The sequence below is a fragment of the Meles meles genome, chromosome 5 (genome assembly GCF_922984935.1).
Source record: "Meles meles chromosome 5, mMelMel3.1 paternal haplotype, whole genome shotgun sequence".
Lineage (NCBI taxonomy): Eukaryota > Metazoa > Chordata > Mammalia > Carnivora > Mustelidae > Meles > Meles meles.
This window is the reverse complement of record NC_060070.1, coordinates 138,311,356-138,455,534: the sequence shown is the minus strand read 5'-3', so window position 1 is coordinate 138,455,534 and position 144,179 is coordinate 138,311,356. Positions and strand designations below refer to the sequence as shown.

Below are 144,179 nucleotides of genomic sequence, written 5' to 3'. Positions count from 1 at the left end.
CCAAGAGGGGAGACCTATGTGTGTTTTGTAGCCTCAGTGTCTAGCACATAGTAATTGCTCAGTAAAGACTTGATGAATAAATGTTGAAGTGACTAAATGATGGCTGAATGAACAAGAACCACAAAGAATTTACTTGTAGTGATATCAAGTTGGCAAAGGGAAATGAGATTGGAAAGGCAGGTCGTGACTCATGGAAAGCCTGAAAGAATCAGCTGGCAGGCTTTCTCTTGCTGATGGGACTGGTCATTTAAGCCCGGAGCCCTCTCACTCTCTCACACACCCTCCAGGTCAAGAGCTAATAGCCTAAGAGCTCTCTTCAGGCCTTGGTTCTACTTCCTCCCCATTCCTTGCTACAAGGTAAAGTGTCTAAAACAGATACCCCATTCATCATATTATTCTCCTAATGACAAACCTCCAAAGACCCTCCATTTGACTCTGAAGTTTAGCATTGCATCAAATTTCCTGTTAAGAGTCTGTCTTCAGTCCATCTTTCCATCTTGCTTTTCATCTCTTACCATAAGTTCCTTGACCCAACCCCCAGACCAATTCTCCATCCAAGCAAGACTATTTGCAATTCCACAAACACTCCAGTTTCTCCTCCATCTCTCCACCAGGACTCCAACGAACCCTTCAAGATACGGTGGCTCAAAAGTTGTCTTGACCATCACACCTCCATCAGAGGTAGTCCCACCTTCCGCTGAGATCAGTGGCACTTCGCTTGTAACAGAATCATAGCTCTTTCCATGCTGCATTCTGATCATGTATTTCCATGTCTAGCTCTCCGCAGACTGAGAAAGAACTCAGCACTGAGGCTTTATTTATCTTTGCATGGGTGGCTCTAAAGAGATGGTCAGCAAATCGTAGGTGTTCAGAGAGTTGTGACTGGATGAATGAGTCTACAGTGAGTGACTAGAAGGCTTCCACTGGGCCATGAGGCTTTGATCCAGGTTTCTTTGCCTGGGTGCTCATTCTGGTTGCAGACCGTTCCTTGCCCAGAACCTGCCACAGCAAGCAAAGGAGGAACTCTCCACCAACATCAGCATTGAATAGGTCATGTCTTTTCAGTTACAAAATCATCCTCTGCTGGTAGCAGTATCCTGGGGTGTTGTGTCTGTGACCCAAGAAGGTCCTAGAAGATCTTCTGGAAGAGACTGAGAAGTTTAAAGCTGAGATGCTGCTTTTGAATCAGCCAGACCCACTTTCAACCTGGTTTTGTTGCTCCGACTAATTTGCTTTGTGGTACAGGCTAATTTATGAAAAGAGAAACACACAGTTGATGATTTTGTGAAAGCATTGCCTTGTGTGCCTTTTCATCAAGGTCTGTTCTTAAAAGGGGACAGATGTAATGTTGCCTTTTTTTTTTTTTAAAGCCCGGGATGTCGAGGATATGACCAGACCCATTCCTGTTCAGCTGAGAAATGTTCCCCTCGCTTTTGTGGCCAATATGAGGATGACAGCAAACTTTCATCTCCTCTGACAAGATAACTCAGACACTTTCCTCAGGGAAAGGCGATTGATCATTTGGCTCTGCTCAAGGATAACATGGAGTGTATAAAAGCACTCACATGGCTACATTCTTTATAGTCACCTCCTTTGAAAACAGAGGAGGACACACAGGATGTTCTTCATTAGACAAGGAGCCCACTTGTGATTTTTATTTCTAAAGGCTCTTAAGTACTGGGAGGTATGACAAGAGTCCATTTCTGCTCTATAATGCAGACCAAAAGAGCTCTCCTCAGCCCCCCGAACATGCCTCTTGCCTAACTACTCTGACATTCATTTCTCTTCTCTCTGAACTCTTAAAAGCTCTTTCGGCCTGCAGCTTATTGCAAAATGTTTACTATACTGGGTTCTGTGTTCTCCTCTTATGTTTCATATTGTTTCAGGTAGATTTAAAACTTCTGAAGGGCAGGGGACCCACCAAACACTCCTTTGGTAACCCTTAGAGTGCCTTACACAATGCTGAGTACATAGATCATGCTTAACAATTAAAGTGACTGATATATTCCCAAGCAATAGTGTAACAAGGACATGTGAGAGAAAATTAATTATATTATGTCATTTTTTAAAGGCAACTTGACAAGGAGCCATCACCAATTTATAACTGAACATTATGGTCTTTCTGTGACCTAGATAACAATGACCAATGACGCATACTGTTGTCTATCAACGTGAAGTTGATTTTTCAGCAATAGGATTGAAACAGCATCACGGTGTTGAACCTAATCAGGATACACCTACCTGAGGAATTCTGTGTACCGTTCTGTGGTCATACCCTAAAAATGATATCTGAGAACCACAGAGACACATGGGAAGGCATTCCAAGAGTAAAGTGATTGTATGCATTATTTTAGGAAAAACAATTGACATACTGGAATTCTTTATTCAGACTACAGAGAGGATGATAAGAAACACAATTAAAACTTACAAGATCATGGGGGCGCCTGGGTGGCTCAGTGGATTGGGCCGCTGCCTTCGGCTCGGGTCGTGGTCTCGGGGTCCTGGGGTCGAGCCCCGCATCGGGCTCTCTGCTCCGTGGGGAGCCTGCTTCCTCCTCTCTCTCTGCCCGCCTCTCTGCCTACTTGTGATCTCTCTCTGTCAAATAAATAAATAAAATCTTAAAAAAAAAAAAAAAAAAAAACCTTACAAGATCATGAAGATAAAAAGAGACTGGCTGCAGAATTACCTACTAAATCCTGTAATTCTACTACCCAAAGACACCTGGCAAAAACAAGCTTGGAGAATCCCTTATTTAGTGATCATATGACTAAAGATGTAAAGAAACCATAGAAGGATTGAAATTAACTGATGGTGGAGAGAGTTGTAATATATTATTAAAGAAATCAGGAACACTTGGGGTTCTACAGATTAACCATCACTTCCTGCAAATATCTTACTTGATGTTCTTTTCAGATACATATTACTGAGGGGATGAGCATTTTGGACTTCTCTATGGTCATATATCTCAAGTTGTTATTACCAATCTGAAATTATTTTTCATTTCTCGGGATTCCTACAGCATTTTTATCTGTACCAACAATGTAATCTACATACTTTCTGCCTTTTATTACAATTATGTGCATACCATTTATCTTATTAGATTTAGAGATTCTTAACAGAAAAAATGATAAGGAGGATGATGATGATGATGATGACAATGATAAGAACTAAAATTTATTATGCTCTTACTGTGTGCCATTCTTTAGTAGGCAACATTGATTCACATGTAGTCAAATTGCATATTTACCTTTGTATGTCCATTAGGCCTACTATCACTTGGAATAAAATTATCTGTGAAATCAATAAGTGGTAAGCAAGTTCAGTGGTTTATTTTCCCTTTGAGTAAACTGGAAACATAGGCATTTTTGATTGAGATCTAAACACATGACCGGTTTTTCTCTCTTTTTATAATTTTTCAGAAGCCTCTTCTATCAGGCAGGGAGGATCCATGCCTTCTGAGGGCATGCTTCCCTGCCAGTCCTTAGTGCATGGTAACTACCTAACAAGTTCTCAGAAAATACCTTTTGACAGCATCAATGATGATAAAGCAATGATGGTATGCATAAGCAATGATGAGTGCTTGGGGACATCACTGAGGGTTACATGCAGTTAATATTCTACCTTTTCAAATTTGCAATGGAATCAATATGCAGTGTTCCGTAAATATCATGAGGTCTAGGATATATATATATATATAGAGAGAGAGAGAGAGAGAGAGAGAGACAGACAGACAGACAGAGAGACAGAGTAAGAGAGAGAACACTTTTATCATTCACATGTTCAAGATAAGCTCTTTAAAGAGTTTGAGAGGTCCCTGTGTGTTTCTACCTAATTTGTCTACATCTCTGAAAGTGGGTGGGCTCTAAAATGTCTGGGTTTGAAACCTTTGAATACCATGAAAATAGTAAAAGAGAAACTGCAAGTGTTATTCTCAAGCTCTACAAGGCTTAAAAATAAATTACAAACATCCTCAAGAAACTCCCACTCTTGGGGAAATTATTAACTTGTGAGTAATGTGAAGACATTCTCAATAGATTCCCAGTTACATATCCCATGGTCTTCATTGTTTACTCTTTAATTACAGTGAGACAGTCTCATACTTCTTGTGGACTCTCAAATGCATGGAATGACCCAACGAAAATAATTCCTCTTCCTACTCCCCTTTCTGGCATTTTCCAGGGGGTGCAGTCTCCTGAGGGAACTTACTCTGGTTCAGTGGAGGTTGGGAGAAGGCCAGGGGATATGAAAGTAGACAGCCATGGCAACTTTGAATTCTCTCACTATCCTGAAGAGTTCTTCAGTGGTCTGTCTTTGCAAGAGTCTGTGGAATTTGCCCCAAAGAGAAAGTTCGATCCTATAGAGTTTTCTCTTTTTTCTAATTAGGGGAATCTTAGATCCTGGCACTCAGAGTTGCCTGTTTCTTTTTGGTGGTGGGCAGTAAGTCAAAATGGCTGAATTCCCAAGCTTTCTGAATCTATGTGAAAGTTCTCAGCCTCTACCCAAGCCTTTTTCCCTGCCAAGTGGTGTGATAAAGCTTGTGAGAACAGGTTTTCCTTGTGAGGTAGCTGATGCATCTGCATCTACTTCTGGCACAAAGCCAAAGGAAAAAAGGACTTGGAGAAACCTTACAGAACATCATAAGGGGCTGCTTAATATGAATTTGCTTTGGGAGTTTAATGATAGTTTCAGTGGATGTGATTTTTGTCCAACCTTTATTCAAGCAGTTTCTCCCTGTCATAGCACTCACACTTAGCTATAACCCAGCTTAACTAGACAGGACCTAGGTAAGCCCCTTGTATTTGGATGAATTGTAAGACTTTTCCTGCTCAACATGATCAACATGTGGCTCAAGAGGTCTTTTTCAACAGTGAAACTTCATTATAATAGGGTCTTAGGCCTGTAGTAAGTATCAGAGATTTCAAAGGGCTTTGACATGACAACACTTTTGATCCTGAGAGAATTGCTCCATCTGTCTGATAAATTCATTGATTCTAATATCTCAGTAAAAGCAATGTTTTCTATTTTCCATCCTTTCCATTTAATAAGAAATAGAGTCAAAAGCTAAATATGTATCCTTGGTTTTTCTTCAGAAACAAACAGAGCAATACTGTTGTATTCTCCAGGGACAGAGGTCTCAGCTAGTCTCTGATGATGTCACCATGATCACTTTTAACTTTTGTTTAGCCCTCCAGTCAGACACAAGGAAGCAACCATGGGGCCTGGGTTCTCAGTTCTACCATGAAAAACCCACCGCTGTGGAGTACATGTTGGCAGAGAGTCCATGCAAACCTCAAGATCACCAACCAATGTAAACTTATAAAATGCTTTACTGGTTGAACTCTTAAAACAATACTTTGGGGCAGATGCTATTACTTCTTATTTTATAGATGAAAAATCAGAAAATTAGTGAGATTAAATCACTTGCACAAAGTCAGGTAGAAGGTGGATGGAACCCATGTCTTTTGACTCATTGACAATGGAGTAAATTCACCACAACCTTGCTATTCAAAGCATGTTCCTTGGACCCGCAGCATCAGCATCCTCTGGGAGTTTGCTAGAAGTGGAGGATCTCAGGCACTCCTCAGACCTACTGAATCTGCATTTTACTCAGATCTCAAGTAATTTGTATGTGCATATAAACTATGAGAAGTATTGCTCTCCAACATAACTATTCCCAGTCATAGGGAAGTTCAGTTGAGGCCCCAAATGCAGAGTGACCTAGGGAGACGAATGTGTTCCTGGGAAGAATATTATGGCAAGCTCACTCTAACCCTTGTATTGATTATTTGTAGTTAATGCTCAAATTTGAATCCCTCCAGCTTTTCCAAATCTAGTGAAACAGAATCTCAACCTCTACAAGGCAGATGGGTCTTTGTTCAACACTCTCTTGGAGGGGGAAAGGCATTGTCTCCATGTGAATCTTTTAGAAGATCCTTAAATGAAAACATACTTATTGCCCCTGTTAATGTTGGGAGTCCTAGCTAAAAGCCCATGTGGCTTGAATGCTATTGGAGGTATTCATAGATAAGCAATATTGATTTTTGCTTGAATGAAAGATAACTTAGTGGTAGGGGATGGATAGTGATAGGGAATGGGAAGGGTTAGGAAGAAGAGGGTTGTAAAGACCCATGGGGTAGCAGGGAATCCAGCTGCCTCTCACTTCATTCCTCTGCCTGATAAGCATCCTTCACCAAAGAAGGCTGAATAGGCTACTTAAGGCCTGTCTTTAAGATGTCCCTATCTAAATAAAAATATTTCTGGATTCTTTTCACCTTCCCTTTTTCCCAGTTTCTCATAACAGTGGTCAGGAAACCAAAAGGTATGATTTCAGATATTGAGAATGTCCAGCTATCCCATATCCCAAACACCACTGACCTCCTATGCCAGGAATTTCATTAACCAATGTTTTGTTCAAGGCATACTAATTCGTATTCTAGAAATCTCTGGGTGGTTGATTAAGAGCCGTGGATCCTACTGCACATACATGAAATTTGGGGAAAAGATTTCAATCCCCAAGGTTAACGTGTTTGTTTGGGACATTGGGACTCAGAAATACAGACTCTTCATGACAAAATGACTCCTATTTCTACCTCCCATTTTGGGGTGCAAGAGAAACCCACCTTATTGGACAGATGTGATTCCTCTCTTTCTGCACAGGCTGCCCATATCTCTGATGCAAGGCATGATCCAGGCTGCTTAGATAACTTCGTATTGTTAGAGGACAAATGTGTGACAATTTTTAGCATTATTTTTCTCACACTGTGGATGTTCCATTTGATCAATTGTACATGAGTTTGACCCCCCTGTATATTGTTTCATCTTTTTCTGTTCTAGAACAAATATAAGAGCTCTAAGCACAATCTGTCTAGACATTTGTCCAACTTGGCCTCTAAGAATCCAAATCCACTGTGTCCTACCTATTGTTCAAGACTCACATCAACCTTCAAATTCTCCAATATAAATCTCTAGGTATTATAAATCTTCCATGTTAACCTAATATTGAGCTCTCTCTTGTGCCTTTTGATTTCCAGTTCTGTTTCTGACCTTAGTCTCTACACAGTGATGATTATTTTGTTCTAGCAATCTCTGCCCCAGACAGCATCTTTGTATTGAAAAACTGACCTCTAATTCAACATAAAAGCATTTGTTGAAGTAAGTAGTTTATTATGTAATCAATGAAGAACATTTAGTTGTTTTATAACAAGAAACTGATATGGTTCAGTCTGTATTTTAGAGACCTCGCTCTTGAAGCTGTGTGAAGAATAGAGCAGAAATAATTAAAGAAACAGATTTCAACCTCAAAATGAATGACACTTTTCTCCTTACCTAAACTGTGAGATTTACTAGAAATTGCCATGTAAATAGTAAATATAAAGCATTAGATACATGCGATGTATAAGAACACTTGTTTTTCTTTTCTTTTTTTTAAAAGATTTTATTTATTTATTTGACACAGAGAGAGATCACAAGTAGGCAGAGAGTCAGGCAGAGAGAGAGGGGGAAGCAGGCTCTCTGCTCAGCAGGGATCCTGAGGCAGATGCAGGGCTCGATCCCAGGACCCTGAGATCATGACCCGAGTTAAAGGCAGGGGCTTAATACTGAGCCACCCAGGCACCCCTGTTTCTCTTTTTTTAACATCATCTCTCTCTCTCTCTCTCTCTCACACACACACACACACAAAATCTGGACCAAAAAGCGGGATCTTAAAGGATCTATTTTGGTTATCCATTGTTGAGTGGCTAATTACCACAATACTTAATTGGTTACAAAGGTAACTTTTTTTTGTTTTTTGCTTGTTTGTTTTTGTTTTTATTTCCCACAATATGGGCAGTTCTCCTTTCTGTGATGTTGCATGGGTGTTGGGACAGCCGGAAGGTTCAAAATGACTTCCACCACATGTCTGGTAGTTGGTCCTCGTGGCTATCTGGGAGCTCAGCTAGGACCTTCAGTTCTTCTTCATATGAGCCAATCCACATATGTGCTTGGGCTTCCTACTAGTATGGTGGTAGGAATATAAGAAAGAGCCGTCCAAAAAGTAAAGGAAAATTTAAGACTTTGCCTTGGAGGTAACAGTGTGATTCTGCAGTATTATATTAGTCAAAAGAAGTCCAGGGCCATCCTAGATGCCAGGAGGGGATGGGGGTGGAGAAGTAAATAAGTTCTGCTTGTTTAGGACAGAATGGCAAGATCATAGTTCAAAAGAGCTACAGAATGAAAGACATGGTTGTAGGTACCTTTGAAAATGGAGGGCACTTGTGTGATGAGCACCAGGGGAAGTCCAGAAGCGCTGAACCACTGTATTATATATCTGAAACAAATATCACACTGTACATTAACTAAATGGAACTTAAATTTAAAAAAAAATTTAAGGAAAAGAAAAAGAGAAAACATAGTCTATGATGAGGTATTTTAAAAGTCTTATTGTGTGGCACTTGAACTGTTCAAAATGGTGGGAAAAATATTCTATCCCTTTAAGAAAATAAAGAATAAGATGCCTGAGATTTTGATAGCCCTCCTGTTACAGAGGTATATTGCTATCCAATGGGTTCAATATATTCCTAATCAGTGCACAGGGTGGAAAAGGGTCAGAGCTCATTTTCACTACTTGAATGAAAGTACTAGTTGACACAAACGAATGGAGCAACACAAATATATTAACCTATAGCAGTACATTTTGGGTGCTCCCCACTGCTAGCATTAGACTGGGTGTGGTGGCCTTCACAGGGAGAAAGAGTCAGTCTTGCCCTCCAGCACTAGCCCACAAGTCTTGCAAACTTAGATGTATGCTTGAAATGAGAATCCCATTAGCATGGAGCACCCAAAAATCTACCTAGCCATATACTTCTGAGAGCCCTGGAAATTTGGCTAAACCTATCAAGAACTTAATGGAAACAAATTAAGGAATCATTGCTTGAGTTGCTACAATGCTTTAAAAAAGAAATAATCCGGTCTAGGGTAAGATACAGACCACTCTTCTGGGGGCACTAGTCATAGCAGCATGGTCAAATTAAAACTGGAGGCTTACTGGGGAGTGCAGGTGGTTTGGAAGGAGAAGACAACAATCTTGAGCACATTATCCAGGCATGAAGCTCCCAATGGCCTGGGCCCTTGTTATCTCAGCTTAGTGTAGGATCAGAAGCTTTGTTACATGACCTTGACCTCGATGGAGAGAACTTTTTCTAATACCATGTTTCAGTGAACTCCGGCAAGACAAGAACAGGGCACTCGAAAATAATCTGGTGGTTTTATCAGAGTAAGAGACAGTAATGTGATTTGTCTGTTGGCATGAGACAAAATTTTCTTGTTTTATATTATGAATAAAAAGTTGGGTCTCAACCTGCCTGGAAGGAGCAAACACATAGTAGGTATTCAGCCATTCTCGAGTGCATAATTGCATGATTTGGAATAGATAAATTAACCAGATTTCCAAGTCTCCCCATCTGCCCTCAGTTGCCACCTTACACACACATGCCTACTGTTTGAATTGCCTTCAAGGACCCAAGAAATTATAAGCTGCTTCAGATTCAGAGACATTTCAGGCCAAAGTTTAGTACACATTTCCTAAATCGAAACTGCACAGCAGGCATTCACTCATCTACTACTTGGGAACAGTTGCTTTCCATAGCTAGACACTCAGCAGTTTTAAGTAAGAAACAGGGCTCAAGTGGAAAATATTTGTACAGGGAACAAAAGCAAATGGTGTTGTGTTTGCCAACGACATCTTGGAGAACCAGTGGGTAGTAAAAGAGGGAAAACAAAGAAGCCCAATATTATAATATGCCTTTCTTTTAAGCACACACATACACAAAACCAAAATAAGGCAAGCCCCTTTAAGGGGGAACATATCTGGCAGAAATAATTACTCTATACTTATTGCTGTTGGAGTTGTGGCCCAACAGGGGAATAAAAAGTACAAGGCAATGAAGTAGAGCTGCAAGGGGGACCAATGGGCATTGAGCAATTTACAAAGTCTCAGTTTGTTCTACCTGGAGAACAGAGTGTATATTTTAAAATATCACATTTAATTAACACTTGAAGAGAGGAACCTAAAGGCTCACACAGTGATTCTAGGCAGCTTTTGTATGAAACAGATGAAGAGGAAAAAACCTGATTAGGCACTGGCCTTAAGCACAGTTTCCTTGGATTTCCTTTTTCCTCTTTACCATATAATAACATGGCTGAAAATTAGTTCTGACAGCTAATCAGGGTGAGTGGCTCTTTCTTTTCCTGGAGTGGTTAACAAGTACTGTGCATTTTGCCAACACACCATACTATTGAATGGGTGTGGGAAGGAGAGAACTGATTAGTTATTTCATTGCCGCCAACTCTGTGCCTCCCTTCAGTTGAATCAGAGGGATCCTGTTGTTACTGGGGTCTGGTATGTGTCTGAGGCAGTCTGGGAATGTCAGAATTCAGTTCTGCTAATATGGTGGCTCTTCTCCCTCCCTACTGGTCCTCATGTACCCCCCCCCATCTGTCTCCAATGTCTCCCACTCATAATTACTGCTGTTTCTGACTGCATATTGGAAATCTGTACATAAAGATGGAGTGTTGGTCTATATTTAAGCTGTGGAATGATAAAGCAGGAATTAACTAAAGACAGAAGAACAAAATCCAATCCTGGCTGACTCATGATAGGACAAGAATTCGTGTATAAAGGTCAGGTGTGAAGTCAGGTCCTCCCCCAGGTGAGCAGGCAGGTGCTTCCATCACTAAGGGGGTGTGTTTTACTTGGGTGAAGGGAGTTTGCCTTACCAGGAGTTTTGTTTTTTCAGCTTGGAATGCAAAAGGATGATCATTGCTAAAAGGACTATAAAGAAATGGAATGAGGTAAAGAGCTTTAAGACACTCAGATGAAAGCTGTGCAAAGGAGTACAGTGATTGCCCCACAAATTAAAAATAATAGCAACAGCAAAAGTGGTCAAAGGGTGATATCTGGGCCAAACACAGCCCACAGATTCCATGACACCTGCCCTGGAGCTGATCTCCTTTGAAATCGGGAGAAATATCTCCAAAACTACAGTTTCTAACATGTTCTCTTCCTAGGGAAGGAGCCAAGGGAACAGGTTCTGGGTTTAATGGACAACACGACAAGCCAAGACCTGAACTGTGGCATCTCTGACTAAGCCAAGGGTAGCCATGTCCACATCAATGGGCTAGGGTGCTTGGTCATGCTCACAATGCTCTTGGCTGGGCTTCTGGAAGTTCTCCCTTTTAGGTCATCCTTTGAGGGAGGAGTGGGCACTCATATTTTTCAGGCCAGTTTTTGTTGACCTTCTGGAAGTAAGTACCCCTGAAACAAGAGCGAGCCTTTCTCAGCACACATGTCCTGGCATTTCGGGGCTCTGTTTTGCTGTGTCCCTGCAGGAAGGTCAAAGAAAAAACAACTCTTCAAAATTGCTTAAAAATTGCACCAGTTGTATTTTGGTTGGATGGACACATGTCCTGTCTTTTTTTTTTAAAAAAAAAACATGTTAAAACACACATGACAGAAAACTTGTATTTTATTTATTTTAAAAATGTACAATTCAGTGTACGGTCATAATGTTGTACAATCACCAGCACTCTCTAGTTCCAGAACTTTTTCATCATCCTAAAAGGAACTGGTACCCTTTAGCAGTCACTCCCTCAACCCCCCATTCTTACCTCCTCTATTCCAGGCAGCCCCTATTCTGCTTTTTGTCTCTATGGACTTGCCTCTTTGGGATATAGCATGGAAAGGGAATCATACAATACGTGGCCTTTTGTGTCTGACTTCTCTCATTTAGTATAACATTCTCAGGGTTCATCCCTGTCAGGACTTCATTCCTTTTATGGGTGAATGGTATTCCATTGCATGGAGAAATCCCGTTTGGTTTACCAGTTTGTCCGTTGGTAGACATTTAGGTTATGCCCACCTTTCACGTACTGTGAATAGTGTTGCTATAAAGAGTTTTTGTTTGAGCCTGTGTTTTCAGTTCCTTTGGGTACATGTTTAAACAGTGCAATTGCCAGGTCATATGACAGTTGTCTGTTTTCCTTAATAAAGGCCTGCTAACCTGTTTTCCATAGAGGCTGCACCATTTTGCACTCCTACCAGCAATGTATGAAGGTTCCAGTTTCTCCACATTTTCGCCAGCACTTGTTACTTTTCTGTATTTTTATTGCCATCCTGGTGGCTAGAAGTGATATCTTATTGTGGTTTTGATTTGCCTTTTCCTAACCACTCAGGATCTTTCCATGTGCACATTGGCCATTTGTCTATCTGCTTTGGGGAAATCATTATTCAAGTCCTTTGCTTATTTTTAAATTGGCTAGCTTTTGGTTTTATGTTGAGTTGTAAGAGTTCTTGAAATATTCTGAATAATCAATACGCGATTTGCAAGTATTCTGTCTCATTCTGTGGGTTGTTTCTTTGCTCTCTTGACTATCCTGTTTTTAAAGAGAAGATACTACACAAAGCATGTGGATGCTTTGGAGACAAGAGTGCCAAATAGGACAGCAACAGCCTTAATAGTTGTGACCTAAGGGAAGTCTCCTTGCCATTATTTTTTCTTTCTCTCCTGGCCTCTAGTAGGTAGCCTTAGTCCCAAAGTCTCCCTGAAATAATTCAGCCCCAATAAGTCCGTGTAAAGATTCCACGTACCAGATGTGGTGCTGGGCGCCTTCACAGCATCTACCTCCATTTTGGTACCTGTAAGGGCTTACTTAGCTGGAGCAGCCCCACCTCGGTAGAACAGCCATTTTGTTGTTTATGCAGTGAACTTAGATTGACCCTGCCCCTCAGAGGAACTCACTTAGAAACGGGTCTGGGAAACCGGTAAAATATGGCCAAGCTGCCCCTGATAGAAGAGCCCATATTCCAGGACATGTCAGGTCTGGGAGAGGTAACAGAGTCCAGGATGCAAGGATGAGTCAGGCCAGGTGGAGACATCCAATCAGGAAAGCGCACATACTATCTCCCTGACTACCAAAGAATGTGGGCCCCGCCTTTTGGGGGCCTTTTGGACGCCAATTCTGACCAGGTGATAGGCTAGTTCAAATAGCTACTATGGGGTGAATTGTAATTCAGTTGGCCACCCGTGTGTGCCCTAGCATGACTACGCAGCTTTCTCTGTGTGTTACAATCTCATTGGCCACCTGTGTGTGGCCAGGCTCAACCACATGACCTTTGCTCTATAAAACCTAGTCTGTGAGGCAGGGAGGGGTCACCTTCTCTATCAGAGGTGGCCCCGGCGGGTCGGTTTGGTTCTCGATGCTTGGCTTGAAATAAAGGTTTGCTTTACCTTTGCTTTGTATCTGTCTCGTCTTTTTGTCCACGACCCTTCAGTAACCAATCTGCAAGAGGAGAGCTGTTAATCCCATTTTCCAGATGAGAAAATCAAGGTACAGATAGGTTCATGAATGACTGAAGGTCTTCATGCTCACAAGCAGCAGAGACAGGATCCAAACCCAGGTCTGCCAGATCTCTTCCTACTTAGCCACATGTTCCTTAAATTTTGTTCGGGAACACTCTGGGGCCTCCATGTGGGTGCCCATCTGGGGCCCAACTGGCTGGAGGAAGGAGGATCAGTAGCAGATTGGGGTCCCCGAGGCCAGCATCCACTCCTAACCCAACAACTCTCCCCTGATCTTTTTTATAATTTGGGACTCAGGTAGAGGACTTAAAACAACAAAAAAGAGGCTTCCAGTGCTTTAAAAAAGCATTTGAAAACCAGTGTTAAATCATGCTGCTTCACGGAAGAAAATCCCAACGTTTTTATAACTTCTTGTAATATAGGAGTTTGAGGAAAAGTCAGTTCTAAATGGAGAGCTGTCGTGCAGTTGGTATAAGGTTTCAGTTTGCTAAGTGAGTAAATTCCAGAGCTCTGCTCTATCACGCAGTGCCTGCGATCAACAGTACCGCATAGCACACTTAAAATTTGTTAAGAAGGTAGAGCCTGTGATAAGCATTTTTACCACAAAAAAAAAACCACAAACAACCTCCAAAAAAGCCTAAGGCACACAGGAAAAGTTGCGGGGGGCGGGGGGGGGGCACCGGATAAGTCTATTACTTTGATTGCAGTAATGGTGTCACAAAGGCTTGTGTGTGTTCAATCTCATCCCCTTGTACCCATTAAATAGATACAGTCTGTTGTATATTGATTATATGTTAATTAAGCTATTTTATGTATTTATTTGAGAGAGAGAGCAAGCAAGCAGGAGCAGGGGGAAAGGGGGAGGGGAATAGAGGGAGGGGCAACTTCCTGCTGAGCGGAGAGTCCAACATGGGACTCTATCCCAGGACCCTGAGATCATCCCCTGAGCCGAAGACAGATGCTTAACTGACTGAGCCACCCAGGTGTCCCTCAATTAAGCTACTGGTTTAAAGGAAACCAGTTCTTAGCTTCATTTGTGCGCCTCACACAACACACTCACAGGCTCTCCCTCAGTCACGTTATTCCTGCACATTCCACTCCAGGTGGGTGATGCCAGTTTGGGAGGGAGTTGCCTCTGAACTCCTACTCACCAAAAAAAAAAAAAAAAAAAAAAAAAAAAAAGTAAGAAAGAAAGAAAAGAAAAAGAAAAAGAAAAAAAAGAGGAAAAAAAAGAAGAAGAAGTAAAAAGAAAAAAGTAGCTTTTGCCAGGGACCACACCCACACTACTTCCTGGCAACCAAGACTGTCACCATTCATCAGTCAGGTATGCGCGGCTCACCTTTGATAGCATTTTTGCAGCTGAACAGCCTCAGAGACTCTCCAAACAGAGACAACGATCTTGTTCTTTTAGTTTTCAGTCACAAAATGAGTGAAGGGAGTTAAGGGAGCCCTTACCATTTCATCAAGCCTAGTCGCAATGGTGGTATTCAGGAAGAGAGCCATGGTGCCCGAAACACACGGATCTGAGGCCAAATCTGAAGACAAATAGTGTGCAGGAGACTGCCCTCCCAGTCTGACAACTGGCCTGGAGGGAGAGCTGTGTGACCAGGTGAGCGGGTCCTGAGCCGCCCATTCCCGCTTAACACGCCTGATCCTCTAGAGGGCGCTGCTCTGGGCCTGGAAATCTCCCCTGAAGAGAAGGTAGGTTTGGCTTCCAGCTTGGCATGTCCCTTCTCAGGAGACTCCAGCAGCCCTGGGTGTGTTTCCCCACATTAGAGCTGGCATCAGAGGGTCATGGCTCCATGAACACGCAGACCTGCAGAGAGGGTGAGGGAACCTTGTCCCAGCAATGTGGGGACGTGGATTTGTGGAGCTTCTGGGAACTCCATGCACCTTGGGTTTCTGAACATTTACTCTGCATGCCAATAAATTGTTGCCAGGTATCTGCTCAATCATGATTCTGGTGGGAAATCACATGAAGAGGTTTAATGTTATTTACTTCTTTGGTCAGAGGTGAGGAAAGGGTAAGGGGAAAATTTCCTGCACACCAGAGAAATTGAGATCCAAAGGTGGAATGCCATTTTATCCTTCACTTAGGGGTTCTTCCCCAACTTACACATTATTCAGACATCTTGTTTCCTTTGGTTCTCAAAAGTTACTCATGTGAGTATTTATTAGCTAACTCCTATAGGGTGAACAGTGTTGCCTTGGCCCCCTTAGTCATCGGCCATGAGCATTTGGGTCCAAAGTCCTGCCAACAGAAACTGTGGAGCAGGCGGATGTCAGCAGGATACGCCTTCCAAAATGGCAAAGGGCCTTCCTCATCTCCAAACCCTCCCCTGATGACTTGCCCAGGTACCACTCCTCTTCTTTGATCTAGCCAACACTTTTGTAAACTTTAAACCACTGAAATCTCTCACAGGTTACATCCATCAATATGGCGCCTTTGCTGCCAGAAGGCCCCTGGTGAACGACACATAGGGTCACAGATTCAGGAGCAGGGTGACCCCTTTTTGGGCTCCGCAGATCACAAGATCTAAGGAGGTACAGAGTAGAGCAAGCCCAGGTTTGTGCTGCCACCTGCTGCTTCGGTGCGCCCACCCAAGCTGGGCTGCACCTGACTCACCTGTCCAGGTAAGCAGCAGGGTCTCCAGGCTTCAGCCACAGGAGTAAACAGTGAGTCATCCCTGAAACACCGTGAAGTCGAGAAAGTGCCCCTTTTTCTCCATCTTGGCTCCTTTCAAAGCCTCGGAGTTCACCTCTCATTTATTGTCTTCTTTGCAATCAGGAAAAGTTCTTCCTACGTCCCAAGAAAGAATATAATAAAGAACAATCTGTTATAGCCTGGTCTGCCTTCCTACTGTCTAAGAGATTTATACAGTGTGGTGTCTAGTTTTTTTGCGGAAAAAATTTCCAGCTGGGAGTGATAGGATAGAAGGAAGAGGTGTGCCATTTGGTCAAGCATAAGAGTTATCTTTAGCGTCCCTATTTACCAGAGGTGAGATTAGCTGCTATGCCTTTGGGAAACAGAAAGCTCTTCTGAAGGCATACAGGAGAGGGCAGCTGAGATCTGGTGGGAGGCGTGGCATCCCTGGAAGGCAGGCATTGCCATGAGGCACTGACATAAGTCCTCTAGATTACGGTGTGGCCTAGCTGTTTAGATCTTCCTAAACAAACAAATCTCAGGGATCCTGGGTCAGAAAACCCATGGGTTTGATGCAGAATGATCTCTAGAATATCCTCTTGGGACTGACAAGATTTCATTGAGTGAGAAATGTGCTTGAGAATATGTCTCCTATGAAATGAAAACAAAAAAACAAAAAAAAAAACAAAAAAACCTGAGACTCCTGGGAGGCTCAGTTGGTTAAGTGTCTGCCTTTGGCTCAGGTCATGATCTCAGGGTCATGTGATCGAGTCCCGCATCGGAGGTCTCTGCTCGGTGGGGATCCCGCTTCTCCCTGTCCCTCTGCCCCTCCCCCGACTTGTGCTTGCTCACACTCTCTCTCTGTCAAATAAATAAATAAGATCTTAAAAAGAAAAAAGAAATAAAAAAAAAAACAAGAAACCCTCCTTGATCTGAAACAATGTGGATTGTAGGCAGCATTTCAAAGTAATCACAGAACACAATTGAACAAATTAGGTTACATATACAAAATACAGTTAGTACAAACATGCTTTAAAAAAAAACTGTAGCTTGCCAAATTAATTTCTATAAGCAACGAAGAAAGTAATTAGATTTTCTGACTAATTATGTTTATTGATTGTTCAAGGTCATGCTTCAAAACAAAGAAAATGGTGAAGCTTTTAAAATTGCAATAGGACTTTATGAAGAACCTGTATTTGAAATAATGTTTTATTTCTATTTTGACAAAACCTGTCATTCTTCTAATCAATGAATAGATCTAGGCTCCTACTTTCAGCTTTCAGAACAGAGCCCTGTGGTCATGCTGGGATACAGATAGTTCTGGATGTTTTCAAATTTGAGGAACAGGCTCACCAATTTAGAGTCTATTTGTTGGAGCTTAAGAAGTTTCTAGGAAATAGTGACTCAGTTCATTAAGCATCAGACTCTCAGGATTGTGAAATCAACCCTGTTGAGCCCTGCATTGGTTCTGCACTGAGTATGGGGCCTGCTCAAGGTTCTCTATCTCCCTCTCCTCTGTATATCCTCCCTGGTTACACTCACATACTCTCTCTCTCTCTCTTTCAAAAAAAAAAAAAAAAGAATAAAATAAATAAAGAGATTTCTAGGAAGTAAATTATCCATCTTCTTTCGCCCTCCCAATTATATAACTCACTGGTGGCAAATAACAAATTATATAATTGGAGGTCATATGATGCGCGTGTGTGTGTGTGTGTGTGTGTGTGTGTGTGTGTGTGTGTGTGTGTGTGTTTTAATGCCCCAGTAACAGTTTCACCTTGGGACCAAGATTCACACCTGAACTAAGTCTCATTGTTAACCAGGAACCAAGACATCCAATTAGGGAAAATGGCACAGCTGTTAATGAGGCAGGAATTCAAAAATAACTCTTTGGAGCTGTAAGACTGAAAAGGTGTAATTTCCAAAGGATTGCTTAGTTTATTGAAAATAGACATATTCAAGACAAGACAGAGTAAAGGAAAACCCATTTTAAGACTTTTGTCTCATTATATAAAAATCTGGGGTTGTGTTTATACACGTCTACACCCCGCCCGCAACCTCACACCCTCCTCTAACAGAGGTCATTCTTCTGAACCTCGGCGACCCTGTAATAAACCTGAGATGGTTTTACCCAATACTGCAGTTGTCATGGTGGCCCCCTATTCCCAGTCCACTTCATTAGACAACACAGACATATAAATCTCTGTCGCTGCAGAAGGGTCTATGGAATAGTGCTGAGCTAGAGGATATTTCCTGCAATCACCTAGAACTAACATCTTTTAAAACAGCACCCGACCCAGCACCAGTCGGTCGAGCAAACATGGGATGGACGGGCCATCTCAGTGAACAGGCACAAGCATGCTGGTTCAGCAAAGTCACAGTGAACACTTTTGTTTCCAGAGTTCACATTTCCTGATGCATCAGGCTTCTGGAGCTGTGCCCTCACTCTTCCTAGGTCCCACAAATTTATAAACAGTGTTGGCATTCAGTGGAAAATGGGGAGATGGCATAAGAAACATTGAACTAGACAGCTAGAAAAGATGATTTGATCCCTTTTAAATTGTGTCCAAAGGGCATGAGTTCACCTTAATTTTGTTCCCATGTGTAGATTTTTCCTTGATGCACAGCGCAGTAGAGAGGACAGCCAGATTTAACTGAGTTAGGGCTGAGGGAGGACATGCTGCAGGAAAATTACCTTTGGAATGTGTGGCTTTATGTCAGTCACATCCCTACCCTAAGCAACAGATGGATGGAGCAATGGGGCTCGCCTCTTGTAAAGGTGGCCAGGAGTCATGGAGAAGACAGCCCTTTGGCAGCAACCCTCTTCCTCTGGGGCAAAGGCAAGTTAGAAACAGAAACAGAAACAAACTACCTGTCTATTTGGTGATTCACTGCTGAAAGATCTAATTGTGAGCACAGGGATTTATTTGTTTTATGAAATGTTAGTGAACACTTACTGTGGTCTCTACTCTTTTTTTTAAAGATTTTGTTTGACAGAGAGAGATCACAAGTAGGCAGAGAGTCAGGCACAGAGAGGGGGGAAGCAGGCTCCCTGCTGAGCAGAGAGCCCGATGTGGGGCTCAATCCCAGGACCCTGAGATCATGACCTGAGCTGAAGGCAGAAGCTCAACCCACTGAGCCACCCAGGTGCCTCACTCTCTACTCTTGAGTCATTTACAGTCTAGTGGGGGAGTTTGATATGTTCACTGATTTTTTTTTAAGTTTTTTTATATATTTATTTGACAGACAGAGATCACAAGTAGGCAGAGAGGCAGGCAGAGAGAGGAGGAAGCAGGCTCCCCGCTGAGCAGAGAGCCCGATGCGGGGCTCGATCCCAGGACCCTGAGATAATGACCTGAGCCGAAGGCAGAGGCTTTAACCCACTGAGCCACCCAGGTGCCCCTGTTCACTGATTCTTAAAGTATAATGTAACAAATGATTATTTGTGAAGTCAGTGATGATGATGATGATGGTGAAGATTTATTGGTGAAGATGAAGTCAGTGATGATGATGATGGTGAAGATTATTATCAAGTGGCAAGTGCTTTTCTAAGTGCTTTACATGGAGAAGTACAAAATAATATTTTGGGAATATAGCTGTTGGGAGGCTCCCCATGTGAAACTATACCACACTATTTTTCAAAATTTCTGGGAAACTTGGCATATAAACAAAGCAAAACTTCCATAAGTTGTTTGGGAAGCTAGAATTGTAGAGCAATTTAGATACTGGCTTTTATTTTTTTCAAATAACCTTTTTATTTTGGAAGTACTTTACATTTATGGAATAGTTGCAAAGAAAGTATATGGAACCCCCAGATGATAGTGTGTTTCTGATTCAGACGGCAATGACTGCTGCTATTTGTTATTGTGTCCTTAAACAAATTATTTAACCACCCATTTACTTAGATGTGACTTCTTGAATTATAAAATGGTACAATAATACTTGTTTTAGAAGTCTGTAGGAAAGAAAAAAAATGATAGATATGTGAAGTGCTTTGTACATGCTTGGACTGTTGATCTGCTTAATAAACATTGGCACTTACTATTATTTATATGGATGATATATTTGTTTTAAGAAATTAATGAAAATCATACATTGCAATAACTTTAAATGGCCGGTGTCTAACAATTACAGTTTTAGCTCTTCAAGGGATAGATTCCAGTTCCTTCCTTATCTTTCTCCTTTTCTTAGGCAGTTGAAGGAACTCTTAGCTCTGACTTCCACCCAGGCTCAGTCCACATCACATCAAATGGACCCACCATCTTCTTGTCCCCCACTGTCAGCAAGCTCTTTCCACCTAAAGAAATGGAAGGAAGATAGAATGGATATGCCCATTGCCTTAGCAGTTCAGACTGCTTAAAAGGTGGCCAAGGGTCAACAGACATCTATTTTTCACAGTTCTGGAGCTGGAAGTCCAAGCTCAAGTTGTTAGCAGATGCAGTCTGGTCTGCAAAAGACCGTCCTCTCATTGTCTCTTCACATGGAGAGCAGAGAAAGAAAACAAACTCTCTCCATTTTCTTCTTATGAGAGCTCCAGTCCCATCATGAGGGCTCTACTCTCATGACCTAATTACCTTTCAAACGCTCCCATCTGCAGATACCATCACCTTGGGGATTGGGGTTTCAATAGGTGAATTTTGACATTGAGCCCATAACACCCCACCCAGGATGAGAGGCTGCAAGAGGCTGGAACATTCTTTTGTGATCTGTTCAATGGGAGCTCACTGAGGGGTCTCACAGAACACCGTCTCAGGAAATTTGGGCACAGATACAGGACTCCTTTTTCTGCGGGGCTGGCCCATGATCCATTACTCAGTTTTCCAGTGTCACCCTGATGAGCTGGGAATGAGGTGGAAAGTCAAGGAAACTAGAAGGCCAAGCAGTGTCTTCTGTGAACTCTGAGATGCTGAGGGCCATTTCTCTACCTCACAAGTACAGAGAACTCTCAGGACTCCCCCTGGTCTTCTGTGTGGTCCATTAGGGTCATGCATGTTTACCTTCATCATTAACTAACAGTTACTCCTACTATCATTTCTTTAGAAGAAATACTTCTATCTAGGTATTATTTGGGCTATGCATTCAAAATCGGTTTTCTCAAGCTTCAATATTTCGTGAAGGGTCAGGCATACTTGAATTGTCTCCATATTTCTCTCTGCCACCAGAAGACATGTCTTGTGCAGGAGCCATGCTAGTCTTCTCCGTATCATTCCAATTTTAGTATATGTGCTGTCGAAGGGAGCACTAGAAGACATTTCTTTTTTTTTTTTTAAGATTTTATTTATTTATTTGACAGAGAGAGATCACAAGTAGGCAGAGAGGCAGGCACAGAGAGAGAGAGAGAGAGAGGAGGAAGCAGTCTCCCCGATGAGCAGAGAGCCTGATGTGGGACTTGATCCCAGGACCCTGAGATCATGACCTGAGCCGAAGGCAGAGGCTTAACCCACTGAGCCACCCAGGCGCCCTAGAAGACATTTCTGATGATCACTTAGCACCCCCCTTGATTAAAACAAAGACACCAGCTCAACACTGAGGATTTGCTTTTCCTCCTACCATTCCTTGCTTATGTGAACCTGCCCCCTCACACCCCCAGCACAGGCTCTCTCTCTTTATCTCTCTATTTCTTTCTCAAAGACATATGTAGTGATAATTCACCAACATCAGACTTTAGGTCAATTTCAGTTGCTCTTTTCAATTCCTAACAAACTTAGCAAAGGCATTGGGAAATTATGGGTCATTACAGTCTGAATGGAAATCCCCAGGTCACGAGTAATAACTTTTCTTCAGTTTAAAAGCTAATGTTGCCCTTAAGGCAATTCTAAAATATGTCTGAAAGTTGTCCCCATCAATGTTTTTTTGGAAAGAATTTAGGCTTCTTCCAATGGAGAGCCTGTTGATAGATTAGGTAGCTCTACTGTGCCATTCCCCAAAGATACACAGCAAAGATTGCTACTGCAAACATCCTTCCTAGTGGTGAGGTACCTGTGGTCCAGATGGCCATTCTGATCAGGTGGTGGCTGTGAGGACAGACATTTTCCAAGCACTTTCTATGATAAGACCTAATGCTTATGGAGTACTTACTACTCTATAAGCTGTCTCCTTAGCACTTCACAGGTACTATTTCATTCATCCTGTATGGCAACACCACAAATTGTGCACTATTATTATCCCCACCTGACAGTTGAAGAAACTGAGACACAGAAAGTTTCGTTGACTTTCTCACAGGCACACAGGTGGGAAGAAGTGAAACCAGGATTTGACATAGGGCACACTGACCTTGGAACTCACCCTCTTGACTACTGTGTGAAAATATTATGCCTCATTTTGGAGGCAATACTTCTTTAGAAGTCAACTTTGACCTGTAGGCGGATGGCCTCACCAGAATAACAAAGCAATTTGAGAGCCATTGAAATCATCCAGCAGCTCACAGATATTTCTTCTGTCACCCTCTTTCTTTTTTTTTTTTAATTTTTTATTTATTTGACAGATAGAGATCATAAGTAGGGAGAGAGGCAGGCAGAGAGAGAGAGAGGAGGAAGCAGGCTCCCTGCCAAGCAGAGAGCCCGACGCGGGGCTCGATCCCAGGACCCTGGGATCATGACCTGAGCGAAAGGCAGAGGCTTTAACCCACTGAGCCACCCAGGCGCCCCCACCCTCTTTCTTGTATCATCCTCACAATGATGTCATTGATGGCAGACAACAGAACATCAACAGTGCCAGGACTGAGGGCTGGACTTTTCTACTCGGCCCTTGATCCCAGGGCTTCTAGACCCAGTACATTCTCTCCACACTCCCAGCCAGTCTTTACCTTCAGGGTTACAACCGGACTGATAGAACTAGAGTTGCTCATGCTAATGCCACTAAATAGCCAAAAAACTATGTAAAAACTCTTTTTAAGTTACTATTATGGTGAAGGAGGATGTCATCAGGCCTTCAGGGAAGTAATCATTATTCCCAAAAACAGGGGGAAAAGGCAGCTTCCCAGCACTTCAAGTAAATTCATTGGCAAGGAGGCCTCATGGTTTGAAGACAAGTGGTTATGCTTAATTTATTCCCTATTAGGACTTTTCCAAATCCTTTAACAAGATTGCCTCTGACTCTTGGAAGGTTGGACAGAGAAGGGGAGTAGGCAGAATATCATGGACAAAGTTCTTACCTCTTTGAAGACCAGTGTACAAAGGGTTGGTTGGTGCCAGAAGGAGACATTTCCCCCAGTCACCTGAGAATGAGCTGTACTTCTGTCTCCAGGAGCTCATGTCTCTGAAACATTCTTATTCTGAGTAGGCCATCTTTCAAAGAAATCTACCCTTTGGTAAGAAAGAGAGGCTAATTTTATTCTGTATTGACGTGTGATTTATTTTGGATACCAAGACATACTGGATTCACTTTTAGTAGCCCCAAATGCTATGAACATTCTGGAGAATGGTAGAAATTGCTTAGTGATCATAGAGGCACCTACATCAACCAGAAAATGTGAAATAATTCGGGCTGAATAAATAATATGTAGTAATTCAGACTGGCTTGGTACAAGGAGGCCAACAGATTTGACCTTAAACTTCAGTTATTTGGTAAACAAGTATCCTGTGAGGTTTCATTTAATTTTCATACAGTTTGAGGATGGCATTTCTATTCAGAGGGCAGCTGAGTAAATGATTAGCCAAAACAACTCTTTTTGGCCAAAGGAGTCAACTCTGCAATAAACAATCTGGCAGCTTTTTCTTTTCTTTCTTTCTCTCTCTTTCTCTCTCTCTCTCTTTCTTTCTTCTTTTCCTTTTTTAAGTTAAGGGGATTTTTAAAAGCATAGCAACCTTTTCCTCACTTTTATGAAACACTGCCCTATGTTTGCCAGCAGAAAATCAAAAACTTTCAAAAGGTCATGTGATGTCATCTCAGCAATGTAGAAATAAGAAGAAAACCAACTAACAAGCAAAAAGGATGTATCTGATAACGATCTTTGGCAGCATGTCTTAAAGCAGAAAATATAAATATGCATTCATATATACGTAATGCTAAGAGGATTTCACCTTGAAACTTCATAGCTGTAATTTCATAATAAAGACCACTTGTTTGTTTGGGGCTAGATTAGCCTTTGAACTGGGTTATACAAGAAATCAAATCTTGTTTCATTATAGGAAGCATTGTCAGTATTCTCCCTGAGTGCAAGTTTGAGCAGAGGCAGTAAGAAGCAAATTAAGCTTCCTCCTTGTCCCAGGCCAGAGGATTAGGCCACACAAACACAGACTGGGATCATAAAGTTCTCCCATGAGGGTTTGGGGGACAGTATATCCTCCCTTCCCCACAGGATCATGGCCTGTCCCACACTGGGGACATTGAATTATGACTTGGGGTGATATTCTTCCCAAGGGACTTTTGAAAATGTCTGGAGATATTTTTGGTTGTCCTACTAGGATCTCCAGTGGCACCAAATGAACAAAGCACATCAGAGAGGCTTTATAATGTCTCAAGAAATTAAGTAATCATTGGAACCATAGCCTACAAAAGTTAAACCGGGATCTGAGTGCCAAACCTAAACAGGTGACTGATTGCTAACGTAAAAGGCTTAAATAAGACTTAGAGACTCTTAAGATAGTAATCAAAATGTCTAAGATACAAGGAAAATCACCGACCACACCAAGAGCCAGGAAAAGCACAACTTGAATGAAAGAAGGTAATCAAGTGACACCAACACAGAAATGAAACAGATATTGGAATTATCTGAAAAGATCCTAAGGAGTTATTGTAAAATTGCTTTAATGAACAACTACAAATTCTCCTGAAACAAATGAAAAATAGAAAATATTGACAAAGAAATAGAAATTATTATAGAGAGCCAAGATGCAATTGTACAGCTGAAAGATACAATAACAGAAATTTAAAAACAAAACAACACAACTCACTGGTTCAGTTCGATAATAGACTGGAGATAACAAAGGATAGAACCAATGAACTTCAGGACCAATTAATAGAATTTATTCAATATGAAGAACAGAGAATAGACAGGAAAAAATATAAACAGAGCCTCAGGGAACTGTGGGACAATAACAAAATCCCAAAATTCATATCATTGGAGTCCCAGAAGGAGAATGAAAAAAGAGTTGAAATAAAAGAGTATTCAAAAAAAAATAGCAACTGAAAATTTCTCAAATTTGTAAAGACATTTACAAAACTGAACAATCTCCAAAGATGATAAGCCCAAAGACATCCATACCACAACACATCATAATTACACTTCTAAAGATTAGAGATAAGGTCATCAAAGCAACTAGAGAGAAACAACACATCAACCATAAGAGAACACAAATCCAAATAAAAACAGATTTCTCATTTGAAACCATGAAGGCCAGAGGGAAGTTGCACAATTTTCAAGTGCTGAAAGACAAAACTGCCAATGGTAAATTCTGTATCTTACAAAAGTCTTCAAGAACAAAAGGGGAATTTGCAGATGAAGGAAAACTTAAGGAGTCTTGTTGCTCACATGCTTGTCTTTAGAAAAATGTCTAAAGGAAATACAGTTGACCATTGAAAAACACCAGTTTGAACTTCCTAGATCAACTTAGATGTGGATTTTTTTTCTTTTTAAGAGTTGACAGCAAAAGCCACGAAGTGTTTATTTACAACTGTGTACCTGAGTCTCCACAAGATCCGATCAAAAGATGACTGGGCAAAGGCCCCACCTGCTGCCCCCTGAGTACTCAGGGAGGCCTACCAAGGCTGTCAGCAGCCCCTGGGGATCCTGGGACCAGGAAGATCTATAGGTTTCCCTGTGTGCCAACAGGGTGATCCCGTGCTTGGAACTGGAAGAAGGCTATGCCGACAAAGGAACAGCCCAGAAGGCAAGGACCACATTATGTAGGGAGTCTGAGCCCTGGATCCTTCATGCACTAGTCTCTGAAACCTGCTCAGGGGCTGCTGGGAGCTTCAGGTCCCTGCTGGGCTGCCATGAATCCCTCCCCAGTTGGTGCCCTGGCTCTGAGGCCTCCTGGAAGTTCAGGCACTCACTAGTAGCCATGGCTGCTAATGGCTATAGGCTAGTGGTATACCTCTAGTTAGATGGGGCAACTGTACTGTACCTCCAGACTTTCATTGCCATCAGTGGGCCCAAAAACAGCTGATGCTGCCGAGCTGAAGCCAGCAAGCAGAGGAACATAGCCATTGTGGGCCAGGCCCACCACCGCTGCTGCCCCTTGGCTAGCCCAGCATACCTATACACAGAATTTTTTCAATAAATATATGGCTAGTACTATAAATGCATTTTCCCTTCCTTATGACTTTTTTTTAAGATTTTATTTATTTGACAGACAGAGATCACAGATTTTATTTATTTGACAGGCAGAGAGGCAAGCAGAGAGGGGGAAGCAGGTTCCCTGCTGAGCAGAGAGCCCAAGGTGGGGCTCGATCCCAGGACCCTGAGATCATGACCTGAGCCGAAGGCAGAGGCTTTAACCCACTGAGCCACCCAGGTGCCCCCCTTATGACTTTCTTCAAAACATTTTTCCTCTAGTTGGCTTTGTAATAAGAGCACCATATATAATACATATACATAATACTTGCTGGTTGACAGTTACATTGTTGGTAAATCTTCCAGTCAATAGTAGGTTATTAGTAGTTAAGGTTTTAGAGCATCAAATGCTACATGCAGACTGTGTGGGGATTGGTACTCCTAACCACATTGTTCAAGGGTCAGCTGTAATTCAAACTGAGAGAAGATGATAAGAGAAGGAAATTTGAAATATTGGAAAGGGCGAAAGACCTGTGTAAAGGGCAAAAATATGGTACATGCAGTAGACTAGCTCTTCTCACAAACTTTGTAAATAATATTTAATGAGTAGAACAAAAATTACACCACTGTCTGATGCTCAAGACTATAATATTCAGAAGTGGTAAAAGTAAAGGAACTAAAGTAGAAGCAAGGAGTCCACACTTTGTTTGATACGATAAAATGCTAATGCCAATAGGCTCTAGTAAGTCACATATGTATATTGCCATGCCCAGAGCAATGAATAAGAAAATTTTACAAACAGATACACTCAAACTACTATAATTCAATCAAGATAGAATACTTAAAAATATTCAGTTAATACATTGGAAGGCAAGAAAGGAAGAGCAGAGGTATAGGAAATAGAGGAGACAAAGAATAACAAATAATTACATGGTAGACAACTACCTTAAATGTAAATGATCTAAATATACCAATTAAAGGGCAGAGATTGAAAAAAAAACAAACAGAGATTGGCACAGTGAATTTAAAAAGAACAAAACAACCACTACAACCCATCTATATGCTATTTACAAGAAATTCACTTTAATTTCAACAAAATATGTAGATCAGCAGTAAAAAGATTTTAAAAATGTGTGCTATGTAAGCGTCAATTTAAAAAAGAGGGAATAGTAATATTAATATCAGGTGAAGGTAAATTTTATCTGAGCAAAGAAACTTACTAGAAGCAAAGAAAGACATTATATAATGGTAAAAGGATTAATCACTAGGAAGATGTAGCAAACCTAAAAATGTATGTACCAAACAAGAGTCTCAAATGCATACAACAAAACCTGGTTGAGCTGAAAAAAGAAATACACAAATCCATAATTATTGTTGAGGATGTCAATATCCCCTTTCAGCAAATGATATATTAGGTAGAAAATCAGCAAATCAAAGTGCAGTTTATGTATCTGACTATACATGACTCGTACATATTTCTATCCAGACTGCCAAAACAAAGTAACCAGAGCTTAACTGCTGATCTTATGGTGAATTTCCCAGAGGAGCAGAAATTCACATGAGAATTTCAAAAGATTGAAACTAGAATGTGCCAACTGGTCAGCACTGAATATGTTTCTCAATTGGGCCAATTAATTTAGGACGTAAAAATCTGTTGGAAATATCTGCGTTCTCTTATGAAAAACTTAAGTTTGTCTGATTAATGTGATATTTGCAAAAAAAAAAAAAAAAAAAAGCAAGGGATGAAATTTGACATGGAGGCTGAAAAAGGCATTTCTAGGAAGAAGTTTGTCTTTAATAACTTCACCATACCTCACATAATCAAGTGACACGCAAACTAATTCAAGCAAGAAAAATTCACCTGAAAATTCTAGAACTTGGAGACAAAACGAAACAATTCAAGAAACAGTAAGAGCTCACTGTCCTAATCAAGAGTCTTGTATTCTCGTCACTTGTGTTCTTGTATTCTTGTCACTGCTCCCCCATCACTGCTCTGTGATTTGGAGTAAGTCCCTTAACCTCTCTGAGCTCTATTTCACCTCTGAAAAATGAAGAGGTTGAATTAACTGACCTCAAACGGTTCTTTCCTGCTCTGAAATTTTACAACGTGTCGATTTCGTGCTGGTAAACAGGAAGAGTTCTTTGGCTTGTTGACTGAAAATGGATCTTCAAAAAACTACCAATGGAGAACTTTGCTCCTCTGAGTGAATCTGAGAAGAGCAGCACAGAACACTGCATGCCACTGTGAAAACCAACACTGAGAGCAAAAAGTAAGGCAAGTTTGAATGAGGTTTCCCAGTGCAATAGATAAAGCTGGTTGGCCAGGAAAATTCTCGTAGACAAAGAAGATAGATTCCTCTGCCTTTCAGAGTTGGCTTGATTTGGTGGCTGGAAACCCACACATGCTCTCACTAAAGAGACTTCAGAAGGGGCCTTCAATGAATGTTCTAGTTTTTAAAAAAACAGGGTAGTCACAGTGACCTCTGAGAAAAGCAAATGCTCTGAGGTGTGGCATAAATAACCCAATGGGTACAATGCTTCATTCACTCATAGCTTCACATACAGCAAATGGACAAAGACTCCTAGGGATGCAAAATCTACTGAAAATAAGAGCCTGCACCTTGGCTCCAACTAGACATCACACATACATTTAATTATTTCCAGAATCACTTACATTTTACTGGGGAGAGGTCCTTTAGAAGTTGGTGAGGTGAGACTGAGTCAGAGGCAGCAGGGATTTTAAGGAAATATAAACAGCTCTGGGTGACTAGGATGGTAATAATCTGGAAACCCAAGGGTTAGAGACCATCCTCCATAGGTCGATATGAAGAATACCACAATACCAGAACTGAGCCTTGCAAACAGATCTTTACCAGCATCTGGAATTTACCTACATGCACGAATAGTTATGAGGTCCCAGAGGTATTATTAGACTCCCCTGGAGGAGCTCTAAGTCTGGTTGGCTACACCAGTTAGTGTTCCAGCAGGAAAAGATTGTTCACTCAGAGGGGAATTTAATGATGAGACTATTTACTGATGCATGGGCAAAGTTAAGGGAGCCTATAAGGTGCGTGGAGGTATTCTAGCTCTAAAGACTTTATTTATTTATTTTTGAGAGAGAGAGAGAGAGAGAGAGAGAGGGAGAACAAGCAGGGGTGGGGCAGAGGGAGAAGCGGACTCCCTGCTGAGCAGAGAGCACAATACAGGACTCCATCCCATATAACTTCAAGAAGACTTTAGAAGGCTTTATCTACCTCAACCCTAACCTCAAGAATTCTGAGCGCTGACATCCTGATTTCCTTTGCACCACTGTGCTACCTATACTGAATACCACAGAGCATCTTCCAACACCTTGTGCTCTAGTTGGCTCCATTGTATGTATGGGAGTTGGTGTATATCTGTGGGTTTGGGGCTTCCCTCCAGTGCCTTCAGAGGCTAGCCTTGGTCAATTATTCCCTCAGATCAGTAGATGTCCTGGCTTCAGGAAGCAAGACAATCACTCGTTCTAGGTACCCCAAGTTCCATTTCATACTTGAGGTAACTAATGGCCCAATGAAGCATTGGCTGACCAGCCCAAGGTCACCAGTAAACTTGAGCCCAGGTTGAGCCCCTGCTTTTTGTACCTCTTCATTTTGCGACTGGCCTGGGGATGGGTTACAGTCTCTACTAGACAAAACCATTGTCCAGGCTGGTGGCCATGGCTACTTTGCTTAGAGAGATCACATTAATCCTTATCTTCTCCTACGTAGCATCTGGAGTTTCCAGTGATTCACTCAACGCATTTATCTTTTTTTTTTTCCATTTTATTTATTTTTTCAGCGTAACAGTATTCATTCTTTTTGCACAACACCCAGTGCTCCATGCAAAACATGCCCTCCCCATTACCCACCACCTGTTCCCCCAACCTCCCACCCCTGACCCTTCAAAACCCTCAGGTTGTTTTTCAGAGTCCATAGTCTCTTATGGTTCGCCTCCCCTTCCAAATTTTTTTTTTTTAATAAACATATAATGTATTTTTATCCCCAGGGGTACAGGTCTGTGAATCACCAGGTTTACACACTTCACAGCACTCACCATAGCACTTACCCTCCCCAATGTCCATAGCCCCCTCCCCCTCTCCCAATCCCACCTCCCCCCAGCAACCCCCAGTTTGTTTTGTGAGATTAAGAGTCATTTATGGTTTGTCTCCCTCCCAATCCCATCTTGTTTCATTTATTCTTCTCCTATCCCCCTACCCCCCCATGTTGCTTCTCCATGTCCTCATATCAGGGAAATCATATGATAGTTGTCTTTCTCCGATTGACTTATTTCACTAAGCATGATACGCTCTAGTTCCATCCACGTCGTCGCAAATGGCATGATTTCATTTCTTTTGATGGCTGCATAGTATTCCATTGTGTATATATACCACATCTTCTTTATCCATTCATCTGTTGATGGACATCTAGGTTCTTTCCATAGTTTGGCTATTGTAGACATTGCTGCTATAAACATTTCAACGCATTTATCTTGAAGTCAATCTTCTGTATATTTAGAATGACAGAAAATGTGCAAGATAATTGAAGTTCCATTAGTAGGTTATATATACCTCTATTATAGTATTTATCATATCATGCTATAATTTTTTGTTTAGATTTCTGTCTCTGCCACTTGACTGTGAGTTCCTCCAGGGCCTGGGCTACATCTTACTCACCTTGGTGTTCCAGCTCCTCCCAAGAAATCAGCAGCTGAACACTTTAAACATAGTTAAAAAGTTTTTGCTGGCTTTATCATAAGGCTCAGTAGGCAAGTATGCGTGATATACACATATTTGTTTATTCGACAGACATTAAGTTTTTACTATGTGTCCAGCACTATGCTAAGCTCTAAGAGCCCAAAAACACCATCTCTGAACCCAGAGAGATAACAGTTCATAAAAGAGATTCGTTTCTAATTGCTATGGACTAAATGTTTTATTTCTCCAAAATGTGTATGGTGAAATACTAACCCTTAAAGTGATGGGATTAGGGGGTGGGATCCTAAGTCAGTGATTGGACCAGAAGGGTGAGTCCTCATGAATGGAATTATTGGCCTTACATGGGGAGTCCCCAGAGGGATCCCTCATCCCTTTCCACAGGTGAAGACATAGCAAGAAGATGATGTCAATGAACCAGGAAGCTCTCATTAGACAGAGTCTGCTGGCACCTTGATCTTGGACTTCCCAGACTCCAGAACTGTGAGAAATAAGTTTTTGTCATTTATAAGCTACCTTGTCTACGGTATTTTTGTCATAGCACCCGGAATGGACTAAAACAGTAATAATCATCATGCAATTTTCAGAGATGTATGGGGTATTAAGGAACTAAAGGGGGATATTTAATATGGTTTAGTTGAGAAGATGTTCAGGGAAGAGTTCCTAGAGAACGGCTGAGCTGCATTTTGGAGGATGGTTATGAAACATCCAGCCAAAGACATGTTGAGAGGAGGTGGTAGGAGCAAAGCACTTGCATGTGACCTAGCCAAGTGTGGTTGGAGGAAATCGAATATGAAACCAGATGAGGCGGGGCGCCTGGGTGGCTCAGTGGGTTAAGCCGCTGCCTTCGGCTCAGGTCATGATCTCAGGGTCCTGGGATCGAGTCCCACATCGGGCTCTCTGCTCAGCAGGGAGCCTGCTTCCCCCTCTCTCTCTCTGCCTGCCTCTCTGTCTACTTGTGATCTCTCTCTGTCAAATAAATAAATAAAATCTTAAAAAAAAAAAAAAAAAGAAACCAGATGAGGCTGGAGAAAGTACCAAAGCCAGATGGGACAGTTTATAAAAAGTTATGAAACTTGGATGCTGTCCTGTAGGTGATATGTTAAAATTGGATTTTTGGAGAGACTCACCTCCTGACCTAGGGGAGAATGGAGTTGGGGATAAGACTAGAATCTGGAAAACTGGTTAGAAGACAGTAGCAACTGGGAAGAGATTGGGAAGATCTTGAACTAGGGCAGTAGACCAAATGGAAAGAAGAGGAGTGACTTGAGTTTGATTTGGGAGATGAAGTTGGCAGGACTTGGGCAGTGAGGGAGGCAGAGGAGGAAAAGAAGACTCCCAGGTTGGACAATGGGGCCATCTCCCCCAAGAGAGAGGATAGAAACAAAAGTTCAGGTTTGGGGCAAAGTAGTGCATGCATTTTAGACATCTTGAGTTTGAGGTGCATCTGAGTTGTTCAGGAAATATGCAACAAGTACTCGAGACATATTTGAAGCTTTGTGGGGATGGGGGGAGGGCTGGGAATACAGATATAAAATTTGTGGCTATAGACTGGAAAGTCGTGGCAGAAACCATGATAGTAGGCAGCATCACGTGGGTGATTATTTAGGGAGATGGACGGAGGGCTGGAGCTCCCTGGGAAATTTGAACGCGAAAGGAATGGGAAGAGAAAGAGGCGCTCACAAAAAAGATTGGCAGTTTCTTGGGAGTGTTGAGAGGACAGCTCTGCTCACAGGTGGCTTCCTAAGGCCAGCTTCCCTGACCTCAGACCACTGCAAGTCTCACACTGTTATTCTCCACAGAAGCTACCATAAATATAAATTAACACCTGATTTTATTATTATTTAATGTCCATATTCCTTACTAGAATAGAAACTCTATCAGGGCAGGCATTGGAGCTCTCTTATTCCCCAGGGAATCCACAGAGCCTAGTAAGTACCTGGCAATTAGCAGCTGTTCGATAAGTATTTGTGAAATTAAAGATTGATGTTCTAAATTCCCAGAAGATAGTTTCAAAGAGCGTTACTTTTAATAGCCAAATTATCTGTTCCATTCGAAATATGAAATGTGCTTACTTTATATTTTTAGTATTTCCGATGGGGAAAAAAAAAAGGGTGTATTTCTGTCAGTTTTTTATTAAGTTAGGGAACAATTCTCTTCTCCTGGAAATGACATGAGGCCTCCAAATACTTGCAGAGTGGAGAAAGGCAGGCAACCAGCAGATTCAGTATGTATCAGTTAGTAATATCATGTAGCTGAGTGGTGACACTGTCTTTATTCCCCAAAGCTCCACCTGGTCTCAGGGCAGGAAACAGATGGTTGAAGTGCTTCATGGGAATTTATCTGGTTATTCAACCACAGATACAAATATGATGTGAACATGGTCACAAGGTAGAATTTCCTTTAGACATTTTTGTGAAAATTTTTATAAGAAAATATATTGAATTTAAAAATTACATATTTTCTCTATATAAATCCTGATAGATAGATGATAAAGTTATCATTCATTAAAAGCTAACAGTTGGATTCCAATATCAAACATTGAACAACATATACATAAATTTAAGTAACTGTATATATCTATCTATATATTTATATTTATATTTGAAGGGTGGGGCAGAGGAAGATGGTGAGAAAGAATCTTAAGCAGGCTTCACACCTAGCACAGAGCCTGATGTGGAGCTCAATCTCATGTCCCTGAGATCATGACCTGACTCAAAATCAAGAATCAGACACTTCCTATACCACCTAGGTGCCCCAACTATACTGATATTTATGAAAGTCTTCATCTATGGCCATTGAAGTTAGTGCAGGCAAAAAAAATCCAGGTGTTAAGGGACCAGCTTCCAGGTTGGATATACATGTTCCAGAGACTTGGGTCTTTGTTTCCCTCTCTTTTCTCACTTTTGCCTCAAATCCTTACCCTATCTGCAGACTTAAGCTTGAGATTTTTTCTATAAAAGGATAAAACCTCTAAATCTATAATGATGTGTACCACGAAAACACCCCAGGAGGCATAGCACAATAACTTATATGTGCACCAAGTTTCAAAACAGATCTGATCGTTTCCTGAGGGACTTTTCCCTTGGGAGAAGGAGAGGCATAAAAGAGGTTCAGCCACAGGTGGAGCCACTTTGCAGAGGCCGCCTGAGGGTATGCAGTGCAAACATTCCTTCTTTGTGGTCAGGCACACTGGGCAGAGGACAGACTGCCGCTCTGCCTCTTGCTGCTTTTTGCGAATCCTCTTAGCGGCCCCATCTGAAAATGACGTTCATCGTAGTAAGGTTCAGAACAGGGCTTCCCGAGAACTGGTGTTGAGAGTGTTAAATGAGTTAGTATGGGTAAAGCACTTGGAGCAAGGCCTGTTACACAATATACATGGTCAAAGCATGAGCTGCTCTATTTGCAGTTTTAACCGAGGCCATGGAATTGTGCACAGAGTTTTATGTCACTCTTTGCCAGGTCATCCTTTCCCTTGGGAACACTTTTAATGAAGACCCTCTAGTGCTGGTTCAGGTTTGCTCTCCCCACCCCACCTCCCTGCCACCATATACCATTGTTCTTGATGACTGTTAGGAAACGGGTTTGGTTTGGTTTTGGCCTCCATGTGTAGCCTGCAGTTCTTTCTCCCAGGACGTGTTAGCCCTGATTAAGCCATTGAACAGCACCAGCTCCAGACTTACGTAACAGCATTGGGAGCCTTTCCCGTGGGGATTTGCTCAGAACTCTCAGAGTCAGTTGCCCAGGGAAACAAGTTGGTGATGTCACAAGGTAATCACACTTCTAGTGCTCTCTCAGGTGCCTTCTGCTGAGCCTGAGCAGGGCCCAGGTCTGCAAACTCTGCCCAGCCTAAGCACATTCTCTAAGCACAATGTGCCTAAGCACATTGCCTCTCTAAGGCAATGCAGAGACCCCCCACTCTTTCCCAGCAATGTCTAAACTCAGGTATTTTGGGGTCATGGCTACACAACTCTTCCTTTGCTTCTTTGGCCACAGACCTCTTGCGTGCTTCTTTCTTCTCGGGGCACAGAAACACCCTTGTCAATGATCTGGGGCAGCCCTGGGTAACCTTTGGTTCTCTAGGGCATTGATACAAAACTTAAAAAAAAAAATGCCTTGGGGCCTCTCCTTGGAGGAACAGTTTGTTGCAGATTTTATAGGGCCCTAGAGACCTCAAGAGCAAGATTATAATATCATTTCCTTTTCTACTGACCTCCCTCTGGGCCATAAACATGCCCATAATCTCTCCCATCTCATCTATAAACCTGATCCTCATCTCTCAAGAAGTATTATTCCAGCTTCCTTGTTCTGCCCAGATAAAATGAAAAGAACAGAGGATATGGCCCTGACAGTATTGATTAGGGTTTTTTGGTGTTTCACAATAAGGTCCCTTAACCCTCACCCCAGCCAAACAGTGCAAAGTGCAAGTCTTGCCTTTCCCCCTGCTCCTCTTCCAAGCCTAAGCATTGAAACTTCTGTAAATCTGGGGATTACTTATCATTATCTAAAAGAAAGCTTCTGAAAACCAGCAATAATCCCATCTCCCAAGTTTATCAGGGAAGGAGCCTCTGAGAGAAGCCAAATTCAGCCTTGCTGGAACTCCCAGTCCCAGAGGGGTGTGGTTTATAGCTCTCGGGCATGCCTTATGACTTCGCCTGTGACCCACAGACAGACTCCAGAGGAAAGCTACCTGAGTCATCACGGCTCCCTGGTCAGAGTTAGCCATGACGAGGATCTGTACCTGCGTATACCACTTCCTTGTTTTGAGCTGGTATATTTTTCTCAATTATTACATCTCACAACAAGGAGGAGACCAGCGGAAATCCAAAGTCTTTCTCAATGGCGGACAGTGGAAGTACTTGACATTCCTAAATCTGGTAAGTCCATATGACCATACCAGGGAGCAAGCTGCTTGTCCTATAGAGTACCAGTGTTTTTACATGTATCACCTTTGAGGTTTATTAAATACAAAATTCTATTCTTTGTCTTCCTTCTTCATTGTCTGTGAATTTCGACTTTCTTTTTGACTTGACAATTTGCTCTGAGAAACCCAGCTCAGAAGTTATCGGTAGCTGTATTTTGTGCTAATTGTTAAACACTCTTTTGAAAAGAATCATATCTTGGAGTTCTTCTTGGATGAGCTCAAATGCAAAGACTACATTAATAGTTTCACCGTGGGACTGACTACCAACACAAGCAGGATTTTGAACTTTGCTTGGGGAAATCTGTGAGGGGAGGCAGAGTGGCGTATGTTGCGTGGGAAGCACAATTTCCAATGGGGGAATGATGCCATTTTCCAGCACATACTAACAGATTTATCTAAGAAAAGCAAACACATTTTGCCATGTTCAGATCCCACTTCAATTTTTTATAGGCTCCGGCTCCATTGTAAAGGATGGATCACTCAGCCAAATGGCAAATACACATTTTTAACAATTCACCAACCAATCCTGTGACTCGATTCCTTCTCGTTTCTCTGGCCCAGCTGACCACATTCTGATGAATGAAGTAGGAATGAATGGGAGAAAGATGGGTTTTTAAGAAATATTTTGGGAGTATGTAAAAATATTAGTTAAAAGCTAAAAATAGTACATCCTTTGGGGATGCTAATTACTGTTTGAGATTTTTTAAATTAAAATGTAGGGTGCTGTAAAAACCTGTGATTTCAGAAACCAGGCAAAATATTCCAGTCCTTGGGAATCACAATCCTAAGCAGAGGTTATGCATGGTCAGAAAAAGTGATACTCTAAAGGGCTAAAGAGAGGAAATGCAGAAGGTTCAAATCCAAGGGGCTTGGACATTCTCCTCCTCTCTGGCCACTTTCTGGCTTTTGATTTTGACTTGAAAGTTTCCAGCTCTGGCATCTCTTGTGTACTTGAAATTATCAAGGTGACGCTTTTCAATCCTAGAATTTTGTGAAACAAACACACGATTAGAAAACCACAAAGAAATGCTTTTGTGAAGCAGGATGATATAGTGAAAACCTCCGCTTTGAGTTATCTATTGGCTTTATATTAAAAGACAGGGGTGTCTGCAGCCAGGACTGATGGTGAAATCTAATCCAAACTCCGGTATGGATGTCCCACCTCACAGTAAGCATGGCTGAGAACATACTTCTCACCTACTCCCACGAGCCATCTCCTCGACTTCTTCATTCTCAGTTCCATGCCCCAGAGCCCTCATATTTCCAAGAATGGAAAAAGCCATTATCTTGTGGAAGACACTATTCTTTTCTAGTATTAATCCCCTTTTCACTTCCCTGATGAAATCAGCCACCAGATCCTATGTTTTTCCTTCATCCCCAATCTTACTATCCCTGTAATTATAGGCTCTTATTAATTTGTACCTAGGTGACAAGATTATCTCTTCATTGCCCTCTTATTAGCAAGCAGTCCATGCATCTACCTCTCAGATTTCAGATTCATCTTCCCAAAGCACTGGTTTTGCTTTGGTTTTGTTATAACCATCATGAGCCTGCTTGCACAAGGTAGTTTTGCTCCTCAAGAAATCACAGTGGCTCCCTCCTACTTTATGGAACCAATTGTGAACTCCTGACTTAAGAGCTCACCAGCCTACTCAGCCTTCAGGTCCCCTTCTCCCCGGAAGAGCTGGTCTCTTCTCCAGGAAGGCCTGTGTCTTTTCCAGCGTTGGTCCCTAGGCTTCTTGCCATCACCGTTCTCACACCATCTTTGGATGAAAGGCCTCTCCACCTCTCTCCACCACTCTGCTGCTTTCAGCAAAATCCCACTCAAAATCCCATGTTTTATTTAGAATCTCTGCTGACCAACTCCAACCCACATTTGTTTTTCCTTTCCCTGAGTTTTTATGGCATTGTTCAGTCTCTGCTTATCTATGTAATAGTATTATCTTCTTATTTCCACCCACATGTGAGTCTTAACATTCCAATCAAAGTGTAAATGGCTCAAAACAGGAGTTCTGTCTCCTAACATTCTATGAGTCTATGCTGTATTTCCTACAGTGGCTGGTGCAGAGTGCCCCCAGAAAAAAAATTAAGCGACTTGATATGTTGAGCGCACTTGAACTTCAGCGTTTTCTGCCTTCCTGAGCAGTATTATCTCTTCTGACATCTTTTGGCTCTTGAAATGAGCACAGAGGGGCTTGCTTACCTGTGGCTGTTTCCTTTCCAGGCTCTGTTAGGTGTCATCTTGAAAGTATGACTTAATGTGAAGTTTTCTTAATAAAACACTAAGTTTTATGACTTAAGATGGGTTCACTGTGTTTCAGAGGATCAGTTTAAAGATAGATTCCAAACATGTTGCTCAAGGTGAGATCCTGAGCCTTAACATTTCTCGTTCTTGAGGCCTCAGGGGCTGATTTCATAATTGTGTTTCCTACTGATTAACTGGTGTGTCAACTAATGATTAATTAATGACTAGCTAGTGGTTGTGTTTATAAAGGCACAGAAGTCTCATAACTTGCTATAATAGTCCTTAAGTTTATTTTATGTAAACTTGTTGGCTTCCTTGCCTTCCTTCCTTTCCTTGCCTTCCAGGAAATTTACCACCTCCCTTTAAACAGCTTTAATTTTTACTTGGTGAAATATCTGTTTTTTCCCATTTCAAAAGCATGATCCACCTTAGCGCAGGTCAACTTTCTGACCATCCTCATTTTCTTCTTGAAGCATCCAACAGCATTCAAAGGGAAGATGCACAGGATTGGTGGCAGGGGGTGCTGTGGGAGGGGTGCCACTGAGAGTTGGTCCCAGTGACCAATTCCTGCCTAGTTCCCAAGGAGAGTCACGAGCGAAAAGAGCAAGGAGATGTGAACTTGTGCCTAATGAGGGAGTACACCCACCCTAGGGAAGGGGCGGCCAGTTCTCTGTGGGGAAAGAGAGGCTCTGTAGTCCCATGATTATAAGCATAAGCCCCACTGCCATGAGTGTCTGCGATGGCAGCTCAGTTCACCACCTCCAGGGGCTGTGATCCTGGGCTAGGTATTTCTTTGTGTTTTGAGTTTCCAAATCTGCCAAGTAGAAATAAAAGTTGTGCCTCGGTGGGTAATGGGGAGGGCACGTTTTGCATGGAGCACTGGGTGTTGTGCAAAAAGAATGAATAATGTTACACTGAAAAAATAAATAAAATGAGAAAAAAAAAAAAAAAAGTTGTGCCTCCTCACAGAATGACCATGAGGGATATGTGACTCAAAACACAGAAAGCTCCCAGAATGCTGTACACACTGGGTGATCAAGAGCGGAGATAGGAGGGTGGTGATGAGCTTCTAGTCATCTCATCTCTGGGTAGAGGTCATGCAGAGGCCAAGGTGATTTACCGGGATGTGGGTCACCTGACCAAAGTTGGTGGGTCATGGGTCCAGGCAAGGGTCATCCACCTGCCTCACTGCTCTGGCATCTCCCTCTGCAGGGTGCACATTCCAGCTTCCCAGCTGTAGAGTGCCTCTTTAGCTGTGCAGGGACAGCCTTCAGGCACCAGGGCTGTCCTGGGGGTAGAGTTGGGTGGCTCCAGCAGAGAGCAGTGAGCTGTGCTGAATGGGGACGCGCCTGAAGCTGGGTGTGGAGACATGGCTGTGCTGTGGATATCTTCAGGGTGCTCATGTCAGCTCAGGCTTCCAGTGCCTGGGACTTCCGCAAATGTTGTGTCCCCTCCTCCCTATCTACTCCATTTCTATCCAGGGACAGCCCCTGACCTCAAGGAACCTAAGCTGGGAGACAGGGGATTGGAGGGGATTTTAGCTATAATTTAACTTGTTGGCTTTACACAGTGTGCTGGGTTTTCCTCTTTTTAAAATAAAATTCCTCATGAAACTTTGTGCCACATAACTGGGATCTCCAAGGGAGATTCTGGATGGTCCCCTCCCCCCTTAACCAACAGAGACACGACCTTTCCCTCCATTTATCATGAAGTTGCCCAAGCCTCCCACAGCTCTGACCTCATTCTCCTCAATCTGTCACGCTGACAACAGTAACTTCATCACATAGGTCCTCAGAGATGGCAAAGCAGGGCCGGGGGAAGAGAAATCCTTGAGGACCTTCCATGGGTCCAAACTCCAGAGCAGTTCACAAACAACGAGAAGACGGGATCCATTTATGTTACAGGACCCAGTGGGGGCCAACCTTTAATTTCCATTATCAGGCTAATACATTCATCTGTGGAACTTTTAAGCTTAACAGAGTCAGAAATTGATTATATGTTCACAAAAATGCTTAAGGCCACTGTTTTCACCTCTCAGATAGCTGAAAGGGTAAGAACTGATGGCAGGAAATAACCACCAGTACCTAAAATAAAATAGCTGTAACTTCCCTGGGCAACCATGACATTCTGGTAGGTTCTCTATGCACTGTACTGAGGTCAGTGATTGAAGACCTGGCTTCTGGAGCCAGGTTGGCTGGGGGTGAATGCTGGCTCTGCTGTTCACTTGTTGTGTGATCTCGAGTGAGTTATCTAACATCCCTGAGCCTCACTAACCTCATATGGAGTGTATCCCCTGGTGTAGCCCCCAGATTCTCCCATGTCCCCAGCATCAAGGTACTTGTTCCCTAGTTCCTGGCAGGAGTGTTGGCTGCTGATGACTCACAGCTGAGGTCTTATCCCAGAAATGCCCTTAGCAGAAGGGAGCTGCCTAGACAAGTCTCAGGGTCCTCCCTGAGGTTGCTGCATCCAATGACTGGTTGATTTGGGGTAGGGAGGCCGGTCTCTAGGACAACTCTGAAGAGCCAGCTCAGCTCCAGAGCTCCTTCGGGGACCAGCTGATTCCATGCAAGTGCATTGCCTTTCATCTTTCCTGCAGCTCTGTCCTCCTCCCCCGCCCCCTCCCCTCCCTCTCACAGTTGTTCTGAGAGCACTCCTCAATGAACGCTCTGCAGGCAGATCTAAGAATCTGGTTCTGTTTCCCAAGGAACCTGACTACGATGTAAGATAGTAAACATACAGAAAGGGTTCCTCCTCCTCTTTCTCCTCTCTTTTTCCTAATAAAGACACAGGAGCACAAAGCCCGCCCTTGCCTGTACTATGTCTAACACAGTCTCTGAGTTTCTGGCCCCTAACAGGCACTCTGTGAATGTTGGTTGCACGAATAAATAAGCAGGTCATGGGTCTACCTGGTCAGAGCCACTTTCTAGGGAACCCCACCCCACCTGTAATGGAACCTACCCCCAGCCTGTCCATTCTGCTGTTACTCTGATGCCAGTGGTCCACAGCTATGCAACCCTGGCTGAGCATCCTTAGAACTCATCTTCCAACCTGTCCTTCAGTGCTCTCTGGGTTTCTTCTCTTCTTATTTTTTCCCCTCCTTTTCATGCCAGCTTATATTCTTCATATCACTTCTTCTGTGTGTGTGTGCGTGTGTGTGTGTGTGTGTGTTTTAATCTCAGGTTTTTTACTTAAGCTAAGTGCACATGAATGGTGCTTGAAATAGTCTATTATATAAAGTACGATCTATTTTAGCAAAGGCTTTCTCTACCTGCACCCAAACTACCCTCATGGCCTCAGTTATAGAAAATAGTCACCACCATTAGTCCCTATTGGCTCTTTTATTCTGGAATAGTCTCCTACTGTAAGTCTTGCATCATTTTGAAGGCGAGACCTAAGAAAGTCCCAGCGTGTTCAAGTCAGGCACAGAGCTGGGCTGGGTGTTGGATGACTTGACTCATCCAATAAGATTTGTAATGTCTTGTTCAGGAAACTTGTGGAATTTCCCTCTCTGGAATTATTTTTTTAAATAGAAGAAATTCTCATTTCCTGAGATAGTTGAAGGAGGTTCTGGCTTAAAGGCAAAGAAATTAACTTGATGACTTAGAAAGGCGAAGTTTCCATCATTTCAAGATTTTTGTGAATCTTGTGAAGGCATGTGAATGTAAAAACAAAATTTCCTTTAGCTATGGTTTCTTAAATTGCACTACTTAAATTGCACTACTTAAATTGCGCCTTCCCAGGTGGTAAATTTGTTAGTGAGCAGCAAAAACGGAAGCCAGCTAACAAACTTAGACCAGCAACATTTCAGAAAAAAGGCGCAAGGAACAAACAGACTTAGAAAAGAATTGGTAGAAGAGATAAATCACAGAGCTGTAGCTCTGAAATAACCCCTGATCAAGATTCCATCAGCTCTGTTTTCCTGGGCAGCCCAGATAGGTGAGAAATGTAAATGACAGTCTTCTTGTGAGATTCTTCAAAGGAGGCCGGTTGTTGCCATCTTGTTTTATCTCTACTGTGTTGGTCTGCTTGGACTGCCATAGCAAAATACCACAGCCTGGGTGGCTTAAACAACAGAAATTTATTTTCTCACAGTTCCAGAGGCTACCAATCCAGGTGCCAGTAGGGTGGGTTTCTCCTGAGGTCTCCTCCTCGGCCTGTAGATGCCACCTTCTTCTCCCTGTGTCTTCACATGGCCCTGCCTCATCGTGCATGGGGTCTGCATCCTAGTTTCCTCTTTTTAGAAAGACACCAGCCATATTGGATTAGAACTTGCCCTGACTGACCTCGTTTTCATGTTTTTACCTCTCTAAAGAACCTATCTCCAAATAAAGCCACAGAGGGTCATAATTTCAACATAAGAAATTGGAGGGGAGTGCATAATTCAGTCCCTGATAGCTACCATTTTCTCCCTCAACTTTTTTTCTTCCTCTGCTCGTTTTATAAATATTTCATTGTATTGTCCTTGGGGAATGAGCAGACCCTTGTCGCATTGGGTGAGCTGATACCAACCTGACCTTGAGGCCCTTCAAGAAGCCTCTCCACTGAACGAGCTCATGGTGCCTCCCTTTCCTTGCCCTCCAGCTCTGCTGTATGGCTCCTCTCTGGCCTAGTTCTGGCTTATTTATTTCTCTTGGCAACACCCTAGCGCCTCCCTCCTGAGTTCCTTTGTGAGGGCTCCACAAATATTCCCTGTTGGTACAGATGATGGCATGTCAATGCAGATTGAGAACAGTAGGGACAAGGCTGCCTCATGCACTCAGTTGGCATATACGTGTGAGCAGGGGTGGGGGGTAAGGGGTGGGGTGGGGGAGGTGGAGAGGGGATTGGCAAGTTTGTGGTGTGGAGAAAAGTTTTACTGATGAAGGAGAAGCCAGGGAGGCTCTGAGTTATGTGTTCTTTTCTCCCAATCCCATTTCCACATTTTTGACTGGGAAGAGCCAGAGAAAGTTAGGACGAGCTTGACTCATGGTGACCCTAGGAAGGTCTTGCTAAGGAAAGCGGTCACATGGACTTCACATGCTGGGTGGAGGCGTCCTCTCCCCAAAGACAGAAAACCTGGCAGACACTCAGTACTCAGTACGTGATTAATTGCTCTGTTGATAGAAGAGCGCAGGCCTCCTTGCGGGGGCCCAGGCCCCAGCGGCCCTTCCCAACTAAAGCAGCTGCCTGCTGTGGTCTGAACAGCTGGAAGTGAAACCAGGGGTGAGGTGAGAGCTGCTCTCAGGGGTGGAAAGAGTGGCGGAGGACGCAACTTCCTCTAACATCCATGTGCAAAAGACAGCTCCTAATGCTACAGCCCAGGGGCGGAATGTCAAAAGTAGATGGCGGGTTTTGGGGTGAACTCCTCTTCAGGACATTCAAAACTGTGGCCCACCCCTCTTTGGAACCACCCTTCTGGCTCAAAAACTTCCTCCTCTTTTCAGGGATCATGGGACTCTTGTATCTTCTCAGTTTTCTATTATCTGATCATTCTTTGCTACTTTGCTGCCCCCTTGTCCCTCATGCCCTGTGGATAGGGCATTGCCCCTGCATTCACTTTCCACTTCTCTCTCTCTCTCTCTCCAAGCTCATCCCACCAGCAGGGCTCACTCCTGGATCTTCACTCTCCCACCTCTCTTGGATCTAAATGTCCAAATGAAAGTTCCTCTAGGCAAGTGGTTTTCAACCTTAGCTGCCTGATTCGAATAACTTGAGAGAATTTTTTTAAAATCCTGAAGTCCAGGCCACACCTCTTAGGAAATTAGACTCTCCAGAGAGATAGGTTGAAAACAAGGCATCAGTATTTTTCAGAGTCATTTTTAATTCTCCCACCTGGAGATAGCTGTCTTTCTTCTGACCTACAGTGCTTTACTTTTAAAGAAACCCGACTTCTTTTTTTTTTTTTTTAAGTGTGACTCAAGAACCAGACTCTGGGTTTTAAATCCACATTTACCAACCTTAAGACTTTAAGTAAGTTTGTTCATGTCTCTATGCCTCAGTTTCCTATTCTGTAAAATGAGTTGGGAGAGAGCATAATAATAGCACTTACCTCATAAGGTGGTTATGAGACATTAAAAATCTATATCAGTGCCTGACACATAACAAGAAATCCATGAAAGTCTATTGTTAGAGCTTTGAGTAGTCAGTAGGAATTTTCAGTGATAAATTTGTGTCTAATCCAGTGAGTGTCTCCAAAACTTGAGCATCTGTAAGGATCACCTGGAGAGTTTGTTAACAAGTTCCTGGACCCCACTCCCAGAGATTCTAATTCCTAGTCCAGGGTGGGGCTGAGATCCTGCATTTCTCACAAGCTTTGGGGTGACATGGTGCTGCCAGTCTGAGGACCCAGTGGGTATATGGCTGGCCTAATTCACCTCTGGATCCTCCCTCACCCACCCATTCAGGCGTGGAAGGAGGCCAGCTCTGCTAGAACTTCTTTTTTCTAGAGTTCAGACCTCAGAGGTCATTCCCCAACAGCCAATCTGATCCATTCCGAGAGCAGTGTCCCAGGCTCCAGACCTTTCCTGACTCATACTCTTGATACTTTTTCTGATAGCCCCTTTTGTACCAACCCAGAGCTTTCAAAGAATAAGATGGGATCTAATGCAACACAATCAAAACCAACCATAAGTCTGTATTGTGACCCATAAGGCCTTCAGTCAGAAGCCACAGGTTTGTGCAAAACAGTCAGAATGGACAAAGTTTGCCCTTACCCTGTCTTACTTCCCTGAAAAGAGCCCTACTTCTCTTTGACCTCACCTCCGGGACCTCATGGTACTTAGTGATGCACCAGAGCCCCAGGCCTGCTCTATCTCCGTGGATTTAATTCACTCCTTTAGCCAGATTTTCTTTGTAAGGACTTCAGGCACCCCGTTCAATCAGGGAAGGATGTCAAGTTCCCCCTCAGATAAGCAAGACGCCATTTTGTGCCTCTCCCTCGGGAAAGCACAGAGCCCCTTTGTGGCGCTCTTAACCCTGACTCCAGCTTCTTTAATGGGATTACAGCACTGGGCATTTAACATATACATTTTTTTTCTTCATGGGAAGAGGCCAGAATACGTCCACCGTTGTGTCTGGCTCTTTGCCCTTGTGCTATTTATTTGTTTTTTCCCACCTCTGTGCGGCTGAGGTAACTCTCACTACATTCTCCTTTTAAGCTGACTCTTTATTTTGTTTCCATTTTAGCTCAAGTCCATTACACTAAATACTGTACACATTATTATCCCCTAAACGACTTTACTCAATCAGTTTTAGCGAGCAAGGTCAGGGCCCACTGAGTTGGAAGACCAGCCCTTGAACTGGCTCTCAACCAACACAGCCAACTGCCCCCTCCTTCTCAAACCAACATTGCTCCCAGAGGGATGGAGCTTTACATCAGTGAAGAATGTATTAATTAAAGCAAATGAAAATGCCCTCATTTGTTGTAATGAATTCAGCTCTTGCAGGCAATTTTCTACGGGGTCGTCTGTGTGGAAGACGTACTAAAAAGAATTAAGGGGGAAAAAGACATTAAGTTCATGACCGCCTTCAGAGACCTGCTTTTTACCACGCTGGCTTTCCCAATCTCCACAGTAAGTCACAAAGATGTATTAGCATACACATGTCCGTTTGGATGAACATCACTCCTCCTGGGCAGCAAGGCTGTTCAGGTGCCCATTATTGTGCACCTATTGAGCAAGGACTTTTTGCATGAATGTCTTGTCGGAGGACTGCACTGTGTTGCCCGGTGTCATCAGGAAATAAGGCTCATTACTGACCAGAATTATCACTGCCTTCTTATCTTTGGAAACATTTGATTCAAGATCCTTGTGAATGTCCAATGAGGAAGTTTGAAGGATCTTTCTTAATCAAACTACAACTAAGATAGCCTTGGCTCCACCAGAGTCCTGGGAATACAGGGTGCTAGGGAGACAGATGACTCATTTTCCCTTTTATACATCTTGTTTCACTTGCTACAATGAGCATATGTTACTTCGGCAAGTGGAAACCATTAAAAAAAGGGGGGGTGGTGTGCAGGGGTATGAGAACTTCAGCGTTGGCTCATGGAAAAGACAATTGGGGAGAGAGTGAGACAGTCTGTCCAAAATATCTAGTGTGGGGTGCACAGTGAAAATGCAAAATTCATTTTGTTGAATGAATGGACACTGGAAAGAAGCCTGACATATGCCAGCTACAGCGAGCGTATTTGCTGACACTGCCCACGTTTCGATGACATTGCTTCTGTTTTCATTCATTGGTTAGAATGGAAGCAAACTGAGATCAAGCCTGCAGGTTGCCCAGCAGGGCTTATGCCTAGGAATGACTGCCTCCCTCAGCCTGTCCTGGTCTTGCCTCATACATGATTGAGATTTCAGACTTAAATGCAAAATGAAACTGCCCAAACACTGACGAGTTCTCAGATAACAGAGCAAGTCCTGGCATTCCAGTTTCACTTCGCAGGAAACCTCCTCCTCCACCCCCATAAATCTAAAGGCCAGGTTTTTAGTAGCAATGGAATTTATTCTTTAAAAAAAAAAAAACAACAACTGAGAAATGGAGCCTTTGGAATTTAAGAAGATAGGAAGATGGGAAAATTAATGGTTATTTCCACCCCCATCTCTACATTGGCTTTGTAACCCAGAGAACAGACACTTGGCCAAGATAGCCAAGAGGCACGAGAGGATAGGGATCATTTCAAAGCTCTGAGAAAGAGGGAGATACAACTTTCACTAACCACCTTGTGAATTATCCTGGGCGCTGGTCACTTCTGTCCTCTCCCATTCTCCCAGCATCCCCTTGCCGTGCCCACTCAAAGGGGGTGGGGCAAGGAAAGGGTAAGACTCAAACCACCCAGGGGGCTGATCTTAGTACTCCCAGTGAAAGCTTAGACAAGAGATGTTATTGGTTAAAATAAAATGACTTAATGGTCTGTGAATCCTGTTTGTCCATATCCTCCCTGACTGCCGTGGAGACAATTAATTGATCCCCAGTTCTCTGGAATCCCCAGAGAGTGGACATAGGACTTCAACAGTCAGGAAGTTTGTCTTCATTTTACATTTCTATAATGTGTCTATAGGCTATCTCTAAAACTGGTGTCTATTTTTATTTTACCATGTTTCCTTGGTTAACTTAGAAAGCTCTGATGGAAAACAAACTTGATGCTATTTTTGTATTGTGTTTTCTAGTTTGTTTTTTTGTCGTTCTGGATCCTCTTTCTCTACGATCGAGAGCTTGTTTACCCTAAGGCCCTAGATGGTATCTTTCCAGTATGGTTGAATCATGCAATGGTGAGTAAAGGGCAAATTCAGTGACTACACAAAGGCATCAGCCTCCATACCAAGAACTCCAAAGGGCCTTATTTATGTTTCCAGACTTCTCAGTCCCCATCATCCTGTACACTCCCTTTCCATCCCATCACTGTTTATTTAAAGAGCACTGTGAGGGGGCACCTGGGTTGCTCAGTCTGTGAGCATCTGACTCTTGATTTCTGCTCAGGTCATGATCTAAGGGTTGTGAGAGGAAGCCCTATGCTGGGCTCCATGCTCAGCAAGGAGTCTGCTTGAGATTCCCCCTCTTTCTTTCCCTCTGTCCCATCCCCTACTCTCGCATGGTGGCTCATGCTTTTTCTAGATAAATAAAATCTTAAAAAAAATAATAAGTCAAGAGCACAGTGAGGATACAAAATAAACAAAACAGTTACGGTAATTGGAGTCACTGTGAGGAGAGGGGATGCCCAGGCAACATTCTTTGCAAGTTTCCTCTGAAGTCATTAAGAAGACATCCAACTGGGGCGCCTGGGTGGCTCAGTGGGTTAGATCCTCTGCCTTTGGCTCAGGTCATGATCCCAGGGTCCTGGGATCAAGCCCCGCATCGGGCTCTCTGCTCAGCGGAGAGCCTGCTTCCTCCTCTCTCTCTGCCTACCTCTCTGCCTACTTGAGATCTCTGTCTGTCAAATAAATAAATAAAATCTTAAAAAAAAAAAAAGAAGAAGACACCCAACCATAAGGACAGGCAACATCTTGGCAGCTGCAGTCCTGAAAGAGAGGTGACTTCAGTGAATAGCATGTAATGAAATTCTGATCTAGGAAAGAAGTCAAGCCACCCTCAAGAAATGCCCACTCCAACACCCAAAGGACATATCCCAGCTAATCGGCAGTTCTCCAGCTAACACTTGATTAGGACCATTGGTCACAAATGCACTTACTCTTTGCCTGTTTTTATGGAGTTACTCCATTTGGTTTTCTATTCTTGAGGGGCTAAATAGTAAATAGAACCTGTTCTGAGAGATTCAGGTCACTGGTATCTGAATGCCAGGAACAGTGAGCGGGACAAGAAGTGCTGGTACATGGTCGGCCCCATCTTGGATGAAAGAGGAGGTCTGAGGCATTAGCACTGCATGTATGCAGGAAACATTCAAAGTCCTAGCTCAGCTTCTCAATATTCACAAACGCATTTCCACATTAATCAGGAGTTCAGAAGGAGGTCTCAGATTCTGCAAAGCAAATGACATTAAAAAAAAGCCAAAAAAACAGGAGACACCACAAGGGAGAATATGAAAGCTCTTCATGTTCACAGATTTTCTTCCGCTCCCAACCTTTCCATTGTCTTAAAACCTGCGTAATTGCCAGTTTGGAACAGCAACTCCATTGTGTGCCCTGTCCCCAGAAAAGTGTACTTTCTCTTTGAATATGTAATCAGTGAGGTAGTGATTATTAATTGACAAAGATACACAAGTTCCGCTCTAACTCAGAGTTCAGGACCAAAACTTTCATTAAATAAGTCCCACATCTCAGGACCCCTCCCACCACCACCTCATCTTCCCAAATCCCCATTGACATTAATCTGAGACACACATGTGGGGAATATTTCTGCTTTTTTTTTTTTTAAGATTTTATTTATTTATTTGCAGAGAGAGAGAGATCACAAGTAGGCAGAGAAGCAGGCAGAGGGAAAAAGGGGAAGCAGGCTCCCTGCTGAGCAGAGAGCCTGATGTGGGGCTCGATCCCAGGACCCTGGGATCATGACCTGAGCAGAAGGCAGAGGCTTAACCCACTGAGCCACCCAGGTGCCCCATATTCCTGCTTTTTAATGACACTCTATTCTGTGCTATGCTAAGCCTGTTCTTCAAACATGAGCTCATTTAATTCACACAACTTTCCTTTCATTTAATTCACACAACTTTGTCAGGATATGACAACCCTATCCTGATTTTTTATAAATTAGAAAAAAATAAAAGGCTCAGAGAGGTTAAACAATTTTCCTGGGACTACCAAGCTCATAAATGGGACAGCTGGAATTAAATCCAAGGCTAACTCACTCTTCGTTGTTTTTTGTTAAAATAAGTGCAAAATTTGTGGTTCGATCTCATTTCATAATTTACCAGGCAATCAAAAAAGGATGTCACTCTACTTGATTAACATAGCAAAGTGGGAATTTTCCCTTAAAAAAAAAAAGAAATCCAGAATCCCCATCTGTATGGTAATAAGCCAAAACTTGACTTAAGAAAATGAAGTGATTTGGGACAAATAATTGATGTTACTAGATGTTACTAAATGAAAAGGCAGAGTGTAGGAAGTCTCTTTTTTTTTTTTTTGGAGCCAAACATATATATTGAACACACTTTATGGCTTTTTCATGGCTTTGTAAGCTCATGTAGGAGTTTTCCTACAACCATTACAAGCTTCCTACCTCTTTGGGGTTCCATGTTCCACATAGACATGAAGTTGGATTTCTTTCAAACACTTGTAATGGCAATGCCCAGCATTTGCGACCTTGCTAAACAGCTATACGGAATGTTGGTAATTTTGTAAGCAGATAATTGGATAATGTAAATCATATCTGTGAACTAATTAGCAAGGCAGATATTATACAACAGGGGTCTTAAGATTATTTGTGCCTTCACAGTCTGGGGGTTTCTGTTGACCCTGCTCCTTGTCCTATGGTCAATCAAGTAAATCCCTTAGGGAGAAAGGGCCAGAGTCTACGGAGGAGTGATACTGGTAACAAAGAGAAGAGAGGAGGAAGCAATCTGCCCTTGGTCAGACACAGACTCTTTTGTTTCTGTTCATTTAATTGGAGAAACTCCCAACAGAATCATTATGGGAAAATGTTGGCATCAGCAAAACCAGCATTGGGTATCCCTAATGTGGTCACCTCCAAACTTCTATGCTTCCTTTTATTCTGCTCCAAACCCAAGATCTTCAGGACTGCATTTCATACCTCTTTCCCAGATCATGTCCCTTTCTCTGGACATTTTCTGTCCTTACTGTTGAATGCCCTTGGTCCCCCTGGTCTGTTGCCTCAAGGAAAGCTTTCTGCTAATTTCTCATACCAGTATGAGTGAATATGGAAATAGCTATTACTGGGTCCATTTGTCAACTCTATCTACATGCTTACAGTGTCCTTCCATGACAATCCAAAGGAGTGAGTACCTGGAAACCACCACTGTGGCAGCCAGAGTGATGGTGGGCGGTCAGGCTGGACACTGCACTAGTTGCCTCCATATGCGGCTGGCCCTGCTCTAACTGGAATCACCGTTTTTTTCTCTTCCACGATATCAGGATTATTGCTGTACATAGCCGTGTCATGCTTTCCTGAAAGATTCTTTCATTCCATAACAGTACTTAGTTTGCTATTCTAGTCTTAGCTTTGGAATATTTTTCCCATTACCATTTGTGATACTGCCCTGGGTTTAATGAGCAGCATTTGTCAAATTAAGAAATAACACTTTTCCCTTTGGCACGGTGTGGTTCTGAGATCTCCGTGATTCATCAAGTCTTTGGAATCCTCCCAGCCTGATCCTTCTAGCTCATTGGAGACTCGTTATTGAAGTAGGGCCATTCAAAGTTGACTGTCATCTCTAATGGACATTTTTCTACCCTTGCTTTTTATTCAAACCAAATAGTAAACATCAGTGAGATATTTGCATTCACCATTGACAGGCTGCCATTGACTGGTGCCCTAAGAATGCCCATTAGAAGCAGGCTGCCTTGTTTAAAGTAGATCCACCTGCCTCTTTCATTGCTAAGTCTTCTCCAGGCTTCACGAAAGAAGGAAAAGAACAGCAAAGTGTTCCTCCAGGTCTTGCCAGGAAAACATTAACTACCCAGTTCTTATCTAAATGACTACTAAAGATAGAATGAGAGCCAGAAGACTTAAATAGCAGGAAGAGGACTCCGTAACTGAGGAAACCATCAGATCTTAACCTGAAGGGAACCAGAAACTTATTTTTCTGGAAACCAACCTAAATTGTCCAGGTTGCCCCCAGGGAGAGTTGAAATAGATCAGAGAACCCCCTCAGAGCCCCTCAACATTTGAAAATAGTACACAGTTATTGAGAACGTGCGTGCAAACACTTTATAAAGTATCATGGGTGGCATAGGTATCTTATCATATAAAACTCTCAGTGCATGGTCACAGAATTTTAGAGCTGATAAAACTCTCAGTGATATTAGGGGAGGTTTCAAAATAACCTCAGTGATATTAGGGGAGGTTTTCACTATTACGGGAGGCTCTTAAGAGACAGGCCTTACTCTGGCTCCTTACATTGGAGCAAGTGCCAATGTTTTAGTTTTAGTTATTTCATGTGTTGTTATTTATTCATTTGAAGAAAAAATTAAGTACGGACTGTGTGTGTATCACTATGGTCAATATTTGACAAAGCTTTTGATTTCTAACATGCTTAAATCTGGTTGAGCCTAGTATATACACACAAAAGTGAAATAATAAAATAACAGTTAATATTAATAGAAGATATTATTGCCATGTGAGGTGTTACTCTGCACTTTGTGATTATTGACCAATGAATGACATGAACGGGAGGAGGGCTTCTGTGTCCCCTGTGTCCTGGCCTTGCTGTGACCATAATGAATGAACAACTCAGAAGGCCTTTGGGCCATCTCTGAGGGTGTGCTGGGGAGTTGAAATGTTGAGACAGGGCAACTCTACACCTTCATGGCATGCAAAATGTTGTCTCTCTCTAAATTCAGACCTAATCTCAGATTTTTCTCTCCTACCCCTAAGCCTGATGTACCACAGTTGGTCTGCTAAGTAGAGGAAATGAACTCTGATGAATAAAGAAGGTCATCTGTCGGCACGTCAGTACCAAAGGGCCACATTTTGTCATCACACATTACCACCCCGTCCCCCAAGCCCTCCTGATGCTTCACCCCGCCATCCTTCTAAGCAGAGGAGATCCACAATCTAGATACTATGGGTAGCTCAGTGTTTTTCAACCTTTGGGAATAGATTGTTTTGTGATTCAGGAAATCTATGACTCTGTAGATTGCTTTTATGGGACTCAGGTTAAGATCTCCTGACGTAACTGAGCATGTACTTGAAAAGAGGACTCCCAGATGATTTTGATGCTCAGTTCAATTCTAAAAGACAAAATCAAGAATTATTCATTTTTAAAAATCCATTATGATATATAGAGAGCTGTTTTCATCTCTATGGGGAGATAAGAGAAATTTCTATGGAGTTATTAGAGAAATGATCCACTCCTTGGGGGCAACCTTAGCAATTTGGGTTGGTTTCCGAACTTCAGGAAGCTTAAACTATAGATATTTTATATCTAATCTTTTACATATAAATTACTTACTAAAAGTAGAAACTGTGTTATACAGCATCTTTGAGAGAACATTTGTGGTAGTAAAAACAAAAGTACAAAAACAAGCCCCGCCATTATTATTCCCAGAAAGTCCACGTCTGAAAAAAAAAAGGGGGGCTTGATCAAGGTTCCCACGGGAGACTCCACCTCCCATCCACCGCTGCCTCCCCAGGACATAAGACACCAGCCAAAGTACGTTCTGCTAATAGAACACCCAGCCCATGTCACTCAAAGGGTGGTCAGTGAGATCCATCAGAGGATACTTGAAACAGAGCTCAAAGTTAATAGAAACCATGCAGCTCTTGTATAGTGAAAATTGGAAATACACTCTCTTCAAAAAATAACTTTGTAACTATACCTTGATTGGCGCCATTTTTATCAAATGTAGTCTCACTATAGGGAGCCTGCATTATATATTTTTATATAATATATAACCAGCTAATACATATAATAATAAGAAAGACATTTAACTTTAACATGAGGCAGTGATAACAAGCATTTATAGAGTGCCTTCTGTATACCAGGCCCTCTTCTAAGCACTAAGGATGCAAAAACAAACCAGCCACAGAAATCTGTCCTTGTGGAGAGCATATACATCCTAGTGGGGAAGAGAAGCAAATGAATAAAGAATAAATGATGTCAAGTACTTTAGTGAAAGTACTAAAACTAAAAATAAAGCAGAGTGAGGGGAAAGAGCACGGTGTATGTGTGTATGTGTGTGTGTGTGTGTGTGGAACTAGTGGGTCTATAGGATATAGGGTAATCAGAGTGGTCAGGGGATGTCTCTATGGTAAGCTGATGTTTTCAGAGAAACTTGGATAAAGTGAGGAAGGAAGCTACTGAAATTTTGTTCTGCTTGGACATGTTTGAGATGCCTATTAGACAACAAAACTGAGGTACAGAATAAGCAAGTTGTGTATAGAGCATAAGGGAGATTTCCAGACTGGTGCCATAAACCTGGTTGTTTTCATCATAATGATTCTTTTCCAAGTTAAATAAGATCACCTAAAGAGTAAGTATGGTTGGAGAAGATACCCCAGGATGAAGCCTTAGAACCTTCCATTTTCCATGCCTGGAAGGGAAAGCAAGAATATTTGACAGAGGAGATTGAGAAGGAGGTACCCATGAGTTAGGAGGAAACCCAGTGGCCTTTGGCCTCCCAGAAGTCAAGTATGCAAAATTTTCAAGAAAGGAAGTATTGCATGTCAAAAGCTTCAGAGAGGTCAAGTATGATGACATCGTAAGATGACTTGAGTTAGAATTTTCCACTGGTTTCAGCAATATCTAACTCTGGTGACTTGCACAAGGGCAATTTGATGGGGTGGTGGTAAGGGGAGGTCGAGCATTTGTCATGCTGTATGCATTAGTTTTCTGTTGCTGCTTAACAAAGTAACACACACCTAATGTCTTAAAGCAACACAGATTTATTACTGTGTAGTTCTGGAGGTCAGAACGTCAGAATGGTTCTTCTGGGATAAGGTCAAGACATCAGTAGAACTGCATTCCTTCTGGAAATTCCAGTGTCCTTACGTTTTCCACTATAGTCTGTCCACATTCCTTGATTCACTCCTCTACCTTGTTCTTCAAATCTATTTTATCATTACATTCTGAAATCTTCTCTGGCAATTTTCTACTCTAGACAAGGTCCACGTCAGGAAGAAAATATGACCACCAACAATGAACAGAAAAGAGTATTGAGAAAGAACTTGTCCTGTGACTCTAGGGAGGGTAGAGACACACCAGAGAAGTCTTTGAATGGCTGGTTTCGTGGTGTAATACAGAAAAGATCTCTTCCAGAGCCTTGTTCCCAAGGTCCTGAGCAAGAATGAAAAGGCAGTGATTGGCTACACAACGATATTTCCTTAGATATTTTCTTCAGGTTTAATCACTATGATTGTCCTCTTGTTTGAAATTATTTGTAGCTACGCCTTTATTCATTCTAGTCACTTCCTAATCTTGGAGGGGTTGGCTGTTCCAAGGCCTTCACCTGGGAAACACTAAGAAGTTGAATGAATGCTTCAGGCTCAGCGGTGAAATCCAAAGCTAAACCAGGATTAGGGAGGAGAGTTAACTGAGGAAGGACAATGCAGCCTTCTTGCCCCTCAGGAAGTCTTAAGGTAAACAGAGGAGATTGTGATAATGAACTGCCAAAGGATTACCAGTCCGCTCACAGGTTTATGTAACTAGAGCCAAGTGATCACCGGACCTGCTGGCTTCATCTCTTGAGAGCTGGAAGCAGAATGGCCGAAATTTATCTTTATTTATTTTTTAAAATCCTGTTTCAGAGAACCTCTAATGTGTGCTGAAAAGTGGCTTGCGTTCACAATTCCATTATCCAGTGGTTTTCTAACAACAGGCTGCTTTCTAAATAAAAAAATACCCCTTAGAAAATACATCCCAGTTTGAAAATTAAGGACAAAGATTTTTTATTTTTTTAATTTATTTGACGGGGAGAGAGAGGGAACACAAGCAGGGGGAGTGGGAGAGGGAGAAGCAGGCTTCCCGCTGAGCAGAGAGCCAAATGTGGGGCTGGATCCCAGGACCCTGGGATCATGACCTGAACCAAAGCAGACGCCCAACAACTGAGCCACCCAGGCACCACCCCCACAAAGGTTTCTGGTTTGGGGTTTTTTTTAAATGATCAAAACGGTATACATATTTTCTAAGAAGTTATTAGGCATTTGAATAATTAAAATCCTACCGTGTCCTTGAGGGTGTGCTGGTGGGTCTCCCCTCCTCTGTGACGTAATTCTTCTTTAGTTCTCTGGCAACCAAGGAGAAGAATGACGTTATGTTGGAGAATAAGCAGATGGAGAAACTCATAACAGAAGATCCTAAACCCTTCCGAATAACCAAGAGAAAGAGAGGGAAAAAAAAAAAAGCTAAGTGGGTGGGTCAGAGCTAACGTCCCATGATCTCAGAACAGAAGTGAAAATGCCCAAGAGCAGCCCAGGAGGGAGAGCCTTCTCTGTCAGATTCCAAGGAACATCCCCTGCCTGATGAGAAAGTCAGCACAGAAAAGCCACGCCATGCTTCTGGCTGTTTCAGAAGCCTACTGGCAGCTGCCCCAAGACAGCTGTGGAGCCCGGTCCTTGCCTGGGGCAGGGAGCTGCCCAAGGGCTTTTATGCTCAGTGTTTCTACACGAGGGTGGAGTGTATCCTTAAAGCCTTTTTTCTTTGTTTTTTAGATTAAATCCTTGTTGCCCTACTCCAGGTGCTTTTGAGGGAGAGATGAATGAGGGAGTCTCGGGTGTCATCTTCATGTGTGTTGTGTGCCGTGTGTATGGGGGCTGGCCATGTAGGATCCACACAGAACCCCCGCCTTCACGGAGAGTATAGTCTAGTGAAGGGATGGATATTAATCTCCCAAGTTAATGTATGAGGACAAACTTCTAAGTAGTCTAGGAGAAAGACCAGCAGGAGTGCCAAAAACGGATTTGTGGGTCAGGAAGATAAGATTAGGTCTCTGAAGATCAGTAGCTGCGCACAGGTAGGAAACAGGGCAAAAAGAAGTTCAGGCAGAAGTCAGCACCCATGTGAAGCCCCCCGGGGTGGGAAGGAACCCCGTGTGCTGGAGGAAGGGAGAGCAGGGGAGATGTGCCAACGAGGAGGGAGAGTAGCTGGCGGGGTTGTGGGAGCGGCCCCGGGAAGGCCAGGCTGAGGATTGTGCATCCTGGTTTTCTCACCATGGGAAGACTTTGCAGAGTTGCTCCTGGGGTGTGACATGACCTGCTCTGTATCAGGAGAGGCCCCCTATGGCTGCCATCTACAAAACATTGTGCAAGTGGCGAGGCCAACGAGGATGCCATTGGAGGCATCCCGGTAGGAGTCCTGGTGCTTGGGCCAGGGATGTAGGTGTGGAGATGGACAGAAATGGAGAGACTACCGGAGTATTTTGAAGGCAGAATTTATAAACTTGCTGTTGGATTAAAGGGAGGCAAAGGAAAAAAATCCAAGATCATGCCCCTAATATTTAGCATGAGAAACTAGGCAAATTTGCATAGATGAGAAAGACTTGTAGAGAAGGGGAGAAGAGAAGGATCCCAACGGCAGGGAGAGAGAATCTCAAGCAGACTCCCCATTGGGCACAGAGCCTGACCAGGTGCTTGATCCCACAACCCTGAGATCATGACCTGAGCTGAAATTTAGACTCAGATGCTTCACCAACTGAGTCATCCACGTGCCCTTAGCTAGAGTTTATTTTTAGGGAGACAACTTGGTGTGGTTGTGATACGTGTCATGTGCCCACCGCTGTGTGAGATACATAGTTAAGATTTTAGCAAATGTGGGCTTTCTTTCCCTTTCCTGTGGCTGTGGCCCTTTTGTATTCTGTCTAGCACCCAGAAGACCTAATGGCCCTTCTAAACTTGAATGGCGGGTCTACCTGTAATTGGACGCGCATACCCACATACGTGCAGTCTTAGGGTCTGCCATCAAGCAACATTGGTGGTTGCATTTTCAGTCCTGACCAGGAAAGTCTAAAATTACCAGATGTGCCACATGGATCATTTATTACTCAGTTTCCCTACACCGTGGTGTCCCAACACTGATCCTCCCAATGGGAGACTCTCCAAGTCCCCAAAAGGTCTCTGGTCCTGCAACTGTGAGCCATCGCCTATCTTCATGGGTCCTTCTTCTGTGAGTACATCAGGATTAAAAAGAAAGCATTCGGGGCACCTGGGTGGCTCAGTGAGTTAAAGCCTCTGCCTTCGGCTCAGGTCATGATCCCAGGATTGAGCCCCACATGGGGCTCTCTGCTCAGCAGGGAGCCTGCTTCCCTTCCTCTCTCTCTGCCTGCTTCTCTGCCTGCTTGTGATCTCCATCTGTCAAATAAATAAATAAAATCTTAAAAAAAAAAAACATTCTTGAGGGACAGCATTTTTTTAAAAAATCGCCTTTGGTCATTATTGTGATTGCTGTAATTTCTTTCTAAATAAAAACCAAGGGGCAGATGAAAAACGTGATGCCAGGCCTGTGTGGTTGGATAGGTTGGCATTGATGGCAGTCTGAGGTTGAATTCACAGTTACATGGATATTTTCTGCTCTTTCCTTTGGTTTTCTGGATCTGTCCCTGCATGGTACACTGATGTGGTACCATTGGGCCAATAAAGTTAAGACCCAGGTCAAGGTCACAAATGTGGGTGTCTGAAGGAGCTGAGCAGGTAAGGAAACTGAGGGAAGCCAGCAGACGGAAGAAACCTCATCGAGATTCTAGACTTCACTACATTTCTCTGTAATTTTCTCGTCTTTGAAAACAGAGCAGTTCTTTAAGCACAGGAACAGTGAGAAGGGAGAAAAGTCCCCCTCAGTGCTGTGGAAACAGCAGGGAGTCATCTCATATAGTCTAAAGGGGTACTGTCATTAGGGGGGAAAATAAACAACAAACGCAAGTTGGAAATCTGCATTTTACAAAATGTGAAACCTCCATATTTAAAAATACCAGCTCACAGTTTTTAGGACACTGCTAAGGGGAACAGTATATGTGCCTACTGGGTACAGTTTTGTGGGCTGGCTGCATTTTACAGCCTCTGACTTGTGGGGTCAGCTCTGTGATTAGTTGAATGTACTTTCCTTTTAATCAGAGTGTGTTTCTTATCATGAATGCCTTTCTCACTGATCGTGATGGAGAAGATCAAAAACACAGCAGCTTCTTATTCCACTGATTTCGACCCACGTAAGACGGCCTTGATTAAGTCTGGAAGTGAGGGCTGGGCTGTGAGACGCATACTTGTGTGGGAAGCTGGAGTTGGCATAATCTGGGTGGAACTTGGACTTCTTAAAGCTTTCATTCATGCTTCTGTGAAATTTTTTTGCATATTCCCATCATCAAAGTATATTTTTTTGCCAGTTATCTAAGAGTTTGTGAAGCCTATGGACACTCTACTTTTTGTACAATTGGGGAGAGACAGTGTTTTCTCTCAACAGACACTTTTTGCACATTTGGGCCTGCTTTTCTTGTGAACTTACTTGCTGTCCTTGAACAGCTAAAATAATTGAAAATGCCCTAGATGTCATTAAAGAGACCCCCCCCACATACACTTAACACAAAAATCTTAACACACACAAAAAAAGTCATGTTGGCTCATACCCTGTCTTAGCACTCAGAGAATCAGCTGCCTAATTATGAATGTTTAAAAACAGAAAGAAAACCTGATGTTAGTAAGTGGCAAGAGGGCATGGCCATTGCTTGAAAATGCTGATTTTTGCTATTGCCTGAGACCTCTGACTCGAACAGACAATAATATGGCGATCGTTCCCTTTTTCACCATTTCATGCCTGACAATAAATATTCTCTTATTCATTTTTATTCAATATGCATTTATAGCAATGATTGGCAGAGACACTAAAATACTTAACCTACCTATCAAATAGTATTTAATAAAAGTCTTTTGTCTCCCATCAGCCCAGGGAGGTTAGTATAAAGCTTATATGTGGGAACATTTTAATTAATATGCATACTTTTACTGACATATTTTAAAATACTTTGCTAACCTAATAATGTCAGAGGTAGTAGCATTAAAATATCATGATGATCACAGAAATCGTAAGCCTGACACAAAAAGTGCTTAAGAAATATTTGTCTAACACTATTTGACAACTGGAATATGAGTTGCATATCCAGGGAGAATATTTGTGGGGTTCTTTTTCTTTTCGAGGTGGTGACTTCTGGAGCATGGCACAGATAATCTGAGACATCTCCAAGTGTAGGTCGTTAGGAAATGACCATCTGGTGAAGCATTTGCTGTCTTCACACGTATTAAGTTGCTTCTTAGGCTGAAAAGTTGAAAGGGATAAATTATTAGGGAAAAGGGTACTGGAGGTTGATCCTCAAAGGTCAGATTAGGGTGAATGGAAGCAAGATTTCCTCGCTCTGTATCTAAGTTGCAAAAAGGATTGATCTCTGATGTTTCCTACAAGTTAATTTTTGATTTCATGAAAAGAATTGCCTTCAAGTCCCAGAAAATCCCAGTTTGGGCTCCATTTCTGCCATTGTCTTACTGCGTGATTTGGGGAAAGTTGATAAACCTCTCTGGGTAATGGGTTCCTTAAAATAAGTGTGTTTAGGGAGTGAGCTTCTGACTCTTGGTTTTAGCTCAGGTCATGATCTGAGAGTCGTGAGATTGAGCCCCGTGTCCAGCTCTGCGCTCAGAGGGGAGTCTGCTTGACATTCTTTCGCCCTCCCCCTCTGCCCCTCCCCCTGGGTTCTCTTTCTCTCCCTCTCTCAAATAAATAAATAAATCTTTCTTTAAAAAATGTATTCTATTCTTTTTTTTAAAAGATTTTATTTATTTGACAGAGACAGCACAAGCAGGGGGAACAGCAGAGAGAGAGGGAGAAACAGGCTCTCCATTGAGCCGGGAGACTGATGCGGGGCTCTATCCCAAGACCCTGGGATCATGACCTGAGCAGAAGGCAGATGCTTAACTGACTGAGCCACACAGGTGCCCCATGAATGTTCTGCTCTAACTCTGTCTCATCCCTTTCTGTGATTCTCCTTAAAAAAAAAAAAAAGTGTTTCCTGTTCTTCTCAATGGTATTACTAGGAACGAAGAAATATGTACAACATGGAGATTTCAGTGATCCATATGGACCTGTGCCCAGTCGTTGTCTACTTGGAATCCCCATAACTCCTTCTCCATCCTCCACTGAGTAGCAAGGGATAAAGCCCAGAACCACACACAGCTCGTACGTAGAATCCCTTTCTCCGTATGGTTCCCAATGAGAGTCATCAATAAAGGGCACTTTTGTGAGTGGTGCAAGAGAAGAAACAATTATTCTCTAGCAGTGGCTGAAAAGAGCTACGTGGGAAAAGAGACACAAGGTTAGCCGTGGCTACCTGGACAAGCACCTAGGAATCACACACTTTACACTACAAGCAGAGGCCATCAATGATGGCAACCCTCAGAGATTTACGATCTCACAGAAGTGATCTCACAGAAGATCTCAGAGAATTTTCCCTGACTCTTACTACCTTACCCTTTCCAACAGTTGCCAATGCCTCTAAGACCTTCCTTCTTGCAGTTGCTCAGGGGGCTTCTGTGTTCCTGCTGAGAGCCTGACTGACATGTTCATAAAATCCCTGCTTCCTTCCGAATCACGTCCACACCCTTCATGGGAGCGAGTTATTCGTCCGGAGGAAACAAGGTCTTGAGTGACTTCTGTTTCTGGCTGTAATATGCAACAGGAGCCCCCCCCCAAAAAAAAGAAACATTACAAGACACCTATAATGTTGGGGCACCTGGGTGGCTCAGTGGGTTAAAGCCTCTGCCTTTGGCTCAGGTCATGATCCCAGGGTCCTGGGATTGAGCCCCGCATCGGGCTCTCTGCTCAGCAGGGAGCCTGCTTCTTCCTCTCTGCCTGCCTCTCTGCCTAGTGTGATCTCTGTCAAATAAATAAAATATTTTTTAAAAAAAGACACCTATAATGTTGACTAAAACATTTTTGAAAAGACATTTAAATGTCTGACTTACTGACAAGAAAGTTGAAGGCGGGAGGCCATGTTTGAAGACAGAGTCACTGATTATTTCCTAGAATATTTGAAAAATTAATCTTCAGATTAAGAAGTAACAAAAATTGCCATGCAGGACAAAGGGCAGACATCTAGCCACTTGTGCGACCCTGCGGACACTTTACACGTGAAGAAGATGCTAGAAGCAGCCAGATTAACGAGCTGGATTTCCCAAATAGCAACTACTGTTAGACTGATAGCTGGTTTCTCATTAGGAACAAAGAAGCTGGGAGACAGTGAAGTAACAGCTTCAAGCCTTGACAAAAAAAAACCCCTGCCAGCCGCCTATTTACTCCCTGAAAGTATCTTCTGAAACAGAGGCAAGATAAAGACATTTTCAGATGCATGGAAACAGACTTTATCACCCACAGACCCTCAGTAATGGGAAAGGCTAAAGGGGAAGCTTCAGGAGGAAGGAAAATGATCTCAGAAGGAAGGACGGAGATACCAAAAGCAAATGGCAAGCAATTTGCTCAACTTATGGTGATTTAAAAAAAGAATGAGTTCAAATGCTGGATGAAAATAGAATGTAAATTGGGAGAAGGACGATTGGAATGAAGGCATTCTAAGGCTGTCTTGGACTGTGGCTGGGGGGAGGTAGGGGGGAGGGGCTAGAGATAACGACTTCTATCATACCGTACCAAGTTAAATGAGCACGTTATAATGTCTAAAATAGCCACATGGAAATGGAGTGTATGACTTCTGAATCTGTAGGAGCAGAAAAGATGAAGGGGAAAAATAAAACTATACCGATGAGAATTTGAATTCATGGTCAGGGGCTTTTCTGAAGCACAAAGAAAAGCATGAGAACAGGACTCCACATGGGATGGGTTCAAACCCATGAATGTAGGCGTGCTTTATGGCAGACAGGCCTTTGTGTATGAATAAGATACCTCTTCCCCTACAAGCATTTCTACTGCTCCCCAAGTCACAGATCTCTAAATTATGCAACTAACCCCTAATCAAACTATTCTGGTTGATAATGTAGTCAGACATGGGGAAAGAAGTGGCAACATGGGAGGGTCAGGGTACATTTGAGGGGACAATGCAAAGTGTTGAAAGTGGTCCTTTAAAAGGACATAAGCAAAGAAAATAAATGATTCAGCAATCTGTTTTTGTTCATCCCTTTATCAGGGACAAGAGCCCTGTTCTCCAAGGCGTATTCCACAGGCTGCTCTTTAGTAATACTAAATTGTGATTATAGATGAATTTGGTGGAGTGTTCCTTCTAATCCTGGCAGGTGTCCCTGGAGGGGCAGCCCTTAGGCATTTCTGGCAATTAAGGAAAGGCTCTTGATCATAAAGTGATCTCTTGAGGTGACCAAATTGCCTGCCTTCTATGCTGGGCAATGTGACAATTAAGCTCAAGTGTGTGTTTCTTTATATTCTGGCACACGCTGCTTCGTTTGTATATAACTAATGCTCGAGGTCAGGTTTTTATGTTCTCAGGATTGCTTGATTTGCTTTCCAATTAACATCAACATGAGAGTTCTGGACAGACCTACAGAACCACCGGAGCTACCTCACCAGGGGAAGGGTGAAATGCAAGTCCTGTTTGCAAACAAGGATATGCCCCACTGAGAGATTTAACCAGAAACCAAACTCCCGGCGCTCCTCTGAGCCTCCAGTAGCTGCGAATGCCCCAAGACAAAGACTTTGCCAGCGTAGATGCTGCTTCTTCCCCACCACACCCTGCCATTTCCTGATGCTTTCTATTCTTGTCACAGTGGTCCATTTTGTCCCCTTAGCTTAGGGCCTTGCTGAAGCAAGATGGTACCCTGCTGCTTGGCTCCTTCTCTGAGATTTACTCTCTGGCTTCATGTCTTCCAAACCAAACACTCTAGGAGAAGATGAAAGGAAGGACATCCCTTCTCTCTACCACCCAAGGCAAAGACAAATCTCAAGTTATAACTTCAGTTTCCAGAGGCCTGCCCTGATTCTTACCAGGATTTGGGGGGGGGGGGGGGTGATGGTGGGGTTGGCTAATTAGGAGTTTCCTTCTGGGCAGATCAGCCACACGAGAAAGCAGGGATGCCTCTCTGAATGGAACGGACCCATACTAAGGATCATCTATGCTTACTCCACTCTTTCCTTTTATTCTGGTCACCAGCTATCTCTACGTGGCCAGCCAAACCCAGGACTCCTGCTTTTGCCCCTCTGCCTACCTTATGCGGCTGTTACAGATGAATCTACAGACGGGTCCCAGACACTTCTGAGTCAACAGGTCCTGAACTGGACATGTTATTCTCACCACCAGATCTGGCCAGGGCTCCTCTCTCTTCGAAAATGGAGCTTCTCTCTTCCCCATTGCTCAAGACAGAAACCAGCCTTGACCTTGCTACCTCCCTCCACCGGACCACCCTCATATCCAATCCATTAGCTAATCATGTCCATTCTACCTCCAGAATGTCTAGCAAATCTGCTCACTCTCTAGTTCCATTGTCAACATCCTGGTATCCACAGGCTCTTCTCCTCTAAAACACTCACCACCTCCAAACTGGTCTTCCTGCTTCCATGCTCAGCCTTCTCCGTATAGCAGCAAAATAGACTGAAACTGAGTGTTCCCTCCTAATGTTCTTCAGTGATTTTCCGTTACACTTGGAATATACCCAAACTCTTTCCTGTGGCCTACCAAGTCTGATGAATGCGGCCTCTTCTCTGAGCCTGCCACCCTTCTGGAGCTCTTTCCGACACTATGACCTTTGCCCATGCTCTGTCCCCTTTACCAGAAATGTTCCCCTTCCATTCTTTAACAGCTTACTCTTATCATTTAGATAAGACCTCTTCAGGATGGCTTTCTCTGTCTACTCTACTTAAAGTATGCCCCCCACTTTTCTTCTGGTGCAGATTCCTGTTTGCTTTCTTCATAACATATAACATGTTTGGTACCTATGTGTGTTTTTTTACTTGTTTATGAAAAATCTTGCTGACTAGACTATAAGATCTCCAAGGGGAGGGACCACAAATGTGTATTTATTTATTTATTTATTTATTTTTGGTAAACAAGGGGAAGGGCATAGGGAGAGGGAGAGAATCTCACCACCCTGAGATCATGACCTGAGCTGAAATCCAAAGTCAGACGCCTAACCAACTGAGCCACCCAGGCGCCCATGTTTACCACTTCATCCTAGCACCTCTCACAGCACCTAGCATGAGGTAGGCCCTTCATAAAGATTGTTGCATGGAAGAATGAATGAACTCTCCACCTCTTACTCTGGTAGCTTTTCTGTGCCCTTCACTGGCCCCAGAGTTCCTACTCAGGGCAGAGCGGGGTATGCTGGCATGAAGCGGGGTGTGTTGGAGGCAGAGAGGAAGCTTTGGGAGGTCTTCCTTTAGAGTCTGTGGCTGACACTAAGTGCTTTGAGACTGTAAGATGTTCTTTTGTTTGGAAAGTTCTAAATGAGAAAAATTCTAGAGGGGTTATTGATGCCTTGAAATATCTGTGCGGATTTTGGCTGTTCCAACTGGCACATGATACACGATTGACTGACTTATGTTCAAAGAGATGCACAGAGTCATGGCAATTATATATCTTTCATTAAAGGAAAGATACTGTTTTTTTCTGATCGGGACTATGGCTCAGAGGTGGATGTTTTTAGGCAGAAACGTCTTCAGGCTCTTCAGGCTGACACCTTCCTCTGTAACCACCATCGACAGACGTTGATTAGGTAACTGAGTATTCATGTAGCCAAAGGGAGCTCAAGACGCCATTGCGTCAGGGAAGAAGATTGGGAGAGGCTGAAACTAAGAAGAATGAAGACATGACCACGTTGGAGGTAACCAGATGAAAGAAAGGTGGTCGACGGAAAAACAGGGAGAATACACTGAAAAAACAGCCTCTTTCCATCTCTGTGAAAATGCGTGAAAGGCCAATTTCCCAGCCTCTTTAGTGCTGAGCTTGCCTGGTTGATGATAGATCCAACCATGGGTTTGTACTGAAGAGCAAAGAGGTTACTAATGAGGTACATTACTATATGTCTGTGAAAAGTGAACCCACAGATGCAGAATTCAATAGAAATAGGACAAGTTCTTTGGTGACTGGCATGGAACCTAACGTTTGAACACCTCAAGAGTAATCAAGAGTCTTCTTATGTTGAGGGCAGAATTAAAAAAAAAAAAAAAGAAACAAGAAAAGCTTCATAAAGCAAGGGAGAGTTTCGCATTTCACTTCCCTCCATAGGAACAGATTTTACCAGTGAAAATTCAGATTGAAAGGCTAAACAAAACAAAACAAAAACCTTTGTGGTTTTTCTTTTTTCTGAGTGTGGACACCAAAAAGTGCTGGATTTATTGCACAGGGTTATTCCGGAGACTTTTTCTGCTATGAACTAGTTAGGAATAAAAGCTTGTGTGTTTTGGGCGTCTCTCTCAAAACACATCTAGGAACTCATAAAAGCCGCATTTTACTATTCAGTGGTGAGAAGGAATTTTCTGACCTTTTGAGAAATTTTGTTTTGTTTTTCCTAAGAAAACCGCGATAAGGAAGTGGAACAAATTTCTTGTCAGTGGGAGGATTGTCTCAATGCCCCAGGCTTGCATTCCCAGGGGTGTAGGGGCTCTGAGCAGGCCTTCTGTCATTAAATTGTCCTGCATGAGGTTCCCAAACTTTGCACTTAGAAACTCGTTATACTTTCTACCCACCCTTGGGGTTTCTGGAACAGATGGAAGTGACAGCCGCAGAGACATCCCCATGCTAGCCCTTCCCCGTGCCCAGGGGCTCCAAGGTCCAAGTCCAAGGTTACATGAATAAAAGGTTTAAACCCAAAGGTACAAGGAACTGGACAAGGAATATGGGAGTCAACCTGGAAGGAAGAACAAGTGAGTGGGAACACAAGAAACCAGCTCCTGGGTGCTTGTTGCAGCCTTCTTGTCTCTGAAGCTGCAGTGGTTGGTAGAGAGATGGGGGAGGCGGGCTCATGCCTTAGTACCTTCTCAACACGTGACACATTCAACCATATTTATCAAAAGTTTCTCTTCCCTTTTTTTACCTTAACTCCAGACTTTCTTTTCTTTTTTTTTTTTAAGATTTTATTTATTTATTTGACAGAGAGAGAGATCACAAGTAGGCAGAGAGGCAGGCAGAGAGAGAGGAGGAAGCAGGCTCCCCGAGGAGCAGAGAGCCCGATGTGGGGCTTGATCCCAGGACCCTGAGATCATGACCTGAGCCGAAGGCAGTGGCTTAATCCACTGAGCCACCCAGGCGCCCCTTTCTTTTCTTTTTTAAGATTGTATTTGAGAGAGGGGGGGGGGGCATAAGCGGTGGGAGGAGCAGCAAAGGGAGAGGGAGAAGCAGACTCCCCACTGAGTAGGGAGCCCAATGTGGGACTCGATCCCAGGACCCTGAGATCATGACCTGAGCTGAAGGCAGACGCTTAACCGACCGAGCCACCCAGGTGCCCCTCCTCCAGACTTAACTAACTGCTCTTTGTCAACTACCTCTGCACGATGCTCTTCCTTTGCTAATTACTCAAATCAGGCATTCTCGGCTAGGATTAATTTTGCTCACCAGGGGACACTTGGCAATATCTGGAGACAGTTTTGATTGTCACAATGGCAGGGAGTTGGTGGGGGGAGGGGGGAGGTTCTCCTGGCATTCAGGGAGGAGAAGCCAGGAATGCTGCTAAGCCCCTACCATGCCCCTCCCAGCCACCGCTGCCTCCATGGGTGAGACCTCCCGCTGCAGTGACCTCATGCATCCCTCCTCATGCACCTACAGACTACCCCTAAACCAAATGACTACTTGTGTTTGGGAAAGTCACCAGGCAGCACCTGCTGCGCTTGCAGAACAGCTGGTGAGTCCCTTTAGGAATACCCTGATGGGTCAGCAAGGGAAAGCCAGAGTCTGGAAGGAGAAACTGTGGAAACCCGTCCATCATGGGATCAGTCATGTGGGGAGTTTGGAACTCTGCCCTGGCCCTTGGGGTCACAGGGTGCTTTCCTGCATTACTGTTATCTCCCAGGGAAACCAGCTGCCTGCACATTGAGTCCTTTATTGCCATTATGATGTGGTATCTGAGGGGAGGCGATGGTGCCCAGAGACACCGTGGCTCTTAAAGCAAGAACAGATTCTCGTGCTTCTGAAATTTTCTCTTTCTTGAAAAGAACAGTCTCCTCCCTCCAACTTGGAGCAGCTTTCTAGAGAGCTGCCCATCTGTCTCTGTCTTAAAAACAAGTCTCCATGTGTGCTATCTGGAGCCAGGCACAGAAGCAGGGAGGAAGGGCGGATTACACACTGACACAGAGGAGGAGACACAAAGATGATAGTGAACAAAAACCTGGGGGTTTCCACCCGGCCCAGTCTCTGAACAGAGGGTCACGGCCGGCAGATCCCAAGATAAACAAAGCACAGCCTCTTTGGGCTATGTATGTGTAGACTTCCTGTGGGGCTGCCGGCTCCTGGAGGGTGGCACCCCTTAATTGAGTCTATAATCAAGTTGCCATGACATGGACACCCTGAGCTTATTCCCAGTGGTCACACTTGCTCACAGGTTTCCTTGTGACCCACAACACCCACATTTCAGCACTTGGGGCACCATTGATGGCCGGCGCAAAGGATAAACGTGATCAGCCTGAAGAGGGATTGGTGTAACCTTTTGACCGTGGACACAGTCTGGCACGAGACTGCCCGTATCAGTTGGATGTGGCCTCAGCAGCTGTCTTCTCATATCAGAATGCCAGACTGTCCCCCCCAGCTAGACAGAAGACTGTTCCTCCTCCTTCTGTCCCACTCTGTTGTTTCACTGATTCGTGCAGAATTAGAAATTGTAGGTAACCAGAGTAGATCGAGTACTGTGTTGGACAACTGGAGATGAAATGGGGAGAGTCCTAAGCCTCCAGGTGGTTCCATCCCATGTGGCCAGTATCAGGTGAATGCAATCATATGATGCTTCGATGTACGTGAGCACGGGGAGGGCCAGCTGTGCCAGGGATGGGCACCTACTGGATGGTTCGGGAAGGCTGTGAGTGCTCCCTGGAGGTAGGAATATCTGCACTGAGCCCTGTAAGGTGCAGAGAAGCTGGAGGAGGCTGATGGAGGGGAAGGATGGTGAGGGAGGGGCCTGTGGGAGGAGAAATTAGGGGGTGGAGGTGGGTGTGGGCTATAGGTCATTGAAATAAAATGGGCAAGGTGATCCGATCATCAGGGGCTCTGAGGCTGCATTCAGGATGTAATTCTACGGTGTGATACATAAGTTCAAATACAGAAAATTGGGCAAAAACGCATTTACTGAGAAGAGGAGTTTTGAAAATGTCGGAGACGAGAGCTTTGCCCTCAGAGTTTATAATCGGATGAAACTAGGAGAGAAAAAATGGCTGCGTAAAGATTAAATTAACGGTGTAACAAATAAAACTGAATGTAACTAAGCACCGGAGAGTCAAGTGCAACCCCAGAGAGCTGTGGGAGGGACAAGAGCATGAGCATCTTGTGCAAAGGCAGCATGTGACGTGGGTGTGGTGTGGACGCGACGTGGGCCCCAGAGGTTGCAGGAAGGGCTGGGCACTCAGCTCCCAGAGCGGGATGGTTTCTTTGGTGAGGCTTCTTATTTGCTGGAAGGGGCTGTCAATGACTGAATTCCTCCCAGCCCTTAGATCTCTGTGTCATCAACGGTGTATAAGACCTTCACTCCAGGCTAAACGGAGAATAAAATACTGGCTGTTGTCTGACTCATAATGGGAACAAAAACAAGCAAAAACACCCATCGGGGAAAAATGGTATTTCTGGAGTCCATCTACTATTCTGATCACCGGAAGCCTACATAATTATGCAATATTATCTCCTTACTGGCAGAACCCCCTTCTAGAGATTGCTTTTCATTATTTTGCCTTCAGATTTTATCAGTTTATGGAACCTAGATCTCTGAACTGTTCTGCTTCAGAGACACCGCCTACTAGTGGAAAATACTAGTGGAAAAACTTGATTTCCCCTGAACACAGACAAACAAACAAAAAAAGGCACTGTTCATTCCATCTCTGTCTTTATACTTTGGCTGTCTGGAAACCTAGTGCTAAGTTTGAATCTCAGTAACAGCAGCCCGGAGAACCTCTGGTTGGCATATTTGCATCTCAGTGTTTTCCTGGGTCCTAATTTTCTTTTATACCTTCTCACGTTAATGTGTGCGCTTTTGGTTGTGAGGCATCTCAACGGTGTGTGTGGAGAGTTGGGAGAAAAGAATTAAAGAGCTCAGTAAATGGGGAAAAGAGGAATTCTAGGGAAGGAACGAGAATGAAAGACCAGGATGAGGAGGAGACTGGTTTGAGTCAAAGGAGGGAAAGCCTGTTGAGACTCTGTGGAAAATGAGAGGGAGAGATGAGATTGGGAGAAGAGGGTATCAGTGGACCAAGGCAGCAGGGAGCCATCAGAAGATTTTGAGCAGAGGAGCAACGTGAAACTTGTTCTCGGAAGTTTGGTCTAATTGCAGTGTTGAGTATGTACGAAGATAGGAAAAAGCTAGGGAGGGGAGGCCGGGGGGAATAAAAGCCTGGGCAGCTGTGGGGAGAATTAGAAGGAAAAAGTGAATCAAGTTTGGACATAAGATAGGGAGGAATGGGTCCTTGATTATAGCAGGTGTCTAGGGTTACTACAGCCAGAGAGAATTAATTAAACGAGGGGAAGGGATGTAGGTGCCTTGGAGAGGTATGGAGCGAGAGAGGAGAACAAGAAGGGGCAAATAAATTCCTGGATTGCAGGTCCCAAGATCACAGGTCTTTTTTCTGTCTTACCCTTAACTGGATCGAATGAACTTAAACGGCCACTTCTTCACCAGGCTGGATGCTGTCGAAGCCAGCTAGCTTCCTATTAGGAGAATGCTGCTTTTGAGATGTTGGCCGAACTACGTATTAACCCAAGGACAACAGTGTAGTAAGTAAGAAATCACTTACAAATGTTCTTTGGAAGATCCAGAAAGTTATCATTTAACCACCTGTTCAATTCATGTACGAGTTCATAAGCAACACCCTGCTTTTCTTCCTCATCCCAGTGGAGCATTTACTTCTCTTTCCAGGTCAATAAAGACGCTCCACGTTTCTCCCAATCTTTTATTATGAAAATTTTCCAATAAGCGCAGTCAAAAGAATTTTATGGTGATCCCCTGTGTTACCTGCCACTTAGATCCTACTCCTCGTAGTAGGATTAACTGAATTCGCTTTATCTCGGATCTGTGCATCGACCCATCCATCAACTCATCTTATGTTTGGCATATTTCAGAGTAAATTGCAAAAAGTCCTACTCTTCCATGGTAAATAAGACTTTCAGTTTTAAACTTACGTTTTCTGAATTTTTACCAAGCTGGGCTCTTGTCAGCCCACCTAGGTAGACTGTAAAGATCAAAGGGAAGACTGTGGCTCTTTCTGTGGGTGGGTTATCTTCCCAATCCCCCTCCCCAGGCATTTATAAACATTGGCTCTTTAATTATAGTGGTGCCTAGCTTATGCTCTCGAGTTTCAAGAAAGTGGAAAAGGGAATTTTTACCAATCTGATCACAGTATCTTCTAAACTCTGGTACTTGAGGCCGAAAAGAATAGTGTAGGTAGTATAGGTGGAAAAAAATTATAGAAAAATAAAAAAGTTGTCCCCAGATGTATAAACAATATAGCCTAAGTCTACATTTCTGGATTCCCATGTATTGGATGGATTTAAAGGAAAATTGTAACTAACAACACAGGGGTCATAGAGAGTACAGATGGTTTCTGCTTTTGGATATAAAATATTCCCAGGAAGACCTTCACTATTGTCCCAACCTGTGGGTTTTAGAGGCAGAAACTACAGTGGTGAAGAATGAAGTACAAGTTTTTAGCTGGCAAATGAATGGTGGTTACTGAAATCAGAGACGGTCTTGTTGGGATTTACAAAACAATTATTACTGTGTGCTTTTACCACACGTAGTTTTCAAGCTTAAGGAACATGATCGAGCAGTGTATTAACAAGCCCAAGTATAATAGCATTCTATTAAAGTTTGTTTTGCCTCCCTTTGCATGTCTGTTTTATTTACATTTATGTTTTAATTGATGTCTTGGCCATGTGTTTGCCGCTGAAGAGACTTTGTAAAGACTTTCGTTTTTGTCATACATAAAAAGTGTTATATTCCATGTATGGTGAGTAAAAAAATATCCTTCATGTCCTCAGAAATGAGATCTTGCCAGTGTAATAAAACTTTATTTTAAAATATCTATCCATTAGCACCATAAGTGAACCAAAAATATTGTCTTAGAGACTTGGGGAAAAGGACCTCAGGTTGGAAATTGTCAGTGTGAGGAACTGATTCTCAGATGTAAGCATTGCCTGAACGAGGGAGGGAGGCGAAATTTGAGACCTAACACAATGGGCAATATTATGTAAGCTCATTATGAGAAACAGCATCTCAGGGAGAAAGTTACTCCATGACAGTCCGAGAAGGTCGAGGCCGGCTCGTTTCTCTTGGTCAACTCAAATCAACACAAGGGCTAGTCTGACCAGGAAATGAAATCGAGGAAAGAGGCAGAGATCATATTTTTAAATGTTATTATCTGATTTTTTTTTTTTTTAATGTAGAGGCTCCCTGAATTTCTTTCACTGGAGGAAATTAAGTGCTCTTGGCTCCCCAAGGATCTTAGAGATAAGAGTGTGACCATCCTAGTCTTATGGATTTAGTCCTTGGAACCTGCATGACAGTGATGAGACACTATTGGCTCCATGGGTTATCTCAGGGATTAAGGCTTGCCTCTCTCCCAAGAATCAAGCAAAGGCATCCTGTGGCACATTTAGCCTCAAACCAGGAAGCTATTTGTAACAGCTATGGGCTCACTGGCATGAAGTGAGGAAGAATAGGTGTTCACTGTGCTCCGCGTCACACTCACGTGACCTTGTAAGAATGCCCTGTGGGCTGGTAGGTTTCAGTACTTACGTACAATGCTATTTTGCAACCAGGGAATCTAGAGCGCATTTCTACACTAACTTAAATCACTTCTTCATGCTCAGCGTTCCATCTCCAAGATAGTCACATGGAAGTAGGCATTGCACCAAGGACAGGAGGAGAAGGCAGGATTTAGCAGAAAAGGATGGGAAAAGAGCAACACTGTCCTTTTAACCAATGCATCTGGAATGAGATATTTAAAGGATAATTTCCCCAAACGATGGCTAATTGACAAGGAAAGATAATTTGATTCCATCGTCTCTGTTCACACATACTATTGTTTCAGCCCGTGATGTTTTGTTTACTCTGGAAGGAAATATTTTACCCCCTCTGAGATAATTAATTTTTGTCAGCTTCACTGTTTATAAGGGAAACTGAGAAACTGTTAATTGAAATACAGAATGAGTCACTGTTTTCAGTAATTTTTGGCAGCATTCTAATTTGTGTCAATCCCAGCCTAATTATTAGATTTTTTGGAAGCGGAAAGCATATTTGATTTTTCTCTTACTGACTTTTTTCTTCCTTTTTTTTAAAAAAAAATATGTGCTGCCTGACAAAGGTTATACAATTGATATGAACACGAGGTAAAATACCAGTACTTTGGAAATACCAGGAGGGTTAAGGAGTTACGCTTGGCTCCTCACACTAGCCCAATGTTCAGAAAGTTCACAGACTGTGGTCGTCATCCTCCTCCCAGCCCCGACGAAAAAATGTGATTCTTTTAAAGACCTTTTAGCTGGTATTAAGCCACAGTATATGGCCCGTCGCTAATGACATCACGGGAGTAAACTTCCCAGAAGTCATCAGAGAGAATTCATTTGGAAATCCAATTGAATGTCACTTGCAAAGGGCAGGCTTCTAGAAGAGGTGACCAGTCATGCATTCCTGAGTTATTTGTTGTAAAAGCATTAATCAGTCTGAACTCATTTGCTCCTAATGTGAACGCACTACATTATTCCACAGGAATTCTGTTCCCCGTGATCATTAATGTAGAGAGCTAAAGCTGCTGACTATGGGCAGGGTTAATAAAATCTGTCAGATCAATGGCCAGGATAATGGGACTGTTAATGCCTTCTAATAGAAGTTGGATCTTCTTGGTTGTGGCAGAGTGAAGGCAGGAGGAGAGGCAGGGGGCTGTGCTGGGGAGACGGCCCCATCACTCGCCTCCTGAGGTAGCCTCTGGGTGAAAAGAGCATTGATGTCAGTCGCCCAGCGTTGCCAGGGCTCCGAGGCAGCGTGGCTGGGAGCGGCGGGGAGCGTGGGCAGCAGCTGTGGGCTGGGATGGGAGCCATGGGGCGGCCACGGGGAGGCTCTGCGGTCATACTCCAGCTGCTTGCCTGCCTGCATCCGAGTGCCTGGCACTGTGGGCATCCTAGAACCTCCCTTCACCCCGCTCCCCGTGGGTCACAGATGAGCTGAAGGATGACAATCATAGTGATAATCGTGGCAATCACAGTTAATGCTCTCGGGCACCTCTCAAGGCCCAAGGACGAAGCCCTTTCTATGCTCCCATCTCAATCCTCAGAGCTGTCCTCTCCATGACATGTGGACTGTTCCCTATTTGATAACAGGAAGTTGAAGTTCAAACAGATTCAGTAACTAGTCCAACGTCCGATCTGAAAGTGCGTTCCCTTAACCACTATGCTCCTTTATTAGAGGGAGAGACGCAGAAGCTGTAGCCTAAAATCAGACCAAAGAGAGGTGCAGGAGGGGCGCCTGGGTGGCTCAGTGGGTTAAAGCCTCTGCCTTTCGCTCAGGTCATGATCCCAGGGTCCTGGGATCGAGCCCCGCATCGGGCTCTCTGCTTGGCGGGGAGCCTGCTTCCTCCTCTCTCTCTGCCTGCCTCTCTCCCTACTTGTGATCTCTATCTGTCAAATAAATAAATAAAATCTTAAAAAAAAAAAAAAAAAGAGAGGTGCAGGATGTGAGAGTTGGCCCAAATGTCTTGCCACTTGTATATGTAACCCGTCAGTATGTTCGGGACCAATCCTGGACAAAGCCTGTAGAAACCACGGTGTGTCTGCAATGCTGTTCTTCTAAGCTTTTCTACTAAAATGTGGGTACCGGGGCCCATAGGAGGCCTCATTGCTTTGTGTCACATGCCTACCGCCCTGTTGGGGCCCCAGAAGGCCCTCTCTGCCATGCAATGCCCTTTTATTAAGACCGATTCCTTCTCATTCCATTGCTACCCTATAAAAACTTGCCACATTTCTTGTCATCCAAGGGTCTTGATCTCTTGACTATCCCGTCACTAGTTCAGGTTCGAATGAGAAACTGTGGCCCCCTGGGGATGCCTCTGAGCACAACACTGACATGACCGATAGCAAAGGCCACCCCAGGGCCCCAGCCACAGAACTGAGCACGGGAGCATGGCGACACGGGCTCTGTGACATTTCTAAGCCCCAACGATTACCCTAACAGAGGTGCTGACCCCGCTGTCTTGGGGCTCAGGAGTGGGAATGGGATGTAGTTCACTGGTAAAGGCTAGACATGCAAGAGGGCTGCCAAATGCTGAGGAAATGAGGGCCCCGGATGAAAGAGGAATCATAGCTGCAAAAGCAAAATCTGAAAAATACTAACACTCTTCGATGTTCCCAGTAAGCAGCGTTCTCTGCTCACCCCACCCCCACATCTTCTAGCTACACCTCCTAAGTGCTAGACGACATGGCACAGGATAGAAAGGGAGTCGGAGTGAGTGAGAGAAATCAGCAGGAGGAAAATGCAGGGACAGCGCCGTGGAAGATTGCGTTGGCCGCGGAGAACACACGAATGACTCTAATGTAGGGAGAGAAGACATTCCACAGAGTGTGGAGGGAGTCAACAAAAGTGGGAGGGCGGGAGCAAACACCCTGAGTACAAAGCGGGGTGAAGGAAACAGCCGTGTTCTAGGGGAGGAGTGGGTGTGGAAGTGTGGGTTAGGGTGCGCGCCTGGGGCGGGGGGAGGAGGACCATAAGCAGGAGCGAGAGGAGGGTAGCACGTTACTGAGAGCCTTGGTGGCCAGACAGAGGAGTTTGGGCCATCACAGAGGGCAGTAGGGAGCCACAGCAGGCCCCTAAGCATCTAAGGAGCACGATCTAAGCCAAGTTAGGGGACATCTCATCTGGCAGTTGCCTAAGAAGGTAGACTGGGGGGCGCCTGGATGGCTCAGTGGGTTAAAGCCTCTGCCTTCAACTCAGGTCATGATCCCAGGGTTCTGGGATTGAGCCCCACATCGGACTCTCTGCTCGGCAGGGAGCCTGCTTCCTCTTCTCTCTCTGCCTGCCTCTCTGCCTACTTCTGATCTCTGTCTGTCAAATAAATAAATCAAATATTTAAAAAAAAAAAAAGAAAAAGAAGGTAGACTGGAGAGGAAAGAGAATTAGGGGCATGGCAGGCAGTGGAGGCAACCTGACATTATGGTTTTTCATTTTCTGTCCTTCAGCACACATCCATCCTGCCCTTTGCCCTGGTGGAAGTGATCCTCGGGCCGCACTGCTATCCACAGAAGAAGAAAGGTCTCACCTTGTTGGCTCTTGCTAGTCTTGCGTACATCAGCGGGTAAGAATCACAGAGAGAAAATCTACTTAGGCTTTTTCCTTCAGGACTGTGAGGTACTCCAGAAGGAGCATACTGTTTTGTAGGAATGCCTTTATCTTGGGTTAACAGGGATTTAACCATCACTGAATTTTTAGGTAGGAGAGATTCTTATTGTTTGATATTTTTTTTGTTGTTATTGTTGAAGAATTTATCTGACAGGGAGAGAGACAGAAAGGGAACACAAGCAGGGGGAGTGGGAGAGGGAGAAGCAGACTTCTTGCTGAGCAGAGAGCCCAACAAGGGGCTCGATCCCAGGACCCTAGGATCATGACCTGAGCCGAAGGCAGATGCTTAATGACTGAGTATTGTTTGATGTTAATGCCATGGAAGCATCATGTGCCCAAGAGGACACAGGTGTGCATGCACAGGCAAGTCATGCATTCTTCGCTCTCTCTTAGGAAGAAATCATCATTACAAAGCTACACTTATTAGTTTCCCCAAGAAAGTATTGACCATTGGTTCCATTTACAATTAAAATGTTTGGATGTTTATAGCAGCAAGGTCCAAATAGCCAAGCTATGGAAAGAGCCCAGAGGTCCTTCTACAGATGAATGGATAAAGATGTGGTACAAGATATATAGTGGAATATGACACAGCCATCAAAAAGGATGAAATCTTGCCAATTGCAACAATGTGATTTGAACTAGAGGGTGTTATGCTAATCAAAATAAGTCAATCAGAGAAACACAATTATCGTATGATCTCACTCATATGTGGACTATAAGAAACAGAACAAAGAGCAGATCATAGGGGAAGGGAGGGAAAAATAAAAGAAGATGAAACCAAAAAGGGAGACAAACCATAAGAGACTCTTCACTCCAGAAGACAAACGGAGGGTTGCTGGAGGGGAGGTTGGTGGAAGGATGGGGTAATTGGGTGAAGGACATGAAGGAGGACACATGATGTGATGAACACTGGGTGTTGTATGCAACTTAGAAATCACTGAACTGTGCCCTGATACTAATAATACACTTTATGTTAATTCATTGAACTTGGTTAAAAAAATAAAATGGGAAAAAAATAAAAAAAGAAAAAAACAGTAAAATGTTTGGATAGTTGAATGATCTGAAACATCCAAATATATTCCAAAATATATTATCCAAATATATTCCATCTAAAAAAGGAACAGGCTCCATTTGGCCCATTCCTGTTGCCTGTATTTTTATGGGCTCATTTGCATCAACATCTGGCCCTGGAGGTCCAATAGGGCATTTGGGCAACTGCCTAGAGGCTTGCAGAACAGCCTTGTTGGAGGCATGAGAGGTAATTCAAGGAGCTGGCCTAATTTTCATTATTCAACCACCTGGTGACACCAAGACTCAGAAGCGCTGCTCAGTGGTCTGTAATCAAGGGAAAACCCTTGGCATTCCACACGGTGATTGGAAATCCCCTTTTCCATCCTGTCACCTTCCCATCCACTACCATGCTCTTGCTCTATGGATAGGGGCATGCCAAGCATAATACATCTTGACAGAAGCTAATCAGGGTGTTGTTCTCCAGCCTAGACTGCATCAGCTGTTCCCATCTGACAATCTGGGTCATCCCCCAATCCCTCCCTATTCAGGGAAAGTTGAACTCAGTAGAGGGCTCTGCTAGAGAAGGAAGCCAGAAAGAGAATACAATTCAAGGGACTTGGGCTCTCCCAGTGCCTGTTTAATTGGCTTTTGCCGTCCTTTATTTCAGAACTCGTAAGCTTTGTGCCCGGAACTCCGTTGATGGTTCTTCCCTTGCCTTTTCTCCTTCTGCTATGTAGTCACCTCCCACCCTTCCGCACCTCCCCTTCCCTGAGTGCCCCAGATCTTTCTAGCTTCTCCTCTCTAGAAGTACGAAAGTACTTGCTCCATAAATCTACCCCAAGCCTCCAGTGATCTAACATGTTCTCCAGTCTGGGCCTCTGCATTTTCACCAAGGATACTTTCCGAGAGGAGGTGATAGTTGGGAACCTGCTGGTGGTTGATATCTGGAGCACAGTGTTGAGACAGATTCTGAGACCAGAAGAGACTTTTGTCATCCTTCAGCAATATCTGGCGATAGTGTCAGAATGGAAAGTGGCAGGATATGCGCCCTGTATTTGCCATCTCTGGCTTAACCCAAAAGAACGAATCCCTAAAGATAGACTATCTGGAAACTGAGGTTGGGTAAGAGTATGTCTACATCAAGATATTTTTTCCTGTGTCATGTGTGGAGCAGAAGCGGAGTGGTGTCTGGCTGATTATGTATGTGAATTTCCATATTTGGGGTTTTTTGTGTGGACTTCCATCTGATTTGGTCTTCCTTGCTGAGTGTAAATTTTGGGGTTAGTATATAAGGCAGCATTTTGTAGTCTGTTAACTTTTTTTTTTTTTTTGGTTTGTTTGTTTTTGCAAGAGAGAGGGAGAAAGATCACGAGTGAGGAGAGGGGCAGAGGGAGAAGCAGGCTCCCCACTGAATAGGGACCCCGGTGTGGGGGCTTGATCCCAGGACCCTGAGATCATGACCTGAGCCGAAGGCAGATGCTTAACTGCCTGAGCCACCCAGGTGCCCAGTCTATTAACTTTTTCTACCTAAGGACTTGGAAGTTGGTCATTGTCACATCTGATTCTTCCTCTTTTATCTTCAGAGACCAATGGCGTAAAAGGACACCAAAAGCCACTGGTATTTGGGGGAGAAATTGTGGTGGCCATAAAGATGAGAAGCAGTGATCAATAGGGCTTGGTCATGCGATCTGACAGTGCTGGGAATTGAGGGGTTGGAGAAAGGAGGTACAATGAGATGGGGTCTCGTATGAATGTATCCTGTGTCCTTTCAATCATCCATCAGCTCCAGGCAGTGCCAAGTGACTGAGTATATAGTGATGTCCAAGGCACCACGCCACTTTTAGGGACCGTCTGAGAGAGAAGAAAGTGCCCAAACAAAGGGACGATAGGCAGAGGGGGAAGTGCACGGTGGGGGGAAGGACACGGTGCTGTGGGTGCCCAGGAGGGATGTTGAAAGCTAGCTTCTAAAGGAACTGATGTCTAAGCTGAGACTCAAAGAATGAGTAGGCGTAAGTCAAAAGAGATGTGGAAAAGACCTTCAGGCAAGGGGAACAGCATCTGCTAAAGAGTTGCTGAGGTTAGGGTTGGCCTGGAGGAAAGGAAAAGCTGGATCATCAGTTTACATCAGTGAGTCCGGACTCTGAACCTGGTTGTCTGTGGGGAGGTTTTAAGTGGAGGAGAGAAATGATGTGGCTTAGGTAAGAAAGATGATTGGACTCTGGATGAAGTGTGACGGTTGAAAACCAAGACCAGGACATGGGCTAGTGACATTGTGCTAACTCGGGAGGATTGACGTTAGCCAACTGATGACAGTGTCAGTCAATCTGCAAATGAAAGAGAGAGGCTGAGTGGTGGAGGTGAAAATCAGCCCTGGGACTTACACTCAGGGCTCCTGTTTCCAAATGCAGTTCACGTCCCACGTCCCACGGTATCCACAGGGCTGGGTGTTGGTTCAGGTCCCCATTTGTGCAAAACACACTGTACAAAATGCAGGGGAAGGGGAGGAATGCGAACAAGCTTAACCTCATTTGTATGGTCAGTAACTTTTCATGATGTCATGGTTTCCAGCTCTGTGTTGGACTGGACGTTCAAGTGTTAAAGCTACAAGGGAGCAAGGGGAGAAGGGTGCAGAGACCTGTCACCAGCAGGAACATCCTGGGTGGGCCCCGGTGGGGAGCTGAAGTGGTTTGGGATTTGGACCTCCTTATCCTCGATGAGGCCCTAAATCAGCGTCTGGCTCATCGGGCTCCATTTTTGCTAGAACGAAGCGACTACACCCATCTGCTGCCCCACGGGCTGAAGCTTCCTTCTCTCTGCCCATCCCTCCGAACTGTGGGCGCTCCCACTCTGTGGCATGCTGTGTCTACCCTTACGCAAGGCTCTGGGGCCCACGGGCCCTCCCAGCCACAGATGGCCAGCAACGAGGTTCCACAAACTGTGTCTCTCCGGGGAGATGTTTCAGGGAAGTGGCCGTGGGCCAGCTGTTAGGCATGCCAGTTTGGATGGTCAAATAGGGAAACAGCCTAGCAGGAATGAGGTAAAGAATATGGGCCGAGGCCAGACCGAGTGTGAGAAGCAAACATGAGTCAGAAAAACAGCAGTAACTCAGAGCTGGAGAAGCACTGCCCAGACGAAACCACGTTACAACGACCTAAAAATAGCCACCCAGACCGTGGGGGCTGCCTCGCATGTGGCACTTGATTTTTGTGATTTTTTTTTCAGATTGCAGAATTGGAGGGCTGACCTGTAAGTGGGAAAATAAAGCTTTGCAGAGTAGTAATAACTGCAAATCTTTCATTTCCTTTGGAAAGCATGACTCACCTATAAATACAGTAGCTTGCTCCCTGCTCCCATATCTCTCACCCCTAAACACCTCACCTCGCTCGTTCTGAGGTCTTGGTGAGGAGCAGGAAAACAGAAACCTTCCTACAGCTCGCTCTGATTCACTCTTTTATGGAACAAATATCTCCCCTAACACGCGGCTGGTCTTGCTGGGAAAAGCCAAGTGATATCAAGCCTAGTGCCTCTAAGGGATTTGTGCTTATGAAAGGGGGAATGGGCTGTGCATTTTAAGAACACAGGATGGGGAGGGATGACATCTAGCAAATACAAGGAACCCCAGGAGTGCAGGGGAGGAAGCGGTTATGTCCGGCTGGGCGGTGTGGGAAGGGCTTCAGGACAGGTGGGTGTTGGATCCAGGCCGGAAAGGACTGGTGTGTTGCAGTGACAAAAGTGAGAGAAAGTGAGTAACAGCATGGTCCCAAGGCCAGGAGAGGACAGATCACTGTAAAGTGATGGTCAGCACCTTGCTGTCATCCAACCTACTAGTAACAGAGGCTAATCGGAAGTGGTCCTCAAACTGCCCACCCCCAGAGGCTGGCGGCCCGCAGGCTAAAGGTTAGACACAGTGTAGACAATGTGCGGTTTCATTGTTGCTACTTGTTTCTACAGCAGGGAGGGGAAGTGAGAGCTGCTAGTAACATGGCCAGAGAATTACGCTGGCGAAAGGCTGCCTTGACAATGGTGCTTAAAATGAATTGGAGCAGCAAGACATGGGAAGCAAAATAGAGGAAAATAACACACAAATAATAGTTGGAATATTCTTACCATGAGGTTGAATCCTCATGACCCATTCTTTGTCCGTGGTTATGTCATAGCTCCGGGGTTCCAGGTCTGGGAACTCAGAGCACCCTTTTCCTGGCGGCAGGTGGCCCAGGCTTCAGGACCCTCTTCTCTAAGAGTCCTAATAAGCGCATGAGTGCTCACACCTGCTCATCTTGTCCACCTGCGCAGACTGAAAGGTGATGATCCCTAGCTTCCAGTGCCCAGGCCTGGCTCTGCTTTCAGTACAGCTTACAGCCCCATTGGTGACCCACCCTGCTGTTGTGCACTGTGGCAGTATCATGATGCTACTGGCTACTGCAACAGCCCCAGCTGGCCTGCAAGGCCCCACCACTTTGCACTTGGTAGACCAGAAGTCTGCAGGTGCCACAGGTGTGTCTGCTAGTGGTTAAGGCATTGCATGCCGAGGACAGGTGTCAAGCAAATCTGCAGCTATCACCCAGCAGTGGGGGGAGTATTTGTAGAGTCACCCCTCAGTGGTCCTTCCTATGAAGCACGGGAGATCATTCCTTTGTCCTCTATTGTGCTCACTCAGCTAAGCTCCCACATAGAAGCCGCCCAGGGCCCTCTGGTATAGCAGTCCTCTAAATTTGTGCATCCATTTACATACACACTTACACATGTACTATATACATAGAGATATGTTACCTCCAGAATACATTAAAAACTGCCAGAGGGATGCACAGAGCTGAGTTCCCAGATCAGCTCCTATTTCCGCTCTTGTCTTGCGATGAATTCCTGCCCAGAGCCCCTGTTACTCTTTCCTGGGTATAAACACATGCACCGCATGTATTCCTGGGGCCATCTCCCTGCACCACAGCTGCACAACCTTGCATGTTGAGATCAGAACCCCAGCCCCCATTTTCCACACAAGTACTCCTTAGACGCTGGGTAAATTAATATATGAAATAAATATAAAGATACCACATAGCCCCCCTTCTTATCAGCATTTGGAGCTTGGGTCCCCCTATGCAGAAAGGAGACAGGCGAAAGCCAAGGAGCCAGGACAGGCCATGGCCCTCCTCACGCCCCCTGTGCAAACCTCAGCTTGTTCAACCAGAATGCCTGCTGCAGAAATTAGAAACAGTGCCAACCCGAAGAATGATACCTAGGCACCAGCAGGATGGAGGGCAGCCCGCATTGTGGAAGGGACGGAATAGGTTTTGTGGATTAATCAGCATTACGTGGGCAAATGAGAAAGAAAAATCAAGGACAAGTCTATGAATTTTGAGCCGTTGGACTGGTAAGATAAGATGGTGGTTGCCCTAAGAGAAGCAGAAAAATAATTTGGGGGTGTAAGTAAGAGAATCCACTTAAAATCCTAAATCTGAATCCCATTCTGGTTTAATTGGTTTAGGATATGTCCTGAGCATTCAGGTTTTAAAGCCCCCGTGACGATTCTAATCTTCAGCCATGGTTGAGAATCATTGAGTGAGATGAACTTCTGTTTGGACATTTAGACCTGGCCTTCCCAAGAGAGGGGGTTACAGTGGAGATCCAGGGAGCAAACCCGCTTAGTGGGATGAGGTTACTGAAGAGAGAGAGAGAGAGGGAAGTGGGGGAAGAGTGGAAAGGGAGAGAGGCATTGGAGGGGAGCGCTAGGGGGAGACAGAGAGAGTACAGTAGAAAGTGAATATGGGGGCATCCAAGGGGCATGAGGGGCAAGGGGTCAGCAAAATAGCAAAAATGATCAGATGGTAGAAAACCAAGAGGGTCCAGGAGTCATCTTTGTAGCTTAAAGCTGGTGGGTGTCTTCAAGGTGCCATTGCTCATGTGTGAGTGGGAGCTGTTTGTAGGAAAGCCTGGGAGGGGCGGTGAGCAGAGGGGTAGCAGGGGGATGCACTGCAAAGGCAGCAATGAGCTTAGTCCCTACCTTAAGGACTCACCAGGTCCCCCGCCGTTGTCAGGGACATGTCCATTGTAGGAAGTCTGCTAACTTGTTGAGTTTATTGACAAAACATGGATCCAGGTTTTCCTTGCCTTCTGGCCTCTGGTGCAACTGTAATCATCTCACATGCTTCTGTTGGAAGTTGGCATGAAAATACAGGGCCGGGGGCTCCTTTAATTCTATTATTCTGCTGGGCTAGGGACAAGCAGCATGAGTATTAGCACTTTAAGAATTGTATGCAGAAAGCCCACCAAACCCCTTGTTATCTACTAGTCCCAAACCCACAGACTTCCACTCTTGCTCTACTGATAAGACACAGAAATTATTACTTTTATGACAATCATTGGATGCTACATGATTTAGGAGGATAAAACGATAAAACATTAGTTTTTGGCTGCCAATCTGTGCCTGCCCAGCCTGACTCACATAGACCCACGTGGCAGACAGCTCTAGAAGGACATATAAAATCGTTCTCTGAAAGGAGGGACAGAATGATTGGCCTCTTCAAAGTGCTAATGAAGGGAGCAATAGATTGACTGGAATTTGGAAGGCTGTGGGTCCGTCTCCCGGGTTTCAGAGGCTGCGGTGTCCTTGGTGGATCAGGCAGCCGAGAGCCGTCCACAGCAGCACCCTCGAACAGCAGTTAAAGGGAACCAGACATGCTAACAGAACCTCCCCGAAAAGCCAATCCTGTAAAGATCTACAAACTTGCCATCTTCTTGGCCCTTGGGAAGCAGACGTGCACGACAGATAAGCTCCCTGTCCCATTCCAGGCTACGGAGAGAGAGTCCAATAAGCAACAAGGGTAAGCTCATGGTAAAGGAAGTGTGTAGCATACAAACCTCACTGAATGAGTGATACAGGAACTTCGGGAAATCTCTTCTAGAGAAATTGACTTTTAAGCTGAGACTTGAAGCATGAGTATGGTTCTGCCAGGCACAGGCCAAGGAGAAGTGTGTCTTGGGAAGTAAAAATGTATGAGGTGTTCCAAGCAGAGACAACAGCATGAGGGAAGGCCCAGAGCAGCAGAGCTCAACTCATTTAAGAAACAGAAAAGGATCCAATATGGATGGGCTGTAGATCTGGAGGCGGACAGGGGCACAGGGCAAGGCCAGGTAGGCTGGGTAAAGGAGCTTGAGTATTTTCCAAAGGCGTTGGTGGGGATCCCTTGGAGGCAGGAGAGTGCCATTTGCAGATTTCTCTATTGGAAAGATTACTGGATTACTTAGTAGCCTGTGGTATGAAAAGTGAATTGAAGGGTGCAAGAAAGCCCAGCAAGTAGACAAAACATCTTTCATCCCTTCGCCATGAAGGAAGCTGGAGTGGAGTGCAGCAGACAAACATTTAGATATGGTTTCATGGGACCCTGCTGGGGGCTGGGGAAGAGCTGACATTGACTAAGAAGATAGTGGCGAATTTCATTTTGGCCTCTGTCTTTCCTTCCTTCCTTCTTTCCTTCCTTCCTCTCTTCCTTCTGCCCTCCCCACCTCCTTCCTTCCTGCTCCTCCTCCTCCTCCTCCTCCTCTCTCTCTCTCCCACTACCTTTCAACATATGTTCCAACAAGCCATCAAAAAGTAATTCCAGGGGCGCTCTGCCTTCTGCTCAGGTCATGATCCCAGACTCCTGGGATCAAGTCCCATGTTGGGTTCCCTGCTCAGCAGAGAGTCTGCTTCTCTCTCTCCCTCTGCCCCTTGCCCCGCCCCCCATTCATGTGCATATGCTCGCTTGCTCTCTCCCTCTCTCTCTCAAATAAATAAATACATCTTTAAAAGAAAAAATAAAAAAAAGAAGTAATGCCTCTTCAGTATGAGCATCTCCCCAGGCCTCTCACTGGCTGCCCTTCATTAAATATTTGCCCTCTTGCCTGATAGCGTGTTTGTTTTCATTACTTTTCCGCTGACAGTTCACACACCTGTAACTTTCTTTGCACTTTCTCTGTGAAACTACAGACTTCACGAACTTACCTCAGGAACTTTCCTTTGTGGAACCTTATGCTGAAGGAAACAAAAATGAAGTAAATAAAGAGAAACTTTCCAGGCCTCTAGGGGAATGTCCTTATTTGCTGACTATCTTGTATAAATGGACATAGAAATTACGAGCCCTAATTTCTAGTATACAAAGTAAACAAAGTAAACTAATTAAAACGATCCATTTGGAGTGCATTCAGATCTCCTTGTTGACCCCAGATTCCTAGCCCCAGCTCTTTGGAGATTTGCTTTCTGTCCCTTAAACTTTCCTGGCCTATCATAAGAAGCAGACATGCAGAGGCAATGGAATGCACATCTCATAGAACTCCAGTGTTGGTCATAATGATAAGGTAGGGGAACAGAATTTCCACCCAAAATGTGCCTTTTTGACATGAAGAGTATTTTAGGCTCATTATTATTTTTTTATTGTGTTATGTTAGTCACCATACAGTACATCAGTAATTTTTGATAATGTGTTCCACGATTCACTGTTTGCATATAACACCCAGTGCTCCATGCAATACCTGCCCTCCTTAAAACCCAAAACCAGCTCACCCATCCCCCACCACCTCCCTTCTAAAACCCTCCATTTATTTCCCAAAGTCCATAGTCTCTCATGGTTCGTTAACTCCAATTTCTTCCCTTTATTTTTGCCTTCCCCGTGCTATTCCTTATGTTCCACAAATAAGTGAAACCATACGATAAGTGACTTTCTCTGTTTGACTGACTTCAATTAGCATAATCTCCTCCAGTCTCATTCATGTTGATGCACAAGTTGGGTATTCATCCTGGTGGCTGAGTAATAGTCCATTATTTTTAAGAAACAGAAGGCTCAGGAAGAGCCTTGGACCTTCCCTAATTGCCAAAAAGAATTTGGATAGGAGGTCTGCTCCAGGAACAGAGCTATTATCACCATAGATAAACACAGTGTAATATGAGCCAGGTGAGGTAGACCTAGCAAAGTCTATTGAAAGATTTTATTTCATTAATAATTAATTAACTTGGGGGGACAGAAGGAAAGGGAGAGAGAGGAAGAATCTCAGGCAAGCTCCATGCTTAGCATGGAGCCCAATGCAGGACTCACGACCCTGTGATCATGACCTGAGCCGAAATCAAGAGTCAGATGCTTAACAGAGCCGCCCAGGTGCTCTGAATATCTGTACATATGAAACAGTAAATCCCTATTCCCTCCTTCCCTCAAGCCCTGATAAACACCATTCTACTTTCTGTATCTATGAATTTGATGACTCTAGGTAGAATCAGACAATATGTTTGTGTGTGTGTGTGACTGGCTAATTTCATTTAACATAATATCCTCAAGGTTCATTCATGTTGTAGCATGTGTCAGAATTTCTTTCCTTTTTAAGGCTTAATAATTTTCCATTGCTTATGTATACCACATTTTATGTTTCTGTTCATGCATGAATGGACACTTGGGTGCTTCTGTGTTTTCACTATTGAGAATAGTGCTGCTATGAACACAGGTATACAAATAATCCCTTTGAGTTCTTGCTGTCAGTTCTTTTGGGTATAGATAGGGAAGTTGAATTGCTAGATCATATGGTAATTCTATATTTAATTTTTTGAGTAACTGCCACATTGTCTTCCATGGCAGTTAAACTGTTTGTTGTACCTCACAACAGTGCATAAGGGTTCCAATTTCTCCACAACCTCTCCAACACTTGATATTTTATTGATGGTGGCCATCCTAATGGGTATGAAGTGGTATCTAGTTATAGTTTTGATTTGAATTTCCCTAATAATAAGTGATGTTGAGTATCTTTTTATGTGTTTGTTGACCATTTGTATATCTTCTTTGGAAAGATGTCAGTTGGGTCTCGTCCATTTTTCATTGGGTTGTTTGGGTTTATTTCTTGCTGTTGTTGAGTTGGAGGAGTTCTTTGTATATTATGTACACTAATCCTCTATCAAGTATATGATTTGAGAATATTTTTCCCTTTCCATAGGTTTCCTTTTCAATTTATTAATTGTATCCTTGGAGAGATAGAGATGGCCCCTTAAATTTCATGCTTCTCTTGCCTCACCCCAGGCCTGACCCTCATATTAGTCCTTGCCTCTTCCACAAGCCTTTGACAAATCTGAAGTATCTGAAACAACCAAGAGTCACTTGGATTTTTGAAGTTAAGCTCAGAATTTTATTCTTCCCTCTGAACTCTTTTGATAACCTGAGGTATCCAAATTTGAATGCTGTTTCTGAAGCATGACCTAGCCTATCCTAATTATTACAAGAGATAAGGAGCCTCAAAGAAAGGTTGCTAGGACCCCTCTGTGCCATCCCTAAGAAGAGAGAAACTTTAGAACTCTGATTAAAGACTCACGATGGGCCAAGCTCTATTTTATTTTACATGTGTTAACTCTCTTAATCCTGACAACACCTTTACAATATGGATCCTGTTTGCTCTCCCCACTTTTCACATGAAGGCAGGGGACAGCAGGGCTGAATAAATCGCTGAAGGTAAGACAGCTAATAGGTTGCAGAACTCGGATCTGGATCACAGAAGGCTGGTTCCAGATTCTGTCCTCTTAACCAATTATAAACTATAGTTGATACATCATGTTTCTCATATTTAATTTTAAAAGTTATTTCAGATTTTGGCATCTTTCAGTGCAGTTGGTTTCCAACATACTGCATTTTTTGGGCTTTGCTTAGACATTGTGGCTCCTCTCCTAGCATTTCTTTTCCTTCTCTTGGCTACCAGAAATGACTTCTATTCTCTACTCACATGAGCAAAATCTGAGCCTCCTGTAAACCCTCCCTTCCTACTGAACACTCTGTCCATGGCTATATTCAGTAGCTGAAATCAGGGCCGACAGTTAAACCCCTCCTACCTCTAAAAGGCATATTGTAATAGAACAATAGTGGTCGATCTTGGTCCCTCCGACCCCAACAGATTTGGAGGGCTGATGAAAAGCTACACCTGACTCTAAGGTACAGAAAAGCAAACCCGCTTGTCTGGCTGAGAGTCAGCGAAGGATGCCGTCTGAGCAAGTTCAATGTCTCAGCAGGTCATACCTCTCAGGGAAAGGAAGAATTCGTGTCCTCACATACTCTCTTTGGCTGATGATGTGTTTGATGTCCTCCCATATTCTTTCACCAACACTGGATTCTAATGGATTAGGTAAAATAGCCAAGTCCAGCTTATGCAATAGGATGTGTCTTTGAATCAAGTCTATTTATCCAGAAAAGAATCACTTCTGTAGGTTTGTGGAGCACCTCAGCTGTTGACAAATGATCCCCATGGCTTCTTTTCATCTCCCTTGGCTCCAGAACCCCATTGATCTTGAGGATAAAATGGCTCCACCACCAACCCGCCCTGCCATCCTAATTATTGTGACTTGTCATTTTCTGCAGGGTCCTGTGGATCTACTCTGAGACGGGTACGTGGGTGTATCCTGTGTTAGCCAAACTCAGCCCGCTGGGTCTAACAGCCTTCTTCTCTCTCAGCTACATCTTTAGTGCTGGCATCTACCTACTTGGAGAGAAGCTCAACTACTGGAAATGGGGTCAGTTTATTTCTCTTTTACCTACAGAGGCATGCCTTCCTTACACTCTCTCCACCCCTCCTGGAAACAGAAGGAGAAACTAGTCCAAAACCAGAAGGCAGTAATGCTTAATGCCTTTGTCCAAAGGATTCAGACAGGTCCTACCAAAGTAGGCAGAGGGAAAGCCTGGGGGAACTTCGGATTTTCTCAAAGGACCCCATCAAATTATCTCCCCTCCTCCCCCAAACAATACCTCATTTAACTTCAAGGCTAAAAATAATCTTGCTTAGAGAGCTCAGGACCCAGAGAGCAAGGTGTCACCACCCCGAGCATGGGAAAAAAAAAAATGAACTTAGGTTCTTCCTCCCATAAGTGAGGGACGGGGGGATACAAATTGTTACATGTCGAGGTTTCCTTTTTTGAAGGATAAGGGTCCAGAGACCCTCTTTGTTCTCCCAACCTCAGCAGTGCCTTCCCAGCTGATGTCCCATCCTTCTGCTTTCAGGTTGCCTCTCAACCCTTAGTGAGACATTTACCAGATAAAATCACATCCTGTACTTGAGATGGGAATTCTCATTTAAACAGGCTCTTGGGCAAAGCGAATATGTCAGTAAGCTAAGCTTTCTAATTATAGGCAGCTGGAACCTTGTTGCTTCTTAAAAACAACAACAAACAAACAAACTAAACCAAAAAAACCTTAACTCAGCTGATTTTAAAATGGAAGATTTTATCTGTCTCCTTGCTTCTTCCACCAGCCCACCCCCAGAATCTTATTTTGTTGGAAAAGTAACCGTCCAAGAGTCAAGTTGCAAAACAATCATGATTTTCCCATCCCCAAAGGGAAAATACCTTTTCCCCAAAGGGAAAAGTACAGGAAGCATACCCTGATTTTGTCTGTAAGGAAGCAAGAGTCACATACCATCCCCCACACCACACGCCCACATGCCATTCTGTTCTATCAGAATAGAAATGGCACAAGTGGTATCTTCCACCCAATCTATAAACTGGTGAGAAAACATCAGCTCCTGTAAGCAAAAACAACACCACCACCAACAAACCCAACAACAGAAAAACCCACGACAATTTCATAAGAGTGTATATTTCTTTCTTTCTTTTTAAAAAAGATTTTATTTATTTAATTGACAGAAAGAGAAGAGATCACAAGTAGAGATCACAGGTAGGCAGAGAGGCAGGTGGGGGGGGGGGCGGGGGGAGCAGACTCCCCGCTGAGCAGAGAGCCTGATGCGATGCGGGGCTCGATCCCAGGACCCTGAGATCATGACCTGAGCCAAAGGCAGAGCTTTAACCCACTGAGCCACTCAGGCACCCCAAGAGTGTATATTTCTGAGAGGAAAATGAGACCTCGGAGAAATAAGCATGCCATTTGGCTTTTTCACATGTTTTCTACTCTTGGAGAATGTAACTGGTTGGGGAAATCTCAAAGACACTATCCTTGAAAGCAAACACTTAAAACATGGAATACTAAAATTTACTCCCAAAATCAGGATTCCAACTCACAGGAATCCAGAGAGGAGAAAAAAAAATGTGTTGACATTTCAGATGTGTTGACATCTAATTCTAACTAGTTTGGCTCCTTGAAGTTCTTGGTAAGGATTTTTGATGCCTTCCCCAAATCTATATGAAAATTTAAAAAACGAAGAAGAAAGGAAGAAACTAATCCATTTGAAATTTGCAGAGAAAAACCTGATTACTCAGAGCTTATGGAACAATAACTTTTTTAAACAATTGTCTGAATTATGATTAATTTCTAAGTTGTTACTCCACAGTGACTTTAAGATATCTGCTAAATTAAAAAATTTTTCACCAAATTTAATATTATTTTAAGCACAAAGTTCTTTTAAAGAAGCTTCATTGGTTAAGAGCTACATCCAATTTTTTGCTACAGTTAGGTCCCAATGAGCAAATAGGCTAGCATCTTCATGTGGACCCACACACATGCACATGTGGACATTGGGGTGAGTGGCAGTCACACACACAGGTGGCCATATGTCCCTGTCCTCTGTCTAGATTTTTAACTCCTTAAAGAATAGACTGGCCAAGGGGTGCCTGGGTGGCTCAGTGGGTTAAAGCCTCTGCATTCAGCTCAGGTCATGATCCCTGGGTCCTGGGATCAAGCCCCGCATTGGGCTCTCTGCTCGATAGGGAGCCTGCCTCCCCACCGCCTCCTCCCCACCTGCCTCTCTGCCTACTTGTGATCTCTATCTGTCAAATAAATAAATAAATTCTTTAAAAAAAACAAAAAAGAATAGACTGGGCCAAAAGTCCTATATAGCATCAGAATAGGATCATAAATGGGTTAAGTTCTAAATGGATCGTAATTACAAATGGTCTAGTAAGAATTAAAAGAGAAATTAGATCACTTAACATCCCAGTTGCTGTAAGCACTTTAAATTGCCTAAAACTAAACAGAGCTAAAAATGAGCACATTTTTCTGTGTCTTATTCTGCTTAGACTCTTTAAGCCTTCCCCAGTTTACAGATGAAAGTCCAGACTCTTGGAATGACACACGGGCGGCTCTGTGAACCAGTCCCGTGGCTTTTGCTCTTCATTGTCTAAATGCATGCATCAGCAGAACCACCAAATTACTTGTTTTCTTTCACACTGATGTTTGCCCTCCCCTCTGTGGGTTTTAGTGTCTCACAACGCCCCGTCTTTGCCTGTCTCACACCCACTTAATCATATCAACTCACCTCTTCCAGGAAGCCTTCTATGGTCTGCACGGAGATGGGTTTTTACACAACCCCTGAGTTCTTAAGGGTTATGAGTGTGTCTTATCCATCTTTGACTCTCCAAAGACTCTCCGTTGGTGTATCCAATGGATCAATCAATGCAGACAGAGGATGTCTAAGGACTCTTCCCTCTAGGCATTAAATGGGACTTGGTGCACAGGGCTTCTGGGGACAGCGGTCAAGGAGAGACTATAATGGTTGGAGATGCGAGTATTGGGCAGAGAGTTTAAGGAGCACAGATGACAGAGCTGTGGTATACTGGTTGGAGAGCTGTTGAAAACAGATGCACGTTAGGGCAGACAGTGCACAGGAGGGGTAAGGACCCTGGGATTGAAGTTTTAAAAACCAGGGTATGTCTCTCACCTGGCCACAAACCAACCATGTAAGCTGTGTCAAAACACTCCAACTTCTCAGGGATGGGAAAACCTCTAAGTCAGGTGACCACCCCTGCTAGTTTGCCTAGGACAGCCCCGGTGAATGCCTGCCACGAGAGTGTGCATGTGATTTAGCATTGTTGAGGTGTGGACGATCAATCGTGTGCTTCTTCTATCTCTGAGTTCCTCTCCAAATCTGTTCTGGGTCTGTGGAGACATGTAAGCAGCTGCGTCTTCTGTCCAAATCCAGGGCTAACCCTACTTTGTCACCTTCTTTACACACAAGATGACAGCACAATTCTAAGGAGAACTTTGGTGATGCCATGGGAGGCAGTGGTTGGGAGAAAAGTTCTGTGCCAGACTGCCTGGGCTCCTACCTTGGTCCTGCTATTGGTAGACCCATGACCCTGAGGAAGGCACTTAATATCCTTGTCTTCCAGCTTTCCTTGTGCGTCATGGAGACAGCACTTACACCCTCCTCCTGACATCGTGGAGGACCATAAAGGACTTGAGAAGTGTCAAGTGACCAAAACAGGGCCTGGCACATGGGATTCATCGCTGTTAAGCTCATTCTCCCTCCTCAAAAATCAGTCACCTTTCCTATGTGGGTATCCCATCCTGTCCTTCAATTGTATGCATCTGAATTGTATGCATCTATATGCGGCTGAAGGCGATGAAAAGCAACAGTTACATAGATGAAATATCAGTTAAGACCCATCTAATATGGAAGCATCTCTCTAGCAATAGTCCTTAACCTTTATTCCACATTATGAAGGCCCTGGGGAGTCTTAAAAATACTAATTCTCAGGTCCACCCCAGACCAATTAAATCCCTATCTATGGAGACGGGAACTTGGCACTGATATTTTTTTAAAGCTGTCCAGTTATTTTAATTTGTAGTTAGGGCCAAGAGCCACGATCTCAGAGCAGGGCTTCCCAAAACTTGTATGTGCTTCCAAATCTTGTTCAAATGAGGCTCTTGTTAAAATAGAAATTCTCATTCAGGAGATCTAAAGTACAGTGTGGGATTCCCTCCTTCTCATGTGTACAGCCGAAGATTCCAATGCTGCTGGTCTGCGGCAGTGATGGCCACACTCGCTGAATGTCTACAGACTTTCTACCTCCTCATGCGTCATGTCAGAGAAGAGAGAGAAGGGCAGTAGTAAGAGGTGATGCCAAGTCAAATGCGAACTTGGATAGCGGGTATTGTCCTTCAGGAGTACGCGGTTGTATGATCCGGCTCTGTACCAGGGAGACAAAGCTGTCAGGCCCTCAGGAAGGTCCTGCTGGTCCTCAAGAAGAAGCTGGGGCTCAAAAAGCTCTGGAGAGTTTCCAGAGAGCCATCATTCCTGACTTGTCACCGTGCCCCCCCTTCCCCGTGCCAGCTTTTATGTATCAGAGGACAGAGGGCTGGACAAGCACAGGGTCACATACAGGGGCCAGAGACCCACCAGAAAAGATTCAATTTCTATTTTGGGGGCATAGTTAGATGGAATGTAGATTTCAAACAATAGTAGAATCAGGCAAGGGGAAGCAGGCTCCGCAGATCATTATAAGCTTGGTCCACCATATCTGAGCACCTAGGGATGCCCCAGACATATTCCTTCCACCCTGATTGGGAAAAAAAAGGGCTGCCAAAGGATTCCAGGATAGGCCTCCTTGTCTGTTTGCCACTGGAGTACCGAATTTCCTTTCTTCCTTTCTTTCTTCCTTCCCTCCCTCACTCTCTTTCTTTCTTTCTTTCTTTCTTTCTTTCTTTCTTTCTTTACTTTCTTTCTTTCTCTTTCTCTCTTTCTCTCTTTTCCTTGATAAGACACAAGACTGCTGACAACAAAACATGAGTTCCTCAGGAAGAAAAACACAACCTAAAGGATCTATCAGGCACAAAAAGGAACTAAGTGCTCCCAGCTGGACGTGGCAGGGCCTCTTCTAGGTAGGTGTGGCTGGAGAGGCAATCAGCTTATCTCTGGCCCTTGACCCCTCTGCTAACATTCCCGTAACATTCCCGAGAGCCAGGTGCCAGGAGTCAGACTATCCTTTGTCAGGACCTGAGACCATAAATCCTTTCCCCCCTAAGGAGAGTTCAAAAGCTGAAAATTCAAGTCTAACCAAGTGACTTTGTGTCTATGGCTTCGAGAGAAAGACATTAAAACCTTCCTTTAATACTATTTTCTGTAGACCAGATTTTTTTAAGAGATATTTTATTGCTGAAAGCTAGAGGCCATCTTTGGTTTTAGCCATGAAGAAATATAAGTTTTTTCTGCCTTGCATATTGCCTCTGATCATTTCATAACAAGAGACTCTTATCAGGAGATAACTCCACGTGTATTTTGAAAGCATGGTACCACAGGAGCAGCATTGGTTAATAACAGAAATATATCTCCTTTTTGCCTTTCTTGTCCTAATTTCATCTCCCTCAGCTCGGAATCCATGTTGGATTATTGCTTCTCCTTCTTTCACTGCCTCTTTTTCCCACAAGGAATTCTCCAGCCAGAACCTCAGCTCCATCTCCTTCATGCTACGTCTGCACTGAAACTTTTACTCATTCATGTTCAAACCTCATTCTTATAACACCTCCTATCTCCCCAACCATCTGCCTTCTCACCCTTTTCCAAGCCAACCCACGGAAACTAGGCAAATGCTCTTCAAATTTTCAGTTCAAAGTCTAGCAGCACTAGTTTTGTGATTGTAGACACATAGGTGTAAATCTTAGTGAATATAATGTTTTTACTTACTCTGTTTTCTGACTATTGGAATAATAAGGAATATAATTGTATATGGTATCCATAGTGATGTTAATTTTTTTTTTTTTTTTTTTTGCTATGACAGCAGAAAACTTTTGGATCTTGCATAAGACAAACATTAAATGTTTGGCCTGGGATATCTCTATTCCTTGGTACTATCTAACAGAGGATAAAGAAAGGACTAAAATGAATCAGGGTTGGGCTTAGCTTCCTAACTGCCAACTAGGAGGCATTCCACTGGAAAAATTATCCTTCCATGAAGGAAAGAAGGATAACAAACAACATTATTTCCCAATCAGAATATGAAATCCATGTTATGGACTTTGTTTGAGTAAGATAATACAACCTATTACTAAGTCAACAGCTCCCTAATCTCCAGCCATGTATTGTGGAATCAGAGTCAGAGATAAATTCTGAAGACTCAGAGAAGCCTAGAGACTGCTCAGCTGCAGGAGAATTCAGGAATAAGGACCCACCTTCCACCTGCTATGAACAAAAAGAAAAACATGATTTCTGTGATGTTCACACACATAAATCGCTACAGAAGAGATAACTGTTGGAAGCCGTCCCGAGACATATTTTGGGACGATGCCTTCTTTAGTGTATTTGCAGGTCTATGTCAATGTCTTAGTGCTCTGAATAGCTTCTTAGTGTTGGATGTGGGACACTCTGATCCCTGGAAGGAGCCACCTGCTTTCCTCCCACAAAAGAACTTCTGGCCATCACTTCTCCTGGGCTTGTTCTCGCTAAGCCTTCAGTATCTGTTTTATTTCATCCATGGAGAAGGAATCTCCAATCCTGGCCACCTGGGGTTGGAGCAGTGTGCTTATTATTACAGTTAAACTCGAATGGCTGGGGTTGGTAAGAGGGTTTTAGAAGCCTTCAGAGGGACCGCAGGGGCAACAAAGTTGAGAAGTTTATGTTGCCCAAGCTCTTGAACATGAAGGAATTAATGTGTCACTCAGCTGACAAAGGATTTATTACAGGCAAAGAGTATATGCTTCAGAAAAGAGAAGGTTCTGAGTTTGTACTTGGAGACCTAACATACAGAAGACCTGCTGGGGCAGGAGAGAGTCTACATCAAAAAATGAGTGAGAGCATAAATGAAAACGACATAAAGCTGCGTAGCTTAGGAAGGCTTCCCTAGAGTGACTGAGGATATCTGGATTGATGAGCAGAAGAAGAAGAAGAGAGAGCACTGTACTTAGAAATGTTGAGAGGCATTAATATAGGATGGCCCCAAGGGCTGTGTGATTAGGAGTTGGCTGTCCTAGAAAATCAGTGTGATGAGGGAGACTTCAAGTCATCAGTCACTATCACCTCGGAGAGGGCAATTCTAGCAAAATAAAATTAGGAGAAGGCATTTAAGGACACAACTGATGGACTGGGGCCGGACTTGAAGGGTAAAGCATGGAAGTAGAAGCATGAGGTTTCTATGGCACCGAGTCAGGACTAAAGGGCTGTGGAATGGGCAAGGAGAGGCTGAGTTGAGAAAAGTTTTCAAAGTAGGATTGACAACACTTACGACAGGTGGGAAGGATAATGCGTTAACAGAGTGTTAGGAACTTCAGAGTGTATGCAAAGATTTATGATCAATAAATAGAGCGGTACCAACTTGTTGTTGAATGGAAGTCATTCTAGCAATGTAGGGCTATAATTTTAGCAGAAGAAAGCCTTTCCAGTTAGCTCACTAATATCCAATCCATATGCCAGTACTCCTCCATGCAGGCCGTTCAGTTGATTTTGAGAGAGGTCATGGAATGAACCCTAATAAGGTGAATCTCCACTTTTCTATTTCCTCTCTAATTTGAGGTCTCTTCATCTGCATTTGCACAATCTTAGAGTTTGTCGATGGATTGTGTGCAGCCTGTAAACACTTGGCCAAGAGCAACCTCGATCAGTGGCTCACATTTGACCTACAGAACCCTGTGAAGGCAAATGACACCATTGGTCAACAGGTTAGCTATGAGCCAAGCACCAGTGGGGACAAGAGAGCTGCTTCTTGTCCTTTCCATAGAGGTGGAAGGTTTTCAGAACTCCACAAAGTACATCTTCTTGCCTAAGTGGCTAAGTGTCCTTGCCTTTCCACTGTCCCAGGTCAGGGGGAATGTCTACCCACACAAGAATACTCATTAGGGAAACCCTGAAGTCTGATATCTCTATTCTTCATCATACAGGTGACATGATGAAGCCAAGGAAGAAGAGGAAGTGATCCCAGGCAGTTTTCAAAGAACAAAGGAGGAAGAAAACATGAGAATTTCGTTTCTTTTCTTTCCTTTGCTTTTTTTTTTCTTTTCCTTTCTTTCCTTTTCTTTCCTTTTCTTTTTGGATTGAGGGAGGTGGTGGAGCAACATAGGAAGGTAGAAAGGACAGTGAATGATATTTAAATTGAATAAGAATGTTTATGAAGGTAGCTTAATGTGGGGACTCTGTTTTTTTGCAAGTTTACTGGACATGCCAAAAACAACAACTGCTGTCTCAGAATCTGTTACCTTTATCTGGCCTCTGTGGTCAAAAATCTGCCAAAGTCCAACGAAATTCACATAAACTCAACATTAGAGAATGTTGAGAGAGAGAAAGGGATTTGGCATCACCAAAACTCTTCACCATATGGAAGAGGATGTTGAGGACCTAGCTGAGAAGTAATCTGCACGAGGGCCAAAGAGCTAGTATCACAACTAAGGTGATGGCATTTGTCCCCCAGATCTTCTAACTCCCAGTCCTGTGCCATTTTTAATGACTCCAACTTTTCTAAAAGTAAGTGGTTTCATCAACTAGCAATTTTCATAGACTGCTCATCTATTTTGTTTTCCTCAGTCTAGATAGAGATGTAGGGAGATGGATGCTACCGAAGTCATCTGTCCACCTGATCGGAGAGCAAATTCACTGGGGCAATGAGAAAGTAAGTTATAAAAATTATGGAGAAATCTGCCCCTCTTGTGAGCAAATATGGGGTTTTGCGACATCATCATCGAAATCTCTTCCATTCAAATGTTGCTTCTTTCGTCAAATGCACATCATTCTTGGGGAGTAAGGGATGGGAAGTGACATGGCCATGAGGATCCCTGAGAATGCTTTGGTACAAAGCACTTTGCTGAGTTAGCTTATGCTTTAACAAAGCTGATGGCTAAGGGATTAACAAACACATTTACGAACTCTGCTCTCATCTTCCCAGGAAATATTTCTGGGTGTTTATTCACGGGCATATTTTGTAAAGAACATGGATGAAAAGGGTCTACTGGTGGGTAAGCATCAAGTCCAGGTCCGTGGGGGCTGGGTGTGGGCAGCAGAGTAAATTGTATTTGGGTTTGCCAACCTAACACCATACAGGAGAAATTTGGCAAAAATGGTAAAATTTAATGGTAAAATCTATTCGTAGAACTACATCAAAACTTGATGACTATGACTGGCCACTGTGCCATATCTATTCCAAGACCAGAAAACCTCAGAAATACCAAAAACGGTCTTGAGTTAGGGAAGAGGGCAGACTGCCACAACTGGGCAGGCAGCCCCAGGATGCCTAGGACAGGCACCAACAAACCTGCTATCTTCCTAATCCTTTATCTACTAATATATAAATATGACCCGCAAGTCTTTTTGGATTGAACTGGGAACACTATTCCTGTGGCTGCTTGAGTGCTCAGAGCACCTGGTCTCAGCAGGAGCCCAGAAGCGGTTGTCTCGGTGGAAATTCCCCAAACACGAAGCCCGCAGGGGATCACCCAAATTTTCCACACCCCAAAGGTGACTGGGGCTGCATACTTCTCAGAGTGATAGTTAGCTCTTGGTGGGGATGAACCTGCAGAGTTCTATTTGTGGCTTCACTGTCCCTGGAAACAAATTAAGCCTTGATTTCTGTATGATTGACCATCCCTCAGGATCCATTCCAATGCCAGAAATACCTGAGAACCACCTCCCACTGAGCAGATACACCAGTAGGTAGGTGGTTCTCCTGTCCTGCTGGAGCTTAAGAAAGGAGAAGCAACAAAACACAAAAAACATGAAACAAAATAAACAGTCATTAAGAGGTCTAGGATTTGCTGCCTACAGAAGGTCAGGTCCATAGGGGTTAGAAGACAACGCCAACCACACAGGGAGAGAATCAGCAATAATATTTATGTAGGGCCATGTAATTGACAAATTGCCCTCACCCCCATGGTTCATTTCATCCTCACCAGAATCATTTAAGCAGAAGATGTATCATGTCTTTATTTTCCAAATGAAGAAACCAAGTTTCTGATATTGGTGGGCTGGTACATGTTTAAAAACCAACTCTCTGGGAAAAAGAAAATCGGAGCCTTTGCCCATTCTGCGGTGTGAACACTCCACCACAATGTTTTTCAAGCTAGCCGTGGGCCCCTGAATGCAGAGCTGGGAAGAGAGATGCATAAGCACTTGGTCCTCTCAAGGAGCACAGGAGCTGACTCTGGTATGCCCCTGGCTTCCGAGGAGGGCAACGGCCGGTCCAAGGTCACACACGTGGTCGATTCCTGAGCCCACCTTCCTATCACTTGATTATAGAGCAGAGCCATAACCGGCCGTCTGAAAGCTTTCACTCAACAAGGCAAAAATGCGTGTCCCTCTGCAAGGCTGGACAAAAGGTGGTGGTCGGGGGACCCCAACTTGGTGGAGACTCTCAACCACAGAGGCAGAGAGAGGAACACCTCCAGTGCCTCGGGGACTGGTCTCCGTGGGTTCTAGAGCTGCTCTCACACAGAACACCAATTTGCGGCGTGGGGGGAAGACTTACTCTGTTTGCCTAAACAATCCATTAGCCCCATCCTCTCCTCAAATGGGTCATGCATTTCTCAAGCTATTTTCAGCTCTTTTGCACCTACTCGCTCGCAATACTTGTCATAACAGGAAGTTAGTTGCATATACTGTAATCCCCAAACACATGGCCTGAGCACGTGGGCAGCGGGAGGGGACCCAGGGGGGTCCCCTGAACCCATCCCAAGCCTGGGTCTCTCCCTTCCGGGCCCAAGTGTCAGAACCCAGAATCTATCCCTAGACGTTGTTTCCCTCCCTCATGCAGTTGGTGGCTCTTTTTCTTTCTTTTTCTTTTCTTTCTTTCTTTCTTTTTTTTTAATAAAGCACTTGAGTAGGCAGCAAAGCCAGTCAGAACTGTTTATTTATAGCTGTGGATTTTCAATGCTGTATAAATTAGAAATCATTGCTGAATGAGGCCCGCGCCCACTCACACACGCAGGGCTGCTATCCGCGGTCCTTTCACACAGTTTGACTGTACACAGTCTAAAATGGGAGAAAATGACATGCTCCGAGTCAAATGACGAAGTCACAGCTAAACTGCAAAGCAGAAAACCAGCAATTATTTTTCCTCCACACAATATGGGGAGTACGACAGGTGCAATTATCCAATATTATTTAACAGCACCGGTTTGTGGTATAGGGAGAAAATAAAGGTTTCCGTGTCTCAGAGAGGGAAAAAAAGAGAGAGAGAGAAAGAACCTGCCTCCCAGCTCCTGTTTCTGTGGATTAAGCTGTGTTATATAAATTGAAACTGGCCGGAATTCCAAAAAGGGAGGGAGAAGCACCTGGCTTCCTCACCCTTCTTCCCGAAATTTGCCCGCAGGCTGTGTCGTCAGGGGCTTCTCAGAAAAAGCCCCTCGTCTTGGGGACCCTGACCATCTTCCTCTGGGGCAGTGGCTCCAGATAGGACTGGGGGCCGGGCCAGGTTTGCAGAGTTCCGATCACTTAGATGAGGGAAACCTTCTCCCATGCTGGCCCTCCCTGCCTCCCTCTGCTAAACAAGGATGTGGTCTAAGAGTGGGTGAGCCACAAGGAATAATTTTCATCCCCTTAAGTACTCCCTGTTTTGGCCTTTGGAATGATTTTATTCCTCTTTCCAGGCCTTGAACTGGTCTCCCTCCCTGAAAAGACCTCTGTTCGTCCAGCGACTGTCATATAAACAAGTTGTTCTTCATGGCTTCAGACTTGACTGGTCACCACTTCCCGGTGTCCTACAAGGCTCGCTCTAGCTCTCTGAGCCACAAGGCTCCTTCCCTTCCCTGTACCCTGGAGCGGGCCACCCATCCCACCCAGCACTGTGTCTCTGTCCCTCCTCCAGCGTCTTCGCTTCTGTTCCCATAGCAGGTGGGACACTGAAAAGAACGTGAGTTTGAGAACCACAGCTGATCTGAATTCAAATCCTGACTCCACTGCTCACTACATATATAGACGCTGGGGAAAGAGTTTACTATTCTGAAGCTTGATTCTTTAAAGTCGCATGATAATACCTACCATGAGTAAGTAAAGATTATTTCAAGGGATGGTGGCATCCAAGATTCGCTGTCCCACCCTACTGGACCGCAAGCTCGTTGAAGCCAGGGACCACATCGAGTTGTCTGTAACCCCAACAAGACCTAGCTCTGCTCCGTGAGAGTACTAGAACTATGGACAGAATTGACTCGGGTAACTTATAGCTTCTTCATTCAATAGGCTTCATCACCAATAATCCTCCCCGTCCCAGAAGCTGAGGTTGTCAACATGAGAGCTACCATTTCACTGAAGATACTCTCTCCATGTTAAATCCCAGAATCCTGTTACTGGTGATGATCAGCTTATAGTTTCACGGGACTCAGCAGTGGAAAACCCACTGATAGAATGGAACACAGAACAAGTAAATTTTGAAAAAAGGAATGGCCTGGAGAATAAACACTGCATGCGAGTGGAGCTCCAGACGGGATGACTGGACAGCCCAGACTACCCCAAAAAGTGCCTACAGGGTACTGATCCAAATCAGGGAGACTGATCCCCAAAAGAGAAGAGGGGGCAGGAGGGCATTGAAGGCAAATTCTGTTGACATCAGAATTTATTTTCTTTCAAGTACCTGCTTGGCCCTTTCTTACAGATGATAGCTCGTATCATTAAGATTTGGTCTAGTCTGACTCTTCTTTGTCATAATTGAGACTTCTTTAACCATTTCCATGGTATGGCAGGGACCATGGAAAGGGTCTCTGCTCTTACTGCCACTCCAGATATCTTACTAATGTACAAAAATTTCCTCACCATGGATAAAGTATCCCACTGGACATGGAGAGACCCATCTAACTCAAAAATGAGAGAGGTAACTGTTGACTTACACTCATTCGTATTCAATGATCAATGAAGGATATTTGATGACTTGAAAGCAAGTGTTAGCAGAGTGAAAATGAGGATAGTGGAAAGAAAAATGTTCAGAAAGGGTCAGCTGCAGACTCCAAGAACAAACCTTGCCTAGTTCACAAGTTTTTACCATATGAGTGGCCAAGAGATGACTGAGTACAGGTCCTGGCTCTCCATCCCACTCTGAGGGAGCTAATCTACGGTCAGTGTACACCCAAAAAGAGCTAGACAGTGATCTTGGCCACTGGTGGGTCAACAAAATTCTGCATGCCTTTGGAGGAGTAGAAAGAGGAGGCACACTGGAGACATGCCAGTCTCCATATTTCCAGTCTAGGTTATCTGGCTGGCACTACAGGAATTTCAATTTACTCTGGAGCTGGAGAGAAGACTTTGTGTTGGATTGTCACCATTCTTAAAAAGAGAGGAGGCAGAGCAAGAAAAAAATTTGGATTACATTGGCTCTTGAAGGGCTCCACCTGGATGGACTTTCCCCAAGATCCCTTCCTTGTTTTTGGTGTTTTGTTTTTGTTTTTTGTTTTTTTAATATTTTATTTATTTGACACCGAGAGAGAGAGTGCAACCCGGGGGAACAGCAGAAGGAGAGGGAGAAGCAGATCCTCTCTTGAGCAGGGAGACTGAGATCAGGACCTGAGCCAAAATCAGTCACTCAATGGACTGAGACATCCCATTACCCCACCAAGATTCCTTCTTACCCACATATCTCGTCAACCAGTCCCAGAGCTCCTGAAGGGTTGAGGAGGGATGGACACTTACTCAAGGTACACTGGGCTACTTTGAGAGCAAGCAACAGGACCTGTTACTATTGTATACCCCCCACAGGGCACAATGTGTCATATACAGTAGACTTTAAATGTATACTTGACACTCAGATTTGGGTAACATGTTCAGTGCCTCCTGGTGGCATGGGAATTTAAACCTAGATCAATCCAACACAAAGGCCCCACTGGTTTCCACTCCACCAAAGTTTTACTGACTGATACCTCAGAAATACATTTTACATCATGACTATAGAAACAGACACACACTTTTTTTTTTAAGATTTTATTTGACAGAGATCACAAATAGGCAGAGAGGCAGGCAGAGAGAGAGGAGGAAGCAGGCTCCCCGCTGAGCAGAGAGCCAGATGCAGGGATCGATCCCAGGACCCTGAGATCATGACCTGAGCTTTAGGCAGAGGCTTAACCCACTGAGCCACCCAGGTGCCCTCAGACACACACTTTTAATATGTGTGATAGACCCCTTTATTTTCTATCCTATTATTTTCCATTCTATTACCTGAACCATGTTGTGAAACTTTGATTTCTTAATCCAGCCATAAGTTTGCAACCTAATGGGTGAACAACAAACAGAGCATTCCACTTTACTGTAGGAGTCATTCATTCATTCATGAAGCTCTGGCCATTTGCTTTAAGGTTAGGCGTTTGCAGCCTTTCCTCCTGCAGCATCTGTGGGAGTGTAGAGACAAGCCCTGCTTCTGCTCACCGTGTGAGCGCTGCCCTTCTAGACTCAGCCCTCTGAGAGGCAGGCAGGAAGATGAGAAGAAACATTTCCACTACAAGAGCTTACAAACCCTTCCGCTGAAGGCTTAAGTCTTTCTTGAGCTGTCCCATTTGGTGACACTGTAGGGATTTGTTTTCACTCAACACTTAATTTTATTAAGATTCAAATAATGAAGTTAGATGAAGTTGAGTTACGGAAACAAATACCGTATGACTTTTACCTTGGCAGGAACCTGATATTCAATTCTGAAAACTCTCAGTCTGCAGTGTTGTGTTTCATTCCCCAGGAAAATTTTCCTGAGTATATTCTAAAATGCACTCACGTTGTCATTTTATATACATGCGTTATCTCAAGTTCACCAATTTTGAAAGTCACGTGGTAAAGTAAAATTCTTTTTATTATAAAATGAATTGCATTGGTACTGTCCATATTTTCCTCTGATATGCGGCCATTTCGACCTTCCGGTGCCCTTGCATATCACCAAGCAAAGGGGAAGATGCCAAGAGATAGGTCTGCAGCCAATTCAGTCATTTCTCCCTGCTCCATAGCCGGGATTTCCGGGTAAATCTCACATCATGGGAAAGAAAAGACTTGTTGCAAAATGTCCTTCCAACTCACAGATGATCTCTCGGGGGCCCACCTGGGAGCCGTATCAGACCCTGGGATTACTGAAAACGGGGATTACGTCCATGACTGCCTTTACAACCATAAAGGGAGATTGCTGTGCCTTCTAAGGGGTTGAGTGAAAATGCCACATGCCCATACATCTTGGGCTGTGGTTGCTTACTGGACAAAAGATGGAAAGTGCAACTCCAGGATGGGGGTGCAGAGTGTTGGAGGATGAGAACCAGCTATTTGCAAGTGAATGTGTTTATGTATGCATTACAAGGGATTGTGTTATGTGCCTGAGATGTAAGGGAAGCCAGCTCTCTTCCCTGTTGGTAGGTGGAGATGCCCAGGGCTGGCAGCTCTTGCATTTGACTTATTACATGACTGCCTCTCACCTGGCCCCCTTCTCCACTCAACATGTGTCCCTTCACTTCATCTCTCATACAGTCACCCTTGAAAGACCCTCCCGGGGCGCGTATTGCATGGAGCACTGGGTGTGGTGCAAAAACAATGAATACTGTTATGCTGAAAAGAAATTTTAAAAAAGTGAAAAAAAAAAAAGAAAAGAAAGAAAGACCCTCCAGGTGCCAGTCAGCATCAGGCCGAACTGTTTATCCAGCATCTGGAAAATCCCAGTTAACATTTAGCCTAGATTTACCATCACTTAATTTAATTATATCTACAATATAAATTCATTTGTAGTGGTAACAGTCTAGAAGTGGTAGAGCTATTATTACCTGTATTTGTTTCCCAGAGCGACTGCAACAAACGACCACAGACTAGGTGGCTTAAAAGCAATAGTTTATCCTCTTATGGTTCTGGAGACCCGCAGCCTGAAACTAAGGTGTCAGCTACACTGTGGTCCCTCGGAAGGCTCTAGAGAAGAAGGCTTCCTTCCATGGCCCCTGAAACTCTTTGGTATATGGCTGCAGCACTCCAATCTCGGCTCCCATCTCCATATGACATTCTACCCTGGGCATGTCTCTGTGCCTCTTACCATAGTGGGAATCTGAAATCTGTGTCCAAACCTGTCTCTCCTTTCTCTTTTAAAGACACTGTAAGAGACTCAATCTCGCAAAACAAACTGAGGGTTGCTGGTGGGAAGGGGGGTAGGGAGAGGGTGGTGGGGTTATGGACACTGGGGATGGTACATGATATGCTGAGTGATGTGAAGTGTGTAAGCCTGATGATTTACAAACCTGTATCCCTGGGGCAAATAATACATTATATGTTAATAAAAATAAGTAATTTTTTAAAAAGACAGCAGCCATTGCTTTTAGCGCTTCCCTGTGTCCAGAATGATTTCATTCAAACTACTCACCACAGAGATGTCCCCCACCCGCTAGTGCACCTTCCTTGGCTGCAGGGGTGGCGCCTAGAGGAGAAAGACATGGGGCCCCAGAGTTAAATCCACTTGAGCCATGGAGATGCCAGGCTCTTCTCCCCAAGAGAAGGGATGGTTTTCTAGATCAGGCTCTTCAGCTGGGGAAATTAAAAAAGGAAGTTTTGTTCCTAGAACACTTTGTTGGCCAGGAAACCTGTCCCCTCTCCTAGGGAAGGAACTCAGGGCCACACAAGCCCATCTGTCTCCAGGTTTCTGGGATTTCTTTGTGCTCCCTTTGCTTTGTACTCCCCCCCCCCACTTTGATTTATGAGTCTAGGGGAGATGGTCACTTCTCATCTAACTTATTTGGAAGATGATCAATTAACTAATCACCTCTGCAAAGATCCTATTTCTACATAAGGTCACATTCTGAGGTTCCAGGTGGACATAAATATTGGGGGGGAGGCTATTCAACCTGGAACATTACCCCTATTTTATAGATGAGGGGATTGAGGGTCAGAGGTTTTCGGATATCAAACTCCAGCTTTTAATTTTTCTTACTCGTCTGTCTTAATTTAAGAAATCACCATAATTTATACCACTGGTGACTGTATCACCTACTACACCTGGCTGTTTGCTATTCCTTATCTCTAGTCCTCAAAAGGTAGACATTATTATCTTAATGTTAAAGATAAAGAAACTAAGGTTCAGTGAGGTTGATGGGTTTTCCCGAGGAAGAATTACACAAGAAGAATGGAGCCCAAGCCCAGTCTGGTCAGCTCAGATACCTGCCCCCTTTCCTTTATGACCTATGATCTCCACCAAATCCTGCTTCTCCTTCCCTCATGATGTCTAGAAGGTCAACCCCTCTTTCTGTTTCAAGGTCAAAGTGTTAGACATTTTCACTTTAAACCTTCTGAGGCAATATGGGAATGGTACAGGCTCTAAGAAAATCTCCTTTCCCATGTCTAGCAGTTTGAATGACCCCCAAAATGGGTTAAGTGGACATTGAGCAGACCCTCAAGGGGTGGGATGAGGGAGGGTAATACAAAAGGCTGCTGGAGGGGTCTAGCAGAACTCTTCAGCCTTGCCTGCTTTTTGGAGCCCTCGGGAGCTATGGGAGCTGATGCCCAGCTCCCTTCTCCAGAACTTCAGAATCCATCTGGGCTATTGATTAGGCATTGGTAGGTTTAAAAGCACCTCTAGGTCATTCCAGGGCACAGTCAAAGTTGGAAGCACTGATGTATGGGAATTCTCCTTGAATTTTCCTTGGATATGGCAGCAACTGAGATCTGACTGAATATAATTAAGTTTGGGGTCATTTTGAACATCACCTGGAAGAGCCTTCTTTCCAAGCTGCCTCCTGGAGTCCACCCATTCCAGTGCTCGGCAAAGCCGGTAGCACGACTGACTGCCTGGTCCCTTTGGAAGCAACGATGAGACAGGATGTGGGGCCAGGCCTTGGGAATGGTTCAGAGGCCTCTGCCCAGCTTTGTGGTTGGGTGTTCTCAACGTTTATCTCAGACCTCAGTGCACTTCATTCACAGTCAAAGAGCCCTGGTCACTGGGACATGGTGGAGACTCCCTGTGGCAATTCTGCCAGTGGTCAACCTTCGGACTAGAACTGTAGTGTGAGCCCTTCCCTGGGTCTCTAGCCTGCTGGCCCACCCTACAGATTTTGGACTTGCTGGCCTCCATGATAGCATGAGGCCATTACTTAAAATCCTCCCCCTCTAACGTACACACACATATGCACGCAGACACTTATAGCCTATAGTTCCCGCTTCTCTGGAGGCCCCTGATTCATGCGTTCTACCTTTTCTCTTCCCTGGCCTGGCTTCCTTTCTCTGGGTCTGCCTTCCAGCCTTGCCTCATGCCTACTCCCACTCACTCACCCTCTCTAAATCATTTGCCTGCAGTCCCTCTGACTCATAGGCCTATAATAAGCCCTCAGCTTCCGTTTGCCAAACTCCCTCTCTTCCCTTCATTCAAGAATCTCCTGAAATCCCACAACACCCAATCAAGGAAACAACAGTCCGTCCTCCCTCGGATGAGCCCACTCAGTGGAAAAAAATTTCAGAAAGAAAACCCTAGTGTTGGAAAGTTGCTTTGAAAATGACCTTGCTCTAAGACCGTTCCACACATAACTCTAAGGGAACTTGGGGTTTCCTGACGCTCTACCTTAGATGGGGTCAGGGCTGGACTCCCTGTGCAGATCTATAGTCTGGCTACGTCTTCCCATGTGCTAATGATCCTCACGAGGCCATGGTCTCGGGTGTGGCTTCCTGACTGAGCTGCTGAAGACCACTGTCTTCCAGGTTGTAGATCTCACAGCCAGTCTCACACTACCGTCCTGCTCATATAACATTGCTTTCCAGGTGAACTGGGTGACAAGGTGTGAGGGAGTCAGTGCAAATGCAGAAGCGTATGTCCTCTTGACCTTGGGGCACTGTGCCTTCCTCCTGAGAGTGAGGCTCATTATTACGCAAGCTCAACGTGTATGGTTAATATGTAAAGCCCACAGCAAGGGGCACAAGCGCTGATCTGGTGGCCCATTAACCCCACCTGTGTTGACTGTCAGGCTGTCCCAGAGTGAGAGGTCATTAGTAGCTGAAAAGGGAAGAGCAGCCATGGCCATACCAGGGCAGTTACTGCAAAAGAACTACGGGGTCTCATCGCTGTCCGCTGTATCCGCTGTGGTTGACGGACTGTTGGGGCAACGCTGGAGAGGGGCTTTGAACTGCGGCTGTCACCATCATTAAACCCCATCCCCAGTAGATACTGCAGAGGCTATAGAACACACTGCCTTAAAGCCCTACCTGAGATCCCGAATGGCTTGGGGAGCTGGTGGTAGCCAGAGACACAGCAAGCCCAAAGCCCGAGCTCCTATTGTGGGGCATAATGCAATGTCAGAAAGAGCATGACTCTATAGGGAGGCAAAATCCAGTTAGTCCCACAGAATTTACCATTCTGGGTGATTCAGTCAGCCTTCAGAGCTGCGTTTCCTCATCTATGAATTTGAGAGTACAATATGTACCTTGTATTAGAGTCACTGTAATGGATGGGTGGAATGCCGTAATGGTCCAGAATACAGCCCAGTGTCTGGAAATCTATGAACATACATGTCCTTCTCTGTTCTCTTAACTCAAAGGCTCTATTAATCCAATGAAGGATATTTATAGGTTATATGTGTGATCCTGGCAGATGAAGTGTTAAATCACAGCAGACAAAGCAGCTGATGAGGGCACCCGGGGTCAGAAGATTTTAATGGGAGAGACACTAAGTTACTGTCTGAGTGACTTCACAAAATCAACAAGAAGGTCCCAATAATTCCCTGACTTCAAATATAAATAAGAGCCTATTACATATGACCCAGCAGAATAAAATGGGAAAATCGATGAAAAATTGCAAATGCGTAGGCTCTAGTAATCCTAGTTTTTAAGAACCTTCTAAGTCTTCATAAAGCACTAAAATTTCAACAAACATCACTGCTTTAGACAGGTTTACATCGGGGGACACAGCCCGTTACGACTTCCTTCTTCTTGCCATCCAATAAGTGGGGAAACCTTCCAAGCAGTCCTCTTGTTACAGGGTAGTAGAGATAAGTTCAGTTTTCAATGAATACAAGACAAAGAGGCCATCCTCGACATTTTGAAATGTAGTCTTTAAAGCACATTTGCTGAGTTTCAATTCCCTCATCTTGTAATAAGATGACTTGTCAGAATGTCCTTACAATGGTACTATAAATTTAACTGTGTGGGTGAGGATATCTATTCTCTGCCGGTCTTCAACCAGCATTTGTCTTTATCTCATGAGTGACTCTAGGCTTACAATTAAATGGAATAATGAGAGCCCTCTGCTGGTTAGACTGGCTCTTCCCCTTTTTTTAGAGATCTTACAACAAATTATCTTGGGTTTGGAAAGTTCTATGGCTTGTTCCAATTAGCAGCTTGTTGCATGAAGTTCTCTCCGCCTGTACCCCTTCACCCTCAGATAAAGAGATGATTAAGGTATTTTATTTTCAATCTCTTTGATGCTCACACTCTGCACATATCTGGGCAATTATTTAATCTGCCTTCTGAAAAGATGAAACACATTTTTACAAATTTCATTTTCAGACATTTATCTAACAAATATCTACTGGGTATCTTAAAAAGTCAAATACTATACTAGGTAGTATAAGAGATACAAGAACATTTAAAGTCTCATTCCTAATTGCAAGAAGCTCATGGGAAAATACAGAAAAGAATAGCCTTGAAAAACTACCAAAATATGGTAATTTTGTTAAAAAAAATTTGACAGTTTTACTAACTACAGAAATTTCTTTTTTTAAATGCAATTAACAAACATATAGTCCATCATTAGTTTCAGAGGCTTAACCCACTGAGTCACCCAGGCACCCCCACAAGTAGGTTTCACAAGTAGGCAGACAGGCAGGCAGAGAGAGAGAGAGGAAGAAGCAGGCTCCTTGCAGAGCAGAGAGCCTGATGTGGGACTTGATCTCAACACCCTGAGATCACAACCTGAGCCAAAGGCAGAGGCTCAACCTATCATTAGTTCCAGATGTAGAGTTCAATAATTCATCAGTTACATCAAAACCCGGTGCTCATCACATCATGTGCCCTCCCTAATGCCCATCGCCCATTTACCCCATCCCTCAACCCACCTCCCCTCAAGCAACCCGCAGTTTGTTTCCTATAGTTAAGTTTCTCATGGTTGTCTCCCTCTCTGATTACTTCCCATTCAGTTTTCCCTCCTTTCCCCTATGGTCCTCTATGCTGTTTCTTATATTCCACATATGAGTGAAACCATATGATTGGCTTATTTCACTCAGCATAATACCCTCTGGTTCCATCCATGTCTATGTAAATGGTAAGGATTCATCATTTCTGATGGTTGAGTAATATATATATATATATACACACACACACATATGTATATATACGTATACATATGTGTGTGTGTATGTATGTGTGTGTGTGTGTGTGTGTATATATATGTATACATACATATATATATATATATCTCACATCTTCTTTATCCATTCATCTGTCAGTAGACATCTGGGCTCTCTCCATAGTTTGGCTATTGTGGACATTGCTGCTGCAAACATCAGGGTACATCTGCCCCTTCATATCACTATATCTGTATCTTTGGGGTAAATATGTAGTAGTACAATTGTTGGATCGTAGCTCCATTTTAAACTTCTTGAAGAACAGAAATTTCCTCTAAAAGATATGCTCTTAAGTTGTCTCTCTTCTATCCACTTGGATGCCTGCATCAGGAATCTAAGCACCATTCTGAACTCTTCCTTCTCCCATTCACCAATACAGTTATCCACCATGCCCTACCAATACCCTTCTCTCTGTTTCTATTGACACCAGCTTAGTTTAAGGCACCATCATTTCGGTTTATTACAATATGCTTTTTAAAAGTGTATTTTTTATTAATAATTTTTAAAAATTTTTATAAACATATAATGTATTCACAGGTCTGTGAATCGCCAGGTTTACACACTTCACAACACTCACCATAGCACATACCCTCTCCAATGTCCATAACCCCAACCACCTTCTCCCGATCCCCCTACTCCTAGCAACCCTCAGTTTGTTTTGTGAGATTAAGAGTCTCTTACAGTTTGTCTCCCTTCCAATCCCATCGTGTTTAAAAGTGTATTTTAAAAATTATTTCAAGTACTAAATGCATGCACTATAAAATTCAAAACACAATAATGAATGCATAAGAAATAAGTCTCTCTCATACCCTTATTCCCTAGCTACCCAGTTCCCCTCTACAAAAGCAACTACGATTCCGATCTCTTGCATATGCTTCCAGAGATATAATATTCATGTGCAAGCATATACATACATTTTTTTTCACAAGTGGCAACGTGCTATTCTGCACCTTGCCTTCACATCTTTCAGTATATGATGGAGAAAATTCAAAATCAGCCTAGAGGTCTGCCTCATTCCCTTTTAAGAAATGCATAGAATTCCATTATATGTATATTACCATAAATTATGTAATCAGTTCCCTTTAGATGGAAATTCAGATGGTTTCCAATCTTTTGCTATTATAAGTCAATGCTGCAATAAAGATCTTCATACAGACATCATTTTACACATTGCCAGAATATACTTAGGATAAATTCCTAGAAGTGGAATTGTCAGATCAAAGGAAATATGTACTTCTACTCTTGATGGTTATTGCCGATTTACTCTTCATAGAGATTTCACCAATGTTTACTTTGCCAAAAAAATATGAGAGCCTATTTCCCCAAATCTTCAACAACGCAGTGGGTTATATAATCTTATGTGTAGACATGACATCTTGGTATAGTTTTAATTGCCATTATTCCTATTTTGAATGAGATTGAACACCTTTTTTATGTTTCATATGTATCTTAATATGTGTTATTTATGTGTATTTTATATGCACAGACTTTTACATCTTTTGTTCATTTTTCTGTGTGGGTTTATAAATTTTGTATTGAACTCTAGCAGTTTGTAGTGGGCAGATGACCTTTACCTCTTGGTATCCACCTTCATTCATAGTCACTTCCTACGCTGTACCAGGTTGGTCTCGGTGACCAACAATAGATGGCGGAAGAAATGGTATGTCATTTTCAAGATTAGCTTGTAAAACACATTTGACTTCTCTTTTGGTGACTCTCTTGAGTCACCTCTTCTGAGGAAAAACTAGCTTCAGTGTCAGCCAGATGCTGATGGAGAAATCCAGGTGGTGAGGAACAGATGCCTTCAGCAACTGGCCAGTGAGGAACTGAGGTTTCCTGCCAAGAGTCACATGAACAACCTTTGAAGGTCATTCTCTAGCCCCAGCTCAACCTTCAGATGAGACCATAGTCCCAGATGACCATAGTCTTAACTGCAATCTTATAATGGACTCTGAGCCACAATCACCCAGCTAAGCTCCTTCCATATTCCTGAACCTCAGAAACTGAGAGGTAAGAAATGTCTCTTGTTCTAAGCTGATAAACTTGAGGGTAATTTGTTATGCATAAATCAACCATAATATAGAACTGTACATATATTAACATTATAAGTCCTTTCTCTTGAGTTTGAGCTTCTTTATATGAATTTGAAATACTTTTCCCTATTTGCTGAATGTCTAATTCCTTCTTTCTTATGATTTCTTTCTTTTCTATGTCTTTTATTTCTTGCCATGCAGAATTTAAAAAAATTTTTACACAGTGAAACTTACCAATTTAGAGGATTATTTTTATACATAGAAATTATGGAGGGGGCACCTGGGTGGCTCAGTGGGTTAAAGCCTCTGCCTTTGGCTCAGGTCATGATCCCAGAGTCCTGGGATCGAGCCCCGCATCGGGCTCTCTACTCTGCAGGGAGCCTGCTTCCTCCTCTCTCTCTGCCTGCCTCTCTGCCTAGTTGTGATTTCTCTCTGTCAAATAAATAAAATATATAAAAAAAGAAATTATGGAGAAGAGCCTATTAAACAGTACTTCAAATTTCATTTCCCTCCATTTGCAATAATAAAGGGACAGGCCAATTGAGCCAACCCTTCTGCCAAAATCAACTAAAAATAATGGAAAAAAATAATTTTCTAATCTCTCTAAAAACACCAAAGAAATAACAAGATGATAAAAAATTATCAGAACAAGGTCTAAGAGACGCCAAGAACCCATAAAGGCAATAAAAGCAACAAAATCCTTTTACCTTAAAGACATATGCTGGGGACTTCTGTAACTGTTTTGAAGACCTTACAAAGAAGGACAGAAGTCAAAACTTAGTATCCACCAGGTTGAAAGACTAATATTAGATGCCTCTCTTGTGTTAACCTAGAATCCCAAAGGAAGAACCTCAGAATAAAAATAAATACAAAGTAAAACTACCTGCTCCTCCCCCCTCCTAAAAACCTCCTAAAATAGAAGTGTCTTAATGTTGAACAGAGAAAAGGAAGGGGGAGAAAACGCACACACACTCACACACTCACACACACACACACACACACACACACACACACACACATACCCCTAAGAAATTATAACTTAACTTAAAAACCCAGGAGTAATTCAGAAAACTTTAAGCCATGACTTAATTTGAATTGGTTACAGAGAGGTAGTGTCTGCAGTTGTCTTGCAAAAGCAAATGCAAAACTGGAGAAGAACTCCTTCACCCAAGCCACAGTAACCACCAAAAATCATGTCTCATAGAGGAGCAGTGCAAAGTCATGGTAACCAAGCCACAAGAAAATAGGTTATAAACATCGGGGGGTGGGGTGGAAAACAGCAGAAAAAAAAAAACCAAAACAACATTATCTAAGTAGATCCTTAGATACTGAAATACTTCAGTATCTTGAATAATCAGAGGCAACTTATAAATTAGCTATGCTTTTAAAAAATGAGAATTAAAAATATCTGCAGTAAACAGGAACTTGAGGGGGAAAAAGTGACCTAACAAGATTTGAAAAACAACCAAATGGAACATCTAGAAATGAAAAACACAAAAATGCAAATTTAAAAACTCAATGGATGAGTTTGACAGCGGAATCAACAAAGCTACAGAGAACAGGAAGACAGATTTAAAGAAATGATCCCAACTGTAGACACAAATGGGAAACATAAGTGGGTAGTTAAGAGAAATGGAAGGTTGAAGGAGGTTTACCATGTTCAAGACCCAGAGAAAATTACATAAAGAACCAACTACCAGAATGAATGAGTGAATTTATCAATTTAGACCATACAAGGCCAATATGCAAAAAGTCATTGTCTTGCTATATGTTAATAGCAAATATTTTAAAAGTAATATTTTTAAAAATACCATTTATAATAGTGTAAAAACATAAAAGACTGAAGAGGTTTTTGTATATTAAGGTAGAATGTATATACAGTGAAAGACACACATCTTACATGTCCAGTTTGTTGAGTTCTGACAAATTCATCCACCTGTGTATCCTATTCCATACCTCCCTCCATCAGGATAGAAAACATTTCCATCATTCCAAAAATCCCCCTCATTCCTCTTCCCAGTCAATACCTGTCCTACCTCCAACTCCAAGCAATTACTTTCCTAATTCCTTTCACCCATGGATGGGTGAACTCTTTTGTGTCTGGTTTCTTAACCTCAGCATGGGCATCCATGTCCTTGCTTCCAGGAGTCATCCTTTTTGTGGCTTTTTGTGTGTAAGGATATAACCCAATCTGGTTTTCCATGTTCCTACTGTTAGACATTGGGGTCAGTTACATTTTGAACCTTTGTAAATAAAGTTGTGATGAACAATTCTATACAAGTACATTTATGGATACGTGTTGAGCCATATTCTCTTCTCTCCTAGGAAAATACTTAAAAGTGAAACTGCTGAGTCCAAATGCACTCACCCCACTGTATGGGATTATTCACATAAATGGCTGCCCCACTGGATTGTAAGCACTTGAAAGCAGGACCAGGTTTGGGGCATTGGCTCATCTCTGATACATTGTGCAATAAAAGGTCCACAGGAGGCATTAACCATGTATATCTTGAGTTAATATATTGAGGAGAAAGCATAAAAATCAGAAAATATATAAGCAGACAATATAGCTTCAGTCCAGTTTGTCTTGGTTATGCCATGGTACATTTCAAGGATATGAAGATCTTTTTGGCAGTTTTGTAAAATAAATCCCATGAGAAAGGTCCAAGGACTTTTGAATCTCTAATGATAACCGTATTTAACCAGTTTTAAATAGTTATTATTTATTGAGCCCTGAAAATACAAAAACAATTTCCAATCATCGTCACATTCATTCCTTGTACTCTGGAAAGTCAGTGCCAGGAACAAAGGTTTAGAGAAGCTAGGTAATTTGCCTAATGACACACAGCTAAAAATCTGTGACTCAGCCACAGATACGAAGGAGGGATTTTAGTTGATTATTTTAATGAGTATTACTTTCAATGCTTACTTTGAAAAAAGCAGTTTTCATCCAAGTTTTCCTGCAAAAGAAATAAAAATGATCGTAATAAAACCTGCATCCCCGGTGTGCGATAGGGATCTAATGAGATCACTGATTTAATAATATATTCTTGAACAGAAGAGCATGATAGATAGGATCTCACCCTCATTGTCATCATCATCACCATCATTTGACCACCTGCTAACTTAGGTATGTGACTGTTTACTTGTATAAAAAGGATACTAATACTTACCATCATGTTGTGTCGACTCGAAGATAGGATGTATATTGTATTGCTCTTGGCTTGTCCACACCACGGTTCTTTTTTTTTTTTTTTAAGTTTTTTTTTTTTTTTAAGATTTTACTTATTTGATGGAGAGAGAGAACCATCACAAGTAGGCAGAGAGGCAGGCAGAGAGAGAGGAGGAAGCAGACTCCCCGCTGAGCAGAGAGCCCGATTCAGGGCTCCATCCCAGGAACCTGAGATCATGACCTGAGCTGAAGGCAGCGGCTTAACCCACTGAGTCACCCAGGTGCCCACACACCACCATTCTTTTCATTCCTGGCCAACTGGTCCCTCCATGGTCAGTTGGAGAGCTCCCATTCTCAGCCATACTGAAGCTTTGCCCGTCGTCACTGAACAGAATGTCTAGCACCAACACATCAGGTCCCAGCAACTCACCCAAGTATTTGCAAATACCAGCATGCCCTGTTCTATCAGGAAAGCTTTCCGGTTTTTAGCTTAAATGCTGCAACTCTGGCTCTTCCGTACTGTGAACAAAGTGAGCTGTGTGTATAAATTGGTCATCAATCGTTTTAGACATAAAGTGCCTCACTTCCAACCATATTCATTTTTATATAAACTGGGAAATATAATTTAAACTTTGTTAAGCTATTTTTAGTTCTATTTGGAGTCTTGAAACACTGAAATTATATGATCCTCAGTGGAAAGCACCCTTTTCATAGGAAATATGAAAGTTACAAGGTCTCGCTCAATTGCAGGCCATGTTGATAGCTCTTCTGATCTCACAGCAACCAAAAGGGGTTGATGGCCAAGTTGGCTCAGCTGCAGAAGTCAGCACACAACACTATTCCCAGCCAAGCATACACCTGCTGAAGAAAGCGACCCCACAGACACCACGGCACTCAAACACTACCACAGCCCTGGCCATGCTCTGCCTTCTCCTGTGCTGATGGACGGACCATTGATGCCCACTCAAAGTGAAGAACCTCTGGTTAACAGGATCTTCCAGGAGAGCTGTGATCATGCCCAGAGCCATGTCTGGGGCAGACCCCAGGCTGGTCCCCTCTACATTCCCCCCCATCCTGGTCTGGCCTGATGCATGTGAGGTGGGCCAGCCACTTGCCCTCCTTGCTCTACTCCTCCTGCCGCAGTTGTTTCTACCACCCTTGTGCTCTGCCCTTCCCATTGTCACTGGGTCCCTGACTGTCTGGCACTCTCCCCATTTCTGTTCCGAGTGTTATAGGTAAACCTTTACCCAAGGTTGTTAAATTGATTCACTTTTATAGCTTTCTCTATTGAGGTCATGTTGACTGCTTGTTCTCTATTTAGGAACTTAAATGATGTCCTCAAGTCGGTACACTGGGAAGCTATTCAGTGTAGCACCATACCACATACAACTGCTCTTCTCCCCACCACCTACTCTGTGCTCGCAGACAACACTCTCGCCCTGACCACTTCCAGCCCCAAGCAGGTCTTCCACCTCACCATTGCTCTCTTGCCAGGAATCACAGGCAAACACCTCATTGCCCCTTGCTGCAAATATGGTGAGTGGAGAAGGTCACGGTTGTAGTCTTTTTCCTTAAAATGCAGAGGTCCCTCTCCACAAAGGGTCCCCAAAGACCCACGGACCATATGTAAATTGATCCAAGGCCCTGGACTTAGCTACTCAAAACAAATAGACTTGCTCTCAGGTGCTCTCAAACTGGTGATAGCCTCACACCCCAACATTTTTTTTTTTTTTTTTTTAGATTTTTTATTTATTTATTTGACAGAGAGAGATCACAAGTAGGCAGAGAGGCAAGCAGAGAGAGTGAGAGGGAAGCAGGCTCCCTGCCGAGCAGAGAGCCCGATGCGGGACTCGATCCCAGGACCCTGAGATCATGACCTGAGCCGAAGGCAGTGGCCTAAACCACTGAGCCACCCAGGCGCCCCACACCCCAACATTTCATCAAAGAGCATGGCGGCAAGGACTGAACGTGGTGCGTGGCCCAACCCCAGCCCTTTGCATCTGAAGGAAGGCCCTTGAGAGAACTCTGATGAATGCAGTGGTTTTGTGTTTATGTGCATGTGTTCAAGACTTATTTATTTTAGAGAGAGAGCGGGAGATGCAGAGGGACAGGGAGAGAGAATCTCAAGCAGACTCCCTGTTGAGCACAGAGCCTGACCTGGGGCTTGATCTCACAATGCTGAGAGCATGACCCGAGCCAAAATCAAGAGTAGGATGCTTAATGGACTGAGCCACCCAGGCGCCCCTATGTGTTCATTTTTTAAACCGCTTTCTCATCATCTCTTTTCAAAGATGATATTTCTCACTTCATTGGTTTCCCATTCCGTCAGTGGTAGGAATGCAGGGAGTATGAGAAGATACACACAAACTTACGGTTCATTACACATGAGGATGTGAACCTTAAATGGGAATGTAAACCAATTGGAATATGTGTTTTCAAGACTCAAATCATTCTGAAGAATGGTCAATGTCTTCCCTGGGGGCCCCCCACTGTAGGAGACACCTGTGGCTCCATTTGACCAAGTTTGGCTGGAGACAAGTCCTTCAAACCTAGTCCTTTAAACCTAAACCACTCAAGCTCCCAGGAAATGGTCCTTCTCTGAAAGCCTGAATGTTCTCCCTCAGTTGTTGTTGTTGTTGTTTATAATGGTTCCTTCGTTTTCACAAAGACTTATATATGAGTCCCATTTATTTACTAGAATAAAGGTACACTTACTTATTGAAATAGCAACATGTAGAATGACACCAAGAATTACAGCAACTCAGAGAGGACCTAAGTTCATTCTTATGGACTTGAAAAAAAGTGAAGGCTGAAAGACAGTTAAAATAATGTGTTACATAGGGACACCTGGGTGGCTCAGTGAGTTAAAGCCTCTGCCTCAGCTCAGGTCATGATCCCAGGGTCCTGGAATCGAGCCCCGCATCAGGCTCTCTGCTCAGTGGGGAGCCTGCTTCCCCTCCTCTCTCTCTGCCTGCTTCTCTACCTACTTGTGATCTCTCTGTCAAATAAATAAATAAAATCTAAATAATAATAGTAATAATATGTTACATATATGGTATTTGTCATGCTTTACAAGGTATTTTTACATGTATGATCTATAATAATCCAAATTCTTGGTGGCAAATGACAGAAGCTAGTTTCTGGCTAGTTGCTGCAGAAATAAATGCATTAGAAGGGCAGCGTACAGTTCAAAGAATTTACATGAGCCCCGAAGCATGGAGAATAGTCAGGAACTAAGGGGACCTGGTTCCATGTGTCATAACCAGTCAGATCACAGTCACATCTTGTCTGGAAGCTGTCCTAGGCTCTGCTGCCACTGCCGTGACCACTGGTCTCAAGGTCGACCTCTAATAGTCTCTGCGTCTTTGTGTCCCTCTCTCTAGATTCAGAGTTCCAGGTGGACACATCTGATTGACCACCCCTGGGCCCTAGCTTGTGGTGGGGGGTAGGGGAGAGGAGAAAGTATCTCCATTTCCTTCACCCCTCATCTCTGATGTTCAGTACCAAGTACCTGTGTTAGTTTGTATTGCTGCATAATAAGTACTATATTTAAAATGACATTAATTAATTTATTTTTTTTAACAATAGAAATTAATTTTATTTATTTATTTTATTTTATTTTTTTTCCCTTTTTATTTATTTTTTCAGCGTAACAGTATTCATTCTTTTTGCACAACACCCAGTGCTCCATGCAAAACGTGCCCTCCCCATCACCCACCACCTGTTCCCCCAACCTCCCACCCCTGACCCTTCAAAACCCTCAGGTTGTTTTTCAGAGTCCATAGTCTCTTATGGTTCGCCTCCCCTCCCCAATGTCCATAGCCCGCTCCCCCTCTCCCAATCCCACCTCCCCCCAGCAACCCCCAGTTTGTTTTGTGAGATTAAGAGTCATTTATGGTTTGTCTCCCTCCCAATCCCATCTTGTTTCATTTATTCTTCTCCTATCCCCCTACCCCCCCATGTTGCTTCTCCATGTCCTCATATCAGGGAGATCATATGATAGTTGTCTTTCTCCGATTGACTTATTTCACTAAGCATGATACGCTCTAGTTCCATCCACGTCGTCGCAAATGGCAAGATTTCATTTCTTTTGATGGCTGCATAGTATTCCATTGTGTATATATACCACATCTTCTTGATCCATTCATCTGTTGATGGACATCTAGGTTCTTTCCATAGTCTGGCTATTGTAGACATTGCTGCTATAAACATTCGGGTACACGTGCCCCTTCGGATCACTATGTTTGTATCTTTAGGGTAAATACCCAGTAGTGCAATTGCTGGGTCATAGGGTAGTTCTATTTTCAACATTTTGAGGAACCTCCATGCTGTTTTCCAGAGTGGTTGGACCAGCTTGCATTCCCACCAACAGTGGAGGAGGGTTCCCCTTTCTCCACATCCTCTCCAGCATCTGTCATTTCCTGACTTGTTAATTTTAGCCATTCTGACTGGTGTGAGGTGATATCTCATTGTGGTTTTGATTTGTATTTCCCTGATGCCGAGTGACGTGGAGCACTTTTTCATGTGTCTGTTGGCCATCTGGATGTCTTCTTTTATTATCTCACAGCTTCCATGGGCCATAATTCCAGTCAAGCCTCTACCTGGGCTTTCTGCTCATGGCCTCACCATGCTGAAATCAAGGTGTTGACGGGGCTGCATTCTTACTGGAAAGCTCACCTGAAGAAGAATCCATTTTCAAGCTCCCTCAGAACATGGCAGAATGTTGTATTTGCCGCCATATGTCTGAAATCCCTGTTTTGTTGGTAGCTGTCAGCTGGGACCATTCTCAGCTCCCTGAGACACTCAAGTCTTTGTTGTGTCCACAGGCCCACCCACCCCCCATAGACAGCTCACAATAGGACTGTTGACTTCTTCATATCCGGTAGGAGTATCTCTCTTGCTTTACATTCTCCCTTTAGGAAGGCTCACATTCTCTCTCTAAGGTTCACCTGATTAGTTCAGACCCACCCTTTTGATCAGCTCCTTGTCAACTGAGTTGTAATCTGCTCACAGCAGTGAAATCCTATCACAGTCACACATCTTGCCTATACTCAAAGACTGGAGATTACACAGGGTATATAAAGCAGGAGGTGGGGCCTTAAGATTCCCACCTCCTGGTTTGAATTCTGGTTATCACACTTATCAGAAAATGACAGGCACTTTCCCAGTTTATTTCATTGGAGCAACAGATCAAGTAGACATTTTCCAGCTTTACAGAGAAAAAAAAAAAAAAAAAGGACTCTGAGAAGCCAGAGTGATCTGGTTCTAGCCACAGAGTTAAGAAGTGGTTAATGTCAGAATTTTAGACTGTGCTCTTTGCAAAGGTAAAAGGAAATAAATAGTAACAAATAAAAACATTCATGAAAATCAATTATTTGATACTTAGTGCTACAGGTTCTGATGGAAAGAAGAAAGGGAGAGTGCAGATGGGAAATCATGACTAACGAGCCCATGGCCTCCTATGGGAGGCTCTTCTCAAGCTAAAGGAAACAATTCCAGGAAAGAATATGAGCTGTCTGTTTGATGTCAGAAAAAATGACATGCATCTAGAACATGATCACTATATTTAAAAGAAGGAATTAACAGCAAGTCTCGAAGATGAATATGCAAGGTGGCAAAGGTCTCCAAAAGAGACCAAGCAGGAGGACCTAGAGACATCACCGCTGAGATCCTAACATTTTCATTAGCTTAACCCCTCTGAGTGTTCCTATTCTCCCCTTCCCAGCTCAGAGACCACCCTGTCTCCTAAGGAAACTTTCTTTGACATGGTTATCAAAGGGAACTCGAGCTTACGTCAAGCTAACCATATTATTTTCTTCATCATCATCCTGAAAGTTTCCCCGAAAAGCATTTTATAGTTTTTAAAATTTTCTTTACCTAAGCCATCTCTACACCCAAGGTAGGGCTTGAACTCACCACCCCAAGATCAAGAGTCACGTGCTTTTCTGATTGAACCAGCCAGGCTCCCCTCCCCAAAAAGCTTTTAAAAGTTAGGATCTAGAAAGATAAAAGGATTAACGTTCTCAAAAATGCAGTTTGATAGTTTACAAATAACAAAATTGTGTTGTCCAAGAATATCCAAATAAAAGCTAAATAGGTCTTTGAACCCATGGCTGTGCATGAAAAACAGAAGTATATAGTAGTGAGAGCACAGTTTTTAAAAAATATATTCAAATGTGTCTGATACACAATAATGTCTTCAGCCTCTTGTAGTCAAATGTACGCCACATGAAAATGAGAAACAGGAAAGTTACTCAAAAACCTTTGTGCCGATCCTGGCCCAGGCACCATCCAGCTGTGTGACCTTGGAGATATAAGTTAGCCTCTCTAGGCCTCAATCATCTCATCTATGGAGACAAAAAGTTAGAAAGTTTGATTTCTAAAAACCCTTCCAATTTAAAATTTAGTAATTCTTCCATAGGCTGGATAACATGCAATCGTCAATATTAAGGGAAGAGCGTCCTCCTCTTTCATCTTAGATGAGAGGGCTAGCTCCTATTAATCACCGGAGACCATGAACTTGATTGCATTTTGGATTACATCCAACCAAGAATATTCTCCAGCCCTTTTGGTTATTTTGGAATCCTTGGTGTCTGTAAAACTGCTTGCCGTAGCTATGTATCTAGCTATTTAGAATCTCTCTCTCTCTCTCTCTCTCTCACACACACACACACACACACCCCACAGAAATACAAAGACAGAAGCAGGGCCACCAGGTTAACAGGAAAGAGTAGGTGAGTTAGCAGAAGCCTGTTAAGGAGGCCAGAGGAGGAAGAGAGAGAAGAACAGAAGAAATTAGAGACCAGCACAGCTTTCACAATTTGACATTATCCATATGTATCACCATTAACGATAATAATCACCTCCTTCTGCAAGTACTCTGCTTGACCCTATGCCCGTGTTTTATTTATTTATTTATTCAGCATTTCTTTCTCCTTTATCTTCTTCTTGAGCTGGTTAATTAACGGCACTGAAAGACAAGAGAGGCCTCCACACCTGGTCTCTTTGGCCTGTTCTTGCTTCCTACTATCTTACAGGGCTCCTAACGCTTTAAAAAATAATAATAATACATTTAGCATGACCAACAAGATAGCTAGCTCTGGTCTCTTAACCCCTCGCTTGCTTGATTGCTTGCTTGCTTGCTTGCTTGCTTTCTTTTTTTTTTTTTTTCTGCACAAGAGCAAGGCACAGGGATGCCTGTGAAGATCAGAATCCAAATGCTGTCTAAAACACAACTAGAATATCTGGGACACATGCCCACTTTATTTTTCCAATCCATGCACCAGGAATGCATATTCTTGCTATGACCTTCTTAAAAGCCAACAGTATTCTCTTCCGGAGAGATACGGAATCACATATTTTTTAGGAAAAGAAACAGGCTGTCTATTTTGTTGCCATTTCTGCTTTGCATATCCCTCCAACCGACACAGATGAGACATCCTGTAAAGTTATCCTCCAGGTGACTTCCTTAACACATGGTATCTCAAGTTTGTCAACCACAATTCCAATTTCAGTGACTCCCTATCTGTCTGCTACGTTAACTTACTCTCTTTACGCGCAGAAATTGCTTACAAATTGTCTCACTCAGTGGGCATGGTGCTTTCATTGCTCAGTCTATCTGAGGTCCAGTTTTTATGAAGCACTCTGTTCTACGTGAAAATCTCCAGACCTCCTTTGGCTTCTGTGCCTTCTCTCTTTGTTTCCCTCCAACCACTCTGATCATCTGCTTTTGGTCTTCTGTGGGGCTTCCCTCTCTCTCTGCCCCTAAAAGGTAGGTGTTTATAGCTTTGATGCAGGCTAGCTGTGTCCAAGGACCAGAGGGGAGTCAGGGAGTAGCCAGGAGGGTCGTTGGCTTCATGCAGGATAGAAATCAAGAGCCAGCCGAGATGAAGTGAAAGCAGAGTTCATTGCAGACATAGAGGGAGAGTAGATACAGACATAGCATCTGGGAAACTCAGAAAGGAAAAGACAATGAATCTTGTCTTTGCTTGGGGTCTGGGGTTTTTAACTGAGGGTTGTGGTCCAGGGTACATGTGTTCTCAGGCACCCAAAAACAAAGACAGCTGTTTGGAATCCTCCATAAGTCACTTATGCCTTGGAGCCAGGGGTCACTCAGTCACTCTTAAGATGTTCTCTACTATGCTTGAAGACTCCAAAGAAATCATTACTCTTTGACCTTCACAAGGAGGACAAAAACATCTGGTCTATAAGACTTGTGTAAGGCAGAGTTGTAGGTCCTGGCAAGAGTAAAAGCAGGAAAAGGAGAAAAAAACAAACAACAAAAAGTTTCTCATGGGATGCCTCCAAGTTCCCTGCCTCAGCTTCATTCTATAACCCTTTTCTCTTCTTATCCTTCCCACTTTTCCAGATGAATTCATCCAGATTCATGGTTTCACTTACCACCCACTCAATGACTCCTAAATCCATTTCTCCAGCAGAGACCTCCCTTCTGGAGTCCAGATTTATGTATTCAAATATCTACTAAGAATCACCATTCAGATGTTTCCCAGATATCATACACTCAACTGTGCTGAGTGCACTTGGGCCTGCCATAACAAAACACCATGGAATGAGTGGCTTAAACAGCATAAAATTATTTCTCACAGTTCTGGAGGCCAAGATCAAGGGGCCAGATAACTTAGTTGCTGGTGAAGCCCTTCTTACTGGCTGGCAGATGGAAACCTCTCTCTGTGCACTCACATGGCCTTTACTTCATGCATGCTCATGGAGAGAGGGAGAATTCTTTGTCTTCCTCTTCTTTGAAGAGCACTGACCTCATCCTAAGGGTGCCACACTCACTACCTCATTGAATAGTAGCCACCCTCCCAAAGACCACATCTCTGAGTATCACTGGGGCACCTGGGTTGCTCAGTCAGACATCTGACTTGGTTTCAGTTCAAGTCATGATCTCATGGGTCATGAGATCGAGCCCTTTGTCAGGCTCCACACTCAGTGGGGAGTCTGCTCGAAGATTTTTCTCCCTCTGCCTCCCCCCACTCATGGGCACATGTGCGTGCATCTACCTCTAAAATAAATAAATCAAATTTTAAATACATACATACATATCATCACTTCAGGGATTAGTACTCTGACATACGAATTTCTGGTGGGAGGAGGGAAATCGCAAATATTTAGTTCGTAATATGGGCCAAAACCAAAAGCCTTGTCTTCCCTCCCAGACCTGCCCCACCTCTGCTCGACCTCATCTCAGGGGGGAACAGCACCACCTGCCCAGCCGCCTACCAGGCAACAAGGAGGGGTCACCTTCTAGGTTTTCTGCTTCCTCATCTATAAAATAACAATATTAATAGTATCTACTTCGCAGAGAATAAGATCAAATGAGCCAATGCATGCAAAATGCTAATGAAATGCAGAACACACAGTAAGTTGTTAACAATGTTGCCGTTAGATTTTTTCTAGAATTTTCTTTTTTTTTTTTTTTTTGGAGGGGCTTGCCTAGATGGTTCAGTCAAGTTAGGCATCCGACTCATGGTATCAGCTCAGGTCATGATGTCGGGGTCCTGAGATTGAGCCCCGAGGTGGGCTCCATGCTCCGTGCAGGGTCTGCTCAAAATTTTTCTCTCCCTCATCCTCTCTCCTCCCCTCTGCACCACCCCCACTTGCAATCTCTCTTAATAAATAAATAAATAAATAAATAAATAAATAAAATCTTTAAATGTTCTTTTTAAAAAAAACCAACCCACAGAAAAGCTTCAGATCCTACCTTTCATAATATCCTTAGACTTGTCTCCTTCCCCGACCCCAGTCTGTCCTACCTTGACTTTGGGTAGTTCACTGCACACATGAAATATGGGTACTGCCTCCTCATCGGCTTTTCTTCATTGTCTCAGCTAGCTGTCAAGTCGTCTCCACACATAGCTACAAGAGTCATCTTTTCACACTGTAGTGATCACTGGCACATTTCTATGGTCAAGTCTTCAATGGCTCCGCATGCTTTCAGGCAAAGTTCAAATTCCTCAGCATCACCTAAAATGCCCTTGGTGGGAGACCCTCTGCTTAGCTCTCCAGCCCCTGTTGGGAGAGACCGTCCACATGGGTGCTGAGTGAGTCAGACAGCAAGACTTGTCCATCTCCTCACACCAAGCAGTACCAGCAGCCAGTCACAGAGGGACCTAAGGAGATCCAGGTGACCACAGCATGGTCACTGCAGATCTGCTCATTGCCTTGGAGTGGAGGCACTTAATAGTTGGTTGCTTGTTGAAGAAAGGCTGTGCGCTTGGGTCTGAGTTCCTCCACTGAACGTGTAGCATCCTCTTGGGTCCATCACATCACTCATGCGGGATTTGGGGGAAAAGGAAACCAGCGTGAATATGCTGCATCTCCTGTTCTTGCTACACCATTCATAATAAAGTACTCTGTCTCTGCCCCAGGATTCATGTGTCACCTGCCAAGATGCTAACATGTTAGGCTGTGAGTAGGGGAAATTCCATAGCCTCCACAGTGTTTAACAGCCCATTTCCTCCTATCTCTTGTTCCGTCTCTCATCCCATGCCCTGGCTGCACTGATCTATTTCCTGTCCCTGTGCCTTAAAAGATGCTGATCCTTAGGCACACGGGTGGTTCAGTAGTTAAGTGTCTTCCATGCTCAGGTCATGATCCCAGGATCCTGGGATAAATGCTCACATCTGGCTCCCTGTTCGGTGGGAAGCCTGCTTCTCCCTCTCCCAGTCCCCCTGCTTGTGCTCTCTCTCTCACTGTCTCTCTCTCTCTCTCTCTCTGTCAAATAAATAAATAAATAATCTTTAAAAAACAGATGCTGATCCTGCCTCCCCAAATATTATCTCCTTTATTTTCTACCAACTAAAAGTACTGTCTCCTCTAGGAAGCCTTCCAGACTTCTGGTGTGATTGTGATGCTGTTCATCTCTTCTCCCATAGCACCCCATGTACATCTCATCAGAGATCTCTGTATCACACTGTGGCTTATTTCCCTCATGCCGCTTCTCCACTGGACGGAAGGTTCTTTTTTTTATATAAATATTTTACATATTTATTCGACAGAGAGAGGAGAGAGATAGCAAGAAAGAGAGCACAAGCAGGGGGAGCGGCATCAACAGGGAGCCCAAGGAGGGTCTCGATCCTGGGACCCCAGGATCATGACCTAAGCGAAGGTAGATGCTTAACAGACTAAGCCACCCAGACGCCCCTGGACTGAAAGCTTCTCAAGGGTAGGGGTCGTTTTTTTATTTATTTTTTCTCTTTTGTATGCCTTGCATCTACAGACTCTATCCTGCTAACTTGGCCTGTGAATGTCAATAAATATTACATATGATGGAATGAGTGACAGGACCCTAATAGGTTTGACCCATTCTGAAGGATGAGCCTAGAATTGAATTATCCTCTGTGTCTCCCTTTGCCTTTCACACTTTTTTTTCTCTCTTATCTTCCCATTTCTTTTTTTTTTCTATTCTAAACTACACCCTACTCCGTGTGCTTAGACGCAAATAGATTTACGTGAGGCAGAAGCATGTCTGCAGAGCAGTGAGATGGATTTCATGCACATATGGGAAAATTAATCTCACCTTATATAATCAGTGCCTAAAGACAGAGACTCAAACTTCCTTCCTCTCCCAAATTTCTTAAGAGATTGCAAAAATGGATTAAGTAGTGGGGATGAGGTGGTGTTTATATTTTAAAATATCTTTCATTTTCTCCCCCACTTTCTCTCTAACACAGCCCTCCTGGTGATAAAGAGTGGACCATGGTGAAAGATAATTTCCCAGGACCCTGGCCAGCGTTAGACACATTTGCTATGGCCACAGCGGAAAACTTAGCTTTAAATGAGCCCTCTTTTCCACCTACAGAATGCTTAGCTGCAAACACCATGAAGCTAGGAGGGACATCCTGACATGTGTTAAATAAAATGAATGTACTAATACATAACGTTCAGGAGCATGCATGAGTTACCCCCACAAGGATGCTTTAAAACTCAACATTTTCATAGGGAAACTAATACTATTCTCTTTCCTGGGGAAGGTACATGTCTTCCCCTACTTTGTTAATTACTGTCTTGACCCTGACCGTGTCTTCTGAGTGTACTAAATGATAGCGTGGCTAGGGCTCCATCCTGGTGAACTTCATTAGGGAAGGTTTTCTCTCTTGGCTTCCAACTCAAGCTTGAATACTCAGCTCTGTGCTTCTGACAGACTCTGCAAACTCTGTTTCTGTTCGGCCAGTTGCCTCTTTCAATGGAGAACAACCAGGGAAGAAGGTTACTTGTTGCTTCCTATCGCCTTGCTATTGTTGCCAACGTCACCCAGCCTCACTCTCTCAGAATTTGGAAGAACCTCACTTTTCTCCCATAAATGCGAACAGCCCAGCCCCCTGCAGGGGCGGTGCCTTGGACCTGGCTTCCACTTGCTCTGGGGACAGAACCTCTGCCTTCCTTGTCCTGCCTTCATGCCGGCCTCCAGAACATGCTCTTTCACAGCACCCTGTAAGATCCCAGAGCCAGCCCTTTATAGGATAAATGCTAAACTAGCAACCAAGGGGAGACCGAAAACTAGCAGCCACGAAATAAATATTTGTGCTTATGTGCTTAAAAATAACCAGTCTGGACTGACATAATTGGAAAAAGCCCAGCTACGAGGACATTTGCTCCCCTGTGAAGTCACAAATGGCTTTACCACTGGGTGCGCTTTCTCCCGTCGGTCCCACAAATGTTTACGGGCACAGTTCATCTCCTGCATTTCTGCATCTCTCTCCCCTCCAAAACGCGCTAAGGAATGACGACTTTTCATTTCGTGTCCAGCATTACTTTTGTTTCTCTTATAAATTGAGGTGCCAGTAGTTTGAAGCAATCTCTTGTTAATTTCACCTCCAACGAAATTGTAAAGCTTCGCTAATTTCTTGAAGAGATTATGCAGCTTTTGATGGGGGTTGGGCGTGGGGAGAAGAGTGAAGAAGAAGGAGAAGGAAAAGCAGCAACAGGACGGCCACGGGGCTCACCCCCCCACCTCCTTGGCTTCTGTTGACACCACCTTGCTCTGCGCTGCGCTCGCCCACGCTACCCTTCTGTCTTCTAGAAGAAGAGAGAAACCTGGGGGGACAGCTGCAGAATGCTTGCTGGCCCTGGGCTTGCCTCCAAAATTGTCCATTCCTTGGGGGTAGATGAGTTGAATAAGGACATCGACAACGTTCTCAGCAAACCATCAATGGCACATGCGTAGAAATGCTAGCCAAAACCTTCTTGGGCAAATCAGAGTCCCAGAGATCTCAAGCAGATCAGCCATACTCATTAGGATATTTTTGTCTAGACTAATGTATAAAATAAGGGAAGGTTGGTACGGATGATGGAGATGAGGCCATTTTCCTGACAGAACATTCAATATAAATCATTCTCACAATTATAGAACCACACATGATCACACGTTGGGGCTCCCTCCTAGATAGTCTATTTGCAACTTTCACCATGTCTTATTACAGTGGTCATCATGTGGGATTACAATTGTCTGCCTTTCTTCCTGCACTGTTAGCACTCTGAGAGCAGGGACGGTGCCTTTTTCATTTTCCCTTTTGTAATCCGTGGTCTCTTATGATGTATAACCCATTGTGGGAGCTTAATGCTAATCCACATGATATGGGGTCTAGCTTTTGACTGTAAAACTCAATGCCATTTATGCCATACAAGAGTTAAGTCTTCAACGCTGTTCTACTCTTGGTATTGTATTAAGATGAGGTTATATGAGATAGTCTGGTGATTAAGAATGAGCGCTCTGTCCCTGACTGGCTGCACAACCTTGATTGATTTCCTTAGGCCTCAGTTTCTCTATCTATAAAATGGGGGTATGATAAACTCCCTACTTCATAGGCTCATTGTGAGAATTAAATGAGATAATACACATGAGTTATTTAAACAGGCCTGGCAGAAGGTAAGCACTCACTAATTATCTTAGTGGTAGTCACGGCATAAAAATGGTGATGGTAATAATGAAGACAATGAATTAAAATCCTGATACAGGGACTGGTTAGAGGCTGTATTTTCAACACTAAACCAGACAAAGGATTAACATAAAGAACTCCAAAATTCAATTTTAAAAATTAATATGGGGCAATATTTATTAAAAATAAAATATTTTTAATTTATTTTTTATTTTTAATTTAATTTTATTTATTAAAAATAAAAATGAGGCAAAGAAATAAAGATGATTTATTTCTGCAGAAACTTAGCTGACAATTCACTAATACTGTGGAACACAGAAAGGAAAATCCATGAAATCACTGTAATTATTTGGAAATTTTGTGAAGCTGCCAAGCTGATGAAACTTTAAAAGTCTGCCGGTTTCAAATGTCGGCAGGCAGCTAGAGTGATGGGAACTCTTGAGCATGGTTTGGTACCAGCACCGTGGGGGGCAATGTGGCAGTATTCATTAACACTGAATATGTGCGCGTGCAGGAATCTGGTGGCTTTTACACCAGGGCTATTCAAACGGTTCGTCAGTTCGGAGGGTTTTACCAGGCTGACCTAAAAGTCTACCTGGGCTCACAGAAGACTCTCCCACATCCATCCCAAATCCTACTTCAGTGCATGGCTCCTGAGTTCAAAAGCCTATGGGTAACCAAACAAAGAGAAGCCTCCTTTAAGGGCTTCTGAGAGCACCACGGAGCCTTTGGTCTCCTGGTCTCTGTATACACATTTCTGTTCAGAGGGAAGCCTTGGTCTAAAATGAGAGAATAGGTTACATTGTAGAGCTAGGTGGAAGAGACGGTCATGTTCATTGAGCCATTTTGCTTCTGTTATTCCTAGACTAGTATCAAAAATTGCAACTCTGTTTGTAGTGGTGGGGTGGGGGGTGTTCGTGAGAGCACATCATGGTTAAATTTTTTAATTATTTAAAATTCTAAAATTATTTTAATACGCTATGACTTTTCTTGTGTATTTAGGTGCAGGCAGTTCTGTTAAGGAATTCTCAGTATTCATGCCTAAAATGTTTCGTTCGTAGGAAAGAAAAGCACCTTTAAACAGTCAGGGAAGTATACATCAGGGATTCAGATTTTTTTTTTAATGGGTCCAATGTGTCTTTCTGGAAACTCCAAACTGCCCAGAGTAAATTGGATAAAAATCCGCAACTAAAATGTGTTCATCATTTCTTTCTTTATGGTGTGTTCTCTTAAATAAAGCAGCTAAAATGCACATTATAAAAGTATATCATTAAACATCTATTCTAGTTTAAATTAATTCCAATCTAATTTTATTTATAAAACAATGTTTTTTATTACTGTTAACAACAAAAAATAGAATTGTAAGTTTCTTCTCCACAGATGAGTTTCAGCAGTAAGTATCTCTCTCGTCCTTTAAATATGAAGACATGTTTTACCCCGAGGTCTAGAAATTAATGACATTATTTATGACATCTATACTGGGTTCTAAGTCAATTAATTATTCCCCAAAGCAGAATACCAATAATCCATACATGCACACAAACACACTTACCAAAGGAATACCATGCTTTTTTATCATATACTCCATTTCAGAAATAATTTACAATTTTAGCTAAATAGCATGTTATATTATTATTAATTAAATAATGAGAAATAACATGTCAATTCATTTTCTTGTTCAGATGACTTATTATAAAGTGAATAAATTGACTATCTCTACACCATTTAAATCATCTCTTTACAACATGCGTCTTGAAATTTATTTCTCAGTTGTTCGGTAGTGTTTCATATTTATTCAATATTAAATTCAAATTCAATTCAAGGAATAGCTAATGAGATTTTGTGAATCCTATATTAACATTATTTGAATCAAAAATGAAGTTAAACTGTTGCTGTCAGAAAATGTTTTATTTTGCTGATCAGTTTGACAAAGGTTATTGGTTTTGTCAATATAGGGAGGATATTTTTTATAAATTAAATGAGATGAATCTGTAGCTTCAAGGTTTTGATGAAAATATACATATATTTTTTAAGAGATTTTATTTATTTATTTGACAGACAGAGATCACAAGTAGGCAGAGAGGCAGCAGAGAGAGAGGGGGAAGCAGGCTCCCCGCGGAGCAGAGAGCCCGATGCGGGGCTCCATCCCAGGACCCTGGGATCATGACCTGAGCCCAGTGCAGAGGCTTTAACCCACTGAGCCACCCAGGTGCCCCCAAAATATATTTTAAAATGTGATAAGAGCTTAGTCGGTTAAGCAGCTGCCTTCAGCTCAGGTCATGATCCCAGAGTCCTGGTTGGACCCCCCATTCAGCGGAGTGTCTGCTTCTCCCCCTCTACTCACTCCTCCCCTGCTCATGCTCTCTCTCTCTTTCTTGAATAAATAAATAAAATCTTAAAGAAAATAAAATATAATAAGATACATATTTCTATCAGTAATGAAAGTTGCAATGTTTCCATTTTTTTCAGTTATTACAGACACAGTTGACGTCTCACTGCGTATCCTCCAACCCCCTTCTGAGTTCACCCTACCTTCACCGGTAAGGGCTGAGTCTTTGCCTAAGGAAGGCTTTCTCTGATCCTCAGCCAGGTGCGGGGCAGGTAATGAAAGGGCGTGAATGCCCCACTTCCCTGTCCTTTGATGGGACATTCTGAGGTGCCTCCTACATGATACTCAGAAAGTCCCCACTGTGATATACCTTCTGGGATCGACGCTCAGATAAACCACTTGAACCCAAGACCTCATTTTAGAGTTTGCCTTGCCTTCTTTGAGAACTCTAAAATAGTGATCTGTTCTATTACATGGTGCTGTAAGTAAAAGAACAACAGGTATAGCCAAGAGCTATTTGATAAATCTAGGTGTTCCCCCTAGAAACCGAACATGTGAATAACTCTCATTCACGTCAGGTGGTTTTCAATTTTCACCAATTTGAAGAAGAATTTAATAGAATCTTTAGCAAGAGAAATACTAAATAATTTTGATGGTAAATAACGAGGTAGTATTTGACATGTAATTTGAATAAGATTCAAAGAATCGATAAAATTGCTATAACAAACACCTTTCATTCCCATTTATTTATTACAATGAATATATTTTCTGAGCAGTTACTTCTGTAAAAACAGAGTGGAGGACAGGAATAACACCAGTGCAGAAATCTGTGTTGTTCTAGTATAAAACCATTCATCAATGAGTACGTGAACTAATCAGAGGGAGAAGCACTATTTATACTATTTCGAGAGAAATGTTATATATGATTGATGAATCACTGACTTCTACCTCTGAACCAATAATACATTACATGTTAATTAATTAAATTTAAATTAAAAATAATTTTAAAATTTCAATTTCCATTCATAATTTCATCAAAAAGAAAGATAATAGGGTGATCAAAAATGGGACTTCCTGGCATAGAAATATATTACACAAAGATAAAACTAGGGGAATTGGAATGGGAAGGGGAAAATGGAAAGATTTAAAATTTCCAGAGGAAATTGTGCATGTATTTTTAATGATTATAATCATTGAATCAAATTGTTATGGTGTTCAGATTTTTTTGGATATACTTGAAAGAGTAATCATTTATTTAAAAATAATAGTTACAAAATGCCGGAAGCTATTTTAAACCTATGATTTAAATTCTCAAATGTCATGTTAAACAGTGTGAAGGGTGTGTAGTTTCTCCAAGTTCTTTTTTTTTTTTTTAAGATTTTATTTATTTCTTTGACAGAGAGAAAGAGAGATCACAAGTAGGCAGAGAGGCAGGCAGAGAGAGAGGAAGGGAAGCAGGCTCCCCGCTGAGCAGAGAGCCCAATGTGGGGGCTCAATCCCAGGACCCTGAGGCAGAGACTCAACCCACTGAGCTACCCAGGTGCCCCTCTCCAAGTTCTTTTAAGGGTTATACAAGAAATGAATTTGAAAACTTACAAATTGAGTTGTGAGAATCAACCCTCCCCCAATTCATGCAATGACATTCTAAGTTCTCTCATTTTAGACCAATGACGTTCTAATGATCCCCTTTCCCCCAATTCATGCAATGATGTTCTAAGCCCAGTTGTTCAGAATACAACCTTATTTGGAGATATAGATATCTTTATAAAGATATATATCTTTATATATATATAAAATATTTCATATAGTATACATTTAACATATATTATTTATATATAAATATATAATATTTAATATAATATATTAAATATAACATATTTATCTATTATATATATATCTTTATAAAGATAATGAAGTTAAAATGAGGTCATTGGGGTAGTTCCCAATCCAATATGACAGGTGACCTTATAACGTTTGGACACGGAGACAGAGAAAATACGGGTTGAAGAGATATAGGGAGAAGGTGGCCATCTTCAAGCCAAGGAGAGAGGCCAGGAACAGATTCTCACAACACTTGGATGGAACCATTCTTGCCGGCACCCATCTCGGACTTGGAGCTTCCAGAACTGTGAGAAATACATTTCTGTTGTTTAACACCCCTGTCTGTGGTACCTTTTTACAGCATCTCTAGAGAACTAATACAAAGACAGTTGCCCTGGGGAAACCCTCACACGGATGGACAAGGAAAAGTGAAAAGGGACAGTCACTGTGTTGTTCTTTGCCTTAGGGGAATAAAACATTTAAAATCTGGTACCCCAGCATTTCCCATTTAGTGCCGGGGATGGGATCCAGGAAATGGGAATGCAATTCCAGATCTTTCTGACACAGTGCCTAAAACTGGCAAATGCCTCTTCCATTTTCTGCAAATGCCCTCAAGTCACACATGCCTTGCGTCCTGGTTTTCTTTAGCTTCTCTCCGTGGGATTGCCTGACAATCTTGGGAGTTGCGGTGTTGTTTTTGACACACTTTATAATGTCAAAGGACTTTTCCACTGGTTTCTAAATCGCAGGCCCGTTTTTTCCCCTCTGCTATTCTCTTTGGTGTGCCCCTACAGCCACGTCTCCAGAACCTGGATTTTAAAATCTAGTATGATTCTCTTCCTTTGTTTCCTTGCAACAAGTCTGTCCTATTTCCTCTTGTATCATGAGGCAAAATTGGCAGAATCGAAAATAAATGGCAACAAGATATCTGTTGTTTAAAAAGATGAATCGATGTGCTGAATGGCAGAACGGATAGACAGGTATGTGATAAAGGAAGTGAAGTAAAAGATCAGCTTAGAATCTATGTTGGGGGATATATTATTATATAATATATTATATTTTATTTTTTTTAAGATTTTATTTATTTATTTGACAGAGAGAGATCACAAGTAGGCAGAGAGGCAAGCAGAGAGAGTGAGAGGGAAGCAGGCTCCCTGCCGAGCAGAGAGCCCAATGCGGGACTCGATCCCAGGACCCTGAGATCATGACCTGAGCCGAAGGCAGTGGCCTAAACCACTGAGCCACCCAGGCGCCCCATTGTATATATGACACAGCTCCCGCCTTATATATATGTTATATTATAATTATATTGTAAATATTATAAAAACTTACAACTTCGATTTTGATGTATGTTTTCAAGTTCTCATAAGAAAATATTGGGGGAGGGGCGCCTGGGTGGCTCAGTTGGTTAAAGTCTCTGCCTTTGGCTCGGGTCGTGATCCCAGGGTTCTGGGATCGAGCCCCCACATTGGGCTCTCTGCTCAGCGGGGAGCCTGCTTCCTCCTCTCTCTCTGCCTGCCTCTCTGCCTATTGTGATCTCTATCTCTCTCTGTCAAATAAATAAATAAAATCTTTTAAAGAAAAAGAAAATATCGGGGGAAATCGGAAGAAGAGATAAACCATGAGAGACTGTGGACTCTGAAAAACCAACTGAGGGTTTTAGAGGAGAGAGGGCGGAGGGTGGGGGGGGATGGGTGAGCCTGATGGCAGGTATTAAGGAGGGCATGGATTACATGGAACAGTGGGTGTGGTGCATAAACAATGAATCTTGGAACACTGAAAATATAAATAAAACTTTTAAAAAAAGAAAATACTGGAAAAACAATGAAAACATCAGTGGCAGACAGAGCACAGAATGAACAAGGCACACACAACACAGAGCACATCCAACTCAGGTAACCAAGGTCAACACCAACTGTGATTAAGTCCTGTCCACAGCATGTGTCTTGATAGGATGTGATGGAGGGAATTACCTCTGTAGTTTTCCTCTCACAAACAGATAACCCCAGTCTCATCGTGACAAACAAATTAGCTAAATCCCAGCTGAGGGACTGTCTACAAAATATCCAAGCAGTAAACCTTAAAACTGTCAAAGCCATCCAGAAACAAGGAACATGGGAGAAACCATCACAGCTAAGAGGAACCAAAGGAGACACAGTGACTAACAGGTAATGCGGTTCCCTGAATGGGATCCTGGGACAGCAGGAGATGTTAGGTGAAACCCAAAAAGATCTGAATACAGTATGGACCTTAGTTAACGATAATCTGTCAATACCGGTTATCCATTTCAGCAAATGCCCCACACTAAACGCAAGGTGTTCCCAATAGGAGACATTGGGTGTGAAATATCCAGGAACGCTCTGTTCTGTCTTCGTGATTGCTCTGTAATTCTAAAACTGCTCTAAAATACAAAAGTTTATTTAAAAACACAGAGCAAATAATACCTGAAGGAATTCATGTTATTTTGTTATTATATCACAGGTGCAGTCAGATATCGGACCTTCTCAATACAGTTGTAAGGTCTGTGTGTGTCTCTGTAGACTAAAGGCTCTTATTTTCAATGTTGAACTTGGTATATGAACTGAGGGCAAGGCCAGGTATAGGAGTCATGCGTGGCATGGAAGCATGTAGTCTGGTCAGTTGGGATTGACAAACCATGTGAGTGTGTGCGTGCACACGCATGTTTTATTTTTTCGAGGATGGGTGTTGCAAAGTGATGCCATCAGATAACATAGATCAGACAGTTAAATTAGGATGGGTAAGACAGCAATCCCCCAGATCTGAATTAGTAATAACGTGTTATACAGATGCAAACACATTCGTACAAAAGTATTTTATGATATCTGTAACTCAGCTTATTTATAACAGGTGTGTGTAAGGTTTCAAAGGGTGTCCATTTTTGACCTGTCACGCTTTTGCAAAGACACCCATCTTTATTGTATTCTAAAGTTCCAGAAATAGCTGCAGAAAGAATTTCCTTCAAGGAGTCGGCTTTCCTGGGCTGTGCTCCCGGGGCCCTCTGCCGGTTGCTTCACAGCCTGGAATCCAGGCCTTTCTCTTGTCTTCTGGCATCTCCTACTGTCTGCTCACCGGGCCTTCTCCCTCTGCTGTTTAATTCTGGCGTATTCCTTTAAGACTCTAAATTGGCCAAAAAAATGTTCAGTTCCAAAATTTTATGGGTTTGAAAAATAACAGCTTGCATTGATACAGAAAATTACTAAGTATTTCCTCATACACGATCTCACTGGATTCTCGCAAAAATCTTCATAAAAACTCTTTTCTTCATGAAGGGCATGGAGGGTAAGCTCGGAAGGGGCCCCTGGCTATTCTTGGCTACCTAGCGTCTGGTTACCCTTGCAGTATTGGGGAACCCTCCTGTCTCATAAGGCAAACATGCAAGCCCCCAGTCTCCCACACAGACACATGACCCAGGACCCACCCATGACACAGATCCCGCCTCAGACTCTGAATCCGAAGTTAGAGAAATGAGGACTCGGATCCACGCTGGAGTGGAAACGGCCAGCTACATCCTTGTTCAGGAGGCAGCAGGGATAACAATCAAGTGGGAGCATCTCTAGCCCGATCCTAGCCCGGAGCTGGTAGTTCCAGACCCAATGTCTAGAGCCCCACCATGGGGTTGTCGCCCGGCAAGCTTGCAAGACGATTTTGGACTCTGCTCCTCACTGTTCAGCCTGAAGATGAAGTTCTCCAGCCATCTGGGAGATTATCTGCCACGCGGATGCTTCAGCCCTGCCCCCTGCTTTTTTTTTTTTTTTAATAGATTTGACAAATAGTGGAATAGAATAGAATCGGCTTGCAATAGAATAAAATTGGGTTGACACACAATTGAATAAAATAGAATTGACATATGATTGCATAAAACAGAACTGACCTGAAATAAGCTGCACATATTTAAAGTATATAATTTGATAATTTTTGACATACAGCTATGCCTCCAGAATCATCACGAATATCACAAAAGCGATAATGTTCATCAAGGCCAAGATTTTTTCTTTTTAATCTTTTAATCTTTTGTAATCCTTGTTTCCTACTTGTTCCCTGCCCCCTCTTTCCAGGCACTGATCTGTTTTCTGTCATTACAGAAAACGATTTTCCAGAAATGTTACGGGAATAGAATCATACAGAGTACACACCTTCCGTCTGCCTTCTTTCACTCAGCATAATTATTTTGACATTCAGCTTGTTTAGCAATCCTTTTCACAGCTCAGTAGCATTCCATGGTAAAGATATACCCCAATGCATTCATTTGCTGATGGGCATTTAGACTATTTCAGGGTTTGGGATATTAACAAATAGCCCTTCTATGAAGATCCATGCATCAGTCTTTGCATGGGCATGTCCTTTCATTTATTCTGAGTTAATGCCTAGGGCGGAATGTCTGGATAATATGGTAAGGAATATTTTAATTTGAGAAACTCCCAAGGGGCGCTGGGTGGCTCAGTCAGTTAAGTGTTTGACTCTGGATTTCAGCTCTAGTCATGAGCTCAGGGTCGTGAGATTGAGCCCAGAATCCGGCTCCACGCTCAGCGCAGAGTCTGCTTAAGATTCTCCCTCTCCCTCTCCCTGTGCCCCACCCATTCTCACATGCTCATGTGTTTTCTCAAAAAATAAAAACAAAAACAAAACAAAACAAATTGCCAAGAATTTTCCAAAGGACTGCACCATTTTGCATTTCCACCAGCAGTGGGAGTTCCGGTTCCTTCACATCTTCTGTCATATTTGGTATGATAAGACTTAAATTTTAGCTTTTCTGGTAGGTATGAAATTATCTCAACATGGTTTAATTTGTATTTCCCTAATGGATGAGGATGTTGAGATATCTTTCTCATCTGCTTTTTTTTTTTTTGCCCCCTGTATATATTTTTTGCTGAAGTATCTATTCAAGTCTTTTGCATGTTTTTTAATTGGCTTGTTTGTTTTCTTCTTATTGAGTTATGAGAGCTCTTTACATATTCAGGTTACAAATATTTTCACATTTTCTGCTATTCAGGGACTTGCCATTTTATTTTCTTAAGAGTATCTTTTATGAAGGGCATGTATTGCATGGATCACTGGGTGTGGTGCATAAACAATAAATTCTGGAACACTGAAAAGAAATTTAAAAAATAAATTAAAATTTAAAAAATAAATAAGAGGTAGTTTTACAATGAATCTTGGAACACTGAAAAAATAAAATTAAATTAAAAAAAATAAAAGGCAGCTTTAAATTTTCTTGAGGCCTACTTTACCATTTTTTCTCTGTGTTGAATTGCTTTTAGTAACACATCCAGAAATCTTTGCTTAACTCAGGGTCCCAATTCAAGTTCTCCTTTATTTCTTTCTAAAAATTGTATAATCTTAGCTTTTACATTTAGCTCTAGGACCCATTTTGAGTTCATTTTTCCCTGCAGTGATCCCCAAAGCCTCACTATTCCCTACCCTACAGAGTTAGCTCCTATGCTGCTTGCCTTTTTTGCTTGCCATCTAGCTACAGTGGTCTCTTTGCAAAATTCTTGCTCTCTTCTGCCAAACGGCTCTGTTCACATTGTCCGCCCAACCCCAGAACACTATTCCTTACCCCTCTTGACCAAAGACCTTATCTATTTTAACTCAACATAAGCTATTCTGGCTTGGCAGAGAGCTGAGCACATAGGCGATCCTCCACAGTTTTTAAAAATGGGTCAGTAGAAGAAACAGGTGAATAATGAGCAAGGTCATATTCCTTGACGAAGGTGACATGGTAATAAGCTGGGGAACTGGAAAGGGGCTTCTGATTTCTAGCCCAGTCCAATTTATCATGTGGCATTTGAGTTAAAAACTTGAAAGAGCTTCTTGACCACTGTCAGTTACCCATAGACATTTTGGAGATGTTAGTAATGGGACCCAGCCGGCAAATCTCTTGGAAAGTTGGCTCCTTCGTGCCCCATGACTGGTGACTGGTGCATTTGGCCTAGGCATTTTTATGCTGTGAAGTTATTTATGGGTGACTTTAGTCTTGAAGAATTTCTGTTGATCCAGTAATTGGGCTAAGCATTAGTTTTTGTTGATTTAGCTGTGTTCCTTGTGAATTAATGATGACTAACGATAGGGATTTAAGAACTGATACCCTCAGGTACTTCGCTGTTTTAAATAGCACATTAAACAATATAACACTTAAAGTTCATGTTCCTTAAAAAAAAAAAATTCATGAAAACCCAGGAGGTGAACCGTAAGTGCTGTATTAGTTGCATTAAGGATTAATTTTATACCTCCAGAGGTAGAGTCAGGAGCAGATTCTTTTTTCTCTAAATGAATGTGCTTTTCACTAAGAACACAGGCTCATGATGAATGAGGAGTACACGAATTCCAGCTCCCAAACTCAAGACCTAGTGCTTAAAAGGAAGAAGCATACAAACTTGAATTCAACTACAAGGAAAGAACAGAAAGACCACACTGAGAGACAAGCTCAAAAGTATCAAGGTTATGAGAGACAAAAGACAATGAGGACCTGTCCCAGATGAGAGTCATGACAAAGAATTGCAACTGTGAAATGCTGGCTTGGATCCTACATTATAGAAAGAACATAGGTGTGACAACTAGCAACATTTGAATAAGGTCTGTTGATTAATTAAGGGTATTGTCTGTACTATTTCTACTTCCCTGGTTTTGATAATTGCATAATGGCTTCATTTGTGGAAGCTAGAAGAGTATACAAAATCTTTTGGGACTATTTTTAACACTTAGTTATAAGACTAAAATTACTTCATAATATATTGTTTAAAAAATCCCTAAAATAAATTAAACAAAAAGTCCCAACAGATAAATGCATAAAAAGAGAGACATTTCTTTTTTTTTTAATTTTTTATTTGAATTCAATTTAATGAACATAGAGTATATTATTAGTTTCAGAGGTAGAGTTCAGTGATTCGTCGGTTGCATACAATACCCAGTGTTCATTACATCATGTGCCCTCCTCAATGCCCATCACCCTGTTACCCCATCACACCACCAACCTCCCCTCCAGCAACCCTCAGTTTGTTTCCTAGAGTTAAGAGTCTCTTATGGTTTTTCTCCCTCTCTGATTTTATCTTATTTTATTTTTCCTTCCCTTTCCCTATGTTCATCTGTTTTGTTTCTTAAATTCCACATAAGGGTGAGATCATATGATATTTGTCTTTCTCTAATTGACTTATTTCACTTAGCATAATAGAGAGGGCGCTCTAATTGACTTATTTCACTTAGCATAATAGAGAGGGAGACGTTTCTGTGCAGAGAATAATATAAAGATTTTAAATTGGCAGGGTTCCAAACACCAACAACAGCATGAAGGAGGAGAATTGATCCTGTTGAGCCTAGGGGCCCTCGAGAAAATGGAATGCTTCTTTATATAATAGAAGAAGAACAGAACCACCAATTCTGGTCTCAGCAGATACAACAGCCCAGGTGCCTGTGCTACTGTCTCCGGCTGCCCTGCTGATGGGGCCTGGGGACCTGACTTCTCATGGGGCCTGCAGGGTGTGAGCACAAATCAGGACTTCTCTGCCCAAATGCAAATGAGCCACCACTCCTTCTTAAACAGACACCCAAACACCAGTCAGTTGTTTATATTTCCAGTAAAACACTGGGTGCCACAGTGCAGACTGGCTCACTGTAATCAGGGGTTTGACCAGAATCACCTGCAAGGCCTGTCAGCTCCTAAGAGAAGCTGAGAGCAGAGAAAATACAACTTTCTTCAAAGTAATATACATATAAAAAAAAATAGATCATCCCAAAGACCTCTCCTCTCCAAAGCCATGTGGTCCATGTTGTACCTGAAGAGGCCTAGGCTCAGAGAAGGGTGCTGACCTGTTGGAGAATGTAGGGGGTGAAAGCCAGTCCAGTGGCTTCTGTTCAAGTCCCACACACCATTGGGAGGAGCAACTCCTCTCAGCCTCTGAGCTGGGTCGATTCCAACGTCCCTTCTTACTTTACTTTGACCTTTTCAACCTTCTAACCTGTAACTTAAGGAAAGAATATTTATTCAGATGAAGAATACAGATTAAACCCAAGTGCCATGATGACCGTTCCAACCCAAAGCTTGGCATTGCTGAACGAGAGGTACTTCACTTCTCTCTCTGGTTTTGAAAAGTGGTTCGTGTGTCTCCACCTCCAAGTTCTGGAAGTGTGCCTCTCAGCTACTCTACCGTGTACTTTTACTTGTGTGTATTCTCAAGCATCTTCCAGACATGTCTCTGAAATCAACTAACCATGAACAAAAGAAAACATCCCTCCATGGTTGTCTCTATCCCCGCACAGCCGAACTCGAGGAAAAGTTACATATACTTTGCCATATTCATTGTCACCCCTTCCACTTCCTCCTTCATCAATTCTACCATGTTAGGGGAGGAAAAGAGATACTCAATAAAGCCACCTCTATATCATGAACCCAAGGCACATCTGTTCTAATCTAACAGAACTTCTCAGACCATCCAGTACTGTGAGCCATTCTCTCTCTGAAAGACTTTCTGTCTTCAGGTTCCCTGATACTATCTGCTGCTGGTTTTTCTCCTGTTTCTCTGCCAACTCCTCCTCAATATCCTTTTTCTGCTTTGCTTCTCTACCCAGACTATTAAATTTTGGAACTTCTTAAGTCTAGATCCTAGGACTTCATTCTTTTACGTGCTGTACTTCCCTAAAGCAATCTCTCCCAATGTGACTTTAAATATGCTACATTCTGGATTCCCATAGACTCAACTCTGAGTTTCTGACCATCAACAGTTCTACCTGGCTGTCTCAAAAGCACTCAAAATTCAAGGAGTCTAAACTAATTCAATCTCCACACTCAAACCCTGAACCCCTAGCCTGTTCTTCTTGCCATTTCCTCACTCAGTGACTAGCACCACCATCGTGGCAATTGTGTCATCCAGAAACCTGCATGTTATTACCGACAATGTCCTCTCCTTCACTCTATATGTAACACCAAAGAAAAACTTTCCATCTTTCTACCTAAAAATCTCTTGTGGCCATTCGCTTTTCTCCATTTCTCTCACTACTAGCCTTGAAGTCAGATCAACAACTATGGGAAATTTCCCAGTTGGTTGCTTGTCACTTCCCTGCGCCCAAAACCATTCTACCATTTTTTCTCTTAGTCTCTTCATACCACACCAAAGTGACCTCTTTCTCTTAACTTTAATTCTGATGAAATTCATTGATTCATAGGAAGGTACAAACATAGGACAGAGAGGACCCACATATTCTGCACCCATTTTCTTCCGTGGTTACATTTTGTGTAATTATATAGTACAAGGTCAAAGCCAGGAATTTGACATTGGTGCAATGTGTGAATATAGTCCTGTTTCATTTTATCACGTGTGTAGATGTAGATTGATGTCACCACCACTGGTGGTGGTACAGTCAGTCAAGGTACAGAATTATTATTATTCCATCACCACAGAGACCTCCCTCATGCTACCCTTTCATAGTGACACCTACCCCTCTCCTCTCTCTGCCCCACCATTTCTAACCCCTGCAACCCTCAGTCTGTTTTCCTCAGTCATCTCTATAATTTTGTCTTTTTCAAGAACGCCATACCTCTAAAAATCATAAAGTATGTGACTTTTTAGGATTGGCTATTTTCACTCAAGAGAACGCCCTTGAGATCTAAGTTGTTGTATATCAATGGTTTGTTCCTTTTTATTGCAAAGTAGTACTCATGGTATGGTTGAGCGAATTCCTATGAATTCATTTTGGCTATTTCCAGTTTGGGCTCTTACACATAAAGCTGCAATGAACAACTGTGTACAGGTGTTTATGTGGACATGTCTTCATTTCTCTAGAAAGCCCAGGAGTGCAACTGTGTATTTGGTTTTACAAGAAACCAGCAAATCATTTTCCAGATCGTCTATACCATATTAACAGCAATGCAGGAGAGATCCACTCTCTCTGCATCCCTTTCCCTGCATCCTTGTCATCATTTTTTTAAGTTGTTCTAATGGGTGTGTAGTGTTCTCTCACCTTGGTTTTCATTTGCATTTATCTAATGCCTGGTGGTGTCAAACATTTTTTTAAATTTAATTTTAATTTTTTTTCAAAGCTTCCAAGATTCATTGTTTATGCACCACACCCAGTGCTCCATGCAATATGTGCCCTCCTTTTTAATGTGCTTATGTGCCATTTGTATATTTTCTTTGGTGCAATGTCTCTTCATATCTTTTTTTTCCAAGATTTATTTATTTATTTTAAAAGGGGGAGGGGCAGAAACAGAGGGAGAGAACCCTCAAGCAGACTCCCTGCTCAGCACTGAGCCCAGTAAGGGGCTTGAACCTGAGATCATGACCTGAGCCAAAACCAAGAGTCAGAAACTTAACGGACTGAGCCATCCATGCATCCCTCGCACACATATTTTATAATAATCTTGTCTATGTCTTCAAAAAACTTTGCTGGGATTTTAATATGCATTACATTAAATCTGTATATCAATTTGGGGAGAATTGACATCATTACTATGTTGAGTCTCACTATTCATGAACATGGAATATCTCTCCAGTTACTTAGATCTTTGATTTCATTGCCTGGTAGTGTTAAGCACATAAGTTTTATACATGTTTTGTTAGACTTCCACCTAAGTATTTCATCTCTTTGTGATTGTAAGTTGTGTTTATTTAATTTCAGTTTCTGCATGTTAATTGATAGTATATATAAATACAGCTGATTTTTGTATGTTGATCTTGTAATAACAGTGAACTCGACAGTTGTAGGAATTGTTTTGTAGATTCCTTGGGATTTTTACATGGACATCCTGTAATATGCAAATAGGCACAGTTTTATTACTTTCTTGTCAATCTATATGCATTTTAGTTCCTTTTTTTCATTATTGCACTGGCTAGAATTTTCCATGCTATGTTATTCTATGAATAACAATTATGAGAGTGGATAGCCTCACCTTACTCTCAATGTTAGGGGGAAAACATCAGTTTTGCACCATGAAGTCTGATTTATTTTTATAAATTATATTGTATCCTCTACTAGTTTGAAGGAGTTCCTTTTATTCCTATTTTTCCAACAGTTTTTTATCATGAATGGGTGTTGGATTTGTCAAGTGTTTTTGCTGAATTGATTCATATAACCATGTGATTTTTCTCCTGTATTTAACCTGTTAATATGGTGGATTCCACTGACTGATTTTCACATTTTAAACCAGACTTGCATCCCTAGAATAAATCCCAGTTAGTCAGGGTGTATAATTACTTTTAATTTCATTTACTATTGTTGTTATATAAAATTAATTTTTATTCATGTCTATTTTCCCAGAATGATCTTTAAAACATAAATTTGACTGCATAATTCCTCTGATGATATCCTTCTGTTGCTTTCAGTTACCTGTAGGAAATAGATCAAAGCCTTATACAGGTCTACTTTATAGCTAGTCTGGTCCC

The 144,179-nt window shown here is 43.1% G+C and overlaps 1 protein-coding gene and 1 non-coding gene across 3 annotated transcripts; one reads left to right on the top strand and one right to left on the bottom strand.

Annotated features, from left to right (window-relative positions):
* Positions 1-21,111: 21,111 nt before the first annotated feature.
* Positions 21,112-21,220, bottom strand: LOC123942897. Its single transcript, XR_006818525.1, has one exon. It is a non-coding gene; the product is annotated as a U6 spliceosomal RNA (small nuclear RNA).
* A 14,173-nt stretch (positions 21,221-35,393) lies between these two features.
* On the top strand, positions 35,394-96,493 carry LOC123941186 (androgen dependent TFPI regulating protein). Of its 2 annotated transcripts, XM_046004102.1 has the most exons (7): positions 35,394-35,803; positions 45,511-45,645; positions 47,239-47,340; positions 75,478-75,593; positions 88,000-88,025; positions 88,093-88,151; positions 96,175-96,203. In XM_046004102.1, the coding sequence occupies exons 1-7, from the start codon at positions 35,651-35,653 to the stop codon at positions 96,181-96,183; spliced, it is 600 nt and encodes a 199-aa protein (XP_045860058.1). In that variant the 5' UTR covers positions 35,394-35,650; the 3' UTR covers positions 96,184-96,203. The 2 variants fall into 2 exon arrangements, with proteins under 2 accessions (XP_045860058.1, XP_045860057.1); XM_046004101.1 differs by having other exon boundaries at positions 88,000-88,151; positions 96,175-96,493.
* The last annotated feature ends 47,686 nt before the right edge of the window (positions 96,494-144,179 follow it).

Coding starts and splice junctions, on each gene's coding strand:
- LOC123941186 (XM_046004101.1), top strand. CDS start 35,651: ATGACGAGGATCTGTACCTGCGTATACCACTTCCTTGTTTTGAGCTGG. Junction 47,341..75,477: donor TATGGTTGAATCATGCAATG/GTGAGTAAAGGG, acceptor TCTGTCCTTCAG/CACACATCCATCCTGCCCTT. Junction 88,152..96,174: donor GCTCAACTACTGGAAATGGG/GTCAGTTTATTT, acceptor TTCATCATACAG/GTGACATGATGAAGCCAAGG.